The following is a 144,179-nucleotide window of genomic DNA, read 5'->3' as shown; positions in this document are numbered from 1 at the left end:
TAAAGGAATATTACACTTTTATTGTTTCACTTTAAGCATTATTAAAATCACTGCTCCCGAAAAACGGCCGTTTTTAAAACTTTTTTTTGCATTGATCCATGTCCCCTGGGGCAGGACCCAGGTCCCCAAACACTTTTTATGACAATAACTTGCATATAAGTCTTTAAAATTAGTACTTTTGATTATTCATGTTCGTGTCCCATAGACTTTAACGGTGTTCGTGTGTTCGAACTAATTTTTTGTCTGTTCGCAAGTTCTGGTGCGAACCGAACAGGGGGATATTCGGCTCATCCCTACTTGTGATAGCAAAAAAGTTGATTCAAATTACATAAATAGAAACAAAGAAACAGCGTATCTAATTTAAACAAAACATTGTCGTGCAAACACATACGTAGGTCCAGCACGCATATGTTAACAGTAATCACACCACACATCTGAGGTATCGCCACAAATGTCAGACCGAGAGCACTAATAATCCAGCAATAATTCTAGCACCAGACCTCCAGTGTAACGTTAAACTGGCAGCCTGTAAAGAAGCATGGGAATGCTAACGCATTACATGGTAGGTATCTATTTAATCGGAGCAATATCATCTTTTATATTTTAGCCAAAAATTTGGGATTGGATTGGGTTTGATGAATGAAATGCATTAATGTGTATTGCAATAATAATTCTGCCACTGGACCTCTTGTGTAACTTTAAACTGGTAGCCTCTAAAGTTTTACCTATGGATAATTTAAAAACACCATTTTTTTCTCCAGGGCCTTTGATAAAAAAAGATATGGTGTTTGGCAGATCTAAGTAATTTTTATGCAAATGCTAATTTTTGCTTTCTTCCTCTGCCCACACTGGGCTAGATAGGTGATCCTCTGCACTCAATCCCCCCAATATTACTGAGCCCAAGCAATTCAATACCTTTCCCCAACTTCAAATTCAGCAAGTGGTTAAGGTTAGATAGGCTGCCTCAAAAACACATGATAAGGCCCCAGCATTTTCACAGCCATCACAAGCACCTTGGATGGTGGCGCAAGTGGTAGAGCACCGGCCTTGCAAGTGAGAAGTCACTAGTTCAAATCCCTGGACTGGTGTGTGCTAAGAATGTGGGAGAATGTAATTTGGATTCCCTGTAGTGCGGGCTCAAAAATATGATCAAGGGAGTTGGCTGGTACATGTGGTGATCAAAGGAGATCCCGTGGGAGGAAAGTATCCACAGTATCCCTTAAGGGGTGGAGTGGGTTGTTGTGCCCAAGAGGCACTGGGTGTGTATAGCTGGAGGAAATGGAATTAGTGAAGGAGGGCTTGTGAGGGGGGTTGAATAGGAAACACAGTTCAGCAAGCATGGAGGGATTGGTGCAGGCAAGGTTGGGGTGCCCCATAGAAAAAGGGAGGAGGTTGGCTTGTGAAGCATAGTAGCATGGAGCTGCTGAACAGGGGGAAAAATAAAAAGGGGTTTTGGTGAAAAGCAGTACTACTAAATATTAAGCCTCCTAAACCCCTACTCACCAGACCCCTTTTCTGAACCCTGTTTTGGTGTTCCCCTATACACCTCTTCCCCCTACCCATGGTCCAACACCGACCTCCTCTGCCTCCTCTCCTTTTGACCCATGCACGGTCATTGGCACCGCCCCAGGTTTGGCCCCATAGACCTCGGTATGGCGGCGTCTAAGTTCCTGCCCCTTCGTTGGTCAAGTCCGGATATAAACGTGCTGCCAGATGGTCTAGGGAAAATTTAGAAGACTAGTAGGTCCCATGAGATGAAAAGGGACATATCCCTACTCCCCCCAAACCCCTTTTTGGTGTTGCTGTACCCACCCAGGCTTCACCCCCCCCTTTCTAAACCCCTTATCTGTGTTCCCCCAACTACCTCCTCTTCTCCCCCTACTCTTGCTGAACCCTATTTCAGTGTTCCCCCTCCACCCACCGTACTGCTCTTCTCCCCAAACCCTTTCTTGGTGTTTTCCTACCCACCCAGGGCCGTCTTTAAGGCAGGGCAAAAGGGGCAGCTGCCCTTGGCCATGTCATTGTTGTGGGGCCCAAAGCAGCTGCCTCATACTTGTCAACTCTCCCAGTTTAAATTCCCTCGTCCCTTGAGGTTTTAGTCTCATGGTGTGTCCTAATATCTCAGTGTGAAGTTCTGTTATTAATGCTGCCCAGCTCTGTCTTGTTGTTGTGTACAGATGACTCACCTGCAGACCCTGTGTTTACATGTAAATACCAGCATTGATATGTAAATAGCAGCGGCATTCATATGTAAATAGTGGCAGACTGGCAGCATTCTATGTAAACAGAGGTGGTATTCATATGTATATCATGCCCCCCTGAGGTCATATCCACCATCACCTATATACTGAATGCTACCTACTGGGGAGATAAAAGGGGCATGCTTGAAAGTCCTGCCTACAACTGTGGTCATTAAGCCTACCATCAGCCTGTTCTGCAAAGGTAAGCAAATTAGTGGGGGGAGGGTAGTATGTGATGTGCAGAGGTAGGCAGAGAAGTAATTACAGTTTGGGTTGCACGGGTGAACAAGGTCCAGTCCATAGTGTGCAGCCAGCAAGGAGATGATGTGTTGTAACCTCTAGCAACCAATCAGTAAGCAGTAATTATGTGCTGTAACCAATCAGTGAGCAGTATTGATGTACAGTAATCTCTAGCAACCAATTATCAAGCAGAAATCATGTGCTGTAACCTCTAGCAACTGATCAGTGAGCCGAAATGTGTGCTGTAACCTCTAGCAACCAGTCAGTGAGCGGTAATGATACACTGTAACCTCTGGCAACCAATCGCAATCACTGTCTGATCTGATTCAGTAAACTCATTTTGAGTCTAGCTGCTATTTATTGTATGTCTCAGAGCAGGTGGAGAGCAAAACTGCATGGGGGGGCCCCAAGAAAATTTTTGCCCAGGGTCCAATCAATATTAAAAACAGCCCTGCTTCCACCACAGCCCTCACTCCCGCCCCCCCCTTCCAAAGCAAACACATCACATTTTGTGTACTCTCTGCTACCTGATGTTAGATGGCATTTACAAGAATGCTTCCATGGCCACAGCTGCTACAAGTCCTCAAATGCCCACCCTCAAGATGCAGCCGCTGGATGCCTGGTGGGCCCGATTTGGCCCGTGGACCTTGTGTTTGCCACCTGTGCTCTAGAGAGACCTGAAAATGTCTGTCCACAGATGGTCCCCATCCAACTTGACTGAGTTTGAGAGGATTTCCAAAGAAGAAAGGCAGAAAATCCCGCAGTCAAGGTGTGCAAAGCCTGTTGCCTCATACCAAAAAAGACTCGAGGCTGTAATTGCTTCCACAGGTGTTTCAACAAAGTACTGAGTAAAGGGTCTGAATATTTAAAGCGACTGTAAAGGTAAGCATTAAAAAAAAAACAGGTCTATACTTACCTACTTACCTGCTCTGCTCAATGAAATTGCACAGAGTGGCCAGGAACTTCCTCTTCTCGGGTCCCCCACTGGCGCTCCTGCCCCCCCCCCCCCCCCGTCCAGTGCCCCAATGGAAAGCTGCTTCCTATGGGGGCACTCGTGCGTGCTTGCTCCCGAGCCCTGCTGCGCCCATTGACACAGACAGCGGAACTCGGCCCCACCCCCTGCTCCCTTGTCACTGGATCTGATTGACAGCACTGGGAGCCAATGGCTCCCGGTCCCCCAGCAAAGCCAGCGAGAACGGGAAGTGAGAGGCAAGAAGAGACATGCACAGCGCTCAGGTAAGTAAAAGAAGGGGGGTGAGGTGGGATGCTGATGCCTAAACATTTTTTAGGTAAACAATGTTTAGACTTTAGAACCACTTTACGTGCATGTGTTGCAGTTTTTTTTTTTCTTTGTATTAAATTCACAGACATTTCTGAAATTGTGTTTACTCTTTGTTGTTATGGGGTACTGAGTGTAGATTAATGAGAAAAAAAATGAATTTAAAGTGGTAATAAACTAATTTTTACTAAATAAGACTTACCTGTAGGTACAGTGAATATCTCCTAAAATGTGGTGTTTCCGGTGCATGCACTCTGAAGGTTCGGCATAGCGTGCCAGATCTTCAGAGCTTTGTGCCGGAGCCGGTGTGACATCATTGCGGTTCCAGACACTCACACAGCCGGAGCTTGCGAACCCGGAAAGAAGACCGGGGGAAGATGGAAGTCCTGTCAGTGGTGTCCGTGTGCCGCTTGAGAGCTTCATTCTAAGGTAAGAATTTCATAATGAGCTAGTCTGCGATGCAAACTAGCGCGTTATGCCTTTGCCTTGCAGGGGATTTTTTTCTCCCACTTGGTGCAGTTTACTACCGCTTTAAACAACTGTAGTATCAGGATGCAGGCCTATCAGTATCAGACTGTAGAAAGAGGTCTCTCCGCCATTGAGACCTGCAAACAAGGATTGGTGAGAAAAGGTCGTCAAACCCATTTTACACAAATCACAGAAACATACAAATATTGCTATTTTAAATGTCCTAGGACATCCAATAGGGGATTCTTCCTACTCTCTCCTTCCTTTGAAGCTTGTTTCAATCTATCTTCACCTAACAGTGTTTCTTTTCCAAAATATCACCTTACAAACACCTCTAGAAGGATTGACGGACCTAACCAAGATTCACCATCTGTGCATTATCATAGAAGGGCCCCAACTAAGCTAGCAAAAACTAATAGAAAATGACATTTGGGGACAATCTCCTCTTGTCTTAATTATTAGCACTTGTCTCACTATTTATTATATAATATATCAAAGCCTTGCATGCAGCTTTGCTTTAGCAGGGCCATCCCTGAGTCTCAGAGGTAACTTCGCTCCCCTAAGTTATACCATTCTTGTAGGACTCTGTTTGGACTCTGGTGGTCCTGTTACAATTCAATAAGGATGAGCTCAGGTGTGTTCGCAACTCCACGTGCCCGCGCCAGTGTTGCCAACCTATCAGATTGAAATTTACTGACACAACACCCAAAATTTACTGGCACAGCCACGTTTTTACTGGCATCTTCAAAAGTTACAAAATTACAGTTTTAAGTGCAAATTTGTGTATTTAGGCTACAAACAAATACAATATGCAATTAGCAATATGATTTAAGGTAGATAATAAGGCAAAAAAAAAACATATTTCTTATTTTATTTTCAATATAGTATCTAATTAGCTCAGGGACAGGAGGGCAAGAAATTAGAATGGGTGGGCACACAAACATGAAATTGACTCTCACAGCAACACTGACAGCAGTGTGCAGCAGCACATATGATAATGACATCTCACTGACACAACACCTCCCCTCTGGAGTCACAGTGACAGTCTCTCTCCAAGCCAAGTGGTTCCTCCAGTCTAAACGGCACTGACGGTCCCAGTCCCAGCCTGCTTTACTCCCATACCACAGACCCGCACACAAGGCTCTGGCCGCTCTGCTTGGCTCCATTGCACCATGACATTACATGACATGCTCAGGCACCGCCTCTGCCAGAGCCACCCGATCACACTGTAGCAGGCAATCAGATGGTCTTAGCCGGCTCCGGACCAAGCCGAGAGTCACAGCCATATTTTTTACTGGCAACCTTTTACTTTTACTGACAGGAGAACATTGCCTGTTTTTTACTGGCTTTACTGGTAATGTCTCACTGCCTGTGATTAGCGATGCGTAGTGTCACTTTCCTGGCGGGCGCGGGCACGTGGAGTTGCGAACACGACTGAGCTCATCCTTACAAGTCAAGTTATAAATGTGGTTGGAATCAGATCCCAGTCAGATCTTGGATGTGTTTTTGTACTATGATCAGTCTTCCAGTGCCAGGTGTGAAGTTTATCAAAGCTGTTGCAGTAATATTTGCAAACCACACCCATATGGCCACACCCACTTTCACTAGCCACACCCACGCTGCACATTCTACTCTTATAAGAGATTGTATCTCACTGGTAAGTATAAAAGTGGGTCTGTACGCATGGTTGATTAGTTGTAGTGCCGGTTTATGTATGCCATCATGCTAAAGGGCCCTAAGGGGCGGGGCAAGACCAGGCCTTGCTGTCTAGGGGGCGGAACTCCAAGTTAGCTGACCAGCGTTCTACTAGCGCTCCGACCGATTTAACGCACATGCGCACTCCGGGATCAGTCAGCTGGGTAGGCGTTCCCGGATCAATACATCACGCGGTTACCGGGTCAGCTGACAGGTCACGCGGTTCTCGTGGCATCAGGCGGAGCCTGCCCCCGTGTCACGTGACGGCGGCGGGTGGAGCTGCTCGGTTGATGCGGAGGGATCGGTCCGTGGTGTGAACATGGTGAGTGTACGGGTACATGTGGAGGAGGAGGGTGGGACGGAAAGGCATGGCGGCGGCGGTGGTGGCTGGAGAGGCGTGTATATGAGGCGGGAGGCGTCAGGGCCTAGCAGTGCGGGACACCCGGCTGGACCTGTCATTACTTCACTCACATCTGTCTGACAACTCCACACCAACTTCTATAAGGAGCTCTGTACGGTGCAGGGATAGGCCTGCTCCTGCGGCCTGTCAGGGAGAGGGCGGGCTGTGCAGGCTCTGGAAGTTCCTCAGTGCCAATGTATGGAGACTGCTATGAGCCAGGCTTCTAGTAGGGGACACAACCACCTCCCTGACACTTGCTGAGGATCCAACTTTGTTATTGGGGTTCATAGGCAGACAGCAGGCTCTTTATTGGTAAACAAAGTCCTCTTTAAGATGGGAAAACCAACCTCTTGCTGACCATGTAATGTATAGGTTTGGTGGCAGCTTGGGGGGGGGGGGGGGGGTGCCAATCTGTGACCGATGGTACCGAGCCGTCACAGGCAGTGTCCGGGCTCCCAATTATGTCACGTTGACAGCCAATCGCAGGGATCCTATGATCAGGAAGTCTCTCCCTCCTCCTGGCATTAGGATTCATCTAACCCGTATGTAAACCTTTACAGTACATTTCTCTTATTGGCTCTCTTCTCTGTGTTTTTAAATTGTGAATACTCCCCTGTCTGGTCCCTCGCCGGCATCATCTACTGACTACCAGTCTTCGGGCCTCTTCATTGGCTGGTGGGGAATGACATCACTCCTGCACATGCGCAGGAGCTAGTCACCCCAGGACTGTAAGCTGAGCTGCCCAATGCGCAGGCGCTGGTCATCCCGGCACTTTGAGCTGAGGTGCCCATGCGCACAAGCTCGCCCCAACAGGTTTTGCTCCAGCCCATAGCTTAGTCATGGGGATCACTCTGGCACTAAAAGAAGAGGATGAGGGCTGCTCTGTGCAAAACCATTGCACAGAGCAAGTAAGCATAACATGTTTTGTTTTTATTTTTTCATTCCAACTTTTAGAACCACTTTAATGCGGCCGCCGCATCTAAGGGCCAGTAAGCTGCAATACTTTCGAGGCACTTTGGGTAAGGCAAACGGGCAGTGAAGCCTTCTGGCTTCACAGCTGGTTTCCTGCTGTGCTGCACTTTCTGAGTGGTCCCGCAATCTTCTGGGACCTGTGTGTGTCCCAGTGGGCTGCGGGGGTGAGGAGGAGGAAGGGCTGGACATTGTCGTAGATCTCCATGGCAGTCTGAGCAGGAATTGGGAGTCAAAACCAGGTACTTGTTACCCGGTGGAGCTCCACTTTAAGGATCCAATCACACCAGAACATGGTATGGGAAAGACCCGTTTTCTGCACCACACGGGAACGAGCTGCTCTTGTTAGATACACACAATAATTGCACCCCAAAGACATCTAATGAATGCAGCACGTTTGTGGCCACCAAATTTCATAGTATCGCAGAATCATACAGTTTGATGTGGTGCTATTTTTAAGTTGCACTTGCTGTACTTTTCAGCATTCTTGTGTATTTGGCAGTCCATTGAAAAAATGCTCAAAAAACATGTAGGCCACTCTGGTGTGAGCCAGTCCAAAGGTCCACAAGGGAGAAGATGATCACACGGCCAAAATAAGCATCCTTATCTTTGTGTAACGATCTTTGTGTAACGATTTGATATGCCTAATGGCATATTTAGGGCTCATTTTTACAGGTATCAGAGGGTATAATATGGGACTGCTTTAACTGTACTGTGCCATCGATCAATTACCCCCCGCTCGTTTGCTGCACCCACATTGAACTATACGGACGTTTTGTGGGCACACTTATTACAACCGCTGTGTAAACTGTTGGCACTATATAAATCCTGTATTAATTATTTATTATTATTATAATAATAATTAACCAGTGATCCTTGCTTCAGTCCATAGTCATCCATGGAGACTTCACTGCTCCCGCACAGTTTGCACTCACACTGAGGCAAACTGTTTGACTCCAAGTGAACCATGCCAAGGACGCCCTCCTACAAGGGGTTCCGGGTGTGGTTTGGAGCACTCACTACACAGACCTGCCCAAGGGGGGTGAGTGGCACCTAGGACTAGTTAAAATTGCTAGTGTGAGTGCACCCTAAAATGCCACATATAGCTTCTAGTTTTGTACACATCTAAACACAGCAGTATAGGAAGCAATGGAGCCATGCATGTCTGCAGTGTGTAATCACATAGAAATGTGTGGAAACAAATGTAAAGTCAGTAGATTTGTTCATATCTAAACGCAAGTATTTTAGGCACATATTTTATGCAGGGTCTTCTGCTAGCTTTGCCAGCAAGAACCTGCATTCCAGGCAGAATATGTGCATATAGCAGTGTGAATGAAGCCTTCCTGTCTGGGATATACTTCTACTGATGGTTGGATTTACTGAAAAAACATAAACCTTCCACAATATTGCAATAAGAAGTACATATGATGAGGGAGAATAGAAGCACAGATTGTGATGTAAATGGCAGATCAGGACTTTTACTGCCTACAAACACACAGAATGCAGTTGGCAGCTCCTGAGATAACACAAATGTGTATTCTGGTGTTCTAGCAGCCAGCAGTACCCTATTGCATCAAGCTGCACGCAACTTCCTGTGCCCTTATGTGCTCCTACAGTTCTCATTTTCCATCTCGGCTTTTATCTAACTTGTATAAATAAAATTTGCATGTATTTGTAAAAGAGGCATGTTACAAGTTTTATGAATAGATCACAACAGCTAGCTGGCAGGTCTCTGATGATGAAAGCTAGCTGAACCCTAATGCCTGTCAATTAGGACAACACCCATGTATTATAACAAAGTTTACTTGTGCAGTTTTCACATCTGACCTTCAGGCAGTGAATGGAAATTTATAAAGCGGTACTAAAGGCTAAACATTTTCTTTTTACCTTCATGTATTCATGGCATGACTGTAAAATACCCCAGTACATTCACCCCCAAAATCCCACAACAGCCTGCTGTCCATTCTCCAAACTTCCTGCTTATTTTTATTGTATGTGTGTGGTGGGGAGGTGTTATTTTTGTGGGTTTGTTTGTTTGTTTTGTTACGCAATATATAAATTAGGGATGAGCCTGATGTTTGCCAAACAGCAAACATTATGCAGTGTTTGCAGCAAATTCGAAGTGTTTGAGGACCTGGGTCCTGCCCCAGGGGACATGTTTCAATGCAAAAAAAAGTTTTAAAAAAACGGCTGTTTGGCTGTTTTTTTTTTTTTTTTTTTTTGGGAGAGATGGTTTTAACCACTTAAGGACAGAGCCTCTTTCTGAGATTTGTTTATTTTTGCTAGAAAATTACTTAGAAACCCCAAACATTATACTTCCCTTTTTTTTTTTTATCACCCTAGAAAATAAAATGGCGGTCGTTGCAATACTTTCTGTCACACCGTATTTGCGCAGCGGTCTTACTTTGGAAAAAATACAGTTTTTTGAATTAAATAAGACAACAGTAAACGTAGCCCAATTTTTTTTGTTATATTGTGAAAGATAATGTTACGCCAAGTAAATTGATACCCAACATGTCACGCTTCAAAATTGCGCCTTCTCGTGGAATGGCGACAAACTTTTACCCTTAAAAATCTCCATAGGCGACGTTTAAAAAATTCTACAGGTTGCATGTTTTAAGTTACAGAGGAGGTCCAGGGCTAGAATTATTGCTCTCACTCAACCAATCGCGGCGATACCTCACATGCATGGTTTGAACACCATTTTCATATGCGGGCACTACTCACGTATGCATTCGCTTCTGCGCGCAAGCTCGTCGGGACGGGGCGCGTTTGAAACTTTTTTTTTTTTTTTTTTTCCTTTATTTTACCTTTTTCATTTTTACAGTGGTTTTCTTTTTTTTTTTTTTTTTTTTTTTAAATGTCAATTTAATTTCTATTACAAGGAATGTAAACATCCCTTGTAATAAAAAAAAAAAAAAAAAAAAAAAAAAAAGCATGACAGAACCTCTTAAATATGAGATCTGGGGTCAAAAAGACCTCAGATCTCATATTTAGACTAAAGTGCAATAAAAAAAAAAATTGTAATATAAAAGAGCTGTGGGCAGAAGTGACTGTTTGACTTCGCTTCCACCCAGCAATTGTATGGAGATGGGTGGGGGCCATCTTCCCCTCACTCATCTCCATACCCAGCTACTGACAGGACGCGATCGCCTCCACCGCTGCTGGCGGCTCCAGTAAGTGGCGGAGGGCATTGGATCGCAGTGGGAGGGGGGGCCCCTCTCCCGCCACCGATAAAAGTGAACTCGCTGTGAATCCGCCACAGAGACCACTTTTATCTTGTAGCGGACCGCCCGCTGAAGACGGGGATACCGGGGTTATGGCAGCTAGCTGCTGCCATAACGATTTCCTCCTCCAAACAGCCACAGTATAACGACGGCGGACGGTCCGTAAGTGGTTAATAATGCTTAAAGTGAAACAATAAAAAATGAAATATTCCTTTTAAATATTGTGCCGGGGGGGGGGGGGGGGGGGGGTTCTAAAGTATGCCTGTAAAGTGGCTCATTTTTCCCATGTTTATAACAATACCACAGCAAAATGACATTTCTAAAGCGGAAAAAAGTCATTGAAAATTGCGGCTGTAATGAATTATCGGGTCTCGGCAATATAGATAAAATTTAATTGGAGAAAAACGACATGGGTCGTGTGTGTGTGTGTCGTCGTCCCCCCCCCCCCGTCCATTACCAGGCCCTTTGGGTCTGGTATGGATATTTAAGGGAAACCCTGAACCAAAAAAATTAAAAATTGCATGGGAGTCCCCCCCCAAAATCCATACCAGGCCCTTCAGGTCTCGTATGGATATTAAGGGGAACCCTGCGCCAAAAAAAAAAAAAAAGACTTAGGGGACCCCCCCACATCCATACCAAACCTGATTTTTTTTATTTTTTTTTTTTAAGGGGAACCCTGTGCCAAAATTTAAAAAAGAAATGGCGTAGGGGTTTGCCCCAAAATATATACCAGACCCTTATCCGCGCACGCTACCTAGCAGGCCACAGGAAAGGAAGGGGGGGGGGGATGAGAGAGTGCGCCCCCCCTCCTGAACCGTACCAGGCCACATGCCCTTAACGGGGAGGGTGCTTTGGATGGGGACGAGGGCCTCATCCCCACAACCCTTGCCCAGTGGTTGTGGGGGTCTGCCGGCGGGGGGCTTATTGGAATCTGGAAGCCCCCTTTAACAAGGGGACCCCCAGATCCCGCCCCCCGCCTGTGAATTGGTAACGGGTACATTGTACCCCTACCATTTCACAAAAAAAAGTGTCAAAAATAGTAAAAGAGACAAGTCCTTTATTAAAAGATAAACAAAATAAATAAATGTCCCATGATGTAAATCCATCTCACGCCGCCGAACTGAAAAAAGAAAAAAAAAAGCCACAATAGCTCCGCCTACATGGGAGGCTCCCGCCGAGTGATTTTTCTTCTCAATGACAGCTGCTATATAGCTGAGGGTGGGGCCACCCGGTGACGTAAACAGGTGACCCCCCCCCAACATCGGAGGTAGGGGGGGTCGCCCATTTACGTCACCGGGTGGCCCCGTGCAATTGTCTTTTAAAGCGACGCAGTGCAGTATCGCAAGAAATGGCCTGGTCATTAAGTGGGTAAAACCTTCCGGGGCTGAAGTGGTTAAACCTTTACGACTATTGTGCATTCTGTTTAAAATCATATCCATGAAAAAAAGTGTCTACTATGGTGCACAGGAGAATTTTAAGTACTTCCCTTGTGGAGGCTAATTATAAGGTATTGTCACAATGGTACCTTGTACCCACAAGGTTGGCAAAAATGTATCTGGATGCATCCCCTCTCTGTTTCAGGGGTTGCGGTCAGGAAGGAAGCATGCTCCACATTTGGTGGACATGCCCAAAAGTACCGTCAATCGGTACTGGACAAGAATATTCAACCTGGTATATTCAGTGACCGGATTGAATATTCCTTAAAACATTAGGTCAGAAAATAGTGCCATCTTATCAAGTGAGTTACCTAAACATCTTAAGACTCTCGCCTTCTTTATCTTTCTGGCAACTAAGATTACTATAGTGAGAGCATGGAAAACTCCTTTAATAAATCTAGCAATAGTGAAAAACAAAATCTCCTGGATCATGATCAATGAAAAATTTGCTAGTATCCTTTGTGACCAACATCGCTTTGAAAAGGTCTGGAACCCCTGGATCAGATACCTTTAGTCCCCGTGGGGGGGGGGGGGGGGGGGGTGCGCAGTGGTCTGGAGCGTGGGGATCGGTGGTAAATCTTTTTTTCATCCTTCTCTTCCATTACATTTCTACTATGAGTTACAATTTTGACCTCTCCCCCACCCCCCTTTTCCCTGTATGTCTAAGCGCTTTAAAGGTTGCTTTAACCCTGGCCCATGTTTACAGTGGGGCAAAAAAGTATTTAGTCAGCCACCAATTGTGCAAGTTCTCCCACTTAAAAAGATGAGAGAGGCCTGCAATTGTCATCATAGGTATACCTCAACTATGAGAGACAAAATGTGGAAACAAATCCAGACAATCGCATTGTCTGATTTTTTTGAAAGAATTTATTTGCAAATTATGGTGGAAAATAAGTATTTGGTCACCTACAAACAAGCAAGATTTCTGGCTCTCACAGACCTGTATCTTCTTTAAGAGGCTCCTCTGTCCTCCACTCATTACCTGTATTAATGACACCTGTTTGAACTTGTTACCAGTATAAAAGACACCTGTCCACAACCTCAAACAGTCACCAAACTCCACTATGGTGAAGACCAAAGAGCTGTCGAAGGACACCAGAAACAAAATTGTAGACCTGCACCAGGCTGGGAAGACTGAATGTGCAATAGGCAAGCAGCTCGGTGTGAAGAAATCAACTGTGGGAGCAATAATTAGAAAATGGAAGACATACAAGATCACTGATAATCTCCCTCGATCTGGGGCTCCACGCAAGATCTCGCCCCGTGGGGTCAAAATGATCACAAGAACGGTGAGCAAAAATCCCAGAACCACACGGGGGACCTAGTGAATGACCTGCAGAGAGCTGGGTCCAACGTAACAAAGGCTGCCATCAGTAACACCCTACACCTCCAGGGACTCAGATCCTGCAGTGCCAGACGTGTCCCCCTGCTTAAGCCAGTACATGTCCGCCCCTGTCTGAGGTTTGCTAGAGAACATTTGGATGATCCAGAAGAAGATTGGGAGAATGTCATATGGTTAGATGAAACCAAAGTAGAACTATTTTTTAGAAACACAACTCGTCATGTTTGGAGGAGAGAGAATGCTGAGTTGCAACTAAAGAATACCATACCTACTGTGAAGCATGGGGTTGGCAACATCATGCTTTGGGGCTGTTTCTCTGCAAAGGGAACAGGACGACTGATCCGTGTACATGAAAGAATGAATGGGGTCATGTATCATGAGATTTTGAGTGCAAACCTCCTCCCATCAGCAAGGGCATTGAAGTTGAAACGTGGTTGGGTCTTTCAGCATGACAATGATCCAAAACACACCACCCGGGCAATGAAGGAGTGACTTCTTAAGAAGCATTTCAAGGTCCTGGAGTGGCCTAGCCAGTCTCCAGATCTTAACCCCATAGAAAACCTTTGGAGGGAGTTGAAAGTCCATGTTGCCCAGGGACAGCCCCAAAACTCACTGCTCTAGAGGAGATCTGCATGGAGGAATGGGCCAACATACCAGCAACAGTGTGTGACAACCTTGTGAAGACTTACAGAAAACGTTTGACCTCTGTTATTGCCAACAAAGGATATATAACAAAGTATTGAGATTAACTTTTGATATTGATAAAATACTTATTTTCCACCATAATTTGCAAATAAATTCTTTTCAAATCAGACAATGTGATTGTCTGGATTTGTTTCCACATTTTGTCTCTCATAGTTGAGGTATACCTATGATGACAATTACAGGCCTCTTTCATCTTTTTAAGTGGGAGAACTTGCACAATTGGTGGCTGACTAAATACTTTTGCCCCACTGTATGTTGATACTTAACCTTCCTAGCCTATATTATCTTGACTGTTGCACTCAGTGCATTTTATATGTCTTTATCTAGGCCCCTTGGGCACAGATGGCTGTTGGCAGTAGTTGGGGTATAGCTTTATCGCAACAAGAATGTGTTTATTTCGATCGTTTTTGCTGTAACACCATGGTTTAATATATACTTGTACTATTTTGTACCTCATTGTCTGCCTAAAACTTTTTTCAATAAAAATTATTGGAAGGGGGGGGGGGGGGGTTCAGCTTTTAGTACTACTTTAATATAAAAGATGTGTATATATCTCCCTTCCACCCTTCATATAGCTCATTGTCTGTCTGACTCCTAGTTAAAATGCCCATATATCCCACTTCTGGGTGTATTTATTAAAAAAAATATATAGTGCCTTGAAAAAATATTCACACCCCTCAAACTTTTCCACATTTTGTCATGTTACAACCAAAAACGGAGATGTACTTTATTGGGATTTTATGTGATAGACCAACCCAAAGTGACACATAATTGTGAAGTGGAAGGAAAATGATAAATGGTTTTCAAAATGTTTTACAAATATGTGAAAAGTGTGGTGTCCATTTGTATTCAGCCCCCCCAAGTCAGTACTTTGTAGAACCACCTTTTGCTGCAATTACAGCTGCAAGTCTTTTTGGGGATGTTTCTATCAGCTTTGCACATCTAGAGTAGGGCTGCAACTAACAATTATTTTTGCAATTGATTAGTTGGCCAATTATTGTTAGTTTAAAAAAAAAAAAAAAAAAAAAAAAAAAGCGCCATTTTAAGAACGTTCGTTTGATTTTTGAATCGTTAGTGGGGTCAAATCTACGTTCGTTTTCAACCACAGTGACAGGAACATTTAGAAATAATAGAATACTTCTTGTTCAAAGGAATATTCAGACAGTGTAGGTGGTTTTCGCTCAGAAATTACATTCCTTTTAAAACGGAATGCTAAAAGCAAGTGAAAATTTCAAACATTTTTTCATTCAGCGAATGTACAAAGATTTTTCATATGAATATTCTCATCTGAAAATGGATCCATGTGGCCAGCATAAGGCTCGGTACACAACTATGCAGTTTGCTTTTGATCTGTTTCTACACTGCTTTTTGCTGTGCGTTAAGTACAGTATAGAGTGCCCCATTAGCAAGGTAAAGAAAGCGTCTGCCTTTAGAACCACTCACTTCCTGCCAACGACTACATGTCCCATGAGGCATTGCTCCACACACATTCACAAGTTCAGGCACTTACTGATGTGCATGGATGATGTACTGAGCTGTATGTGTGCTGCACTGTATCTCCTGATATGTAAACAAATAATGCATTCTGTATGCAGGCCAACTAATCGACTGGCTTAATTATTCGATTACTATTTTCATAATCGGTTAGTTGTTTCAGCCCTAATCTAGAGAGTGACATTTTTGCCCATTCTTCTTTGCAAAATAGTTCAAGCTCTGTCAGATTGGATGGAGAGCATCTGTGAACAGCAATTTTCAAGTCTTGCCACAGATTCTCAATTGGACTTTGGGCCATTCTAACACGTATGCTTTGATCTAAACCATTCCATTGTAGCTCTGACTGTATGTTTAGGGTCGTTGTCCTGCCGGAAGGTGAACCTCCGCCCCAGTCTCAAGTCTTTTGCAGACTCTAACAGGTTTTCTTCTAAGATTGCCCTGTATTTGGCTCCATCCATCTTCCCATCAACTCTGACCAGCTTCCCTGTCCCTGCTGAAGAAAAGCATTCCCACAAAATGATGCTGCTACCACCATGTTTCACAGTGGGGATGGTGTGTTCAGGGTGATGTGCAGTGTTAGTATTCCACCACACATAGCGTTTGCTAATAGGCCAAAGAGTTAAATTTTGGTCTCGTCTGACCAGAGCACCTTCTACATGTTTGCTGTGTCCCCCACATGGCTTCTCACAAACTGCAAACGGGACTTCTTATGGCTTTCTTTCAACAATGGCTTTCTTCTTACCACTCTTACGTAAAGGCCAGATTTGTGGAGTGCACTTGAGCTGTGGATCTCTGCAGCTCCTCCAGTTACCATGGGTCTATTGGCTGCTTATCTGATTAATGCTCCCCTTGCCCGGCCTGCCAGTTTAGGTGGACAGCCATATCTTTGTATTTTTGCAGTTGAGCCATACTCTTTCCATTTTCGGATGATGGATTGACCAGTGCTCTGTGAGATGTTCAAAGCTAGGGATATTATATCTCTCTGTACTATAAAGGGTTAATTTTAGGTGTTTGTGTGTGGTTTTTTTTTTTTTTTTTTTTTTTTTTAATCTGCCTAACAACTAGTTGGCCATAAAAAGTACAAAATGCAAATCGCCGCAAAATCGCGTATGAAAAAACCCAAAATGCACAGCAAAAAGCACTACAGAAATGAATCAAAAGCAAACTGCATAGGTGTGAACCGAGCCTTATGCTCACCATGCATGTATTGATTTTCAGACGAGAATATTCATACGAAAAATCTTTGTACATTCGCTGAATGAAAGAATGTTTGAAAATATCACTTGCTTTTAACATTCAGTTTTAAAATGAAGGTAATTTGAACGAAAACCACATACACTGTCTGAAAACTTCTTGGTCAAAGGAATTTTAAATTATGATCCTTCAAATTTTCCCATCACTGTGGTTGAAAATGAATGTCGATTTGACCCCGCTAACGATTAGAAAATCGCACAAGCGTTCTTAAAATGAATTTTTTTTTTTTTTTGGGATAACATTGTTTTGGCCAACATAAGTGACAGCCACCTGCCTATGACCTGGGAGTCTGTCATACATAATCTACTAGTTCTGTCCAAAAATCGGCAAAATTTTTATTTTTTATTTTCTTTAAAGCAGAGTTCCGCTTGCAAAAAAAAAAAAGAAATTTAAAAATCAGCAGCTACAAATACTGCAGCTGTTGACGTTTAAAATAAAGACACTTACCTGTCTAGGTCGCTTGGGATGTCCTCGCCCGAAGTGGACCTGTCCCTCGGCTCCGGGTGGAGGCGCCGGCATCTTAAGTAAGGGAATCAGGAAATGAAGCCTTGCAGCTTCACAGCCTGTTTCCCTACTGCGCATGCGCAAGTCGCGCTGTGCTTTCTGACTGGTCTCTGCTGTCTCCTGGGACCTGTGTGTCTCTCAGAAGACAACGGGGGGGGGGGACCGACATGTTGTAGATCGCCACGGATACTGTGTTGGATGCCTGTATTGGACAGGTGTCTGCTCCCACCTAAAAGGTGCCAAATGTGACAATGTAGAGAGGGGGGGGACCGGATAAGCGGAAGTTCCATTTCTGGGTGGAACTCCACTTTTAAATAAAAAAAAAAAAAAAAAAAAAAATGTGATCTCTATGTCTGGTATTTACCGGATTCAACCTCTTAATAGTATATGCAGTATATCTCTTCTGTCTGTTATTCTCAGAGTGGATTAGAGATTTTGCTCCCTAACCATATAGCTGGTTATTTATATTTACCACTACATATGGATATTCAAGAATAAATTTGCTTTTTTTTTTTTTTTTTTTTTTTTTTTTTTTTTTTTTTTTTTCATAACTAAATTTTATACACCACACTTTTTTTTTTTTCACACTTTTTTTTAAAGGTTATTATCCAATTAATCGCAACAATCGGCCATCTAATCGATTATGAAAATAATCATTAGTTGCAGCCCTAATATTTTTTATAATTGTATGATACGATTCCCTTTAAATGAAATTGCAAATAAAAAAAGATACAGGCAGGTGTGTGTGAATTAAACTGTTTACAACTTAGATTATCTGCTGCTGCCACTGCTGATCTAAAACAAGTGAATGATTAATTCAATAATTTGTTCCTCCATTGTAAGAAGGGTCTGGTTCACCAATGTAAACACTACTACACTGTTTACATTTGTGATTGGTCATCAGTGATTACATGCTGTCTACTTGGAGGGGAATTTACAACGGCTGGAGCAGCTGTGTATGGCTGCCAGTCGGCTTTCATTTTTACAGGCTAAGTTCATAAAAGTACATAAAATAACAAATGCACATCTTTTTGCAATTTAAAAAAAATGTGCATTTATTATTTTTTAAAACCGGAGCCTGGAAAACGGTGTTAAGCTCCTGCAAACACTGGCGACAGTTATGTTACCCGTACCTGTGTATGGGCTGTCATTGCGGAGCTTTAGGCAGTGTGAATAAACTATGGGTATGTTGATTGGCGTGCCCGCAGTTCATTCAATCCAGCACATCTGCTGCAGTGGATGATTGTACTTGTAGTTTATTCAATCGCAGCCGCTTCATTCATTCACAATTTCCTGTGTGATCGGAGCCCCACATGATGCACTGCTTTAAAAAATTGACAGTGGGTGTGGCGAGAGGAATCCTTGCTCAATGTCACAGGAAGGGAGATTAGAGGAGGGGGAGGTGCAGGAGCTGTAATATGTTCCACTCTAAAAAGGGGTGGAACTTGTTCCATAGGTTGCTGGATTGAGATTGGGCTCAGGTAAGTGTTTAGCGGGGGCTGGGAGGGGGAGCTGCTTGTATTGTATGCATTAAGGTAAGAAAAACTTCTGCCTTTAGAACCACTTTAATGCATTCCCATTTCCAGAATAAATTACTATTCTGGCTAATGGAATCCATTAACACTTAAATGCTTGATGTGCCTAAATGCGTGTACTATACGTGGGTTTTTTTATTTTTTTAAAAAGCATCTTTTCTCCTGCCATCCATAGAGGCATTCAGAGGGGCTGAACAGACACCCTCATGTACGCATGAGGCCTGATATGGGGATAATGAATGTATGTGTACCATTTGCCAGTGTGTAAACAATGTTCTAGTAACCAGCACATGAAGGAAAAGTATAGGACACCATTGCTGATCTGTTCTGACATTGGCAACTTCTTGTCTCTTTGGCTAGAATATATTTGGTTACCGACTTAGGACAAATATTTTATAAATCAGAACTCCTGATCTGTATACATGTTCTAGGTCAATGATTAAAATGTAGAAGCTAGTGAATCTACCAGGTGACCACCGTGCTTTCCTTTAAAAAGGAAAATATGAACAAAACACAATAATAACTAGACTTTGACTAGCAACCTCTTGCTTCCTTAACAAACAAAAATGAGGTTTAATATGACACATTCAGTTAAAATTAAAACATATTTACCTTTTATTAACAATACATTAATAAAGAAACATGAGCTAAAAAAATCTTGGCCAAGAAACAACATCCTTCTGGTACCAGTAGTTGCCTATGCATATCAAACAAACATGTAAATAATTGATGTTGGAAAGGCTGATCAAAAGTCCATACATAGGCAGAATAAATCCATATTAGTGGACATATATTGGTACAGTAGGTGGAGCTTCTACAACTCAATAGGCATATGTCCATTGTGGATTAACAGCACACAGGACACACATTACATTTATATATGGGTTATGGCCTGTGGGCTTTGAGCCCAGCTCTCAGACCCAGTTACCTATAGCCGCCTATGAGACTTTTCATATTGATGTACTTTTTGGAGCTTGGTTACCAATATCTATGGAATATGGCCTGATGACTTTCCACACATATGGCATGGTGGATAAGAAATTGTATGGGGCTGAGTCTATGGGTTAATTTACTAAAAGCAAATAGACTGTGCACTCTGAAAGTGTGTGTGTGTATATGTGTATATGTGTGTGTGTATGTGTGTGTGTGTGTGTATATATATATATATATATATATATATATATACACACACATATACACATATACACACACACACTTTCAGAGTGCACAGTCTATTTGCTTTTAGTAAATTAACCCATAGACTCAGCCCCATACAATTTCTTATCCACCATGCCATATTCCATAGATATTGGTAACCAGGCTCCAAAAAGTACATTATTATGAAAAGTTTCATATGGGGGTGCAAGTAACTGGGTCTGAGAGATGGGCTCAAAGCCCACAGTCCATAACCTATATATAAATGTGCTGTTAATCCACAATGGACATATGCCCATTGGGTTCTAGAAGCTCCACCTACTGTGTGAATATATGCCAGGTCCACAAATGTCAAGCAATATATAGGGTGAATGATGAGCCAAATGCCAAACACTCAGACACAGTGTAGGTGTGCAAAGGTAGTACTATATCAAGTAAGATGCTGTGGAGCCTCCACTCACTATTCCGGTATGGACACTGGTGTAAATGCAGTACATAGGTGGAAGCAATGGGCAAGGTTGATCCAATATAAAGCACAGTAATCACAGCACCAAATAGGAATAATATTAGATCCCAGTATAGGAGACCACGTGGTGAACAGAAGCCTTGCTAATCCATTCATACACGAAAGATCAAAATCTACTGATCAGTCTAGATTTGTAGCGAGAAAAAAACAGCAAGGTGGTCCAGGGACAGCGCCAGACCTGTTTCGGGTGAGCTTTTATTAGGGTTAAACTTTTGTTCCAAAGGGGGAAAAAAAAAGTAGATGCCATCCTAGGTGTTTACTTCTGAGAGAAAGATTCACCCTCCTTATTTGTCCTGCTGACTACTTATAGTTAAACAGAATATGAGGGAAAAAAAATGATTTGCCATTTGAACTGAAATAGAGGAGATTAGAGGAGATCCAAAGTGGGCACTTGTTTTGGTGTCTTACCTGAAAAACTGACATGCGGACCAGATCAGAAAGCCCATCTGAAAGAGGCCTAATAAGGAATTTTTATAATTTTGAGAGATTAGCTCTTACATCCCTTAGTGGGAAGTGAGGAATTACGTGACGGAATTACATCCTAAAAAAATGTAGATTTTCAATCTTCAGAAAAAAAACATCTGAGCAGGTGAATATTTATCAATGCAATTCGCCATCTCCAGATAAGACAAAGGTAATCTCTTCCCCCCCCGAAAATGACCTCTCTAGGATTTATTTACCATTATTTTGTGTAAACTGGCCTTTGCTAGTATCATGCAGAATAAGAATAGATGGGCAGAGCATGCTGAGTGTGTAAATGATAGTACCGTCCAGCTGACCACTTTACGACAGGTTGCAAGAACCACGATTTACCTCTGACTGTAATGACTTGCATTTTTTTTTTCCTCTGCGCGCTTGAACAACTCTTTTCCAGATGAGTCCTCTTTAATGTTCACTATTTATTGTTTTGTTCTACAGAGCTTTCTAAGTGGCTTTTTTGGTCCGATTTGTGAGATTGAAGTTGTACTGAATGATGCAGAAACCCGGAAGCTGTCTGAGATTAAAACGGAAGAAGGAAAACTAGAAAAGCACTATTTGTTCTACGATGGTGAATCTGTAGCAGGAAAGGTATGGTTTATGGTGTTTTATTTTTTGTATTTTGCATTTAATTCTACACTTTTTATGTAGTTTCCGTGTAATGTAAGCTTATAGTGCTGCTGTGCAGTGCGTGGATTTTTTTTTTTTTTGCAAAGCATGCAGTTAACCATAATGCATTGCACTTGTGGCAGTAAGTTCCTGTTTTCTCTGCTGATTTGTCATGGACCATAAATGTATGCTCATCAGTATTTGCTTATCTGTCTAGGTCAATATTGTCTTCAGGCAGCCTGGTAAAAGACTAGAACATCAAGGAATTCGTATTGAATTTGTCGGCCAAATTGGTAACGATTCTCTACTTTTTTATGATTCTGAATGTTGAACCTTTTTATTTATGTATATGGCAAATGTCTGAAACAATTTAGGCTGCTCATCGATGAGATACATTTTTTTTTTTTTTTTTTTTTTTTTTTTTATTATCAGGTCTCCAAAGAAATTCAAATATCCATTCCCTGCAATAGAAGAAAACTTATCTCTCTGGCTGACCATGTCTCCTACCTTTCCTTTGATTTTAGAGGCAGCCTCAGCCAGTCTCAGCAGTCTTAGACCCCTTTCACACTGTGGTGCTTTTCAGGCATTTTTGCACTAAAAATAGCACCTGAAAAGCAACTCTCAAGCCACCCCAGTGTGAAAGCCCGAGTGCTTTCACACTGGGGCTGTGCGCTTGCAAGACAGGGAAAAAAAATCCTGCAGGCAGCATCTTTGGTGTGGAAGCGGTGTTTACACCGCTACTTAACCGCCCCTGTCATTGAAATCAATGGGCAGCGCTGCCAAGTCCTGTAGTGACTTTGGGGTTGATGGAAGAAGCTTGGTGCGCAGTTGAGAACACAGGTTTCCAACACTCCTAAAAGAATGTTAGAGACTGACAAAGGGTGCAACGCTAAAACAGAAGGAAGGTAGGAGACATGGGGGGGGTTAATCACGAAAGGCAAATTCACTTTGCACTACAAGTGCAAACTACAGGTGCAAAGTGCACTTGGAAGTGCAGTCGCTGTAAATCTAAAGGGGTAGATCTGAAATGAGGGGAAGCTCTGCTGATTTTATCATCCAATCATGTGCAAGCTAAAATGCTGTTTTTTTATTTTCCTTGTATGTCCCCCTCGGATCTACAGCGACTGCACTTCCAAGTGCAATTTCCAGTGCACTTTGCACTTGTAGTTTGCACTTGTAGTGCAAAGTGGATTTGCCTTTAGTAAATAACCCCCATGGTCTGCCAGAGTTGTGAGTGCTAACTCTTCTACTGCAGAGAGCTGAATTTTTGCTAACGTATAGCTTCTAATCCTTGTGCGTTTTGAGTATGATACGGGCATACATTGTCTAAAATATTGTAATTAGGTATTTGGTGTTTTGTTTAAATTATTTTGTAATGAAGTGTATACAGTATGCATATAAAGCCAAAACTTCATTATTTTTTTTTCTTTTAGCTTAGTATAGATTTGGTGGGATATAAAGCCTGCCAGGTGTTTTGTTTTTTTTCTCTACTTGTCCTAATGACCATTGACTTGTAATTAGAACAAGAATAGAGGGTAAATCTTCCAATGGGGGCATTTGTGCCAGTGACAAATGTCTGAAGCTTTTCCTCACTTCTGTTGCATGTAGGGGACAGAAAGCGAAAAGTAATCTTAATGGGGCACTGAAAAAAATTCTTATGGGTATTTACCTCTCTACTCTTTTACAAACAAGTTTTGGCTAAACATGGCTTAGTGGGAATGTCTTACCCACTGCAGCAGCTGTTCTTGGATTACAGTGTTTCTATAGGCTGCATTTACTTTAGTGATAAAGGCAGACCCTACTATATACAGACACAGATCACAATACAGTAGATCTGTGTGCTACAGAATTTGGGTCACCTGCAGTATGACCATCGTTGTGTTCAGCTGTAGGTTGTGGCAGTAATATATTTGGCTGAAAGGAGTGCTGCTGCAGACCCAGAGGTAAGTAACCAGATGGTGTGTGTGCTTTATCATGCCTACCTCCACCCAGTATTAAAGTGGAACTATAGGCAAAATTGAAAATGACATATATGATGTCTGTCAATAGCATTAATGATATTACCTGTTGATCCTTCCCGTTAGTCTGTAACTTTCTTTCTCGAACATCACGGGACACAGAGCCACAGTAATTACTGATGGGTTATATAGGTATCACTGGTGATTGGACACTGGCACACCCTATCAGGAAGTTCAACCCCCTATATAATCCCTCCCCCTTGCAGGGATACCTCAGTTTTTACGCCAGTGTCTTAGGTGATGGACGTGTGAAGATGTCCTGTGCTGAGCTCCAAAGGGAATATCCTAAGATCCTATACTGGGGCAAGCCAGGCGAACCGGATCCATTCAAAGTGTCTTTTCATGGCCGAATTGAATGGTACCCGGGCCTCGTGTCCGAAGAAACGAGGTTTTACCCGTAATGCTTCTCTTTTTAGAGAGCTGGACCCCGCAGATCAGAAAATGGCTTTAAACTTCCTAATTTCTGGCGAGGTGCTTTACGGTCCCAGAACTGTTGGATCCCCCTATTCGTAGGGGGCCCCAGTCTCTGACGGTTTTTTCAAACGGAGCCCACCGTGAGAGGTGAAGATTGGGTCTGTGTAAACAGCACCCTGCAGCTGGATAAGGTAAGAGGAGATTCCACAGAATTTTTGAGTTCTAGTGGCTTTTCTCCTTTAAGGTAAATGCATGCTATGCCTATTGTGACCACCGGGGGCTGCCAAGAGCACAAACCTGCACATGCTGACTGTCTGTCTCAGGTGTTGTAATCGCTGATTATGTCCCAGCGTCTCAAGCAGGCTGCAAACAGGTAAGGTGGAAGGGGGGATTTCTCATGTTTGAATGTTCCCCCCCAGGCTAGAGAGGGGCCACAGGGGTCTAGAAAGTGGTTATACCACCCGGGCTCTGCGGCCTAATGGCCACCATCTCTGAAGATAGCCGTTCAGGCAGATCTTGTTACCAGCCTCCCCCCCCCATCCCCAGCCTTTCTCCAGAAGCATGACAGGAGAGTCGGCAGTGTGGGAAGCGCTCGTTTTTTTCAAAACTCAGGGGGGGGGGGGGGGGTTGTAGAGGAGGGGGCGGGACGTCAGCACAGAGTGCTTAGACTCCCACTCAGGCCAGCAGCAGGCTATTAAAGGCACTCTGTACAGGTGCACTCAGCCTTCTGAGAGACACAGAGCTGACGGTCGCATGTAAGGTGGGACACAGGCATTCTCCTAGGCAGCATTTACTGAAGTAACACCAGACTGAGCATTGGGTAGCAAGGCTTTTAGCCAGACTACATCGCTCAGCGGGCAGTGTTCATTTGTATACCTCACACCTTGTTGCTTTGCACTATGGGTAGAAGAGGTTCAAGCACCCCAGGAACCAGAGACACTAGGGGATCTCGTTCAGGTTCTGAGGGCCCCCTGTCGGCAGCATCCTCCCCCCCCTAAAGATGGGCCAGGGACGGCTAGCCGGGGAGAGCCATCGGGGTCAGGGGCTACACCTGCCTCTGGCACTTCAGCCCCTGTATATATTACACAAGAGGTTTTTTCCTCAACCATTAATGGTCTAGAGGAAAGATTAATGGCCGTGATTACGTCTTCACTCAGTGGAAGAAAACGCACTAGGCTTTCCTCTGTTCCCCAAGACCCTCAGACAGAGGAGCTCTGGGATAAAGGAGATGAATCCCTTTCAGAGGATCGGGATGGGACGGATGATTCCTCTTCGGGGGAATCAGGTGGAGAGGGACCCTCTGCGACTTCCCAAGAGGAGAAAGTCTTAGTGCAGATCCTCACTGGATTGGTCCGCTCCACATTTAAGTTGCCCATACCTGAAACTGCTAAAGAATCCTCTTCTGCTTTGGGGTCACTGAAACCTTTCCAAGCAGCACATGCTTTTCCTGTTCATACTTTACTTGAAAAGCTCATTTATTCTGAGTGGGATCACCCAGACAAAGTTTTTTTTCCGCCGAGAAAGTTTTCAACACTTTATCCGATGGAAGAAAAGTTTATTAAAATGTGGGGAATACCGGCTATTGATGCCGCCATTTCCTCCGTAAATAATAGCCTGACTTGTCCTGTAGACAATGCTCAGATACTCAGGGATCCTGTAGATAAAAGGATGGAATCCCTATTGAAGGATGTTTTCTCCTTCGCAGGATCAGTGGCCCAACCTGCAGTAGCAGCGATTGGAGTCTGTCAATACTTAAGAGACCATGTTAAGCAGGTCATCAAAGTATTACCTGAACAGCAGGCCCAGGGGTTTGCTAACCTTCCAGCGGCCTTATGCTTTGTGGTTGACGCCATTAGAGATTCTATCGTGCAAACCTCCCGTCTTTCACTGGGGTTGGTGCATATACGTAGAATCCTATGGTTGAAAAATTGGTCAGCCGAAGCACCATGTAAGAAGCTACTGGCTGGGTTTCCATTTCGTGGTGCAAGGTTGTTTGGAGAGGACTTGGATAACTATATCAAGAGAATCTCTTGTGGGAAAAGCACTCTTACCTGTCAAGAAGAAGAGTAAGCGTCCCTCTTTCAAACGGACTCTTTCCCCAGCGCCGGGGGCTTCAGCCTCCAGGCAGTCTCGACGGCCGCCTCCATCGGGGTCCAGAGACAAGAGTCAACCCCAGGGACAAAATAAGTCCTGGGGAAAGAAGCCTACTAGGCAAAACACTAAGACCTCTGCATGAGGGGGCGCCCCCGCTCACTCGAGTGGGGGGAAGACTGCGACAGTTCTCAGAGCTCTGGCACGAGGACTTCCAGGACAGATGGGTAATCTCCACGGTAACCTTAGGGTACAAGCTGGAGTTTCAGGAATTCCCTTCTCCTCGGTTCCTCAGATCAAATGTTCCCAGAGACCCAGAGAAGAAGCAGTCGCTCCTTCTAGCGTTAGAGCGACTTTTTTCGCAGGAGGTCATTATGATAGTTCCCGCAAAGGACCAGGGATTGGGCTTCTATTCCAACCTTTTTACGGTCCAAAAGCCAAATGGGGATGTCAGGCCCATTTTGGACTTAAGGGATCTGAACCGATTCCTAAGGATTCAATCCTTCCGCATGGAATCAATTCGAACAGTAGTTCCCACCCTGCAGGGAGGAGAATTTCTGGCATCAATAGACATCGGAGATGCATATCTGCATGTGCCCATTTTTCCTGCTCATCAGAAGTTTCTGCGCTTCGAGGTAGGAGGGCGCCATTTCCAGTTTGTGGCTCTGCCTTTCGGGATAGCCACTGCACCTCGAGTGTTCACAAAGATCTTGGCTCCTCCTCTGGCCAGATTAAGGGCTCAGGGTATAGCTGTCATAGCATACCTAGACGACCTGCTCTTGATAGACCGGTCGGTAGCCTCTTTGAATGGAAACTTGAGGACCACGGTCAGGTATCTAGAACACCTGGGTTGGATCCTCAACTTAGAAAAGTCTTTCCTAAAACCAGTAAGAAGACTGGAGTATTTAGGTCTGATTATAGATACAAGCCAGGAGAAAATATTTCTACCCCAGGCAAAGATCACTGCTTTGAGAGAGCTGATTCTGACAGTAAGGACCAAGAAGGGTCCCTCAGGCCGCCTTTGTATGAGGCTACTAGGGAAGATGGTGTCTTCATTCGAAGCAGTTCCCTATGCTCAGTTTTACTCAAGAATGCTGCAACACAGTATTCTGTCGACCTGGAACAAGAAGGTTCAGGCATTAGACTTTCCGATGCACCTGTCGCATGTGGTGCGTCAGAGCCTCAATTGGTGGCTCATACCCGAAAACCTGCAGAAGGGGAAATCCTTTCTACCGGTTACCTGGACGGTGGTAACAACAGATGCCAGTCTGTCAGGTTGGGGAGCAGTTCTGGAACAGGCTGCGGTCCAAGGGGTATGGTCCAAGACAGAGAGGACCTTACCCATCAACATTCTGGAGATCCGGGTGATACATCTAGCTCTAAAGGCCTGGACTATCAGGCTACAGGGTTGTCCGGTCAGGATCCAGTCCGACAATGCCACAGCAGTGGCTTATGTCAATCATCAGGGAGGCACCCGGAGCCGAGCTGCTCAAAAAGAGGTGAACCAGATCTTAGTCTGGGCAGAGATGCATGTGCCATGCATATCGGCAGTTTTCATCCCGGGAATAGAGAATTGGCAGGCGGACTATCTAAGTCGCCAGCAGTTACTTCCAGGGGAATGGTCTCTGCATCCCGACGTCTTTTGGGCCATATGCCAAAGATGGGGGGTTCCAGATGTAGATCTCTTTGCATCCCGATTCAACAAAAAGATAGACAGATTTGTGGCAAGGACAAAAGATCCTCTTGCATGCGGGATGGATGCGTTGGTGATTCCGTGGCATCGGTTCTCACTGATTTACGCATTCCCGCCTATTCTGCTACTACCACGACTCCTTCGCAGGATCAGGCAGGAAAGGAAGTCGGTACTTCTGGTGGCCCCCGCTTGGCCCAGAAGGACTTGGTATGCAGAAATAGTAAGGATGATGGTAGGTTCCCCGTGAACACTACCGGAACGCCCAGACCTGTTATCTCAAGGTCCAGTGTTCCATCCTGCCTTACAAACGCTAAATTTGACGGTTTGGCTATTGAGACCCATGTTCTGAAGAGTCGTGGGCTCTCAGGTCCTGTCATATGTACCTTGATTAATGCAAGGAAGCCAGCTTCCATGATGATTTATCATAGAGTCTGGAAGGCTTATATAACCTGGTGTGAATCCAGAGGTTGGCATCCCAGGAAATATGTCATAGGTAGAATCCTTGATTTTCTACAGATGGGATTAGAGATGAAGCTGGCCTTGAGTACCATCAAGGGCCAGGTCTCTGCTTTATCAGTATTATTTCAGCGGCCACTTGCTTCGCATTCTTTGGTCCGAAACTTTATGCAGGGGGTGATGCGTCTTAATCCTCCGGTTAAAGCGCCCCTAAACCCCTGGGACTTGAATTTGGTCCTGGCTGTGTTACAGAAACGGCCTTTTGAACCAATAAGTCAGATTCCTTTGGTCTTGTTGACAAGGAAATTAATTTTTCTGGTGGCCATCTCTTCTGCTAGAAGAGTATCAGAATTAGCAGCTCTTTCCTGTAAGGAGCCTTATTTGATTATACACAAGGATAGAGTGGTACTACGCCCTCATCCTAGTTTTTTACCGAAGGTGGTTTCTGATTTTCATTTAAACCAAGACATTGTTCTACCTTCCTTTTTTCCAGATCCCTGTTCCCCGGAAGAGAGATCTCTACATTCAGTAAGAGCAGTTAAGGCCTATCTAGGGGCAACTGCTCAGATCCGCAAGAGGGATGTTTTGTTTGTGCTGCCAGAGGGTCCCAATAGAGGACAGGCAGCGTCAAAAGCTACCATTTCTAAATGGATTCGACAGTTGTTCATTCAAGCTTACGGTTTGAAACAGAAGATTCCTCCGTTTCAGATCAGGGCACATTCCACAAGGGCTATTGGTGCTTCTTGGGCAGTGCATCACCAGGCCTCTATGGCTCAAATCTGCAAGGCCGCAACCTGGTCTTCAGTTCATACATTCACCAGATTCTATCAGGTGGATGTGAGAAGGCATGAGGATATCGCCTTTGGGCGTAGTGTGCTGCAGGCAGCGGTACAGGGTCCTCAGGTCTGATTGCACCCTACTTGGTCGTGGTTCCCCCCTCAGGTAGCATTGCTCTGGGACAGTGGTTCTCAACTCCAGTCCTCAGGACCCACCAACAGGCCAGGTTTGCAAGATAGCTGAAATACATCACAGGTGATATCACTTGCTGCTCAGTGATTGCAGGATTCTAGTCTGCAACTCCCCAAGGTAATACTTAAAATCTGGCCTGTTGGTGGGTCCCGAGGACTGGAGTTGAGAACCACTGCTCTGGGACATCCCATCAGTAATTACTGTGGCTCTGTGTCCCGTGATGTTCGAGAAAGAAAATAGGATTTTTTAAAACAGCTTACCTGTAAAATGCTTTTCTTTCGAAGGACATCACGGGACACAGAGGTCCCGCCCCTCTTCTAATACACTATATTGCTTGGCTACAAAACTGAGGTATCCCTGCAAGGGGGATGGATTATATAGGGGGTTGAACTTCCTGATAGGGTGTGCCAGTGTCCAATCACCATTGATACCTATATAACCCATCAGTAATTACTGTGGCTCTGTGTCCCGTGATGTCCTTCGAAAGAAAAGGATTTTACAGGTAAGCTGTTTTAAAAAATCCTATTTTTTCAAATTCCTATACCACACCAAGCTGTCCGGGTAAAAATGGTAGAGGGATATTAAACACCATTTAACACACTGACGAGTGCTTACAGTGGTCAGCTTTCATTCATCTAATTAAAACCTTTATCCCAAAAGGTAAAAACAAACTTTCTGTAACTGTTCAAAAAGCCTAATGTCAGTTAATGCTATGCTTTCTACATGTTGACTGTATTGCTTTTGAAGGGTGGCTAGGTTACTTTTCCATAGGTACAGTGGAGGCCTTAGTATAGCCACCCTAAGCCATTTTATGTTCACTCTTTACAGATGCACTGGACTGACATTCCTTTTTAACCCCTTAATGCTAGCACTTGGCTCCACCGTTAACTGTGCTGGGAGCGCGCAGGGTGTGCGCTCTCAGCACAGCTGTTTTTGCAACGTTGCACGCAAATATGCGGTTGCTCAGTGCCAAGTCCCACCCACTGAGAGGCCGCATATTTGCATGCTGTCGGCACCAAGAGGTTAATGACACCCCCACGCATCTTGGGAACTATAGGCAAATCGCATAGTGCAAAACCACCATGCAATTTTCCTGCAGCCGCGTTTCTAAAAAGGTGCAAGCACCTCAACCCCCGCTCCTTTTTTATTTTTTACTAATTTTATATTTTTGGTTGCGGGAAACGCAGGAACAGCAGCCCACTCAAATGAATAGGCTGCCGTGCCCACACAAAAATCTGCACAAGTGTGAACCTAACACAGGAAATGTGCTACTGGGTGGATCACCAGATGAAAAAACCCTAAAAAAGAAAACAAATGCAGCTTTTGGGTTATAATACACCTTTTTAAATTTTTATTGTTCTGTGCTTTTAACTTCTAAAATCATGTTTTGCATAAAACGTAGAAAGTCTTACACAACTTTATACAGTTTTACAAATGTGTTTTTTTTTTTGTTTTTTTTTGTTTTTTTTGTTTTTTATTCTAGAACTTTTTAATGATAAAAGTAATACACACGAGTTTGTCAACCTTGTCAAAGAATTGGCTTTACCTGGGGAACTGACACAAAGCAGAAGTTATGACTTCGAATTCATGCAAGTTGAGAAGCCTTATGAATCCTACATAGGTTCAAATGTTCGGTTGAGGTATGCGTCCTTATAAATATTTATGTTCTTATTGGTTTCTTTTCACACACTTTAATGTTTGTTCTTGCTTGGCACTCTTTTTTTTTTTTTTTTTGTTTTGCAGGTACTTTCTTAAAGTCACAATAGTGAGGCGCCTTTCAGACTTGGTGAAAGAGTATGATCTGATTGTTCACCAACTCGCTACATACCCAGATGTCAATAACTCCATCAAAATGGAAGTTGGAATTGAAGACTGTTTGCACATAGAATTTGAATACAATAAATCTAAGTAAGTATCCTGGCTACTGGGGCTAAAGCCTAGTACACACCATTCATTATCATTTTTTTTTTTGGTCAACCCAGTGGGTTGAACTAAAAAAAACTAGCAGCTCTGGTCGAAGCCACTGTACTAACAATCTGATGTTAGTACAGCAATCTCCCCCTCTGAGCTATTGTGTTCTGACAGGGAAACGCCCTCCCTCCAAAAGGACACTCGGGTCAGCTGGTCGTGAGCCTGCCGGCTGCTGGTTTTCCAGCATGCTCGTCCAACAGAAACTGGCCCGGCTGCCATACACAGGGGCCGAATGTCGACCGTTTTTATTGAACCAGCCAATGGCGGATGGTTTTCGACCCCTGTGTACTAGGCTTAAGGACAGGTATATACTCAAAGGGAGTGTTCACATGTTCCCACTACATACCAAAGGATCCCTACAGGTTGTTGTGTGAAAATGCTGATTCTAAGGACAAAACTCCATTTAGCACCTCCTGTACAGCTACCCTAAAGCCCCATACACCCTATCAGATTTTCTGCTGATTTTTTTTTTTTTTTTTTCCTTCAGATCTACCAAAACCATATAATATGAGGTCAAACCTTAGGAGTTTCAATTTGTATGCAATCAGGCAGGCCCTTGCACTACATGGTTTTTGTAAATCTGAAGACAAAAATCAGCAGAAAAATCTGATAGTGTGTATGGGGCTTTAGTCCAGCCTGGGGCTAGACCTTCCAGCATGAATTTTATTGTTCCTCTGGTCGTTCTCTGCTGTGGCTGTTGCCATTTTAATCAACAGCAACTGTGTCCTATCCTACATAGATTACATGTAAAAACTGTAACGTTAGGGTAAGAAATCTGCACTGCAAATGTGTAACCTCTTTTTAAATATACTGGCCTTGTGTAGGTGCATATAAGGTGTGCGTGCGTATGTGTGGAGTTTAGATAAAATCTACCTGCTTTAGGGAAAGGATGCTATTTTTTGTAACCCTGCACTACCCCCAAAAAAATGCATACTTCTAATAATAAACAGTAAAATCTATTGGAGAGCTTTAATCATCATCCATGTGAATTCAGTCAGTGGCTTCCACAGCGTGATCTTTTGTGTTAGCTTTTCTCTGGATGGTTTCCCGGGACATTTGTTATAGGAATGCTATTGTGAAAATTATCGGTTGATGTTGGTATAACTGAGGATATTTATTTATTGGTGTTTTCCATCTTTTTCCCAGATACCACTTAAAAGATGTTATTGTGGGAAAGATCTACTTCCTACTGGTCAGAATAAAAATCCAACATATGGAATTACAGTTAATAAAAAAGGAAATTACTGGAATAGGTAAAGGGCTTGTTTGTGTGTGGTGTGGTTTTTGTCCTTTTTCATTAAGGTTTACAGAGCAGCAGATATTATTTAATTGGATTTTAATGGTGCCAAGAGAAAAATAGAACAGTTGATAATATAAAACTTCATAGTTTATTTGTACATGATTAAAATCAAACCAATAAAATCTAATGCATGGGATGTTTATGGTCAATTGTGTGTTTTACATAAACAGTGATGACGTGGCATCTGTTCCCGACATGTTTCGCTGATTGGGGCTTCTTCAGGGAATTTAAAAACCACTACTGATATGAAGGCTAAATCAAAAGACAAAATATTCAATCTTTGATATAATGAATTATACAATACAGATCATTGCATTCGTTCCCAGATGACTAATTTGTTTTTATTATTCACTCTGTCCAGCCATTCCATGCTTACCCAATTGGCCGCCTATGGTCACCAACCAAGCCGTGTGCACAGTTTAGGGAAGAGGGTGCCATATGGCCACAGAAGACATACAAAGACCAAGTTCAGATAGACAAATATCCATAAAGTGAATATTGATATCTGATGGATATAGAAATGAAATACCAGCCATGCAGGCTAAAATAGCCTGGTTACATACTTGCACAATGTGTAGGTTGTAAGGAGATTAATTGAGCGCATGGTTTTATAACCAAAGCCAATGCCCAGTGTAGGCCAACAAAGGAGGTGAACAATCATATTGCGTGGTGCCATATGTCAGGTAACTTCAAGCATCCACAGCTAATAGCTCAGCATTGATATTTATAAAGAGAACAAAATTGCTTTGTAATTAGATATTACCGTATTTATCGGCATATGACGCGCACCCCAAGTTTAGGAGGGAATTTTAAGAAAAAAAGTTTAAGGAAAAAAACTTACATTTAAATGCCCATCAATGCAGCCTTGCCAGTGTCCATTTGCAGCCTTGCCAGTGTCCATTTGCAGCCTTGTCTTGTCAGTGTCACTGCAGTTTGAAAATGGCGCCGTCGAAATACACAGAGCCGGTTCTCGGCTCCTCTCGTAGTTCCGCCCAGTCCCACCCTATGATGGACATAACACAGGTCCAATGGCGGGACTGGGCGTGACTGTGAGCGGAGCCCATGTACATACATAGTCGAGTATACTCGGCTAGCTCCGCTCAGTCACGCCCAGTGTTATGTCCATCATAGGGCGGGACTGGGCGTGACTGTGAGCTGATTTAGCCTAGCTGAGTACACTCGGCTGTGTATGTATATTGGAGGCCGGCGCTCGCTCCGCTCACAATTAGCGGGGGGGATCGCCGTAAAACACGCACCCACGTTTTTCCCCTGATTTTAAGGGGAAAAAAGTGCATGTTATACGCCGATAAATACGGTATTTATTCTAAAGTCTTTTGGGCACAATTGCTAATTTTGTTACTGTTTAGTCCAGCAATGTTGTATAAGTCCTATTAGCTACACTGTACGCACACTGCATGTCAAAATGAACAAGAGTAAAGCTATCTGGCAAGGATTTCTTCAGCTATTCCATCAAGTAACATTGAAACATCACATTATAACAATTTAGTATTATAATAATTAACCCAACCAGACAACTGTGCACATTACCTGGAAACATGCTGTTACAATGTATAGGTCGCCCTTGTGGCTCCAGCAGAATGGCTGGGGGAGATGCTTGCTTTGTGTCTCCCACTCGGCCGGTGTCTGACACGTATGTGCTGATGCGCATGCGCCGAGGTCCAGATCCTGGAACTGACTACATCATCCAGGAGGCCTTGCGGGTCCCCAGTTGGAATGGCGGTGACAAGCAGGAGGCGTGCTTCCACCAATGGGAGGACGTCTATGCCAGCAATGGGTTCACCCTGAACGGCTCATTAAAGCTTACCTTGCACTAGAAACAAATTTATTTAATTTAGGTTCACATCTGTGCATTTTAAGTGTGTTTGTTTTACGTGCTTTTAGACGTGTTACGATTGAACTTTTATATAGCAGAATTTTTTAATGCACGCCCGTTAAATGCACATGTGCGAACAGGGCCTTGGTGAGGGCCAATGCTAATACATTGTACTATACTGAAAAAAAATGGGATGATTGGGTTAGTAGGATAATAATATACATACCTTTTTCCCAGCTTCTGTATTGCAGGGGGTGATTTTGCCATCCTTCTGCCACGATCCTTTGGAGTAGCCCAAATCTCGATGATGCAGCACAGTGCAGAATCATCTTTTAGCACTATTTGGGCTACTCCGCATTTCCTGGTATCTCTCCAGGAGGATGGCAAGATCACCCTTGCCTAGGTGCTGCTGTGGAAGGGTAAGGTGTATCTGAAAGCAAAAATAAGATATAAAATGGCTAGATGTAAGCCCACATTCTTGAAGCAGTGATCACTTAATTCAGTGGCTCCTTCAGGCAAGGTTAGACAAATTGAAGTGGAGTAGGGACATTTTTAAGTGAAGGTGAAAACTAGTGTTTTCTTGCCCTGACAGCAATAGGAAGGACCCAGCCTAGTTAAGAGCCAGCTGTAATTGTTTTGCTGCATTGGCTACCCATTTCCAGGAATGTACAGCTCTACGTGCAAAGTGTGTTTTAGCCAAGTGTAAAGGAAATATTTGCATCCGTTTTTGTGTATATATCGTTAAAGTAATCCTGGGATTCTCAGGTCTTCTAAAAACCTAAAAAGCGTAGTGGCTGCTCTTTTACACAAATTCATTAAGACAGGAAGATGGCATTTGGCAAACATAGCTAAATAAATTCTCTGACTAGTTGTCTGCTGTCAGTGGTACAGGAATCCACACCTGTATCAGAAAACTCTCTCAATTTTCAAAAATGGGTTTTTAATGACCTATGTAGTAGAGCTGCATGATTAATCGCGGAGAGTCGTTATCGCGAATCTCCTCCCGCTATGATCGCAACTTCAGATTTGAACGACCATTAAGCAAATTGTCCGCTTAAAACAGCGCGCCGCGCAGCGATGTATGGTGTCCTCGGGATGCTGGCATCACTATTGTGGCCGTGGCGTGAGGTTGCCTGTTTCGGAGCAGAGGGGAAGCCATCGGAGCCAGCGTGAAACGTCAGTAAGTATGTTTCTTCTTGGGGACAGTGAACCACCACAAGCGTGACTGCAGCAGTGAGTGGCACTGGCAAAATGTGAGCTGCTATTCTCTCTCTCTCTCTCTCTCTCTCTCTGTCGCTCTCTCTCTCGCTATTCTCTCTCTCTCTCTCGCTATTCTCTCTCTCTCTCTCGCTATTCTCTCTCTCTCTCTCGCTATTCTCTCTCTCTCTCTCGCTATTCTCTCTCTCTCTCTCTCGCTATTCTCTCTCTCTCTCTCTCGCTATTCTCTCTCTCTCTCTCGCTATTCTCTCTCTCTCTCGCTATTCTCTCTCTCTCTCTCTCTCGCTATTCTCTCTCTATTCTCTCTCTCTCTCTCTCGCTATTCTCTCTCTCTCGCTATCTCTCTCTCTCTCTCTCTCTCTCTCTCTCTCTCTCTCTCTCTCTCTCTCTCTCTCTCTCTCTCTCTCTCTCTCTCTCTCTCTCTCTCTCTCTCTCTCTCTCTCTCTCTCTCTCTCTCTCTCTCTCTCTCTCTCTCTCTCTCTCTCTCTCTCTCTCAAAAATTACGTCGCGAGAATCGGGATCTTTTTATTCTAAGCAAAAAAATTGTGATAGGTAGGGGCTGCTGTAGTAGTCAGTGTGGACCCAACCACTATTGTGAATGAGCTCTAATTTGACAGGTGACAGATTCCTCTTCCATTAGAACCTGCTTTTTATCCTAATATAATTTACAGCAGCTGTCACAGAGGAATTGAAACTACAGTATAAAGAGCTGGTCTTTATCAAGTTGTCTCATGCAGAAACCCCTGCAGTAAAAAATATTGTGGTTGATTTGTTTTATGAGAATTCTATTAGGGCCCCTGCCAATGGGTGTTTGGTTATATCAGATTTGTTTTGCATCCCGCAAAAGCTATGCAAAACTTTGAAGCAGCTGAAATGCAGGTCAAAGGAGATTGTTCTAAATTATAATAAGCTTTTTCAAACTGAAGCCAACACAAGCCCAAAGCCTATTCAGTACTGTGGAACATGAATAATAGTAATTTATTTTTCAGGTCCTAGTACTACAACTGAAACAGAAACTGTTGCAAAATATGAAATTATGGACGGGGCACCTGTAAAAGGTAATATTTTTTGAATTAGTTATTACTTGTGAATAAACTTTTTTAATTTATGTAGTTTTTAAAGGGCTACTGTTTCCTAACATTAACCAAAGATCTTTAGTTGTGTAGAAGTATGTAAAAAAAAAAAAAAAAAAATGCTGTGTGCCTAACTGAGCTTTGTCAGACAGTCATGTGCAAAAGGTCTAACAGTGCTTATAAACACCATTCATGCTAGAGCGATACAAAGTAGCATTGTTGCCTTTTTGAATTTTACAGCTTTCATCTGCAGATCAAAGGGATAAGCATCGGTCTGCATATGTTGTTAGTTAAAGCAACCTGATAGACAAAAAAAATGGAGAGGGGGGGGGAATGAACCCCCTTAGTTAACCCTTAGTATACCCTGTTCAGGCCTAATTATTTTTTCACCCTTCTCCCCCTTTATTTTTGCCCCTAAACAAAAAAAAAAAAAAAAAAAAAAAGGAAAAGCCCTTTCCTTTACAGGGTAGATAGAATAGGGGTGGGATTAAATTGAATTATAGTTAGTGTTTTGACAGAACATCCGCTTTGAGTAATGGCAAAGTTAATACTGTATGAAAAGGCCCATAGTAGAAATTTTAAAATTGTTCTGGTCCATAGGGGTATACAGGTGCGAGAGCCAAAATGTCATATATTGAACTCCTTTAATGGCAGATGCAACCATAGAACTGCAGTATTTAGGCAGTTTGTCCCAGATTAAAACGTCTATCTTTTAAAAGAGAAGTATGGGAATAAGTTTGTTTGTTTTTTTTTTTTTTTTTTTTTTGTTTTTTTTTTTTTATTTATTTTAATCATACTTACCTAGCTAGAAGCAGCATCGGACCAATGCTGCATCCTGCTAACCCCCACCAGCTCTAAGACTGAGAACGAAGTGATCAAACATCGGTGATCGCTCTGTTCTCACAGCTCTGAGCAGAGAGCTGGTGATGCTCTGCCTGCCGCGCTCACTGGAGCACTGAGCTGTGGAGGGGGCAAGAGCGGGCGGCTCAGACTCTCAGTGGCTTGCTGAGAGGTTGAGCCGGGTGCCGGTCTAGGCATGTGGGCAGATCCTGACCGTATGGTCTTTGTGTGTGTTCCCCCGCAAGCCAGGACTGGTTCTGTGACATCAGCTGATAACTGGTCATAGGACTGCAGAATGAACTGCACTCCTGTGATCCACAGGAGAAGTACAGCCAAATGAGCTTTCTCTGTACTTCTGCTTTTAGGGTAGAATTTTTCAGCCAAAAGGTTTCTTACTAATATCAGGTAAATTTAGTTATTTTACAAAGTTTATATGGGCCCATAAATGACCTAGACTCTGTAGACGTCTTTTGACGTTACCCAAATATTATGGCGGCGTGGCTGTTCCAGATGCATTTAATATCAAGCTGCCCACCTTGGCAGAGTGATTGATTGGTGCAGACATGGAGATAATAAACTTTGGACGGCCATCGAGCAACTGTTCAGCCCTATTCCATTGAATAGGGCGCTGTGGTGCCTTGCAGTCTTACCGGCATCTCTTGGGACGCACCCTACTATAGGCCCCACACTTGGGGTGGGTTCAAAGGCTTGCTGGACCTTCAAAATCTCTTCAATACAATTGCCACTGTTCCCCATTGTGGGGAACCCTGACTTTCCCCCAGGCACAGAGCCCAGTCTGTCGTAATCTTGAGAGCAGATGTTTTCAGGCCTCTCATTTTTTTGATATCTGATACTTTGTCCATAGTTTCTATGTTAATGCAGTCGGGTGGTCGATACAGATTACATTTTTGGCAGGTGCTACAAATAAGTCATTACTTTCGATCCCTGGTAACACCAGCGAACTTTAGACGCCAGCGAACAACGTTTGAATCTTACTGCGAGGACAAAGATCCTCTCCCTCGTAATCTCTTTAAGATGTACGCTTTGCTAATAATACCTCAGGATGATTTTTTGATGCCAGATCTTAACAAATGGGATCTTAATAGAATCTTTACAACTGCCCAGCGTCAGAACATCATCCATCTTTCCCTAAAATCATCTATTTGTACGCGTATTCAGAAATCTCATTATAAATTAACGTGTTGGCACCGTACTCCGTCGGTTCTTCATAGGTTCTATCCAGAGGCCTCAGAGCGTTGCTGGCGATGCCGAAAGGGACAGGGAACCATATTCCATATCTTCTGGCTATGCTCGAAGATTAAACGGTATTGGTCAGAAGATTTCTCAAAAATTTCACTTCTTCCTGCTCACAAATTCTGACTGGGACATATAGGAAATCAATACTCTTGTCACTTGGTTAATGCCGCTAAAGCCTGTATTACTATGTGCTGGAGGGACCCTGATCCTCCCTCCATTGCTATGTGGCTTAACAAAGTGAGGAGTATCTATGTCATGGAAGATCTAGTGTTTACGGCTCAGGACAGAAGGGAACAATATACCAAAACATGGTCCTATTGGAATGTTTGTAAATTCAGACGAAGGAAAGTCACTCCTGGAGAGCTGTTCTGGGGATTGAGGTCCTCCTGCTCTTGTTCCTCCTTTTTTTTTTTTTTTTTTTTTTTTTTTTTTGTTTATCTTCTTTTAAAAGAAAAGGAAAGAGCTGAAGTGTTCGTCCAACCAAACTCCGATATAATATTTTTCGTGGAATCTTTAGTTATAAAGATGAGAAAATAATGCGGGTATTAGTGAGGTCAGAATTATTTTTGTGAACTGCACTATAATGTGTTTTGAAATGTCATTGTATTATGGGAGATAATGTATCTATTTTGTGGAATATTGTTTTGATGAATGCACATTTCTTTTGTATAAATAAACAATTTAAAAAGTAAAAAAAAAAAAGGTAGTTATTGCTGTGCCGATCGGGGAGGATCAAACCTAACTATTGTCCTGATGACAGAATGTGATGGGAAATCCAAAATTGTACATTTATTACTGGAACAGAAGTAGAGAGGATATCTTCCAATGGGGACGTCTGTGCTAGTGATAATTTTCAAAAGTGGCCTTTACCTTCACTTTGGGGAGATGTAAATAAAGGGAAATTGTTAAAATCCTATATTTACTGGACAGTAGTGAAATATATCCAGTGGGAGATGGCCATAAAACCTTCCACTTTGGCCTTAATGGCTGAATTTCCGTCTAAACATTTTAAGCCATTTGTATGTGTGCCCAAATATGTTAAGAGAAGTATGGGATTGGGATATACCGTATTTATCGGCGTATAACACGCACCTCAATTTAGGAGGGAACTTGAAGGGAAAAAAAACTTACATTTAAATGCCCATCATTGCAGCCTTCTCAGTAAAGCCTTGCCCCAGTGCAGCCTTGTCAGTGCAGCCTTGTCAGTGCAGCCTTGTCAGTGCAGCCTTGTCAGTGCAGCCTTGTCAGTGCAGCCTTGTCAGTGCAGCCTTGTCAGTGCAGCCTTGTCAGTGCAGCCTTGTCAGTGCAGCCTTGTCAGTGCAGCCTTGTCAGTGCAGCCTTGCCCCAGTCCAGCCTTGTCAGTGCAGCCTTGCCCCAGTCCAGCCTTGTCAGTGCAGCCTTGCCCCAGTCCAGCCTTGTCAGTGCAGCCTTGCCCCAGTCCAGCCTTGTCAGTGCAGCCTTACTGAAGCCTCTGAACTTCAAAATCGCCGACCGCGATTTGAAAATGGCTCCGCCGGCGCCGAAATACACAGAGCCGGTCCTCGGCTCTTCTCGGCGGCTCTCGTTCACTTTCGGCTCCACTCGGACGGTGAGCGGAGCTATCCGAAACTAGCCGAGTATACTCGGCTAGGTTCGGGCGGCGCCATTTTCAAATCGCGGTCAGCGATTTTTTTTCATTCTGACAGGTCAGGATCGCAGGGGATCGGCGTATAACACGCACCCGCGATTTTCCCCTGATTTTAAGGGGAAAAAAGTGCGTGTTATACGCCGATAAATACGGTAGATATAAATATTTTACAAGTGAGTACACCCCTCCCCATTTTTGTAAATGTTTTGTTATATCTTTTCATATGAAAATACTTTGCTACAATGTAAAGTATTAAGTGTACACCTTGTATAACGCTGTAAATTTGCTCTTCCCTCAACACACAGCTTTACATTGTAGCAAAGGGTCATTTCTTCAGTGTTGTCACATGAAAAGATATAATAAAATCAAACACCGCTGATAGCTGAGTTCTCCCTTCTGCTCTGAGCAGAGAATAGTGACTGTCTGTCACCAGCGCTTTGCTCTGCTCCTCCAGTGCTCACTGGAGTGCTGGGCTGTGGAGGGGGCAGGAGGGGCTGGTTCAGTCTCCCAGCAGCTCGCTGATGGGCTGAGCCAGCTATCAGTCCAGGCATCCTGGGTGAATCCTGATCGTAAAGTTGGGATCAATCCAGAGCCTAGACCAGGTGAGCGGGCTGAAAACGGGTCACAGGAGTGCAGAACGAACTGCATTCCTGTCATTTTTTTAAAGCTTCAGCAGATTTGATAGATGGCAGGATCATCTAATTATTGGCCTCTTTTTAATGGAGATCATTTTATCTTTAACATTTTATAGCCTGCAGCATTGTAAGAGGCACGCCTTTTGGATTTCTCTTTAATTCTAATTGTGTTTTATAATATTGTTTAGGAGAATCTATTCCTATCAGGCTGTTTCTGGCTGGTTATGACCCCACACCCACAATGAGGGATGTGAACAAGAAGTTTTCTGTGCGCTATTTCTTGAACTTGGTCCTTGTCGATGAGGAGGACAGAAGATATTTCAAACAACAGGTAAAGTTTTTGGTGTTCAATGATGACTTTCACTGCTGAGGGAGCTGGCATGTTCCCTCTGTTTCTTCCGGGTATATGGCTCCGGCGCTGTGCGCGGCCAGAGCCGTGATGACGTCACTCCTGTGCGTGGGAGTCTTCCTGTCCGGCAGCATCTGCTGGACCTTCAGAGCACATGCGCCGCTGACTTCAGCAGCTGCATGCAAGGTGAATGTCTCGGTTTAGGAGCTATTCATTTTACCTACAGGTAATGTGCAAGCAGGGGGTATACAACTGCTTTTAAGAGTGCTTTTGCCTTTTAGAATTTTAAAATGGGAGTTTATTGTCGCCATATGTTCAGAGTACTTTTTTTGTTTTGATTTAGAAAACCTTAACTATTTTATATGGCAAAATTGGATATTTTTAATATGGATAGAAGAAAAATCCCACATGCATAAATGGGATATTTTGTGTTTTGACAGTTCAGTTACTAAAATTAAGACCCATCTCCAGGGTTAGGAAAAATGATCACTTGCAGTGGGGCTACTTCCGCACTGCAAAGATTATATGTTTGTTTAGTTCTAGGGGTTAAAAAAAAAGCAGTTTTACTCATCTGGCAGCAATGTGCTCTACTCCCATATGCCCTGCCAGTGGACTGTTCCTTGGCATTGTCCTGTCCAGTGCAAGGCTGTTGGATCTGCATTGGACCTGACGTCAGAGGACCTGAAACCGCTAAAAGTATAATGGAGGAGAGGCTGTGGGAGACTGGTCTTGCAGCCAAGAGGGAAGCCTGTGAGATTAGCAGATCGAGTAAGTAAACAAGCATTTGACACTTGCAGGACCACTGCAAGGGAGTGTTTTTCTTTCCCTTGAGTTCAGCTTTAAGCTATTTTTGGAATGGGACCCATTCACACTATTGTATTGTGGTAATGCTCACCCATGCATGATGCATGTATTGGTGTGATTAAATGCCATTAATTTTAAATGACATCTCGATGCATCTTGCCAATGGGTGTGCACTAACTTATGGTGCAGTATGCTAGTCAAAATGCAACATGTACTTATTTGTGGTTAGCGTGTAAGGCTGTCCATTCAAATGAATGGGCTTCTTTACAGAACAAACATCGTACACAAGTCAGACAAAAGCAGACAAAGCGTCAGACTTTTGTCCGAAGGGCGTGTACCTGGATTTTGTCTTGCATACTAACAGCACACAATTGTTGGCCAACAAACAAAGTAGTGATGTACTACGTGGAATTTCAGCTCCTGAGCGGCACCCTTTGGGCACCTTCTGCTAATGTCGTGTTTGAGCATTGATTTCGAGCATGAGTGTTTGTACTTTGGACTTTTGTGTGACGGACTTGTGTACACACGATACGAAAATTTACTAGCCTGCTATCCAACATTTTGTTGGCCGAAAGTTGGACAACAGTTGTCTGAAGGAGCGTACGAACGTTCGGATTTTAGGCAAACAGTCTGTCATCGCACAACTCCCTGCCGAAAATCCAATTGTCTGTACGAGGCTTTATATGTGTCAAAACTCAAGTCTGCTAACATCCGAACAACAGTAAAGTGCAATCAGACCCCTACTACAAGGGCACAGAATTTGTGTAATTACACTGATGATTCCCATCACCCCCTGCCAGTCTTTTAGTGAGTATAAAACGAGTTGGGAGAATAGGGGCAACTGCAGCATATGTGTAACTGCACCACTTCTAAGGTTTTAATCTTTTATACAGTATCTAATGCAATAAATCTTTTGCTGTTCTCATTTAAATAGGAGATCATTTTGTGGAGGAAAGCACCTGAAAAGATCAGGAAAAGAACAAATTTCCACCAACGCTATGATCCCAATGATCCGCAAGCATCAGCTGACCAGCCAGAGATTTAGGAGTTTGTATAGCCCACAAGAGATGAAGGACAGAACCAGATAGAACAAGGCCAAATCTCCCACTGTTTACCTTCATCTGACACTGCTGTTCATTATACTACACTAAACATTCTGCGGGTCTGTATGTAATTCCACTTGTACATATATAAATACCAAGTGCTTTTGCCGAAACACTGGACCTTTCTCAAACTAGCATTTTATATAACTTTTAATTTTGGGATTCTGCATTGAACATGCATCAAGCTAAAACAGGCGTCTCACTTTATTTTCATGCATGTTAGGCTGATGTAAATGAAAACGAGAGCCTTAATATTGTGTCTCTTATCCACTTGCATCATTCGTTTTGCTGGAATTCTATCTTTATTTTGTTTTGAACAGACAGGTTTTGCATCACTGTGAATCATCCCAAAATTCCTAAGATTCACTTTGGAAATGAAGGCTTTATTAAACATTTTGAAGACATCACACTGTGTGTTCATTTTATTTAAAGCTTGTCACATGTGCCACATTTTTTTTTTTTTACTTTTTTTTTTTTTTTCATTGTTGATAGTGATGAAAATCCATATAAAATACATTTTTGTGTCTTAAGACAGTATTTCTGATTACTGTATGTATACCAGCCTCTGGGTTTAGAGTTGTCACATTTTAAAGGTGAATCTAATATTATCCAATCCAGCACTATCCATATGTAGCATGTACCTCCCGGATGCTTGCAGGTCATGACCTTCCCCTGAAAAGGCCAGAGTTCTATGGCTTCACTTTTCGTCCATTACCATGATGGACAGCCTCACTATAGAGTAATAAGAATAAGAGGGGCTAGACTTGCAACCCATTAACCAAGAAAATCATTTCATTTTGGGTTACCCAAGTACTGGTAGTTCTTCCTGACTGAGAGCTGACTTGCAGGCATGTAGAATTGCCCAGTATGTGGATTTGATAGCACAGGATTAGTTCTTTGATCCATGCCTGAGCATTGGACATACCGGAGGAGAAGCATATATCTTAGCTGAGCCTGGTCCATAAAGTAACTGAATGCCAACAGCCTTTTTACCCCAAGGAAGTGCTGTCTGTGAATATTGGACCCATCTACGCAGTGTACTCAAGAGTGCTTAAATAGTGGAAGTACCTATGATGTAGTTGTTGCTGTCTGCTTTCTCTACACTTTTGTAATGACCGTGATGTGTGTTTATACCCTTTTGCTCAAGAAGCAACTCCATGGTGAAGTATTGCTTTTTAAAGAGCTAACTAACCTAAAGTCTAGGATTGAATATGAAAAGAATTTCAGGAGATATTTACACAATTTAGGCCACTGAATTATATTTAAAAATACTGCTTGTATACTACCTGATAAATGTGTGGGGTGTTGCATCTGGAAGATTCACCTACAGTGAATGTTTGGTGATTGTGCTCCTTTATAAATGAGTGAGTTTTGTGCTTTCACTGCTTATTCATTATTACAAGATGCACTGCATTGTACTGTGTCATATCCAGATACACTGGTTCGGTCCTGCGGTGTCAGACGCCTTTTTTGTTTTTAAAGGAATATTAGTTTTGCCAACTGAAGCCAACCTGAAATGAACTACTGTTTAGTCTATTACCCACATTGGAAATATCTGGAACCTCCCAGCACTTACAATTTGTTTAACTTGTTTTAGCAATTGACTTTCCTTGTCAACCTGCTTGCATTGATAGCAGAAAATTGTAGAAAAAGTGTGCGATTTTGTGAATGGAAGATGAATATGTGCATATTGTTGGATACTGAAAAATATTGGAGCCAGTAGGTAGTGTTGCCTATTGAAACCAGTCTTTTCTCTTTCTTTTTTCTTTTCTTTTCTTTTCCCTTATTAAACATAGCACCTCCTTTGTTTTACTTAGAAACCAGGTTTTATACTTCAGATTTCTGCACGATTTTTTTTTTTTTTTTTTTTTTTTTTTTTTTTTTTTGAGCCCAGTGAGATTTGAAAATTGGCCACATGGATGAAATAAGGATCCTTATCCTTGTGCTAAAGCTTTGTAAATTTTGAGCTAATTATCCATTGTTGTATCCACATGTAACCTTGCTGAAACTACTTGACTGTGGTGGCACTGTGGTTTTGCCAGCAAGCAGGATTTTGCTAAACGCAGCAGACCTGCAACGGGTCAGTGTAAAGAGTTCCATAGGATTATATGGTCACACGTTTTTCTTCTGAAATAATGTATGGGACCATGGAGTGAGAATTGCTATTCCTTCAGACACAATGCCCAATGTGTTTTTAAATGTATCATCCGATTCTGACCTCATGTACTGTTTAAAGGAAAATCATTGTCCAATAATAATAATAAACAATCATACATATCACCTATATTCTTTGGAAACAATAAATCTGATTGTGTGTTTTTTTTTTTTTTTTTTTTTTTTTAACCCAGCATATTGTCAAATATCCTCGACTGTTTGTTTTGGGGGTTTTTTTTCTGTTCAAAATATTTTTCTTATTCATAGTATATATAAATTGCTTTACAATATTGTAAAAGTATTTTATATTTCCATGTTTTTGAGGCAAAATACTCCTTAAATAAAATCTTATAAACCCAATGCTGTGTTTTCAGTGTATTTTTGTTTTTACAGCTGCAAATTCTGGTAAAGAATTCAGCGCTTAATGGCCATATAGTTCCCTAAAGATCCAGTACCAAGGAAAATGGTGACCCAAAACTCCCGCTTTGAGGTTCCACACACAATTTTTATTTTTTATTTGCCAGCAAGCTTTGTTGTGTCACCTCATAATTGAATGCTAAGCCACGTGTGTGTCACTGCATTGTATTCTTTAACCACTTCAGCCCTGCAATTTGGCACTGCACTTCTGTAACTGGTAATTGTGCGGTCATGCAATGCTGTACACAAACAAAACTTGCTCCCTTATTTTGCCACAAATAGTGCTTTCTTTTGGTGGGTGGTATTTGATCACCTCTGGGATTTTTATTTTTTGCGATATAAACGAAAAAAGTAAAAAAAAATTGAAAGAAAAAAATATTTTCAAAAAAAAAAATCCAATAAACTCCAATTTTAGTCATACACTTAAGCCAAAATATATTCAGCCACATGTCTTGGGTAAAAAAAAAAACAAAACTGTATATCGGTTTGCGCAAAAGTTATAGCGTCTATAAACTATGGTAAATTTTCTGGAATTTAGGCAGATTTTAGTTTGGCTGCCTATCTCATTTCTTGAGGTGTTAAAATTACCCCTTTTTGGAAACTAGACACCCCAAGGAATTTGCTGAGAGGCCTGTTGAGCCCATTGAATATTTTTTATCTTTTTGTCACAAGTGTTTGAAAAATGATAAAAAAAAACCAATTTCACCCCAAAATACATTCTGCTGCTTCTCCTGTGTATGGAGATACCACATGTGAGACTTTTTGGGAGCCTAGCTGCATACAGGACCCCGAAAACTACCACTTTCAGGATTTCTAAGGGCGTACATTTTTTATTTCGCTCCTCACTACCTATCATAGTTTCGGAAGCCATGAAATGCCAAGATGGCACAAACCCCCCCCCTTAAAATGGCCCCTTTTCGGAAAGTAGACACCCAAAGTTATTTGCTGAGCCATGTTGAGGATTTTGCAGATCTCGCTTTTTGTCACAAAGTTTTAAAAATTGGAGGAAAAAAGTCTTCTTTCTTTTTCCCCCCAAAAAATAAAAGCTGCCCCTATGCTTCAGCATATAGGTTTTTTTTTCCAATTTTTTTTTTTTTTTTTTAACTGTGGTGGTGATATCACCTCCTACAGTGCTGGAGTCAGATTTACGTATCGTGAGAGCAAACCCTGTTGCTGTCAAAATAAATCTGTCCTGCAGCTGAATGGCGTACCTGCAAAGAAAACAAAGGTTAACAATAAATCAGTCACCGTACAGGACATACTAGCAAGGCAAACACAGACAAAACATTACAGTATAGCATAGTATACAGTAAAACAGAGCAGAACAATAAAACAACTATTTTTGGCTATTTTTATTTTTTTACACTTTTATCATAACTTTGACCATTCCAGCTTAGGGTCTCTTAAATGCAATGTCCATCTAACATCTTTCGAGACCCTGTGTGAATATGTGCTGTACCCTAGTATAATACTCCACTAGTATTAGTGTGGTAGTGATGGAAACGGTCCCTTATGCAGAGACCAGGTTCGCCAGGACAGGAGGGACAAAAATAGCGGGTGTCACGCATGTATCTGCGCTTGCTACAGACACCGCATCTTTTTTGGTGTTTGCGTTGGGTAGGGGTACCGGGAAAGACATCCGGAAAATGCCTCTCATGCAGCTGGCTCACTGCATCTGGGTTGTGAATTTGGTCGACAGCACCTGCTGGATACAGAAGGACTGCGATGACCTCTTCCTGGAATTTAAGAAAGGATCCAGTTTGCCCAGCCTCTTTGTATAGCACATATGTCAATTGGAAGAAGTATACAGACACTTTTTTTTTTTTTTTTTTTTTTTTTTATACCGGCGCCTGGCCTTACGGGCAACAAAGTACAGCCCCATCATCTGGTTGTTGAAGTCCACTCCTCCCATTTTACGGTTGTAGTCGTGGACACAGAGGGTCTTCTCCAACACCAGTCGCTGTAGGACTGCTGTATTTGGGTATATGGAAGACAGGACGAAAACGTTCCATTTGTCCTTCCATCTCACTGTAAGTAACTCATTGGACCTCAAACAGGCTCTCTCTCCCAGACTAAGTTGGGCATTTACAAGCCATTGGGGGAAGCCCCGAAGATTAGATCAGATGGCACCACATGCGCCAATTCCTTATTTGATAGGTGTCTAAAAAGTGGCATGCTTGAATAAAAATGGTCCACATATAACTGGTACCCCTTTCTGAATAGGGGTAACGCCAAGTGCCAAACAATCTTGCCGCTGCTCCCTATGTAGTCTGGACAGTTGGAGGGCTATCTTTACCCTCGTAAACCAGAAAACTCCATGTATAGCCCTGTCACAGAGCTTATACATCTTGACCCCATATCTGGCACGCTTGCTGGGGAGATACTGTTGGAAAACAAGACGGCCAGAAAATTTAATCGGGGACTCCTCAATGCAGACATCTTGATTAGGGATATACAAGTGGTAAGTGGCAGAATCTGTGGTTTGCCAATCAGGATTTGTAAGTGCATCAGGAAGGGCACTATGGGCTCTATGGCCTGCATTTGAACTCTTGGCTGCAAGGCACTACTTGTGCTAGCCAACGCACCAGCTTGAGCTACAGTTATGGGACTTGCCAGGTCACCAAGTGATACTGCAGTGCTGGTTTGTCTAAGATCAGGATGTACTAGGCTGCTGGTGCTTGCCAGTTCACCAGAAGGTTGAGCGGCACTAGTACTGACACTCTGCTGCATATGAGTATCATGTGGTTGTTGCACCTCCGCAACAGAAGAACGGGGTCATGTATGCCTGATCTTAGCAGGGACCACTACTCTGTCATCAGAGCTATCTGTCAGGGTGCTGCTCTCTACAGGTTCAAATACTGAGCCTGAATCGGACAGTGAGGACTCCCCGCTCTCATCTGTCATGCTCAGTATGCTGTAGGCCTCTTCACTAGTGTACCTTTCATTTGACATTTTGGCCAATAAATTTATAGGTAACTAGTGCGACTCGCAGGTAAAAAAAAATGCACCTGGTTGTCAGAGGATGGTTTGTACCGCTACAAACTAACTGCTAGCACATGCAGGGATCAGGCTTGACTCTGCTAAACGCTACGGTTTTGTATGCTGTGTTTTGGAAGTGACAATGATCTTCTGATACTGCACTTGGGTGGGTTGGGCTGAGGGGCTAAACGCAGGTGCTGATAGGTGTCTGAGCTGATCCTTCTAATCCTGCATTTTTGGGGACGCTAGTATAGATCTGATCAGATCAAAGATATTGATCTGTCCATACATTATTCTAGTAATGGAGGTGTATGCGCGCGTGTAAGTGTGTGTGTGTGTGTTAGCGCTACTGGCAATCAAAGAGTTAAATCTGACACTTTCTGGGATTGACACTAAGACCTAACTAGCGTCACTCGTGACATCAATACAGTGATCAGAAGAAAAAAAAAAATCTCTACATTATACAAATGACACTGTGACAGGGTTAACTGGGGGGTGATCAAGGGGTTAAAACCTTTATTAGGTTTAGGGTACCCCCTCACGCTGATTAGCATCACAAGTGACACCAATACAGTGTTCAGTAAAAAAAAATGAACATTGCTGTTGGTGACACTGACCAGGAGTGAAAGGGTTAACTGGGGGGGGCGATCAGGGGGTGAAATATGTGTACTAGTGTTAGTGTACTCAGGTGCAATGCTTCTCTCAAGACTTTGCGCAGCTGGGCAGCCCTGCTGCAGTATATGCAAATAGAATTCTTGAACTTGCTGTAACCACGTCCATTGAAGGACACAGGAAGTCATTCCTGTTTAGTTGATACTGCCGTCTACAGGAGGATTGGACACTGACAAACAAAAAACAGGATGACCCTTTCCACTACCAACATGCCTCTGCTTCGTAGCAAGCTGTAATTTAAGCATATTTTACTGAGGGGTGGGACCTATGTCCCTCAATGAACTTGAAGAAATGGATACAGTGAGCACAGAATAACCATACAGGTTTTGATGAGAATGGATTAAAAGAATCAAAAAGTCATCAGAATCCATATGTAGCCTTAAGCCTTCATAGAGCAGTGGATCTTCATGTCTTATTCCATCATGTACAGGAGTGGTTCTGAATGTGCATGGCAAAAAGGGTAAGTTCTTGGTTGTAATACTATCTTGTCCATGCGTAAGACCAGAAGGGGTTCCTTGCAAGGTAAGGGTGCCGGTTCATACACTCGCCTCACAGAGGTGATGGCTACAAGAGATGCCACCTTATCGATAAAGGTAGGGAAAGAAAAATCTCTCAAGGATTCATTAAATGTAGGTAAATCCAAAATAAATGTTACAATGGACAAGTGGGAAAGCTCCCTAAATAGGATCTAGGCAAGGATAACGTTCTAGGTAAGAATAGCAAGAAAAACCAGATGGTGCTGAGAACAAAGTTCTACCCCTAATTTATCCACAAGAAAGGGAAGGCACCTTGCATTCATTGTTGGACTTCCTAACCTTCATCTCAAATATGTTAACCTATAGAGGCGGAACTGCTAAGATCATGCTGTACAGATTGCAAGGAGTCATCAGAATATCCACTGCTAGGGATGAGGTTCGAGTTGAACTCATGTTCGACTCGAACATCGGCTGTTCGCAAGTTCGCCGAACAGCGAACAATTTGGGGTGTTCGCGGCAAATTTGAATGAACACCCTTTAAAAGTCTATGGGAGAAATCATAAGTGCTAATTTTAAAGGCTTATATGCATGGTATTGTCATAAAAAGTGTTTGGTGACCTGGGTCTTGCACCAGGGGACATGGATCAATCCAAAAAAAGTTTTAAAAACGGAAGTTTTTTTCAGGAGCATTGATTTTAATAATGCTTAAAGTGAAACAATAAAAGTGTAATATTCCTTTAAATTTCGTAGCCTGGGGTTGTCTATAGTATGCCTGTAAAGGGGCGCATGTTTCCCCGGTTTAGAACAGTCTGACAGCAAAATGACATTTCAAAGGAAAAAAAGTCATTTAAAACTACTCGTGGCTATTAATGCATTGCCGGTCCGACAATACACATAGAAGTTCATTGATAAAAACAGCATGGGAATTCCCCACAGGGGAACCCCGAACCAAAATTTTTTTTTTAAAAATGACGTGGGGGGACCCCCTAAATTCCATAAGGGGAACCCCGCACCAAAATTAAAAAAAAAAAAAACGGCGTGGGGTCCCCCCAAAAATCCATTCCAGACCCTTATGCGTGCACGCAACCTGGCAGGCCGCAGGACGAGAGAGCGACCCCCCCCCCCCTCCTGAACCGTACCAGGCCACATGCCCTCAACATTGGGAGGGTGCTTTGGGGTAGCCCCCCAAAACACCTTGTCCCCATGTTGATGAGGACAAGGGCCTCATCCCCACAACCCTGGCCGGTAGTTGTGGGGGTCTGCGGGTGGGGGGCTTATCGGAATCTGGAAGCCCCCTTTAACAAGGGGACCCCCAGATCCCGGCCCTCCCCCCTGTGTGAAATGGTAAGGGGGTACAAAAATACCCCTACCATTTCACTAAAAAACTGTTAAAAATGTTAAAAATGACAAGAGACAGTTTTTGACTCTTCCTTCATCTTCTTCTTCTTCTTCTTCTGGTTCTTCCTCCGGTGTTCTCGTCCAGCATCTCCTCCGCGGCGTCTTCTTCCCTTCTTCTCCTCGGGCCGCTCCGCATCCATGGCATGGAGGGAGGCTCCCTCTCTTCTCTTCATCTTCTTCTCGTCTTCTTCTCCAGGCCGCTCCGCATCCATGGCATAGAGGGAGGCTCCCGCTGTGTGACGCTTCTCCTCTTCTGACGGTTCTTAAATAACGGGGGCAGGGCCACCCGGTGACCCCGCCCCCGGGACGTCACAGGGAAGTCCCGTCAAGTCACCGTGCGTCAGAGGGGGGAGAGGTCACCGGGTGGCCCCGCCTCCCCCCCGTTATTTAAGAACCGTCAGAAGAGGAGAAGCGTTACACAGCGGGAGCGGCCCGGAGAAGAAGATGAAGAGAAGAGCGGGAGCCTCCCTCCATGCCATGGATGCAGAGCGGCCCGAGGAGAAGAAGGGAAGAAGACGCCGCGGAGGAGATGCTGGATGAGAACACCGGAGGAAGATCCTGATCTAATCCGTCGCCATCCTGCATGAACTACAACCTGGAGAGCCTCCAAATGCTCCCTAACAGTTACCGGACATCATCCTCACCAGCCCCAGCGGAAATTGTGGCCGATTGTGTCTCCATCGGGCCGTGGCTGACATTATACCTCAGAGACCTGCCGCCATCTTGAGGCCTACGGAGCCTCCGTCATCCCCGGGCTGGAGTGCCGCGATCCGCGGGGTGAGAGGCAGCTGAATAGCACACCTAGCTGGAGGTTGTCCCTGGGAGACAGCTGGACTGTGTGGGGGGCCTGAACGGCCACCTGAGAATCCATACAGGCTGATTCCGGGCGCCCGTGGCCTGCTGATCAAATCCATCGCCATCCTGCATGAAATACAACCTGGAGAGCCTCCAAACTCTCCCTAACAATCACCGGACAGCATCCTCACCAGACCCAGCGTAAATTGTGGCCGATTGTGTCTCCATCGGGCCGTGGCCAACATTATACCTCAGAGATCCGCCGCCATCTTGTGGCCTACTGCAACAGACACATCCTCCACACTTAGGTACTGTGCCCCAGCAATACCGTACTGTCTTCCCTGTGCCATCATCTGTGCCCCAGCAATACAGCATTGACTTCTCTTTGCCCCAGCAATACAGCACTGCCATCCCTTTGTCATCATCTGTGCCCCAGCAATACAACACTGCTATACCTGTGCCATCATCTGTGCCCCAGCAATATAGCACTGCCATCCCTGTGCCATCATCTGTGCTGCTGTGGAGCTCTGCACATCCTGACTCAATCTACAGCCATCCTCAGCAGCGAACATTCCGGTGAGACTCCAGATCAGCCCTATAGTTTCCTGGGCACCCCCTGCATCAATCCCAGCCCAAATTGCGTATCCCGGCCGGTGGTGTTGATACACAGCCTGCGGCTGGCTCCACACAGCAGTGACCCGCTGCCATCTTGCGGCCTACGAGGCCACATACATCCTCTGCGCTCGGGTGCCCCGATCCACGGGACGAGCGGCGGCATCGTCATCACCCGCCTGGAGCAGCTTCTCCGGTGAGGGCGGGCTGGGGGTGGGCCATCGGAGGGCCGCCTGAGGATCCCCGGGCCGCGGCCCGCCGCCGTCTAGCGGCCTACAAGGCAGCCTGCATCCTCCACACTCGAGTACCGCTGTCCGGCGGACGGGTGGCGGCCCCATCCTCATCCACCTGGGGCAGCTCCTTCAGAGGGGATAGTCCGGGAGAGCGCCATCGGAGGGCCACCTGAAGATCCTTGAAGGCTGATTCCCTACACCTGCAGCCCATCACCATTTTGGGCCCTATAAAGCCAGAACATCCTCCCAGCCTGGGCACTGTGATCCGGCCATCCTTTCCTCCTCCCCTCCTGCTAGCATCCCTGTGGGGGAAAGATTGAATCATACTGCAGCTGGGGAGTGGATAATCTGTGCAGGGGTGGACGTGCCCCACTGGCGATTTGCCCCCGTCAGCACCTTCAAATCCTCTATCCTACATCGTGGACCCCAATACCTACCCACAGGCCCCTCCTTCATCGCGGGGCGGACCTCGGATGGGTCACCCTAGGACCCGCTACACAAAATCTGGTCCGAAGGCCTCTCGTACCCCCCCACCGGCGACCAAATCCTCTACGAGGCGGCCCGCTGCCACTATGGCGGCGAATTCGCAGGCGGAGCCGGGGGCGGCGGTGGCCCCCACGGGGGCGGAAATCCTGGCGGCCATTACAGCGTGCATGGAAATTCTGACAACCAAAATCGACTTCTTGACCATAGATGTCGGTCTCATCCGTCAGGATATGGACAAATTCCGGTCCCGTATCGCAGAGTTGGAGGACAGAGTCTCCACGGTGGAGGATACAGTCCGGGCAGATTCTAGGGAGGTGAGGGCCCTGCAGCTCCAAGTGAAGGCGCTCGAGGAGCGTGCTATAGACACTGAGAACCGCCTCAGGCGGAATAACATTCGCATACTTGGATTACCTGAGAGAGCTGAGGGTCCCAGACCAGCTGAGTTTACTGAACAACTACTGTCCACTCTGTTCAGCCTGGGTGATATGCCTCCCACCTTCGTGGTGGAAAGAGCCCACAGGGTCCCACCGCTCCCTCCAAGACCAGGGGCCCCTCCTCGCCCCTTCCTGCTGCGGCTATTAAATTACCGCGACCGGGATCGCATTCTGGCAGCAGCGCGCGCCATGCCTGAAATTAAATACGAAAATACCAAACTGCTCTTTTTCCCGGACTTCTCTCAGGAAGTACAGCAACGCCGCAAGTCCTTTACGGATGTGAGACGTCGGCTCCGAGAAAGGGGAATACGTTTTGGTCTATTATATCCCAGCAGGCTGCGTATCACTGATGGTGACAACACGCGTTTCTTCGACACCCCGGAGGCTGCTGCTGCATGGCTAGATACCCGCTGACAACATACTACCATGGATCCATAGTTGATTTTTTTTTTTGTTTTTTTTTTGTTTTTCCACTTCAGAAACCAATAAGCAGAGGGCTAAATCAACTCGATGTTCATTGACTGGTCGCCTTCTCCGGTTTACATCATAGTGGATAATGCGTTACCTCTAATTCCTTTTATATCGTCCCTCTGAATACTTTAATGTACCAATTTAGCAGCAAGTCCTCCCTTGTTCCCAACTCCTAAGCTCAATCTGTATTGGCCCTAAAGCCCAGTGGCTGATGGATCTTTATCATTTTCTGGGTCTGATTAAAGGGGGAAGGGACTCGTATAAGGAAGTAAAAATGTAGAAAAGATAAAGGAAAATCAGGAAAGGATATATAATAAAAGACTTATGGGCTCCCCATGCCCGTTCTTTGCTAAACTGCCCAGAGTTACACAAAAAGTTTACTTATTCCCAAATCAACCCCCCCCCCCCACCCCCCCTCAAAATTTAACCTGCTAACCATCAAGATTATTTATTTAATCAAAATAGGAAAAAACAAAAAAAGAAAAATAGGACACACAATAAAAAAAAAACAAAAAAAAAAAAAAAGAAAATATGCGTACCAAAATCACTTCACTATAGCGCTCCTTGATCTCAAGGATCTCAGTTACCTATATAGTTACCTGAAGCCCCTCTCTTGGACTAATCCTTCGCCTTGCCTACTAGGGACCACCTACTTTCTCTAGCCATGGCTTCCACATGCTTTCAAATTCCTGAAGGTTGCCTCTCTTTATATACTCCACCCTTTCCCTACTCAGAGTATCATTAATAGTAGAGATCCAGTCTTTCACCGAGGGGGGGTCTTTTGATTGCCATCTTAGTGTTATCATCTTCCTAGCCTGAAACAAGGCCCGCGTGATGGCCAGTGTGGTGCTTAGTCTCTCCCCCAGAACTCTTCTATGCCCCAGGATACAGGTTATGGCCTCTTTTACTACTGTACTGCCAAAGATACTTCCCAGGTTTCCGGTCACTTCTTCCCAGTATCTAAATAGCTTGGGACACCTCCACAGCATGTGGATGAGGTCTCCCGACCTCTGACATCTGGGACAGTTGTCATTAGGCCTTCCCCCAAATTTAAAAAGTCTCTTAGGTGTATAGTAGGATCTATTCAACAAAAGTAGATGAGAGAGCCGCTGTGAAGGGGACAACGAAACCTGTACACTCAGTTCCAAGGTTTTCGCCCATTGTTCCTGGGTCATTCCTCCTATATCCTCTTCCCATTTGGCTTTTAGTCCGTGGAGTATCCCCCCGCTATTATCTGGTTTACTTAGTTGATCATAAATTCTTGAGATTAGACCTCTAGTAGGGTTTACCTGCATTATGCACTGAAGTAGAGGCATTTCTTCCCAGCGCGGAGTCTGAGCTTTGAATTGTGCTTTAAGAGCGTGTTCTAGCTGGAGATATAGGAAGAAGGAGCTCTGAGGTAGTTTGAATTCCCCTACTAATTCCGGGAAACTCTTTAGCTTGGTGTCGTTATAAAGCTGGCTTAGCCTTCTGATGCCAAGGTTCACCCATTCCCCAAAAGTACCTATTTTAAGAACTTCCTGTAAATTACGGTTATTCCAAATAGGAGAATAAACTGTTGGATCATCATATCCCATCATTTTCTTGACAGTTTTCCAGAGTTTAATTAGCAGCTTGATAGTTGGATAATTGTCATGGAACATATCCGCCTCTAGAGCTTCAACTAGGGTGTTATGTGGAGTACTTGGCAATAGCAATTTGCCATTGGGGGTGCCACCTTTCGGTATCCCACATCCTAGCAGCTGCTGTAGCTGAGTTGCTAAGAAGTAGCGCTCGGGGTGTGGGAGGGCAAAGCCCCCCTCCCGTGTGGGTAGCTGAAGCACTCGGAGTCGAATCCTGGCTTGCTTCCCCTTCCAAATCAACTCCCTAAAGAGGCTATCAATTCTTTTGAACCACTTCTTGCCTATCCAGACTGGCGAGTTGTGCAGGATGTATAGCAATTGTGGCATCCAAACCATTTTTATTAAGTTACATCTTCCTGCGGCAGACAGGGGCAAGCGCCTCCAGATTCCTATTTTTTGTTTCAGCTTTATTAAAAGAGGGGCGAGGTTTGTACTGATATACCGGGTTGGATCCTTCGTCAGAACTATTCCCAGGTATTTCAAGGCGTCCACCATTACCATCTGGGGTATATCGCATGCTGTTAACTCGCTGATGGGATCTATCGGCATAAACTCGGACTTCTCCCAGTTTATCTCTAAACCAGAGAAGCTGCCGAAATCCTTCACTATCCTCATCGCACTCAATAGTGAATTTCTCGAGTCCCCCAGGAATAACAAAATGTCATCCGCATATAGCGCGATTTTTTCTTCGCCGGATTTTCGCAGAAAACCAGTTATCGCTCTGCTTTCCCTTATGGAGATGGCCAGGGGTTCCATCGCCAACGCGAACAGCAAAGGAGAGAGAGGACACCCCTGCCTAGTCCCCCTTTCCAGCTCAAACCAATCTGAAAATTCGTTGTTGATTTTTAGTCTTGCCTTAGGGCGGGTGTATAACATTCTAATCCACCTTATAAAAGACGTACCAAATCCGAATTTCTCCAACACGCGCCATATATAGCCCCACTCCACGCTATCAAAAGCCTTAGATACATCGAGGGTCATTAACGCTCTCGAGCCTACATTTTCCGATGGTAACTGTAAATTCAAAAACGCTCTTCTAATGTTCAGGCTCGTAGATCTATTGGCTATAAAGCCCGCCTGGTCCTCGTGTATCAATTTATGAATAACTCCGTTCAATCTTACTGCTAGCACCTTGGCAAGAATTTTTACGTCAGTACAAAGTAGAGAGATTGGTCTATAGGCGGTTACATCCAGTGGGTCTTTCCCTTCCTTCTGTAATACAGTAATTGTTGCTTCTAACATTGAAGCAGGCAACTGGCCCCCCTCAAGTGACCCCTCCAAGGTTTTTAGTAGTTCAGGGATCAGCACTTCACCATACTGCTTATATGTCTCGCTTGGAAGGCCATCGGGCCCGGGTGACTTAAGACTTGCCATGCCCGCTACTGCTTGTTGCATTTCTGCTACCGTTATTGGGGAGTCTAATATGGCGCTTTCTTCCTGTGATATCATAGGAATCGTTAGCCCCTCCAAAAAGTCCTCCATCATCGCCTCCTTGCCCTTTTTCTGCAAAGAGTAGAGTTTTTTATAATACCCCCTGAAGGCTTGTACAATTTCTGGGGTGCTTGAGGTTATATCTCCACTCTGTAATCTAATAGCGAGGACCGTGGATGGAGCTGCATTTGATTTTACAAGCATAGCCAATGTTCTTCCTACTCTTTCCCCCTCCACACTAAATTCCTGTCTCTGAAGAAGGCGCCTAATCTCTGCTTTCTGCATGACCACTAATTTATACTTTTGTTGTTTCTCTTGCCAGGTGCTTTCCAGCTCCGGGGTTGGATTTCTGATAAAGTTATTTTCGGCCTTGAGAGCGTCCCTCAGAATCCCCTCTTCCTCACTCCTAGCCTCTTTATTAAATTTAGCCATCTGCTGTATTAGGACCCCTCTAAGAAATGCCTTGAGGGTGTCCCATAGCACAGGGGGAGCCGCCGAGCCCTGATTGAACTCCACGAATTCCCTTAAAGTGGGGAGAATCCCATCCGATTTTTTAATTACTTCGAACCAGTGTGGGCTCACGCTCCAACTCTTCCTAGGCTTAGACTCTCCTACATTTAATGTAGCCACCATAAGGGAATGGTCTGAGATACCTCTTGGCCAGTATGCAATTTTTCCTAGCAGCTGGAGTGCCCTGGGATTTCCCAGGACTAGGTCTATCCTTGAGAGCGTGGAGTGTGACATAGAACAGCAGGTGTATTGCAACGCGCCTGGATTTCGCACCCTCCATAAATCTACTAACCCTACTTCTTCCAGAAATAAACTTAAACGGGTCTTCCCTGATTCCTCTGGGAGTTGTCGTATCGGGAATCTATCCAATTTTCTATCTAGGACCTCATTAAAGTCCCCGACAACTACTATCGGGCATTCCTTTTTATCCAACAGAAATTTATGCAATTTAAACATTATGTCCAAATTAAAGGGGGGAGGGATGTATATGTTTGCCACTACAAACATGACGCCGTAATAGAGCAGAATAAAAAAAATATATCTACCCAAATCGTCTATACTGGTCTGTCTGCAGGAAAATTTTACCCCAGCTTTCACAAAGATACTCACCCCCCTACTAAAAGAGGAGTGAAATGCATGAAATTGATATTGAAATTTTTTCATCTGTAGCTGCTGGCTGGTATCCCTAGTTAAGTGGGTTTCCTGCAGACAGACCAGGTCCACCCCAGAACTCTCCAGCACAGAAAACACTGCCAGCCTTTTAAGAGAAGAACTCAGGCCCCTAATATTCCAGGATCCTATTTTCAAGGGCCCGACTAACATCTAGATTCTAAAGAGCCTGTCTTGTGACAACAAGTATTACCCTATATGTCCCTATTGTTTTTATAAAGTGAAATTTATGCGCCTCTTTACTCAAAAAAAAAAAAAGAAAAGGGAAGGACATAAAGAGAAAGGAAGATTTCTCCCAGCAACTGCTGTATTGATTCCAAATATGTGCATATTGTGAATTCTAAAATACACGCTTAATTTAGTCAAGTCTACCCTGCTTTTTTAAAAATATACTACAAAAAGTGCCTGCATGTGTAACAATAATCTGTAAGTGGAGGCCAAGAGGCCTCCAGTGTGGTTTCTAATGATGTAGGTGTTCGTAACAAGTAATTTTCCAACCCTATTTCCCTTCCCTCCCAAATTCCCTCCCCTTCCCTTCCCACCCCGCCTAATCTCCCCTACCCTCCCACCCCATCCCCCGCCCCCCCCCCCATATCCCTACCCACCTCTCTAGGTGTATCCCCTGGGGATTTACCATGACCGTTACCTCTTACACTAACACCACCCTTTTACACCAATTCTTCCACTCACAACCCCACACCGCCCTTCACCCAAACAGCTGTGTGCACCCATCCCCTCCCGTCCTTCATAACAAAAACCGTTAACGGGTGCCTGAAAGGGGTAAAATCTTTAAGAAGCACCCCCCTCCGGAGCAGAAAAGAATAAGGCGGAACAGAGGAACAAAGACAAGAATACAGCCCCTATACCTCCCAGTGCCCTATCGTATCATCCTATCAGCACCTCGGCCTATTATATCCTCCCCCATTCTCTACGTGGGTAATTTTTTCTCTATTATCTTCCAGCCACTTCTCAACTTCAACAGGGGAGTTAAAAAACAGAGTCTCCCCCAGGGCCACAATCCGCAACCTCGCTGGGTATAGAAGAGCATAGGGCACCTTAAGTTTTTGTAGGTTGCGTTTTACCTGGGTAAACTCTGCTCTACGCCTCTGCAAGTCCGGAGAGAAGTCAGAATAGAATGATATTTTTGCCCCTTTAAAAAAGACCTCCCCTGCTTCCCTAATCTTCCGCAGTAAAGTCACTTTATCCTGGTAATTAAGAAATCTCAGGAGTAGGGGTCTCGGATGACCCCTGTAATGGAAATTTGTAAGTTCTGTATATAATTGTATTGTATTTTGTATGTATCACACACGGCCCTCACTGTGCACACGGCACTAATAATGTTTTCAGTAAATGTTTACATTCTTTTGAGTCCTGATTAGAATAAGCCTGCCTATGTAACGCCCCTTGTTACGATAAACCTACAATTGTAATATTAATGTGATACCTACGTAATCATGTGCATAAAAACCTTCAATTGCGTCATAATAAAGCAGAACAGTAATTTGGAAAGATGCTGAGCGTATCTTTTGTGTCTGTTCCCTACTGCAGTAGTTATTATTAATTTGGAACCACTAATCAATATGAGGATAGGAGTTGCCTATCATCAATTCAACCGAGTCAGCATGGCGAGCTTTGCCTTAGGAGGGGTTTCCAGGTGACCCTGAGTATCCGAAACGAGGAGCTTGAGACGATCCGGGAATTTCTGATAATCAGCCGGCAGAGGTAAGCCTTTTGCTTACATTTGAGTTATCAGACTTCCTTGATCGGTAAGGCATTTTCGGGACAAAGGGTACCTATTTTACTCCCCTTAATCGAACTGTATTGATTGGTGGTTATATGTTATGTTGTCCCTGTCTATTGTCCATTGGAGTGTTATAGATAAGAAAGGGAAGAATAGTACTGTTCACAGGTATATGTAGTAAATCTGCTAGATAAAGTAGTTTAGAGGCAAGAGGGTATAGGCACATGTAGAGAAGAGAGAAGACTGGCCAGTCATTATGGGCATTGAATTAAGTAAGGGAATGAAGGGTAAGAGACCATCAAAAATGCCCAGCGCAAGAGGAGCGCTATATATGAACCAAAGGTGCGGTTCCGCCTATAGTGAGCCCCTAGATTAATGGTTAGAGTGGACAGGGATCCACATTGGGTCACTGGGTTACCAAAGTCCACAGGGACTAAGAATCATGCAGAGTAAACAGCTAGAGAAACAGCTATCTATGTGAGCAGGATGGATCAAGGGTGACATTAACACTAGACAGAAAGGGACATTTTCATGTTAAGTTGTGGGATGAATTTGGAGTCAGGCACTATAACTATTAGAGTCAGAAACAGAGAAATGAGAGTTAAAACTGAATACTTTATATGTTGTCAGAGAGAGAAGATGGGATGAGCACTCTGGCTGCCCATCTGATCATAGAAGCTAGATATAAAAGATATCTGAACAAAAATAAAGAAAGTAGAATTTAGACAGGGAAATATTAATGAGAGTTAAAAGAAAGTGAGAGAATGATATGCATGTGTTGTGCACAAATGGGAAAAATGTAAGCGATTTTAGAGAGATATTGGTGTATGTGTGTGCGAATGCTGGGACCTTTAGTTCTATTGCTTGTGTGTGTCATGTACGCAGATGTGACCCCCTCCTTTGCGCTCTCCTGAAAGAATGTCCCTGAGAGGTCAGTGATAAGCTGGAAGGACATCATGCCAATTCCAGTTTTTTAGACAAAACATTTATAACAAAATGTGCCGGGTTAACGAATCTAATGGTAAACAATGTGATCACAATTATTTTGAATCTGTTTTCCAAACATGGTAAAATGAAGGTTACATTTAACCGTGTATTACACAAATTGAATATCCTTTGATAGTGGAAACACTGCATTAAAAAAAAAAGGGAAATTAAGTAAAATTAAGTAGTAATGAGTATTCATTTCTAATATGAGTTTAACAATTTTGTAATTTTACATTTATACAATAAGCCCTTATTGAGAGAAAAAAAAGATTAAGATGAGGTTGTTATTTTGAATAAAGCTGCCATAATATTTAACAAAGCCAAGATGGATGGAATACATAAGAAGTTCTTCTATAAAAATGAAATTTTAAGGTTTTTGATAATAACTTGATGTGCGGTCCATGATGTAAGAGTAATAATAAATAAAATTTAAATATAACAGACCCATCACATCAAGTCCACACACCCTGTTAGGATAGATGCCGCCTGCAGCCAGTTGTTTTATAGTTTTTGATGCTTTCTGGTCCATCATACAGATTCTTGGTCCTTTTGTTTTTATTTATTTTTATTTTTGAAATCCAAAACAGAATGTGTGGATTGTGAAATGATGTGCCCATTTTTCTTGTAAGTGCAGTGGTATAAGCAGAAGAATAGTTTGGATTTATGGACATCTCTCCATGACCGCAGGGTATTGTTATCATTTATTATAATATTGCCAGGAAGAAGTTGTCTTTTGAAACATGAAACTGGAGTTCTTACACAAACAGTGTGATAGAACACAAGCCATTGTAATATATTTATGCAAGCTGGACCCAGTAATGAAGGGTTCACCCCGATATATCAGAGCTGCAGTTTTTATGCAAAGGTGCTATTAGACAAAGTTAGATATTGTTTTGGTCAAACATTTAATTTTTAATGGTCCGACATTCTGTGCAGCAAATATACAGATAACTAAATGTTTGTCTAATGAAAGGTTTAAAATATGAGTTTGTTTATGTACAAATCTAACAATAAAAAATGCGTACATTTGAATCCAGCCACCTTATTGCCTCTATTGGAGGAGGCTGGAGACAAAGGAAGACATGTGTGTTAAATTGATGTGGGAATCAGCTGCTGTGAGCCCAGTGCAGGACACACTCCCTGAAGACCCAGATATTACATTTTTTGTGGATTTGAGTATGCAGTTTATCACCCAGAAGGATACTCTGTATTCAAAGTCATTGGATCCTTTTTCCCCAGCTCAAGAAGCAGAGCTCCATGTTTTAGCAAAGCCTGTGAGCTATAAAAAGAGTGTATATTTATATAGATAGTCGAGATATAGAGAGCTTTTGGTTCCATTTAAAGGGCCAGAAGTTTGTTTTTACTTCGGCAGGTAAACCAACCAAGCATGCCAAGTTAATTTGATCGGCTGTTTTCAGCCTTCCAGGTTCTTGCTGAGGTAGCCATATTAACTTTCACACATGGAAGCAGACCAGGTGACTAAGGATGCTGCATTTACAGCCCCGGACACTTGATGGGTCTGTGCAACTCACAGATTCCACCCTAGTTCTGGCCCAGTATAGCTGGGATTAATAATTCAACTTTAAGGACCCCAGAACGAGAAGAACAAGTGGTCCACAGGGGGCAACTTCTTATGAAACAGGACTTTGGAAAAGGTGATCATTTATGTCTGCCAGCCACTCTTTTCCCTTCAGCTTGACACATGGACCATGTCATGAGTCACAAGCAGTTATGGCTGCCTTAGTAAATGAGCGTGGGATAGAGCCAGGGTTCACCACAGTTGTTTTTATAACATACCACTTCTTGTTTTACCTGTTACCAAAGGTGTTACTAAAAGCTGAACATCCCTTCCAGAGATTACAAAAAAGATATATCCAGATGCCCAAGTTAGGATCTTACGAGTATGCATTTTGTCTGTATGGACATGTTTTTTGGATGTCCAGTGGCAAATGCTACTGCAAAGGCCACAGTAAAAAGCGTTATCAGAAGTAGTTTGTAAGTACAGAGTGCCAGAAAGTACAGAGAGTAACAGAGGAAATCATTTTTTATAGGAGAGTCCTTAATAGAAGTTTTGAGGTTTTATTTTTACACCCCTTACTGTCTACAATGTAGCGGACAAAGTAGAGTAAGAAACTAGAAAACTTTTGCCTGAATGTTTTCTTATATTTTATGAAGCCCCTAAGGGGGATATTGGACTCTCTCCCTATGGGATTTGGTTTGGGAGTGTGTTACTCACTTGCTTATATTTTGTCTCAGCAGCTGAAGTCCTTCATTCGGATCTCATAGAGAATGTTGCTGATCTTTTAAGGTTTTTGACAAACTCATTTATGTGTTTTCTCCCCAATTCCAGATCCTAAAAGTTTGGAAGGATCTAAAACTAAAGCCAGGTGACTTGTGGATTGTTAAGAGACATTTATATATAAGGAAATGTTTGGAGACTCAATACAGCATCTATTTCATGTATACGTTGTGCAAATCTTGAAGGAAAAGTCGCCTGGATCCACACCAGACACTGCAAAAATGACTGAATTAAAAAAATCTCTGTGTTTGATTTCTTTCCCTCTTGTGATCACAGTCTAGGGTACTTTTTGATTCAATTACTTTAATTGTAAGGGATATCTATATATATTTGAAAAGTAGTTCAGCCATGTTGAAGTCATATTTGTCTTTTGTACGTTTTCCATTTTATGTAGAATTGTCTGTGTTTACATATGCTGATAAGTCAGCATGCTCACAATTAAGCTAGAAGGCCATTCTGGCCACAGGAGTGTACAGCCAGTACTCTGTAAATATGTCTTATCAATCATTTGTTTTTCACAATGAAAAGTCATTTGGTAATGAAAAAGTTGCTCAGCTATTATTTTCTCCACAATGGAGTTTTTTTGCCTCTTTGGCCAGGACTACCTCCACCTAAGCGTGTGGAGGTTCCAGGTTAAAGGTGATAGCAGGTATGGTTAGTGATCAAAATATTGATCAAAAGAGGGGAGACTGTAATGGAAATTTGTAAGTTCTGTATATAATTGTATTGTATTTTGTATGTATCACACACGACCCTCACTGTGCACACGGCACTAATAATGTTTTCAGTAAATGTTTACATTCTTTTGAGTCCTGATTAGAATAAGCCTGCCTATGTAACGCCCCTTGTTACGATAAACCTACAATTGTAATATTAATGTGATACCTACGTAATCATGTGCATAAAAACCTTCAATTGCGTCATAATAAAGCAGAACAGTAATTTGGAAAGATGCTGAGCGTATCTTTTGTGTCTGTTCCCTACTGCAGTAGTTATTATTAATTTGGAACCACTAATCAATATGAGGATAGGAGTTGCCTATCATCAATTCAACCGAGTCACCCCCCTCCTGTGGTGCCCTGAAAGGGATCCTGTGAGCTCTTATAATGGAGAACGAAGCCGAGAACAATTCTTTCCCGATTAGCTCCCCTAACCATTTTTCTAGAAATGCAATTGGATTAGCGCCCTCACTCCTTTCAGGTAGACCTATCAGTCTCACATTATCTCTTCTACTCCTGTTCTCCATCTCATCCATTTTAGAGGCCTGCTTAGATAACTGTTCCTTCAGCCATTTTATTTCTTTAATTATTGGGTGCACATTGTCTTCTAGCCCATTAACTCTTTCTTCCAGGGCGGTTGTGGATCCATAGTTGATTACAACATACTGGGAGCAGCTAACTATCACAATCCCCCTGAACAGGACTACCTCCTGTCCCATGTTGACTCACAGAATTATGCACCATCCATCCCTAGGTCTTTTCTCACTGCTCTAATTCACCATTACCCCAATTGGTTGTTCAACGCCCTTTGTTACATAGACTACCATCCGCTCCTGTCTGCGGAGCTCCAACGGCAACCACCAATTTTGTTTTTCCTATTTTCTCTTTTTTTTTTTTTTTTTTTTGACTGTGCTACTGTCTGGAACCTGCTTCCCCTACCTAAGAGCTTCCACAAGTGTTGGAACACAACACTGAACTGTTGCTAATTAAAGTTTAAGGGTTTACTGTTTTTGAGTTTTGGGTATAGGCCAGATCTGATCACACCCCAAATTTTCTGGGGATGTCATCAGATGAGGGCAGGTTTGACACCTCAGTGTCATCACGGGTATTGTTTATCAGTGTTATATCTATTCATGTTCGTTTGTCTATTTGGTCTTCCATAGGTCATGATTCCACCTGGTACAGGCTCCCTGGGTCCTTGCTGCTCCTGAGCTGTGCACGTGCACCTGCCTCACTCCTCCTTTCTTCCCCCGCCAGACCTCCGCACAATGACAGGACGTGACGCCCCCACCTTCAGTGCGCTGTCCTGGAATGTCCGGGGGCTCAATTCTAAATTTAAGAGAGCGGTACCCTTCAAGTACCTCAAATTGCACTCCCCGCATATAGTGATTTTACAGGAAACGCACCTTATGGGCAGCAAACTACTGGCGCTGAAAAAGCCATGGATCCGGAGAGCCTTCCATGCTTCCTATTCCACATATGCCAGAGGGGTCACAATCCTGATTAGTAAATCCTTCCCATGTGTTATGGAACATGTTCACACTGACCCCCAGGGTAAATATGTACTGATAGTGTTCACTGTCTGGGGTGTCCAGTATATTGTAGTAGGTGTATACATCCCTCCTCCTTTTTCCTCCTCCACCTTATACACCATTCTAGAGAAAATCACTCCATAATGCCCTGCTAGACTGTTATTAATGGGTGATTTCAACGCCATTCTGGCCCCGGACCTGGACAGACCTACCCCCCCCAAACAATTCTCTACTGACTTGCTCTCATGGGCAGAGGCGCTGGGTGTATCTGAGGTGTGGAGATGGAAACATCCCACGACCAGAGCATACTCCTGTTTCTCCAATACACATAAAACTTCCTCCCGCATCGATCTCGCCTTTGCCAACCCGACTATGCTGACAGATGTACTTGATGCCTCATACTTGCCCAGCGGACTCTCAGATCACTGCCCCCTACTCCTTACCGTTTGTTCCCCGTCCTCCCGTTCCTCCTCCCTTTGGCGCCTGGGTACCCATTGGATCTCTCATGCTGACCTGGCAGACACCATTCCACCACGCTTAGTGGAATACTGGGATCTTAATACGGGATCCTCCTCCACAGCGGTGACCTGGGATGCCTTTAAGGCTTTTACCAGAGGGCAATACATTTCTTCTATTGCTGGGATCCGGAGAGAACAAGCGGCTACCACTACTGCCCTACAGACCACTGCGCAATCCCAATCAGACATCTATGCAGCTGACCCCACTGACGCACACTTTGACTCCCTCAATACAGCGAAACGTGAGCTACACCTCCATCTCACCGAAGTTACCAGACTTGACCTTTACCGTAACAAACAACGGTTCTTTGAACAAGGAGACCACAACGGTCGCCTTCTGGCGATGCTGGCACAACATGACAGACCCCTGACGGTGATCTCTAGTGTGGTGTCCCCTTCGGGAGGGTCGGCCTCTTCCCTGCCAGACATACTTGAAGCCTTCCGTCAGTACTACAGCTCTCTCTATACTTCAGTGCTACCATCGGACTTCCAGTCGCACCTCGCACCTTGGCTGGACACCTTGGCACTTGGCTGGTTGTTTGATGGGGAGAGAGAATCCCTAGTGAGGCCGATTACCCCGGAGGAGGTACTGAAAGCTATTAGGTCCTTTCCCGCGGGAAAGTCTCCGGGCCCAGATGGACTACCCATTGAGTTCTACAAAACTCATGGGGACCTATTGGCCCCCAAATTGGCCCAGCTCTATTCCCAAAGTTTGACTGATGGTGCCCTCCCAGCTTCCATGGGCCATGCCCATGTCATTCTCATTCATAAAGTGTCTAAAGACCCCACATCCTGTGCCTCCTACAGACCAATCGCCCTACTTAATACAGACTTCAAGATCCTCACCAAATTACTAACCACAAGACTACAGCCCCTACTACCATCTATCATTGAGACTGACCAGACTGGTTTCATGGCCAATAGAGCGACAGACGTTAACTTGAGGCGTCTGTTCACCAACATACACGCACAACATCTCAATGAAGGATCTAGAGTGGTGGCCTCCCTGGACATTGAGAAGGCCTTTGACACGGTCGAGTGGCCTTTTCTCTGGGAGGTCCTCCGCAGGATGGGGTTCCCCCTGAACTTCATTGAATGGATGAAGGTCCTCTACCGTGACCCCACCTCGGCTATTAAGCTGGGAGGGGGCCTGTCACTGTCCTTCCACCTGTCCAGGGGCACGCGGCAGGGCTGCCCTCTGTCTCCGGCCTTATTTGCCATCGCGATGGAGCCACTTGCCGAGGCCCTTCGCACCTCTCCTCACATTAGGGGACTGCGGGTTGGCTGGCTGGAAGAGAGGGTCGCCCTGTATGCGGATGACCTCCTACTCTTCCTCAATGACACGGGTCCATCACTCGAGGGAGCCCTACAGGTCCTCAACTCCTTCTCCTCTGTCACGGGCCTCAGGGTTAACTGGACAAAATCTCTCCTGTTCCCCGTGGATCCTGCAGCCCGTGACACAGCTACCACGGACATCCCACGGAGGTGGTCTCCAGGCAGGCTTCTGAGTTCTTACCCCTAAACTTGTCCCCGGTGGTTCAGGAGACTCGGCAACGGCTGAAGGCGTGGGAATCGTTGCCTCTTTCACTGTTGGGACGCATTAATTTGTTTAAAATGAAAATACTCCCCAAATTTACATACTTATTTCGCCACTCTCCACAGTGGATTCCTAAATCCTTTTTCATACGACTACATCGCCTCCTCGCCTCTTTCCTATGGGGGTCCCAATCCCCCAGATACAGCTGGTCAACACTGATACGTCCGACCTCCCAAGGTGGCTTGGCGTGTCCAGATCTATACAAGTACTATCTGGCCGCCCAGCTAGTAACAGCTGCTTGGTGGCTCAATCCGGACACCTCCAACCCAGCTACCCAGGTCGAGATGGCAGTGCTGGGATCCCTAGAGGTGCACAAATGTTTGCTTTTTCAAGGCCCTCGAGCCCCTTATCCACTGACACCCTCCATGCGCACCACACTGCGTGCATGGGGGGCAGGTCTCAAATTAGAAAAATACCCTCAACAGGCAATCTCACCCAATGCTCCCCTTTGGATAAACCCAACCCTGGAGCACATCTATAAACTACCTGAGCCTCATGCCTGGACCAAATTTAACATTAAATCGGTGGCACAGATTATCTCCAATCAATCCCTAGTCCCGCTCTCCAAACTAAACTCCGATTTTAATATACCACAGTCCTATTTTTTCCGATTCCTTCAACTCTCCCATGCCTTTAGTCACCAATTCTCCAACTCCCCTCCTCAACTAGTCCAATCTTCACTGGAGGACCTTCTTAGATCAGATTGTGCGAAAAAACCCACTTCTCAATTATATTCACACCTGACTGTCACCTCCCTCCCGTCTATGGAAAAGCTAAGATCTAAATGGTCCCATGACATCCCCAATTTTGACAACGATGACTGGGATGACATATGGGATTTCCCATTTAGCTCCCTGGTCTCTCTGAGAGATCGCCTGATCCAATTCAAGATAGTCCATCGGGCATATTTTACCCCTCACAGACTACACAAAATGAACCCCTACTCCCCTCCCGGATGTTGGAGATGTGGTGGGACTCCTGGGGACTTCACCCACATCTTCTGGACCTGTCCGGCAATTGTCGGATACTGGAGGGAGATATTGGACTTTATCACACAAATCACCTCTGTGCCACTACAACCATCAATGTCAATCTGCATACTAGGCCTGGTAGAACAACTAATTCCTACGGTGGCGGGACGCACACTGGTGGGATTGCTCCTGTTCTATGCCCGTAAAGCTATAGCCCTTAGTTGGCGCAAACCAACCCCCCCTCCTCTCTCCCTGTGGAAACAATTAATTAACAATAGCTTACCTCTGTATAAAGACACATATGACAACAGGGGCTGCCCCAACAAATATAGCAAAGTCTGGTCTAAGTGGCTGGCAGATCCCTCCACTGCTTCAGAGGCCTCTCAGTAGACCCCAATCACAAAGTAGCTCCCAAGCGGGTGCCAGGTGTACACAATAATGTACAATATGCTATTTTACCATGTACAACTGCACATAGCACCACCTCATGACCCAGTAAACTGTACCGCTATGACTGATTTCATAATATATTTTTCATGAATAAGGTGACAGCGTGATTCCTGCAAGGATCACATAGACATCATATTAGACCAATGTATGTTTAACTGTTTGTTCTCTTTATCTGTTTTTGTTTCTCTTTTTAAAAACCAATAAAAAGATTTTGGAGAGAACACCGGAGGAAGAACCAGAAGAAGAAGAAGATGAAGATAGAAAAAAGAAGAAGCATTTAAATAAAGGAATTGTCAAAAACTGTCTCTTGTCATTTTAAACATTTTTGACAGTTTTTTAGTGAAATGGTTTCACATGGGGGGGGGGGGGCCGGGATCTGGGGGTCCCCTTGTTAAAGGGGGCTTCCAGATTCTGATAAGCCCCCCGCCCGCAGACCCCCACAACCACCGGCCAGGGTTGTGGGGATGAGGCCCTTGTCCTCATCAACATGGGGACAAGGTGTTTTGGGGGGCTACCCCAAAGCACCCTCCCAATGTTGAGGGCATGTGGTCTGGTACGGTTCAGGAGGGGGGGGCGCTCTCTCGTCCCCCCCTCTTTTAGTGCGGCCTGCCAGGTTGCGTGCTCGGATAAGGGTCTGGTATGGATTTTTGGGGGGACCCCACACCGTCTTTTTTTTTTTTTAATTTTGGTTCGGGGTTCCCCTGTGGGGAATTCCCATGCCGTTTTTATCAATGAACTTCTATGTGTATTGTCGGACCGGCAATCCATTACTAGCCGCGAGTAGTTTTAAATGACTTTTTTTCCTTTGAAATGTCATTTTGCTGTCAGACTGTTCTAAACACAGGAAACATGCGCCCCTTTACAGGCATATTATAGACACCCCCCAGGTACGAAATTTAAAGGGATATTACACTTTTATTGTTTCACTTTAAGCATTATTAAAATCACTGCTCCTGAAAAAACAGACGTTTTTAAAACTTTTTTTTGCATTGATCCATGTCCCCTGGGGCAGGACCCAGGTCCCCAAAAACTTTTTATGACAATAACTTGCATATAAGCCTTTAAAATTAGTAATTTTGATTATTCATGTTCGTGTCCCATAGACTTTAACGGTGTTCGCGTGTTTGAACGAACTTTTTTCCTGTTCGCATGTTCTGGTGCAAACCAAACAGGGGGGTGTTCGGCTCATCCATATCCACTGCTACTGCTAGAGTGCACCTGCAGAAGAACTTCTTTATCATGTAGATGAGTCAGGACATTAGGGGGTTCACATTCTGCGTTTATCCTGGGCTGCCTTACAGTTTTTTGTTTTGTTTGCCAGTTCCCAATCCTCCTGTGGATGGAAGTATAACCCAAAGGTGAATGGTTTCCTGTGTCTCTGTAAATGTATACATACCTTTTTTCCAGAGGTGTAAAAAGAAGTAATCTGTATGGCCACACTCCAATGAAAATGTCTTTATTAATGACAGTCTATACAGCAAAGGAATAAAACAGATCTCTAACGCGTTTCACACTGTAACTACTGGTGCTTACTCATAGCTAAATCTCTCTCATAAGGAGCTTACAATCTAAGGTCCCTAACTCACAGTCATACATAGTAGGGCCACTTTAGGCAGGATCCAATTAACCTACCAGCATGTCTTTTGGAGTGTGGGAGGAAACCCACACAGGCACAGGGAGAACATGCAAACTCCAGGCAGGTGCTGTCATGGTTGGGATTCAAACCAGCGAACCTTTTTACTGCGAAATGAAAGTGCTAACCTCTACACCACTGTGCCATCCAGTACAGCTCTGACACCCTCCATGACGTGGATGACATCCATTGGTAATGCATCAAGGCTTGATGTGTTCTTCTTTCTGGTGAGTGAGAACCCCTAAGGGGAGTGTGACGCACGGCTTAAGGATTCTGGTGTGAGGTGAATATCTTCAATACCACATTAGGATCACCATCTGTCCTTCCCTTTTTTTCTTGTGTTATTTATAATATGAAAGCTGGTCATAATAAGTAATGAAGGAAGCGCTGCTTTAGTAATCAGGAGTACCTATTGAAGCACCTGTGGACATTTTACTATATTGCAAGGATAATTCAGTTGGTCGAAGGCTGGTCGGTAAGTTGAGCTGGGAATTTTCTTTGCTAATGTTTGACTAACACGGAAGAGGTTGATAGAAAAGCACTGTTCTTATCTGCATACTTGTTCCAGGTCAGTAATGTAGATCAGAGGTATCCAAGCTATGGCCTGTAGGTCAGGTCTAACTGCAGGTGACCAGAGATCCATGTACCCCCCCAGCATTTACAGGGGGACAGAGCTTTCTCATGCCACTACTACAGCTGCTCTGCAAGTGTGTAAGGTAAGGTCGGACTCTGCTGTAGGGGCATTCTTGCCTATATTCCCATTGCACACGTTCCTGGAAACAATGCTCATCAGTAGTGGGTGCTTCGTCACATGCCTGACAAAGGGGTCCTGTGTGGCTTTGAAATGTTGCACTTATCCCCGTGATGTTTCTGCAATAAAAGCTTTTGAACAATATCTGATGATCCTTGGTGTGTAAATCAGTTTACTGCATCAGATCACACACCAACTGCAATTGGTTGCCAGAGGTTACAGTCTATCATTACTGCTCACTAACTGGTTTCTAGAGGTTACAACACATAATTTCTGCTTGCTAATTGATTTCTAGAGATTACAGAACATCATTACTGCTCACTGATTGGTTGCGAGAGGTTACAGCACATCATTACCACTCACTGACTGGTTGCTAAAGATTACTGCACATCATTACCACTCACTGAGCAGTGGAGCAAGCCCAAAGAATTGAGCAAGTAAAGTGGCACATTACTACACATACTACAGGAGATGGTCAGAGAGTGCAGACATACTACAGGAGATGGTCAGAGAGTGCAGACATAGTACAGGAGATGGTCAGAGAGTGCCTATATTACTGCAGGGGACGTTCCGAAATTGCGGACATACTGCGGGGGACGGTCAGAAACTGCGAACATACTGCGGGGGATGGTCAGAGACTGTAGACATACTATAGGAGACGGTCAGAGAGTGCTTACATACTGCAGGGGACGGTCAGAGACTGCGTATATTCTGCGGGGGATGGTCAGAGACTGCGGACATACTGCAGGGGACGGTCAGAGAGTGCAGACATACTGCAGGGGACAGTCAGAGAGTGCAGACATACTGCGGGGGGATGGTCAGAGACCTTTCAACAATGCACAGCTTTACATTTTACAGCGTAACAGCTCAGGGTTTAGGATAGCAGTCAAGCAGTCTATGGGGGAAGAACATGCCTGGCCAGATGGGCTCACCATGCCCTTTCAGAGGTCTGGGGACAGGGCTTCCACACAGCTCTGCGCTCCTACTACAGCTGCTCCCTCCTGAGCATACAGGCTGCATGGAGCGAGATCAGAGCATCAGTGGAGCTTCTGGCCCTGCCCCCAACCTCTGTATTCCCCAACAGGGAGGGAGTGGGCCCGGGAGCTCCATTAAAACTCTGATTCAGCTCCATGCAGCCTGTATGCTCAGGAAGGAGCGGCTGTGGTAAGAGCGGAGAGCTGTGTGGGAGCCCCGTCCCCGGACCTCTCAAAGTGCATGGTGAGCCCAGCTGGTCAGGTATGTCGTCTGCTCCTACTACAGCCACTTCCTCCCAAGCAAAGAGGCTGCATGGGGCAGGGTCAGAGCGTCAGTGGAGCTACCAGCCCCACCCTCTCTCTGCTGGCTGGGGAATACAGCACTGCTTCCCATGTCCCTGGTATGCTCTGCGGTGCCATCATCGAGGCCCCAATTTGCAGGCAGCACGGGCTCAAGGGGTAGCTGCTTTGTGCCCCAAAACAAAGAGTTGGGCCCGGGGCAGCTGCCCCGTTTGCCCATGTTAAAGACGACCCTACCCAGCATCCTCCTTGTCAAATGATGGCATCATTGGTTGTTAGGATGCTGGTAGCTAGAAAGTGTAGTGGTGCATAATGATTACCTGTTGCTTTGTATAACTAAAAAACAGGCTTGATCCATGAGCTGGCTTGTATACATTTTTTGGCAATTTTTTGGTATTTTGCCAAGGCACCCCTGAAGAATCCTGAAGGCATCTTGGTTGAAAAAAGGCTGATGTAGACTGTTGTCGACCATTGAAGCCAATGGAACAGCCTACAGCTGCTGTTTTCAGCAAAATGAAAAGGCAAACACTGTACACACTTTTCTCCCAGTCCCTGTTGTACTTACCTCTGTGGGTGGTGCTCCCACAGACGGTGCAGTGTCCAGGGATTTAACTCTTTCTGCAGCGATTCTGATTGTTTGGCGCTGACACAGAGCATCGCTCTGATCTATCCCAGAAGCACTGCAGAATGAAAGGGGAAAAGAGCAGAGATTTCAAATCCCCAGACAGCTGCATGGTCACTGACAGCTCATCACTAGGGTTGCCACCTGGACAGTTAAGGTTTTGAATCATGTGTCCAAGTTTCAGACCACCTGAAACCCAAACACATTATTCAGACCAGACTTTGGCTTCCCAGCAGGGTTGCTGGCTGCAGTTGTCTAAGCCGAGAGTGACTGTTACACTCTCTTTCACACTGCACAAAGCCAGCACTAACAGTCCCCCCCCCCCCTACACACATACACACACACATTTACAGACAGGAGAGGACAGAGGGCTCAATCTGCTCCTCTTCCTCTCGCCCCTACCCCTCTGTCTGCCCACACTGCAATTCCCGGTGCTGTGCCTCAGAAAAGGAAAGTGGGGGTGGGAAATTTGAAGCCCAGCAGCCACAGATATATCTGGATGAGAGATGCCAAGGGGTGAACGAGCTCACCATCCATCCCTGTCTGTGACTGAAGTCTCCTCTCCCCCCCTTCTCTCTCCTGCCTCTGAGTGAGTACAGTCAGAGTACACATAGTAAAAAAGGATCCTTAGAGCACCCCTTACATCAAAGTTCCCCTTTACACCAGAGGCCACAGTGTTCCCCTCTTACATCAGAGTCCTCTCGTATCATCAGAGTTCTCAGTGTTCCCCTTTAAATCAGGGTTCCCAGAGCATCCCTTATGTCAGGGTCCCCGGAGTTCTCCCTTACATCAGAGTCTGCAGAGTCCCACCTTACAGTGTAAGGGAAATTTGCGAGTTCAGATGTAAAAGGGTAACTGTGGATTCAGGTGTAAAAGGGGAACTTTGTGGACTCTGATGTAAGGGAGAGCTCCGGGGACCCTGACATAAGGTATACTCTGAGAATCCTGATTTAAGGGGGAACACTGAGAACTCTGATGGTATGAGAGGACTCTGATGTAAGGGGAGACACTGTGGCCTCTGGTGTAAAGGGGAACTTTGATGTAAGGGGAGCTCTGAGGATCCTGATTTACCTTAGTGTACTCACTCAGAGGCAGAGAGAAAAGGGGGGGGGGGGGGTAAGGTGGCAAGAGAAGTGTAAAGGGGGGACTCTTGTGATTAACTTCATACGATTAGAAAAGTTATTTAATCGCAAAATATATATATATATATATATATATATATATAGTTTATACTATAAAAAAATTGATGTGCTATGCTAAAGTGTTTGGGTTTGACTTGAAGAAAAGGTGGCAACCCTACTGATCACCCACAGAGGTAAGTATTGCGGAGGCCGTGCGGGTGAATGCTAATTCACTTTTTTATTGTTCTGAAATGGTGAACTTACATTTAAAGGTTATTATAACAATGAATGGAAGAAGCTTGCACAATACTGTATATGGAGATAGGCTATCAGGGATCGTTTCTGGAATCCTTTTGTTTTCTAATCAAACACATTGTGATGTTATGTGGACTGAATAAAAGTATGTTAATGAACCAATAAAAAATATATGTTTATGGACATGTTAATATGTGACGTATAGAAATCCCAATGTTAATGCACCTGCGGACCATGATCACCTATCACAGCTCATGATATCTTTATGTATTCTGAACTCATTGACCTGTCAATGTCATTCAGGCATACCTTTGGTCGCCTAAATGTGGGGCCTCTCAGAGGGGCCTTCTGCTAGTGACGCCATCAACAAGCGACTGTGTCTGTCATGCTGCTTCTGCTGCGGATGTGCGGACAGTGATGGCAGGGAGTGTGTTCGGTGCTGAGCAGTTCGTATGAGCCCCGTTGTTGTGTGTCCCCCGCAGTGTGCTCCGTCATGTTCATGCAGAGACTGCCCTTCCTGGCCCGGAGCTGCCTGAAACCGGCGACCCGGAGCCCTCACCTGCGGGAGGTGGTGTGCAGCTCGGTGGCCGGGTGTTCGAGGATCTGGTCAGCCAGCAGGACTGTATCTGATGGCAACGGCAAACCTCTGGACACGTCTCTGTTCATCCCTGTGAATATCCGACCGACAGACGTTCCAGAATCAGACATTGGGGCAGAGCTCACCCAGCCATTAAATAAATGTAAGGGGAGCAATGGATCACTCAGACATTGGGGGGAGCTGGGGGCCCCTCACTGTCCTGTATTCTGCTGAGATCAGGGACATTGGGGTGATGAGGATTGCTGAGGGACCCTCATTGTCCTGTATTCTGCTAAGATCAGAACCAATGGGTGCTTCAGACACTGGGGATGTGGGGAGTGTTGAGGGGACTTGACTATGCTAGTCTGCAAAATCAGGAGCAATGGGTATCCCAGACCTGGGTGATGGGAAGAGCTGAGGGGCCCCCATTCGCCTATATTCTGCCAGGATCAGGAATGTTGGGTATCCCAGACTCAGGCATTGGGGTGATGAGAAGTGCTGAGACCCTCACTGTCCTGTATTCTGCAGAGAGCATAACCAATCGGTGCCTCAGTCACTGGGGATGTGGGGAGTGCTGAGGGGCCTTGACTGTGCTAGTCTGCTAAAATCAGGAATAGACTCAAACTGTGGGGTGATGAGAGTTCTAAGGGCTCCTGTACACAGTCCTGTATTCTGCTGAGTTCAGGAACAATGAGTATATCAGACATTGGGGTGATGGAGAATGCTGAGGATTCCTAGTTGTTCTTCATTCTGCTGAGATCAGGAGCAATCATTATCCTGGTATATTTAAACTTTTGACTAAAAATCGCACAATCCTATGCATTTAAAACAGAAGTAAAGCCAAAAGTTTTTTGCCCATGCTTACATTCCGGGTCACGGGAGTGCACTTGCCTTTGCTCTTCTGTGACCCAGAGACAGCTTATAGCAGGCTCTGCAAGGATCCACGACCATATTATCTGGATCCACCCAGCTGCCCCCACCCCTCCCCCATCTTGGCACATCAGTGAGCGCTGGCGGAGAGAAGTGGAGAGTGGTGACTGACGGTCACTGCTCTCTGCTCTGTGAAAACTGAGAACTGTGTGATCAGTGGTCATGCAATCGCTCAATTCTTGGACATAACGTCGACGGGGGACAGCTGCAGCATGGAGAGAAATATGTATGTTTTTTATTATTTAGCCCAAACTTCTCATCTGTCATGCATTGGGTTTCTGCTGATCAATCCGGACAAAATTGAAAAAAAGAATTATGTGCTCAATCAGCCATTGTCCTCTGATGTTATTTGAGGACCTCGCAGGCCAGATCTGTACTTTCCTTCTAAATCCCTTATACTGCAGAATGAGGAGGCCTGTAATGACTCAATGAAGGGGCACCAGGAATGCTTTGCTTCCAGACCTATTGCTACATGTATGCATGGCTTGGCAAATACTGGTTATAGATCCCCCACATGCCTGGGGCTTCTTGTCTGTATGCTTGAAATTTTATTTTTCTTCATATACACAATTTACACAGCACTGTTCTTAGCTCAATGTCTCAATGCACAAACTTTCTTGCTCTGTGCAGTTCTGTGTTCATGTAAAGTGGTAAGTTGTGCTGATGATGCTTTGGGGAAAAATTAAAAATGAAAAGGAACTTAAGGCGGCTTTATTGTCTGCCCCTTCTCTTTGCTTTAGACTGCTAAATGGAGCAGAGAATTACATGGAGCGTGTTTTCCTTGGTACGTTGCAGCTAAAAGGTACCTGTAGGTGAATGCCACTTTAGTTCCCCTTGATGCCTCAAAACATATCTCTTCAGGGAAGACCATACTGCCACTACCTAAAAGCAAAACTTTTACTTTCTCTTTTAGCTTATCCTTCACAGGTATTACCTTCTGTATCACTTGTCCCTCCCTTTTTAAATAGTAAGCTATCACAAGCAGGGTCCCCCTAATCCTCCTGTGTTGAATTGTATTGTAACTGCACTAATGCCGTATAAATCCTGTATATAATAATTTTTGAGCATGTAATTTAGTTGATCATCTGCTCCACATCCTTTCCCTGCTTACTCACCCATCGCTTATCATAGGTGAGCTCACTGGCCAATAGTAAGACAATGGGTGGTGCTGGTCAAAAAGTAGCATACCAGGGCGCTCACAAATTGGGGGAGCTTGCCATGCTAAGAAAGGAAACTAAAGTGGTATGTAGACATCCTAGAGGTGCCTACTGTTCCTTGAAAGCGCCATTTTACCAAGGCAAAAATCCCACCTCTGGTTCCTCTTAAAGTATTACTATAGGCAAAGCTTTTTCTTTAGTTTTGGATAGAATGGAGACAGATTAGAACCCCTGTCAGTTTTTAATGCTGTCTGGGCCCCCATTAGAATCACCCTCTCTGTTTGTCCTGTTTACCATTATCATTGAAAGTGAAAATAAAAGAAAATCCCGCATTTTAGGTTGTCCCCAAAAAGCAATAGAGGGGAAATCCTAAAATGGGGAAACTAGTTATAATTATAGCATTCCATTAAAGCCCCATCTCAGGAGCCTCGGGACTATCTCTCCTCATTAGCTGAGACAACAGCAGTAGCCGTTGGCTCATACTACTGTCAATCACAGCCAATAAGGAGAGAGCAGGGGTGGAGCCGAGGTAAGCTCCATGTGTGAATAGACTTATGAAGCAGTGATTCAGGAGCTAGCCTGCTCGGGTGCCCCTATAGCAAGATGCTTGCTTATGGGGGCAGGATCACAGTCGCGGCACCTGAGTAGAGGAGGATTGGGCTGCTCTGTGCAAAACCATTGCACAGAGCAAGTACGTATAACTTGTTTTAAAAAAAAAAAACAAAACACACAAACCTTTAATATCACTTCCTGTTTGGTTATGGTACAGGAAGTGAAGGTGAATCTCCCCCCAAAAAATAAACCAACGGGTTATAACACTCCCTTACTTTATCCTAAATGGAAAAATCTTTTGCCTATAGTTCTACTTTAATACTCTGTTTTTTTTAACTTTCTGTGTCCTTTGTATGTAATGTCATTGGTGTATGTGTGTTTAATTGTGCTGTACACCGTTGCCTGTTGTATGGGTATGAGTCAAGAGATCTTATTTATGACAACTAATCTGGAGATGCTCCTATAGTAACTCTAGTGTTCTCCATTAATATACATGATTATTTGCATTTTTTTTTCAACGTGTTTTTATATGGACAGTTTGAAAGCATTACATAACTATTTTCCAAGTATAATTGTTAAACATCTTGTTCTGATGCTTTATTTGCTATATTGTGAGCCCAAAACCATTTGGGACTTCATTACGGAGTAAAATCCAAAACCACACCTTGTTGGAGGCAATATGGGGGCATTATGGAATATGCAGGCATTATGGATACTTCACTAATAACACTACATTTGATCTTCTTTTGCTCTAGCTGAAGTTCTGAAGTTTTTAAACAAATTTTACAGAAGAAAAGAAATACAAAAGCTGGGAGCAGAAAATGGGCTTGATGGTAAGAACTGATGACAGAGTTTCTTTGCAGGTATGTTGTGTCTGTAGTAAAGCCAGGATGTTACAGGGGGTGAGATGCTTTGAAACCCAAAAATATATATCATGCGGCGCTGCCAAAGCAAAAAAGAAAATGTGAAAAAAGGTGTGCTACAATATACCTCTTTGCACAAAAAAACAGTAAGCAAATAGAGAATCTATGCAGGCAAGCTCTAAACACTAAAACAAGTGTTAATTAGCATCATCAAATCTAATACACATAAGCCATGTCTGTCTTAGAAGAAAGCAAACTGCAATTTAATTATGGAATTAGAAATAAGCAATGACTTTCTGAATGATCAATATCGTACTTGTATGATTTTCTGAGTATTTTATGGACTTAAAATAATTAGGAATGGTTTGTCTGTCCCTTTTGAATATTGAGGCCTAAAGCTAACTTTGAGCACAAAAACTTTGTTTCAACATTTTTATTAAAGTTTTAAAGCGAACACAGCTAATTAACTTCATATATAATGTGAAAAAACAGGCTCTTAGTAGTGTTTGTATGATAAAATAAACAGTCATATACAGTATAGTCATTAGCATCTGAGGGAATTCCAAGGGTAATCATTTACATATATCCAACTCAGAATTATATTATTGTTATTTCCATGATGCTTTATGTTTGAGCTTCCTAACAAAGCTAAAACAAGTAGAAGCAGATGTATGAAATGGACTTGAAGGGAGAGTGGTAACTGCATGCAATGTGCATGGTGGAAGAACATAATTGATGTAAGGAAGGAGTAGAGTGTAAGTATAGCGTATAAGTAGAAGAGGACGGAGTTGGTACAAGCATAGACGGCACCATTGCTCGCATACAAGAATGTGCAGGGAGCAAAAGCGCTGAGTCATTAGGGAGGTTAGGAGTCGGGCCCACAGGGAGACGCCATACACATCAACATCGGATACTTAAGACTAGCATTTTCTGGTTAATATAATGCTATATAAGGTTACTAGACTACCCATAATATTGACCACCCTATTTTTGGCTTTCAGGAGAGGCATATGAGGTATCTCTTCCAACTCTCTGCCAGTGTTAATTTTGCTTTAACCACTTGCCTACAGGGCACTTTCACCCCCTTCCTGCCCAGGCCAATTTTCAGCTTTCAGTACTGATACAATTTGAATGACAATCATCACACAGTCATGCAACACCCCAAACAAAATTTTTATCAGCTTTCTTTTGGTGTTTAACCACTTCAATACAGGGCACTCCCCCCCCCCCCCCCCCCCCCCCTTCTTGCTCAAGCCAATTTTCAGCTTTCAGCGCTTTCGCTGTTTAAATGACAATTGCACGGTCATGCTACGCTGTACCCAAACAAAATTTTTATAATTTTCTTCGCACAAATAGAGCTTTCTTTTGGTGGTATTTAATCACTTCTACAGTTTTTATTTTTTGCTAAACAAATAAAAAAAGACAGAAAATTTTGAAAAAAAAAATATTTTTTTTCTTTGTTTTCGGTTATAAAATTTTGTAAATAAGTACGTTTTCTCCTTCACTGATGGGCACTGATGAGGCTGCACTGCCGGGCACTGATATGCGACGATGGGCACTGATAGGGCGACACACATGGGTGGCACAGATGGGCACTCATGGGTGGCACTGATAGGTGGCAGTGATGGACACTGACATTATGTGTGGGCACACATTGCCACCAGGGGTGCCATACCTGGTGGTTATCAGTGGTGGCCATCCCTGGTGGTCCTGGGTGGGCATCCGGGGGGGGGCTGCTCTGATAAATCAGCACAGACCCCCTCGTCGGAGGAGCAGCCGATCGGTATCACAGACCCGTACCAATGTGTGCCTCAGGGGGCATGCGGGAAGCGCGATCCCGAGAATGGCATTGATGTCCTTCCGGCAATGTGAGCCCACGCTATAGCCATCTTTTGGTTATAGTGCGGGCGTGAGGTGGTTTAGCAAAATCTGATGGTCAAGCCCTTTTTATGTCTTGGCCAATAATCATATATACGATGTAGGAGAGCCTGCCAGAGGTTCTCAGGTATATCCTTGTGAAATAATGTTATAAGGAAACAAAATACCTTGGTCCTATAGGCAGCAGCAAGTGAGCATGTCTGTCAAATGTGCAGCATGTCCCCTACAGTGGCACAACCCCAAAAATGCTTAAAATACAAGTGCAGGATTTTGGTGGGAGAATTGTGAGGGAACCGTATACCATCACATCATCACTTTGTAGGCTTCTTGTGCATTAGTAGCATGAAGGGAACAGGAGGCCACATTATGCCAGACAGAGAGACAATTGCTCCTCCGACTTAGACTTCTTAAAAGTGGTTATAAACCCTTACATGTACTCATTGAAGGGAGTAGCCCCAGGTGATGCACGGAGCTATAACAAATCCTCCTACAAAAGTTGAACCTGTTTATCTACAGCTGTTCAAAGTACAGACTTTTATATAGCTTTCAGAAAGCGGGGAGCGGAATTTTACACTCTGCAGAGCTCAGTGAGGACAGCTGAGAGTGGATTTTAAGGGAAGGGACACACCCCCTTTAACACACACAGGAACAGAGCCGAGACTGTCAATCACAGGCTGTATGCTGGAGCTCTCTCCTGTCACCTTTTTACCTCTTGGTATTGGGAAAACTTGTCAGAAGTGACTCATGCTGATAGCAGAGGAATGAGGCAGCAGAGAGAAATTACACTTGGTGCTCTGGATTGAGACAAGTACGCACTGTAGAGGGGTATGCTTTGTTCATATTTCATATCAGAAGTTTACAAACACTTCAAGGTCAAGACTGACAAAACAAGTTTATTCAGCTGTGAATATGTGTGATCAGTTTGGGCCCCCCTGGGATATATAGACAGGCCTAATCTAAACAGGCTATAGGCTTTGTTTCGTGCCCCTATATTTAAAAAGGGCAGTGTTGTATTTTTCTATACTGACTTCATTTTGTTGCTGGGCTTTCTTATGCTCTTGAACAGAGGACCGGGAAATTACAGTGGATTGTTTCATGAAGTGGTACACCAAGTAATGAGAAGGAAGCACAAAAACTTTCATTTAACCACTTCCCCCAGGTTGATGTCATATAGCGTCGGGGATTCCCTGCAATGTAAAAGTCATCATAGCGGCCGTTTAAAGCACCTCCATCCCCTCTGGCTCGCACACAGAAGCGAACGCAAACCTAGGTCACGTCCGCATATGTTAACGGTGTTTACGCGTCAGGTATCGCCATGAATGTTAGAGTGAGGATACAAATTCTAGTACAAGACCTCCTCTGTAACGGTAACCTGTAAAAAATTTTTTAAAGCGTAGCCTAAGGAGATTTTTAAGTACCGAAGTTTGGCGTCGTTCCACGAGTGTGCGCAATTTTAAAGCGTGACATGTTGGCTATCTATTTACTTGGCGTAACATCATTTTTCACATTATACATAAAATTGGTGTAAATATTGTGGGTTTTTTTTGGTTTTTTTTTTTGTTTTTTTTAATTCATGAAAGTGTTTTTTTCCCAAAAAAATTACGTTTGAAAAATTGCTGAGCAAATACCATGTGACATAAAAAATTGCAATGACTGCCATTTTATTCCCTAGGGTCTCTGCTAAAAAATATACATATAATGTTTGGGGGTTCTGAGTAATTTTCCAGAAAAAAAAAAAAATTTTTTACATGTAGGAGAGAAATGCCAGAATTGGCTTGGGTGGCAAGTGGTTAAATATATCCATAAAGGTTATAAATCCACTTTGTGTTCACCAAATGCCTTTGCAAACCCAGAAATGTCCTTGTAAAATAATCATTCCGATGATAGACATAGCCTGTATAGAGAGTAGAGCTGTAGGTGGGACCTGCATGTTCACCCATTACAGGCTGCCAGTGGGGCTGATACAGGACCAGTCACCCTGCACTAGAAAAGAAAGCAGCGGTGACTGCTCTTTATTGCAGGATGCCCCTTCAGGAGGCAACATACATGAGCTGTTTTATGCCAGATTACAGCACAGATTTTGGAAGAAATACAAAGGACACTATATTTGATTAGTTATACAAATGCTTCTTCTGTTTGGACAATATTTTTTTAGCCCAAAGTCCAGCTATAATTTGGGGTTGATGAAACAGACTGTTAACTAGAAGAAAAAGCTGTAGTAGCCTTTAATACCCTGTTGCAGTGACGGATTGAAATTTGTTTTAAAGGGGTTGTAAAGGAAGAAGGTTTTTTAACTTAATGCATTCAGATAAAAATCCTTCTGTGTGCAGCCCCCCCCCTCAGCCCCTCTAACACTTACCTGAGGTCCCCCTCTGTCCACGAGTGTCTCAGCCATCCGAGATTCTCCCTCCTGATTGGCTGAGACAGAGCAGTGGTGTCATTGGCTGTCGCTGTTTTCAAAGTCAGCTAGCCAATCAGGGGAGAGAGGGGGCCAGGTTGGGGCTCTGTGTCAGAATCGACACAGGGATCTGTGACTTGGCTTGGGTGCCCCCATAGAAAGCTGCTTGCTGTGGGAGTACTGAACAGGAGGGAGGGGCCAGGAGCACAAAAGAGGGACCCGAAAAGAGGAAGATCTGGGCTGCTCTGCAAATCCACTGCAACAGAGCAGGCAAGTATAACATGTTTGTTATTTTTATGGGGGAAAAAAAAGAGACTTTACAATCACTTTAAAGCGGGGGGTCCACCTATCTATCGTTTTTTTTTTTTTTTTTTTTGGAGTTCATTCACAAACTTTTCTTCTGATGATTATCTACTCACATGTTCTGTGTAATAAGTCCGCCTGTGTCCGATTTCGTTGTAAAGAATAACTTATAAAATTCCCTGAAGGCGGTTTCCATCTTCATTGTGGGCATTTGAAGCCCACAAGCATGTATTTCCTGGATGCGGTGAATGCTGTGCTCCCAGCATTCACCGAGATGTTGTGATGACGCTGTTGCACAATGCATGCTGGGAAGCCTGAGACTAGCTCCCAGGGGACTGTGGGAGGTCTGGGAGAGGCTAGAAACACGCCTACTCCCATGGGAGGAAAACCAGGAAGTGCTAAGAAGATTAGAAAAAAAAAGGTAATTACAGCGATTTAAATTTTTTTACACAGCATGTCAGCATCTAGGCAAGGAAGAGAATGCATAGAGATAATGTTCAAAATTTGGGTTGAACCCCGCTTTAAGTTTTTTTATGACCAAGTCTCATTTTGCATTGGGGATATATAGGATAAGCATATCTGTACACACAGGGAAGATCATGTTTGGTTTATTTACTGTTAATTGGTGGCTCTGATAGTAAACGTTGATCTCTAAGTATTATGTTGTCCTGTGTTTACAGCCCGCCTGTTTCATCAAGCGTTTATAGGCTTCCGAAGATTTATTATGGAAAATGACCCTTTGCATGTGGATCTGCATATCGTTCTAAATGACATTTGTTGTGGAGTTGGTATGTACTGATATTCTTTTTTTTTTTTTTTTTTTATTTATTAATAAATATGTATTGATTTATACAAAGCCTTGTTTTCTTTTAGTTTTTTTGGTAAAATGTACTAGCATAACTTAATTTGCATCAACAAATAAATGCCGCTCCTGAAACTGAAACTTGTATAGACTGCCAAATCCAATTACATTTACTTTCTCTAGCGGATATTTTTTATTTATTTTGTTTAAAGGAAATTTTAAGTATGAAGTATTTTACTTTTTAGTATAAAAAGTCATACAGCTGTAGGTAACTAAAAAAAAAAAAAAACAGGTTAACATTGTACGTTTTCTTATGGTAGGGGTTTCTGCTGCTAAACAATTTGCTACTTTGCAAGGAGATGTGTAATCAAAAATGTTTTTAAAATTCAATAATATAGCATATTTTGTAGGGGTCGACTGATTATCAGTGCGGCCGATTTATTAATTTTTTTTTTTCTTTTTTTTGAAGTATCGGTCACAAACATACTGATGTTACCGATATTGCTTCAAGGAGTTGTACCTGCAGCTTCATGCATCACCCCGATACAGCTTTCTTGTAAAAACAACTGCGCCGGGTCCCCCGTCTCATCAGGAGGCCTGAGATACTGGCCGGCACATGCGCCGGCTGACCGAAGACTTGTTTGGATCTAGTAACCCGGAAGCGATATCATGACATCACTTCCGGATTAAAAATCTAAAAAAAGCAGCTCTTGAAGTTTTGAATACTTTCAAGTGCAGAGGAGGGGTTTGGGGTCTTATAGACCCCAGATCCCTCCATAAAGAGTACCGGTCACTGCCAATTACTGTCACAAGGTTTACACTTCTTGTGACAACAATAACCGTGTTTAAAAAAAAAAAAAAACATTTAAAGGATGTTGTAAAAAAAAAAAAGTTTAAATCTACAGAATATCGGCTGATATGGACTATTGGCCTGAAAGGCAGCCGAAAAATCTGTATCGGCCCTGAAAAAACTATTGGTCAACCACCCCCCCTTAATGTTTTGCAGTATAGGTTATGGACATCAATATGTTCAATAGGTCTAAAACACTCTCATATTGTACTGTTCTTGTCCTTACCAATAAATCTAAACTGAAAACATGGTATTGGTTCATTATTCACTATCACATCACTTCTCTTTAGTATTAACAGTATGTCATATAGTGTACATACAGCGGGTGAAATAAATATTGAACACGTCACCATTTTCCTAGGTAAATCTATTTCTAAAGGTGCTATTGACATGTAATTTTCACCACATGTCGGTAACAACCTATGCATGCCATACATATAAATAAACCAAAACAAATCAGTTCAGAACTGAAGTTGTGTAATGAAATGGAATGACACAGGAAAAAGTATTGAACACATGAAGAATGGGAGGTGCAAAAATTCATGAAAAGCCAAGACACCAACTGAAATCTATCAGTAATTTGAAGGCAATCCTGTTCCTTGTCAGTGCAAATTTAATATCAGCTGGTTCAGTCTCAACATCTCATGATGGGTAAAAGCAAAGAGCTCTCAAGACCTTTGCACTCTTATTGTTGCAATACATACTGATGGCATTGGTTACGGAAGGATTTCTGAACTTCTGAATGTTCCAGTGAGCACTGTTGGGGCCATAATCTGGAAGTGGAAAGAACATAATTTCATCATAAACCGGCCACGACCAGGTGCTCCTCGCAAGATTTCTGACAGAGGATTGAAAAGAATTATCAGAAGAGTTGTCCAAGAGCCAAGGACCACTTGTGGAGAGCTTCAGAAAGACCTGGAATCAGCAGGTACAATTGTTTCAAAGAAAACCAATAAGTAATGCACTCAACCGCCATGGACTGTATGCACGCTCACCATGCAAGACTCCATTGCTGAAGAAAAAGCGTTTTGAAGCTCATTTAAAGTTTGTTGCACAACATTTGGACAAGCTTGTAAAATATTGGGAGAATATAGTCTGGTCAGATGAGACCAAAATTTAACTCTTTGCCATAATACACACCATGTTTGGAGGTCAAATGGCACTGCCCATCATCCCAAAAACTTCCCTATACCTACAGTGAAGTTTGGAGGTGGGAACATCATGGTGTGTGTTTTTCAGCATACGGTACTGGCAAACTTCATGTCATTTAAAGAGTAACTCCACTTTTGTTGAGAAAAAAACCTTCCCTTCTGGGTAATCTACATACATTGCAAGGATTATAACAACCTTTGTTGCAGATTCCTACCTTTTTGTTATTCTGAAGTAATCCCTGTATGTTCCTCTGAGCCTCTGTGCTGAGTGGGTTTAATGGGAGTGGTTTCATAATTAACTATCAGCTGTGCACCTGAAGGGCTCTAATGAGCAAATCTGCTGGGCCTGCATCTCTTTAGACGTGTTACTACTGGGAGTGTCTCACCAAAAATGACATTTTTGTTGCAGGGGTTGCCTGAAATCTGACTTGTATCTTTTGGCTCACCAATTTTCCCAGAAGTCTGCCTATCACACAAGCAGGAAATGATGTTTCTGGGGAGTGGTAGGTACACACTCTGTGTACAGAACGACTCCAGGTAGCTATATTGCAATGCATTCTCAGAAAATTATAGTGGCTGCAATTGAAAAGGAATGGTAATTTTTAATAACATTCTATTACAATATGACTTGTGTCACAATTGTATACGTTATATTATTTTTCTTTATTTGCTATTTTTATCTCCACGAAAGTGGAGTTACCCTTTAAGGAAGGATGAATGGAAAATGATATTCTTGATCAAAATTCAGCAGGACAATGATCCCAAACACAAAGCCAAGGGGACTCGATTGATTTCAAAGAAAGCGAAAATAAAGCTGTTAGAATGGCTGGCTCAGCCAGTCTCCTCACTTGAATCCAAGAGAAAATCTTTGGAAAGAACTAAAGATCAGAGTTCATAGAAGAGAGGCCCCCGGAACCTTCAAGATTTGATGACTCTGTGGAAGAATGGGCCAAATCACACCTGAGCATGTGACTAGTTTCTCTATTCAGGAGGCTTGTCATTACCCAACAAAGGATTTTGTACGAAGCTTTAAATACATTTCAGTTAGCGTGTTCAATACTCTTTCCCTGTGTCATTCCATTTTATTACACATAACTTCATTTCTGAACCTATTTGTTTTGGTTTCTTGTTTTGTATGTATGGATTGCATGTGGTGTTACTGACGTGGTGAAAATTTAATGTCAATAGCACCCTTAGAAATATATTTACCTAGAAAAATGGTGACGTGTTCAATACTTATTTTACCTGCTGTATAAACATCCTTTCAGATTCATTTTGCAACCTGTAGTTGCAGGTAAAGAAAATGTGCAGCTACTATTATTATTAATAATAATAATAATAATAATAATAATAATGATAATAATATTGTTCTGGAAAGCATTATACTGATAAATAAAATGCCGCGCTATATTAAGATTACCAATGTGAAAAGACGCATATAAAATGCATGAATATCTTAGTGCAAACCGTGCATAATATTAAATATAATATATAAAATGTCCATTGTGCTGGCAAATTAAAACAGATGAAAAGTGCCACACTATATTGAAGTAATCGATGTGATATGACACGTATAAATAAAGCGCATGAATGATTTAGTGCAAAAGGTGCATAATATTAAATAATGAAATAAAAAATGTCCATTGTGATGGTGCTCCAAAGTTGACAAGGTGACAACAAACTTGTGCTTCCTCCCTGTGTGAATCTGCTCACCTCAGGGCATTTGACCGCACACCTAAGTTTGCTCAAAAAACGCCTGTGAATCACCCCTGGGTTCTATGTGAATGAAGCTCTTTGGGATCCTGAGATGTCCAGCAGTAAGTTCCAGTAAGTCTAAATGGTGTTTTATCATTTTAAAAACATATGTTTTATTTATAAAACATCAATCTTGGTACTCGCATCTCCCAGGTGCTGAAGCGCTCCACTCTAGCAGATAAAAGAAAAAATCGATGAGATAACCTGTCTGTTCGCAACCTGCTGCCTACTGCACCGTCCTGTCCCCTCAATGTGTCATATCACATTGATTACATCAATATAGTGCGGCATTTTTCATCTGTTATTGTTTTAATTTGCCAGCACAGTGGACATTTCAAATATTATATGTTTATTATGTTTAATATCATGCACGGTTTGCGCTAAGATATTCATGCATTTTTATATTTTTTTTCACATTGGTAATCTTAATATAGCACAGCATTTTATATTGTTTTTATATATTTATGCACTTATGAGATTGTGATCAGTGCCAGCAGCTGTATCAATTAAGAATGTTATAAGTCATTAGTTTGGTTTGCTCGCAAGCTCATTCAGTTTATAAGCATTATACTGCTAATCACTGGTGCCAGGCAGGAGTCCTGCAGACTGTCAGTTTAAGTTGTCTGCTTGTAAATTGTACGGCCAGGCAGTTTCACTATTAGGTAGAATCGATAAACTACCACAGCGCCATGGTAGTTCATTGAAAACTAAAGCCGACAGCCGTAAAGGACGCCAGTACTTGTAGTTCGTTCATTCACAGAACTCTTTGTGGGAAGAGCCCTGCAAGGCCGAACTCTTTGGAAAAAGTAATAGCTGGTATGGGGAACTTCTCCCTGTACTGCTGTCACACAGGCAGCGGATCCCCAGCGGATCCCTGAGCGGCTGCAGGAGCGGGGACATGTAACATGTTCATGAAGGTGAACTTATCCTTTCAGTCAGAGAAATATTCTATGTCGGAAACTAAACTGCTGGTGTATTAAAATCTTTGGTTAAGAATTAGCTTTTTTATTTTTTATGTAGGTCATGTTGATGATCTTTTCCCTTTCTTCATGAGACATGCCAAACAGATCTTCCCCATGCTGGACTGTATGGATGATCTACGAAAAATAAGTGACTTGAGATTGCCCCCAAATTGGTAAGGATACTTGCTTGGAGACAGACATGTAAAAACCATTTTATAGTTGCTAAAATACAAATTAAATGACTACTAGCATGTAACTGAGGCTTTAGCCCCAAAAACACGATTTTCCTTGCTGCTGTTAACATTTTTGTTTTTACCACCTGTAGGTATCCTGACGCAAGAGCCATTCAGCGGAAGATCATTTTCCATTCTGGTCCCACAAACAGTGGGAAAACCTACCATGCCATCCAAAGATACCTTGGTGCCAAGTCTGGAATATACTGTGGCCCTCTAAAGCTGCTTGCACATGAGATCTACAAGAAAAGCAATGATGCTGTAAGACTATTGCATATTCCAGTCAAATTGTTGTAATCACCTCTGTAATTCAAAAAGATATATTTCCTGATCTGGTAAAGTTGCAATTGTCTGTGTGTTGGATGTACAAGACAGAACATATCTTGTTTGTTAAATTTGCTCTAATGGGGAAAAATTAGTTTTTGATTTTTAGAATCAATGGAATACACTTGGATTGATGTTCTGCGATGTTGTCTTTTACTCCTAGCCATTTATATTGTGTGCATCAACTGAGTCTGTTAAAAAACCAAATAAATAGCTAGTATCAAATATGAATTTACAGTGTAATGAGTTAACTTCCTTGTACGCCAAGCTTAAAAGTGGCGCTATGCTTGCACATACGCACAAAATATATCTATCTCGCCATTGGCTCCTGCTGTGGATCTGCTTTATGAAGAGGGACAGGGCAGCGAGAGCTGCTGCTTTTGTGCAAATCACTGGATCACGATGGGGCTCAGGTAAGTAATAAGGAGGGGGGGGGGGTTTATTACCTTCATACATAGAATGCATAATGGTAAAAAAACTTCAGCCTTTAGAACCACTTTATTTTCATAGATGTTTCTTTAGAGGAGACATCAAGGGGGTTTTGACAAGTGCATGAGGGCTAATGATATTTGACTGAATTCTTTGTACAGCACTAAAGGATTATGATTATACGTACCTACTTTTTTTTTTTTTTTTTCCTACCCAGGGGGTTTCTTGTGACTTAATCACAGGAGAAGAGCTGATACATGTAGATCCAGAGGGAAGGCCAGGCAGCCATGCGTCATGTACAATAGAGATGTGCAGTGTGAATACACCTTGTAAGTAATCAGCGAGTGGCCAAAGTAAAATTTGCAATCAGTACAGTTAATTCTACCATAATTTGTAGCAGTTGGGAGACTATCAAGCAGGTTGTGTGATATCTGGAAATCTAGCCAGCCAATAATGCATGGTAAGAAAAATGAGACCAAACTCCTTTTATGACTGGGGATTTTCTGGTCTGAAGGTTTGAACTATGTTACACAGGCACACGTGTACACATTCATGTTTCTGCATGCCTCTGTGTGTACTCTTGGATGTACACATTTGTGTTTTTGTGTGAGCTAAGCGCCTGAACAGTCAGACGTATTGTTCTCTCACCCCCCAAAGGAGAGAAAAGTGAGTTTGAGCTGTTGGTGGGGCCAACGCCAAACTGGTACATCGCATTAAGATCTGCTAGTAAGCAGGGTATGGGAAACTTGTTAGCTCAGTAGACTTCACTGAATCACAATATATATTATACTATAGCATTTAATATTATTATATTGTGTACTATATAGATCTTAATGGCTGCTTTGGTCTTCGCTCATAATGGTGATATTTATTTCTAGCATTTACTTTGTTTTTTGTTTTATGCATTCTTCTTTAAAGAATATTATTTTATTTTTATTTTTTTTACAATTTTAGATGAGGTGGCTGTAATAGATGAAATTCAGATGATAAGGGATCCTGGCAGAGGCTGGGCCTGGACTAGAGCACTCCTAGGTAAAGCTGGAGATTTTATTTTTAGTTTATGTAGAGAATCTAAGTCTGTTTCTCAACTGTCACTGAAAATAGTCATGGCTATCTGTCTTTTTGTATGTGCTAGGACTTTGTGCACAGGAAATTCATATCTGTGGAGAGGCTGCTGCTATAAAACTAGTGACTGAACTAATGTACACTACTGGGGAAGAGGTGGAGGTAATGATGTTCTGATTGTCCTATATGCAGGAAAATTGCATAATGTGGTTCTGTTTAACATTCTTTCATTTCATAAGAATGACTTGATTTACTTCTCTGAAATAAACTTTAGAATCAAAGACTAACTCCACCTTTTAGACCATGTTACATGTTAACTAAACTTTTAAAAGGTTCAGCGCTACTCACAAAGTGAAAATTTAATATTATTAGTGGAAACCAAAACCACCTATATAAACCTTTAAACATAAAATGAACAGTGAGTCCATCAAAAAAGTCCTCCAATCACTGTGCCCTTATAGTGACATTTTCTCCTACCATTTGAGTGTTCCACCACATGTGAGAAAAGTGCTCACTCACCAACTAAAAATTACCACTAAAGGCCTCAATGATTCTTAATGATGCTCAATTGGAATTCTTTTGGATCATTCTTCAGGACAAAGATGGTATAAATCGAGAGCACTCAGACATTCCAGCTAGAAAACTCTCTCAACCAATGTATTAATTCACACGCCCAAAGAAGATAAAATACTTTATTCAATATGGGGAATAAAATAAGTGATTGCATTTACATTTAAAAGGTGTTTAGGTGATTTGAATAAAAATACTACACCGCATTACTACACTTTAAGGGGCAGCTGCACCATTGTTTCTTAGTCACATATACATCTTTATCACAGTTATTCATGTTACACCCATATTTAGGGTGTAACATGGTGCCAAACCGAATCCCCACCCCGGCAGCATGCGGAGGTACTTTTCCCAGTCCATCGGCACCTGCCCTGCTCTCTCTCACTGAAAGTCTGTACCTCCGTATGGACAAGGAGCTGGAGAAAAAAGTGGCAAAAGCCTCTGCATCTCCTCTTTTCCGTGTGCCCCCATACCAAGCAGCTTATTTTTTTTCTAAAAAATAAAAAAAAAAATTCAGTTTTTTAGTTTTTCCTTAAATATCTTGCATTAAAATTATGCGCAATCATACTGTAAATTGAACTGTACTTAACATGCCAGTTCAAATTATTTTAATTGCAGAGCTGCTCCAGATATCTTGCTTTTCCTGTAGAGACATGTATTCTGGAGGTTTTGTATTCGCATTGCTTCAGCACAGATAGAGATTGCTTACAGTATTTTGGGCATGCAAGGCTTCATATACTGTACATACAAAGTCTTTCTGCAGTTAGGGTTTGTAAAGTGATGGCATCAACATGTATGAACAGCATACCAGATGTTCTCCTAAAGGTACCGCACTTCATTGATCTGCAAAAAGCTTGTGCATTTTGTGTTCAGCCCACCTGATGTGCACATTATTCTGGTTCAGTGACTCAAGAAGTTAAAAGCACAGAGAAGCATGAAAGGTCTTGATACTGGTCACGTGAGGTAAGACCGATGTCTTTCCTTGTGTGGTGTCACATAACACAATCCAATTCAGTGACTAGCTAAGCTTTAGGCACAGTTTGGCATAACAGGTCTTGAAACTGGCCACATAGGTTACAGCTGGAATGTACAATTAATCGATCTGTTGTACAGATATCTTGCCATGCGTGGTGTGACATAAATCGCAGTCCGGTTGCAATTATTGGTTATATTTTCTAAAGCAACAGTGCATGTGATCTATTGTGACCGCACAGTGACACCTCATTCTTTGTGATAGTAGGAATAAAGAATCTGTCTTTTTGCTGTAATTGTATAATCCATTTGAGATCTATCTATCTCTATCTCTAATGCAAACGTGTGTTTTTTCCCCTTTCGTCTTTCAGGACAGCCACCATGAGAGATAGTCTCCTCCTCTTCCTCTTAGGAAACACTGCGCCAGCCCATAAATTCTCACTTCCCCCTGCCAGACCTCAGTATTAGTGTTTCCTCCGGTGGGGAGACACTGTGCAAGGAACCAGGCTTTTCAGTCAGGGGACTGTGGCTGTTATTTGTTTTTTTGAGCCTGTAAATGGGAGCAGGGGCTTCGTATGGGCATGGGGGGGACTTACCCCTCGATTCGGTGGCCACCACTTCCTAGCTGAGCGCAGCTTCAGGCTGTGGGGGTTCCCTATCGCGGTCACAGGGCTGCAGCAGGCTGGCGTCCGCCCTTCCTGTATACTTTACAGGCCGCTCTCTTTTTGGAACTAGGCGGGCCGGACGACAGGCGACGTCATTTCCGGCGGAAGGGCGGGGGCTTGCCTTTGACCCGCGGCTTCCGGTTCCGGGTCGCAGGGCTGATAGGGAAGCCAGGCACAGGCTGGAGACGAGTCTGGGACGCGCACAGGCAGCGTTGGACTCGGTAGTAGCAACCACCTGCAAGTCATGTCGGAAGCGGATGCTCAACCAACGGACACTACCTCCAGCCTTCCTAAGGTAAGAGTGCCTTGGGGAAAAGTACTCTTTACCTAGGATTGTCCCTCCATGTATGGTTCCTGTCATGGGGGGGCAGATACCCTGGGTGGTCAGGGGAGGGAGGCTCAGATCCCCATAGATGAAGGAGGGTCTAGTGCACTCCCAGGGTTGTATCCTTGTTTTTTTAAAAAAAAAAAAAAAAAAAAAGTGACAAAAATGTTTGTTTTTCCTTTCTTGTATTTCAGAAAGCTACAGAAAAATCTAAGTCTACCCATAGCTCTAAGAGGAGGTGTGCCTCTTGCAGGGACACATTAGGGGAGGCATGGACAAAGGTCTTGTGTAGGGAGTGCATAGACTCCCTTGTTAAGGAGAGGGACTCTGAACAGGAGTCAGGACTTGCAGCCTCAGTTAAAGAGCTCTCGTCCACCTTTTCTTCATTTAAAGCCTTATTTGAAAGGTTTCAACCTCCCATTAGTCCAGCTCCCCAGGATACAACCCCGCCTCAGGCGCAGGTCTCTGCTCCTGCCCAACCTGCAACTTCAGTTAGGGCAGAGGAAGCTCCAGGGCCTTCCGGAGTGGAACTAAGACAGCCAGATAGTTCCTCCTCCGATTCCCAGGATGGTTCAGAGGGGGAGGACCAGGACGGGGAGTCCAGGAGATCCTCCAGATATAAATTATCCCTAGAGGAGGTAGAGGACCTCTTAGGGGCTATTTATACAACCCTCGGTATTCAGGAGGACAGGAAACCCCTGACCCTTCATGACCAGATGTACAGAGGCTTGGGGGAACAAAAGAGAAAGGTTTTTCCAGTTCATGAAGTACTGGTTGAAACTATCAAAAAGGAGTGGCAGGATCCCGAAAGGAAATCCTTTTTTTCTAGATCCTTAAAGAGGAGATTTCCGTTTTCGGATGATCCTACATCTATCTGGAATAAAAATCCCAAGTTAGATGCTGCTTTCTCCCAGGTTTCCAGACACACTGACCTGGCTTTTGAGGACATGGGGGCCCTGGTGGATGTCATGGATAAGAGAATAGACTCTCTCCTTAAAAAGACGTGGGATTCAACAATTGGTAACTTGAAACCTGAGTTGGCTGTCACAGTAGTGGCTCGCAATCTGGAGCACTGGCTCTCTAAGATTCAAGAGCATATTGAGGCTGGAACGGCAAAAGAAACCATTCTGTCTTCCTTCCCTACGATTCTGCGGGGTATCGCCTACATAGCTGATGCCTCGGCAGAGTCAGTACGTATGACGGCCAGATCAGCGGCTCTGGCCAATTCGGCCAGGAGAGCCCTCTGGCTAAAAACCTGGCCGGGTGATAGCGCCTCTAAAGTCAAATTGTGCGGCATACCGTTAACGGGAGACCTTCTCTTCGGCCCAGGCTTAGAGACTGTCTTGGACCGCACAGCAGACAGGAAGAAATCCTTCCCGGTTAAGCGGAAAACCCCTGCACCTACAAAGAAGGGGTTTCGTCCGCAAAAGCGTAAAGAGACTCCAAAGCCGGAAGGGCAAAGGAAGTTCTGGGGTCAGAAAGGCAAGGGCAGAGGAGGGGCGATTTTTCGCCCTCCTGAACAGCCCCGTAAAAGTCAATGACTCCCCAACCATGGTGGGGGGAAGATTGGGGGCCTTCCTCCCACAGTGGGAGGCAATATCCCCCAATCGCTTTATCCTAGGGATTATAAGAAGGGGGTACCATATCGATTTCACGAATCTTCCTCCTCGGAGATTTTTGGTCACGCACCTACCCAGGTGTACGGCAAAAGCCGAGGCTCTGTTGGAAGCATTAAGAGATCTGGTAGATCAGAATGTGGTTCTAAAAGTTCCAAAAGCCGAGGAGGGAGAGGGGTTTTATTCACACATCTTTGTAGTGAAGAAACCCACAGGGAAATTCAGACTGATTCTGAATCTAAAGCCCCTGAACAAGTCAGTGACATACAGGAGATTCCGTATGGAAACAATTTTCACGGTGAGAACACTGTTGCCCCGCAACTGCTTTATGGTATCCCTGGACCTAAAGGACGCGTATCTACACGTTCCCATAGCAGAAGCCTCACAGAGGTTTCTCAGGCTAGCGGTAGATCTAGGTGGAACATCGGTACATCTACAGTTTCAGGCGCTGCCTTTCGGGCTATCCTCCTCGCCCCGCATCTTCACCAAGGTCTTGGCGGAGGTGATGGCCTTTCTTCGGCTCCAGGGAATATCAGTGATAGCATACCTGGACGACCTGCTCCTGTTTGCAGCGTGTCCACTGCAGTTAGTCAGGGATCTAGAGCTTACAAGAAGAGTTCTTACAGGTCTAGGGTGGCTAATGAACTTGGAGAAATCCAGTTTGATTCCCTCCCAGCGCATTACCTACTTGGGCTACCAGTTGGACTCAACACTTCTGAGGGTGTTTCTTCCAAAAGAAAAAATACTAAAGCTGGACAGGGCAGTGGCTGGTCTCCAGTGCAGCAGTCGGGTCTCTATAAGAGTTCTGATGTCGGCCCTGGGTCTTTTGACCGCGACCCTCCCAGCAGTGCAATGGGCAGGTCTGCACTTTCGTCCCTTACAGTCCTTTGTCCTAAGGGTGTGGGATCACAGCCAGAGAAGTCTGGATGCCTTGGTTCAGGTCCCATCCCAAGTAAAGAGATCCCTCTGGTGGTGGAGGAGGGTCTCAAACTTGTCGCAGGGCCGTCTGTGGTTCATCCCAGTCTCTCAGGTGGTAACCACAGACGCAAGCGGCAGAGGTTGGGGGGCGCACCTGGGTTCCCTTGTAGCACAGGACACCTGGGAGGGAAACGAACTCAGAAGGTCGTCCAATTGGAAGGAGCTGAAGGCAATCGGGCTAGCACTCAGGTTCTTCAAAAAGGAGCTACAGGGCCACCATGTACAGGTGCAGTCGGACAACTCGTCCGCCGTAGCTTATGTGAACAAGCAGGGAGGCACAAAGAGCGGAGTACTGCTGGCATTGGCATCAGACATTCTGAGCTGGGCCGAGACTCACACTCTCTCACTCTCAGCAGTCTACCTGAGAGGAGAAAAGAATGTGATAGCAGACTTTCTCAGCCGAACCAGGCTGAGAGAGGGCGACTGGATCCTCAACCAGGAGGTTTTCAATCTCATCTCAGAGAAGTGGGGTCCTCCAGAGGTAGATCTGTTCGCGTCAAGAAACAGCGCGAAAACCCCTTGTTTTTTCTCCCTAAACAGAGGGGAGGGAGCACGAGGGGTCGACGCATTGATCCAGGACTGGCATTTCAGAATCTGCTATGCCTTCCCGCCCCCAGCGTTATTACCAGCAGTTCTCAGGAAGTTTCAGATGGAAAACACGTCCCTGATTCTGGTAGCACCACATTGGCCAAAGAGGGCTTGGTTCTCAGTACTCAAGCAGCTAGCGGTCGAACCTCCCTTATTCCTGCCACCTCGAGAGGATCTCCTCTCACAGGGCCCAGTCCTCTGTCCACAGGTTCACCAATGGCAGTTAGCGGCCTGGCTACTGAGGAGGGTATGCTGAGAGCCAGGGGTTTTTCTGAGAAATTAATCTCCACCCTCCTCAATAGCAGGAAGAAGGAAACGCGCCAGATATATAAAAAAATCTGGGTACGTTTCAATAAATGGTGTGCAGAAGGCTCCCTTGCGGTACATAGTCCCACAGCTGTGTTGGAATTCCTTCAGTGTGGGGCAGACAAGGGTTTATCCATAAGTGCCCTTAAAGGTCAGGTGTCAGCACTTAGTACTTATTTAGAGAAACATCTGGCCACCAACCCCTGGGTGGTCAGATTCTTTAAGGCTCTGTCTAGACAAAGACCGGTTCAAGGTCCTCCCTTTCCCAAGTGGGACCTATCGTTAGTTTTGCAGGGCCTGACGGGAATCCCCTTTGAACCTTTAGAGGAATGTCTACTAAAGGATCTTACGTTAAAAACAGTTTTTTTGGTAGCAGTGACAACTGCCAGGAGAGTCAGCGAGATTGAGGCCTTATCTGTTAGACCTCCTTTTTGCGTTATTTTTCCAGATCGGATCATCTTTAAGACCGATCCAGCATTTTTACCTAAGGTTGCTTCTGGTTTCCACAGAAGTCAGGAGGTAGTTTTACCCTCATTTTGTCCCAACCCCTCGGGGGAAAGGGAATTAAAATTTCATTCTTTGGATGTAAGGAGATGTATCCTTAGATACCTAGAGCTGACCAAGATGTTTAGAAAGTCAGACTCTTTATTTGTTTTGTTTTCTGGGGCCAGAAAAGGATGCAAAGCGTCTCGACGCACTATTGCCAGATGGCTCAGAGTAGCCATTGGCCAGGCCTATACATTGGCAGGGAAAGAAATCCCAATGGGTATAAGAGCACACTCTACTAGAGCTATGGCAGCTTCGCAGGCAGAAAGGGCTGGAGCAACGCCAGAGCAAATATGCAGGGCTGCAACATGGTCCAGCTACTCCACTTTTGTAAAGCACTACAGAGTGGACCTGGTGTCGGCTAGTGAGCAAGCCTTTGGGCGAAAGGTATTGCAAGCGGTAGTCCCACCCTAAACTGGTAAGTGCTCGTTTATCCTCTCATGGTGGCTGTCCTGAAAGACGAAAGGGGAAAATTAGAGTTACGTACCGGTAACGTCTTTTCCAGTAGTCTTTCAGGACAGCCCTAGTTACCCACCCGAAATTTTTGGGGGGGTCTTACAAAAGACCAGAACGCAGCATGATAATGATATGGAATAGTATGTTATTAATGTGTTCTTGTGTCTCCCCAGCTGACCGGAGGTAATCTCGGAATATACTGAGGTCTGGCAGGGGGAAGTGAGAATTTATGGGCTGGCGCAGTGTTTCCTAAGAGGAAGAGGAGGAGACTATCTCTCATGGTGGCTGTCCTGAAAGACTACTGGAAAAGACGTTACCGGTACGTAACTCTAATTTTTTTTTTTTAATATTTATTTATTTATTTGTTCATTTATAAATGTAGTTTTATTTTGCATATTAAAAGCGTGGTTGATATAGAAGTGTCTTTATCTTAGGTGCGTAATTATGATAGACTGACCCCGATTAAGATTCTGGATCATTCTCTTGGATCCTTGGATAACCTCCGGCCTGGAGACTGTATAGTCTGCTTTAATAAAAATGACATCTACTCTGTAAGCCGCCAGATTGAGGCTCGGGGATTAGAATGTGCTGTGATATATGGAAGTTTACCCCCAGGTGAATATCATTTTTTTGTGTTGTCTTCTTGTAGACTGCAACAAGTTTAAAATCATACTGGACTTCTGTGATCTCTCACATAACATCTTGCAAAGTAGGATATGACTACAAGCTTTATAGGCTTTGTTTTGCACAGTGCTGTGCATCTAATGTGATGACTGAAGCGCAAATCAGATGTGACCTCAACAGCGAGCTGCTGCTTATTCAGTATGCATTCACAGTGCTGACCAAGCTATATTTTTCCAACTGCAGTGGTAGAAAATAAGATCAGGACATGGTAAAGTTTCTGTCAAGGGTGTCTGAATTACAAAACTGGCTGAACAGAATACATTTTTAGCAGATGAGTGTTCACACATATATCAGCTGTGTATTTAGTGGTTTGCCTACATTTTCTTTCAATGTAAGCTCTAAGGAGCAGGACCCTCTGATTCCTACTGTATTAAAGTGTATTGTATTTGTACTGTCTACCCTCAAGTTGTAAAGCGCTACGTAAACTGTTGGTGCTATATAAATCCTGTATAATAATAATAATTACTAAATACAACACCACAATGTTACACCATCAGAAAATGCAAGAACAGGCACAAAATGGAAAATTGCCATCAATAACCTTAAAAAAAAAAAAAAAAAGTTATTTCGTGCGTGTCCTGCTTCTGTATGTTGGGAGAGTCCTCTAATCGTTCCTGCCCTTCCTTTGTAGAGAGATCCCTGCCCACCAATGACTAGGTTTAGTCTAGGCTTAACTCTCCAAAAAGCTGTATTTCTAGGGAACAACCTGATATCTCTTATCTATTAAGATGCCATATTGATTTGTATTCTTCACTGCATTGTTATCGGTAGGTCCCCTTATTATTGAAGGACTGGGTGTCACCTGCATGTTTCTTTAAAATAGAAAATTTACACTTCATTACAAAAAATTGTTATTTGGAAAACATCTATACTCCTTTTATAGAGGTTATATCTGTATACACTTAGGCCTCATTCACAGCAATGCATCTCTTTCGCGTGACAGCAGAGGGCAGCTCATTTACTTGAATGGGCTGCCCTATGTGCAACAAACGTGCCAAAGAAATTCACACACCTCTTTCAGGCCGTGAGCCTCGTGACAAAACCCACATATGCTAACTACGTTTGGGGTGTACTAAGCATGAATGGCACCGCAAGTGTGATGCGTGTTTGTAGTTAGTTTTTTTTTTTTTTGTTTTTTTTTTTGAGTGTTTTTGAACTGTGCAGGTGTGAATGGGGCCTTGCATGTAATGCATTTGGTATCTAAAAAAAATAAAAAATAAATAAACAAGCAATCCCCTGGTAGTCTTATGCTCTCCCCACTCTGCCCCTGACCAGTCTGGGCATTCTGGACCCTTCTGGAACATTATCAAATAGATATGTGCACTGACAAAAAATTTGTTTGTTTTCATTTCATTCTTTCTTTTGCTTTTTCCGAGAATTCGGAAATCCGTAAATTCAAATTTTCAAGATTTCGAATTTCCGAATTCTGAATTTTGGAAATTTGGAAAGTCAAAAATTCGAAAATCTGAAAAAAAGAAAGAAAATCAGCAAAATTCAAAATAACTATTAAATTATAGGTATTGGAATTTCCTTTCAAATTTGGCTGTTTGTGAACGTAACGAATACAAATTTATCTGAAGTTACAAATTATCCGAAATAACGAATGCCGCATCTAAACAAATGGAATGGAACAAATTAATAATAATAAAGTTGTATTATTATTGTTCATTATTATTAGATCGTTTATGTTCCATTCGTTTAGATACGGCATTCGTTATTTCAGATAATTCGTAGCTTTGGATAAATTCGTACTCATTGTGTTCACTAACAGCCAAATTTGAAAGGAAATTCCAATACCTATAATTTAATAGTTGTTCAGATTTTTAGGGTTTTTGGATTTTCATTCTTTTCGAATTTTCAAAAATTTAGAATTTCCGAATTCCTGGAAATTAAAAAAATCGGAAATTTCTGATTTAACGAATTTGTCAAAAATGTGTTAAAAATTGAATTTGGAATTTCGGAATTAATGAATTTTGTCAAAATTCGCTAAAAAATGAATTTGAAACTAAAAGAATTGCACGTGTCTATTATCGAACCCGCAGGTTTCTTCTTCTCCCATCTAGTCCTGCTCTTCCTTCCTTTTTCTCCTTCTCCCACCTTTTTCCATCTTTTCGCCGGAGTTTTGTAACAGATCTCTCTCAGGACTTTGCATCTGTCAGGAGCTGTACATATAATATCAGGTTTTATTCAGTCTGCTTTACATTGTAAATTAAATACACATATTAAGTGTGTGTTTTTATTTTTTTAATTTATTTTTTAAGGGACAAAACTTGCGCAAGCAAATAAATTCAATGACCCAAATGACTCCTGTAAAATTTTGGTTGCCACTGATGCCATTGGAATGGGGCTGAATTTGTGAGTATAAGTTCATACTGCTCCATACTGTGTTCATAAACCTGCTTGCATAGGTCGTTCCTCATTAGAAAAATGATTTGGCATATCTGGGAACAGTTTATTTCTGGACAGACTTTTAGATGAAATGCATTTTACCATGTGTTGTGAGGGATGTCTTCTTGTACACCTTTGGTCAGAATTGTAACATAAACTTCTATGTCGAGGGTATAACCTCCTCCACCAGTGTCAAATATTTGGGCCTCTGAAGATTTTAGCTTCAGCTATTTATTTAAACAGTACAGGTTAAAGTGTTACTAAACCTAGGACCCTGCATTCACTATACAGCATGTGGTCTCCCACAGAACATGGAAATTATTTTAGTAAATATAAACTGCTAAATACTTTTTCTCATCAGCAGTATATAGCAGTCCTGTGACTTCTATTAGTGTCCGGTCGAGCACTGGTTGAAGCTTGTATGAGGAGTTTTCATTCTTCCCTGATTATCCCATGAGACTGCAGGACCCCTGATCCTGTCTGGACCGTGCTAATTGGCCCTGTGCTGATTACATGCACCCTCCCAAGAAAAAAAAAAAAAAAACTCTCTAGCAATACACACCAAACTGAGCATGTGCAGAATGCCCCCAAGGCTCTCTACTATCAGGAGATGGATTGGGCACTGTGTCAGAAGGGAAGAATCAGAGAAGACAGGATCAAACGGCCTTTTTACACAATGCAGCGGATTAACCCCTTAGGTTCCACAGTAAGTATAATGCGCATGCTTTGCTACATATACAGACTGATTTTACTGTTGTGGGTTTAGTAACACTTTACTGATGGTGTAAAAAAATGAATGGTATATCCAACTATAATACAAGATGTTATTCTTGGGCCTGAAACATGGGACAGATGTGTAGAACCTTACTGGAGGTCAGAAAAATATTATTTTTTTATAACAGCTTACCTGTAAAATCCTTTTCTTTCGATGGACATCACGGGACACAGAGCCACAGTAATAACTGATGGGTTTATGTAGGTACCACTAGGTATTGGACACTGGTCACACCCTAATCAGGAAGTTCAACCCCCTATATAATCCCTCCCCTTACAGGGATACCTCCGTTTTGTAGCAAAGTAATATAAGTGTATTAGAAGAGGGGTGGGACCTCTGTGTCCCGTGATGTCCATCGAAAGAAAAGGATTTTACAGGTAAGCTGTTATAAAAAATCCTATTTTCTTTCTCAGGCATCACAGGAAAACAGAGCCACAGTAATAACTGATGGGATGTCCCAAAGCAATGCCAACTGGGGGGGGGGGGGGGGGGGGAATCACAACCAAGTAGGGTACATTCAGACCTGAGGACCTTGTACCGCTGTCTGCAGCACACTACGCCCAAAGGTGATATCCTCATGCCTTTTCACATCCACCTGATAAAATCTGGTGAATGTATGGACTGAAGACCAGGTTACGGCCTTGCAGATCTGAGCCATAGAGGCCTGGTGATGTACTGCCCAAGAAGCACTAATAGCCCTTGTAGAATGTGCTTTGATCTGAAACGGAGGAATCTTCCGTCTCAGACCGTAAGCCTGAATAATCAATTGTCTAATCCATTTAGAAATGGTAGCTTTTGACGCTGCCTGTCCTCTACTAGGACCCTCTGGCAGCATGAGCAAAACGTCCGTTTTGCGAATTTGAGCAGTTGCTTCCAGATAGGCCTTGACTGCTCTTACTACATCCAAAGAATGTAGCACTCTTTCTTCCGGAGAACAGGGATCTGGAAAAAAGGAAGGCAGAACAATGTCTTGGTTTAGATGAAAATCTGAAACCACCTTCGGTAAAAAACTAGGATGAGGGCGCAGTACCTCTCTATCCTTGTGTGCAATCAAATAAGGCTCTTTACAGGAAAGAGCTGCTAATTCTGATACTCTTCTAGCAGAAGAGATGGCTACCAGAAAAATTAGTTTCCTTGTCAGCAAGATCAAAGGAATCTGACGTATTGGTTTAAAAGGCTGTTTCTGTAACACCGACAGAACCAAGTTCAAGTCCCAGGGATTTAGGGGCGCCTTAACCGGAGGATTAAGACGCATCACCCCCTGCATAAAGTTTCGGACCAAAGAATGCAAAGCAAGTGGCCGTTGAAATAATATTGATAAGGCCGAGACCTGGCCCTTGATGGTACTCAAGGCCAGCTTCATTTCTAATCCCAATTGTAGAAAATCAAGAATGCTACCAATCACATATTTTCTGGGATGCCAACCCCTGGATTCACACCAGGATATATAAGCTTCCCAGACTCTATGATCATTCTGGAAGCTGGCTTCCTTGCATTGATCAAGGTAGATATCACAGGACCTGAAAGCCCACGACTCTTCAGAACGTGGGTCTCAATAGCCAAACTGTCAAATTTAGCATTTGTAAGGCAGGATGGAACACTGGACCTTGAGATAACAGGTCTGGGCGTACCGGTAGGGTCCACGGGGAACCTACCGTCATCCTTACTATTTCTGCATACCAAGTCCTTCTGGGCCAAGTGGGGGCCACCAGAAGTACCGACTTCCTTTCCTGCCTGATCCTGCGAAGGAGTCGTGGCAGTAGCAGAATAGGCAGGAATGCATAAATCAGTGAGAACCGATGCCACGGAATCACCAACGCATCCGTCCTGCATGCAAGAGGATCCCTTGTCCTTGCTACAAATCTGTCTATCTTTTTGTTGAATCAGGAAGCAAAGAGATCTACATCTGGAACCCCCCCTCTTTGGCATATGGCCAAAAAAACGTCGGGATGCAGAGACCATTGCTCTGGGAGTAACTGCTGGCGACTTAGATAGTCCGCCTGCCAGTTCTCTATCCCTGAAATGAAAACTGCCGATATGCATGGCACATGCATCTCTGCCCAGACTAAGATCTGGTTCACCTCTTTTTGAGCAGCCCAGCTCCAGGTGCCTCCCTGATGATTGACATAAGCCACTGCTGTGGCATTGTCGGACTGAATTCTGACCGGGCAACCCTGTAGCCTGACAGTCCAGGCTTTTAGGACTAGATATAGCGCCCGGATCTCCAGAATGTTGATGGGTAAGGTCCTCTCGGTCTTGGACCATAGCCCCTGGATCGCAGACTGTTCCAGAACTGCTCCCCAACCTGACAGACTGGCATCTGTTGTTACCACCGTCCAGGTAACCGGTAGAAAGGATTTCCCCTTCTGCAGGTTTTCGGTTATTAGCCACCAATTGAGGCTCTGACGCACCGCATGAGACAGGTGCATCGGAAAGTCTAATGCCTGAACCCTCTTGTTCCAGGTCGACAGAATACTGTGTTGCAGCAGTCTCGAATGAAACTGAGCATAGGGAACTGCTTCGAATGAAGACACCATCTTTCCTAGCAGCCTCATACAAAGACGGACAGAAGGACCCTTCTTGGTCCTGACTGCCAGAATCAGTTCCCTTAAAGCAGTAATCTTTGCCTGAGGCAGAAATACTTTCTCCTGGCTTGAATCTATGATCAGACCCAAATACTCCAGTCTTCTTACTGGCTTTAGGAAAGACTTTTCTAGGTTGAGGATCCAACCTAGGTGTTCCAGATACTTGACCGTGGTCCTCAAGCTCCCGTTCAAGGAGGCTACCGACTGGTCTATCAAGAGCAGGTCGTCTAGGTATGCTAAGACAGTTATACCTTGAGCCCTTAATCTGGCCAGAGGAGGAGCCAAGATCTTTGTGAACACTCGAGGTGCAGTGGCTATCCCGAAGGGCAGAGCCACAAACTGAAAATGGCGCCCTCCTATCTCGAATCATAGAAACTTCTGATGAGCAGGAAAAATGGGCACATGTAGATATGCATCTCTGATGTCTATCGATGCCAAAAATTCTCCTCCCTGCAGGATGGAGACTACTGTCCGAACTGATTCCATGCGGAAGGACTGAATCCTTAGGAATCGATTCAGATCTCTTAAATCCAGAATGGGTCTGACATGCCCATTTGGTTTTTGGACCGTAAAAAGGTTGGAATAGAAGCCCAATCCCTGATCCTTTGTGGGAACCACCATAATGACCTCTTGCGACAAAAGTCGCTCTAACGCTAGAAGGAGCGACTGCTTCTTCTCTGGGTCTCTGGGAACACCTGATCTGAGGAAACGAGGAGAGGGAAATTCTTGGAACTCCAGCTTGTACCCTAAGGTTACCGTGGAGATTACCCATCTGTCCTGGAAGTCCTCCTGCCAGAGTCTTGAACTGCATCAGTCTTCCCCCCACTCGAGCGAGTGGGGGAGTGGGGGCGCCCCTTCAGGAAGAGGCCTTAGTGTTCTGTCTAGAAGACTTCTTCCCCCAGGACTTCTTTTGTCCCTGGGGTTGACTCTTGTTTCTTGCCCCAGACGGAGGAGGCCGTCGTGACTGCCTTGAGACTGATGCCGCTGGGGAAAGAGTCCGCTTGAAAGAGGGACACTTACTCTTCTTCTTAACAGGTTAAGTGCTTTTCCCACAAGAGATTCTCTTGATATAGTTATCCAAGTCTTCTCCAAACAACCTTGCACCACGAAAAGGAAACCCAGCCAAGAGCTTCTTACATGGTGCTTCGGCTGACCAATTTTTCAACCATAAGATCCTACGCATATGCACCAACCCAAGTGAAAGATGAGAGGTTTGCATGATAGAATCTCTGATGGCATCAACAACATAACATAAGGCCGCTGGAAGGTTAGCCAACCCCTGGGCCTGCTGTTCAGGTAGAACCTTGATGACCTGCTTAACATGGTCTCTTAAGTATTGACAGACTCCAATCACTGCTGCTGCAGGTTGAGCCACTGATCCTGCTAGGGAAAAAACATCCTTCAATAAGGATTCCATCTTTTTATCCACAGGATCCCTGAGCATCTGAGCGTTGTCTACAGGACAAGTCAGACTACTATTTATAGAGGAAATGGCCGCATCAATGGCCGGCATTCCCCACATCTTAATAAATTTTTCTTCCATAGGATAAAGTGTTGAAAACTTTTTCGGCGGAAGAAAACGCTTATCTGGGTGATCCCACTCAGAATAAAGCAGCTTTTCAAGCAAATTATGAAGCATGTGCTGTTTGAGAAGGCTTCAGTGACCCCAAAGAAGAAGAGGGTGTCTTAACTGATTCAGATATGGGCAACTTAAATGTGGAGCGGACCAATCCAGTAAGGATCTGTACTAAGACTTTCTCCTCTTGGGAAGCCGAAGAGGGTCTCTCTCCACCTGATTCCTCCGAAGAGGAATCATCCGTCCCATCCTGATCCTCTGAAGGGGATTCTTCTCCTTTATCCCAGAGCTCCTCTGCCTGAGGGTCTTGGGGAGCAGAGGAAGGCCTAGTGCGTTTTCTTCCACTGAGTGAAGATGTAATCACGGCCATTAATCTTTCCTCTAAACCAGTAATGGTTGAGGAAAAAACCTTGTGTGTAATGTATACAGGGGCTGAAGTGCCAGAAGCGGTTATAGCCCCTGACCCCAACGGTTCTCCCTGGCTAGCCATCCCTGGCCCCTCGGGGGGGAGGATGTTGCAGACAGGGGGTCCTCAGAACCTGACCGAGATCCCCTAGTGTCTCTGGTTCTGGGGGTATTTGAACCTCTTCTACCCATAGTGCAAAGCAACAAGGTGGAGGTATCAAAAAATGAACGCTGACTGCTGAGCGATGTAGTCTGGCTAGAAGCCTTGCTACCGAATGCCCAGTCTGGTGTTACTTTAGTAAATGCAGCCTAGGAGAATACCTGTGTCCCACCTACATGCGACTGTCAGCTCTGTGTCCCTCCAAAGGCTCAGAGCACCTATAAAGTGTGCTTTAAATAGCCCTGTTTCAGGCAATGTGGACGTCTGAGCACGCTGACGCCCCGCCCCCCCCCCCCCTACCGCCCCCTTCGTTTTCGAAAAACGAGCGCTTCCCGCGCTAGCCGCTTCCGGAACAAGCATGTAGGAAGCTGGGGATGGAGGAGGAAGGAGAGAGGATGGCAGAGATGGAGCCTGCATGATGCAATGGCAGCCTGGCGGCGGTGACAGTGCAGTGTAAACCGCCTTACAGCCTTCCCACGGCCTCCCCCTAGCCTGGGGGGAATATCCCAGAGGAGAAACACCCCCCTCCCCCCCATCCCATCCTACCTGGAGCCGGTCGGAGAAGCTCTGTGCAGCGTCAAACGCTGGGACAGAATCAGCATGAAAAAGGTATGTGCTCTTGGCAGCCCCCGGTGGTCACAATAGGCATAGCATGCATTTACCTTAAAGGAGAAAACCTACTAGAATTAAAATTCTGTGGAATTTCCTCTTACCTTATCCAGCCGCAGGATTCTGTATATACAGACCCAATCTTCACCTCCGTTTGAAAAAACCTTCAGAGACTGGGGCCCCTACGGATAGGGGGATCCAGAGTTCTGGCCCTGTAAATCACCCAGCCAGAAATAAGGTGTTGACCCTTTTCTGATATGCGAGGTCCAGCTCTCTAAAAAGAGAAGTATTACATGTAAAACCTTGTTTCTTCGGACACGAGGCCCGGGTACCATCCAATTCGGCCATGAAAAGACACTTTGAATGGATCCGGTACGCCTGGCTTGCCCCAGTATAGGATATCAGGATATTCCCTTTGGAGCTTCAGCACTGGACATCTTTACACGTCCAACACCTAAGACACTGGTGTAAAAACTGAGGTATCCCTGGAAGGGGAGGGATTATATAGGGGGTCGAACTTCCTGATTAGGGTGTGACCAGTGTCCAATACCTAGTGGTTACCTACATAAACCCATCAGTTATTACTGTGGCTCTGTGTCCCGTGATGTCCGAGAAAGAAATGTTGTGCATACAGAGGTATTGTTGATAGCTGGGCTTAGTCACAGTTCAAACCATGTATGGGTAGTCTGACTGTACCTGAGTTTATAGATCGATCAACTTGAGTACAACCAGCCTGCTGGAATTTACACACGGTTATCGCTAGCAATATTCACTGTCTTCTCCTGACAGGGACGACTTCAACCCTGAACACAATCTGCTGTAAATTCCACACTGTTGTCTTTTGTTAATCGAACAGTGAGGCTGCTGGGGGGGGAGCACTCTGTGCATGCATTAGGACTTGAACAAGGAAGTACTTCCTCCAGTGATGCTAAGGGGCGGGTTCCAACTGTATAGTGTCCTAGCAACAGGACTGGGCACAGATGGGGACAGGACAGGGCACAGATAGCTATGGGAGTCTTTCAGCCAGGCTTCTGGGGAGGGGAGCACAAATGACTTGCATGTATTGTGTTTACATTATTCAACATTTTTAAGAGCTGCTCTGCAGTATTAAGTAATTTAGGCAACTTTTGAGTACATAGTATGTCCTGATCAAACTAAGAGGTGTACAGTGGTGATACTGTAAATATTAATAAATGAGAGCAGTCAAGAGTGCGTCTCCAATTTATTGATTTGCTTTTGTTTGTTTTCCCATAATTACTTTTTTAGGAGTATTAAAAGGATCATATTCAATTCCTTGGTTAAACCAACAATGAACGAGAAAGGAGGAAAAGAGATGGACACCATCTCCACTTCCCAGGCCCTGCAGATAGGAGGCCGAGCTGGCAGGTTTAGCTCTATGTATAAGGATGGAGAAATCACCACCATGCTCCAGAGTGACCTAACACTCCTAAAGGAAATCCTAAGCAAGCCAGTTTCTGATATCCAGGTAAGCCATTTTATATTGTAAGAATTCTAGTGGTTTTGTCAAAGTGTTAATAAATACAGCAGCTTCATTAATCTGAAGTAGCTGCAGCGATTGGGGGGGGGGGGGGTTTACAGACACTTCTGGTTTCTACAGCAGTCGGGAGTGCATGTAAATACGAAAAGCCAACTGTTGGACTCCCAGTTGTGCGGTATACCCTCCCCCACCCCCTCTCTTGTTCCCAAGCACCGGTGTCCCACCTGCAGGCCTTAGACTCGCATAGTGGGTGTCGCCCATCAGCAGAATGAACACAGAAGTGGAGTGCATTATGAGGAAGAAGCTAATGGAGCACAATCTGCTTCAGTGAAAGGAAGGTGAGACATCAGTGTTCCACAGACAAGGGTGGAGGACGTGAGGCTCTGGAGGTCTGGACAGAGGGTGGGAGCTGCAAGATGGTTATTGGTTGCTAGGACTGCCCAGCATGCTAGCAACCAATCTTCTGCTTGTTAACTCGGGCAGCCTCTGCCCTCTGTCCAGAGCTGTCCTGCCGCCCACTGTCGGCTCTGAGAATGACACTGGCGACGGTGATGGCTGTGGGCAGAACAGCTCCTAAGTGGTGGGAATGCGATGGCCCAGATAAGACAGTGGGCTCCATTCACAGAACCAGATTGGATGCAGTATTTAGGTCTGATCCCGCCCCCTTGTGAAAACGTTGGTCAGGGGCATGCTGAGTCAATCGCGTCACAAGGGGGTAGTGTCACCCGACGACGTCACCGGGTGGCCCCATCCCTTAGTTATCCTGTTGCTGACCAGCTGCCGTCGTTATACGGCGGCAGGTTGGTACGACTGCGCAAAGTGACGTAGATGTACGTTAGCCGCTTTAAGAGCTGTTGGAGGCGTGTGCGCTGCCGGCCACGATGTCCGCCGGCCACCCGCAATCGCTCCACAGAGAGCCAGAACGGGGATCTGTCAATGTACAGACAGATCCCCGTTCTGACAGGGGAGGAGAGAGAGATCTGCTGTTCCTAGTGATCAGGAACAGCGATCTCTCTCCTCCAGTCAGTCCCATCCCCCCACAGTTAGAAACACCTCCCAGGGAACACAGTTAACCCCTTGATTGCCCCAAGTGTTAACCCCTTCCCTGCCAGTGACATTTACACAATAATCAGTGTATTTTTATAGCACTGATCGCTGTGTAAATGTCAGTGGTCCCAAAAAAGTGTCAGAAGTGTCTGATCTGTCCACCGCAATGTTGCAGTCCTGCTAAAAATCGCCGATCAGCGTCATTACTAGCTAAAAAAAAAAAATGATAATAAAAATGCCATAAATGTATCCCCTATTTTGTAGACAGTGTAACTTTTGTGCAAACCAATCAATATACGCTTATTGCGATATTTTTTGGAAAAAAAAAAAAAATGTAGAATACATATTGGCCTAAACTGATGAATTTTTTAAAAATTTTTTTGATATTTATTATAGCAAAAAGTAAAACCGCCAAAAGAAAGCTCTATTAGTGGGGTAAAAAGGACATACACTTTGTTTGTGTACAACGTTGTATGACCGCGCAATTGTTAAAGCGATACAGTGCCGTATCGCAAAAAAATGGCCTGGTCAGGAAGTGGGTAAATCCTTCCGGGGCTGAAGTGGTTATTTAACCATTTCAGCCCCGGAAGGTTTTACCCCCTTAATGACTAGAGCCCATTTTACAATGGTAATTGCACGGTCATGCAATGCTGTACACAAAGGGGTTGATTTACTAAAGGTAAATCTACTCTACACTACAAGTGCATGTGGAAGTGCAGTCCCTGTAGATCTGAGGGGAAGATCTGAAATGAGGGGAAGCTCTGCTGATTTTATCATCCAATCATGTGCAAGCTAAAATGCTGTTTTATTTTCCTTGCATGTCCCCCTCGGATCTACAGCGACTGCACTTGTAGTGCGAAGTAGATTTGCCTGTAGTAAATAACCCCCAAGCGTCCTTCTTTTCCCACAAATATAATTTTCTTTTGGTGGTATTTGATCACCTCCTGGGATTTTTACTTTTTGCAATATAAACGAAAAAAGACCGGCAATTTAAAAAAAAAAAAAAATTTTTTTTGCTATAATAAATATCCAAAAAAAAAAAAATAATTTTTTATCATTATTTATTAAAAAAAATACAATAAACAAAATTTTAGTCATACATTTAGGCCTCAAGTACACTGCTGCTGGTAAACGGACGTTTAGGAGCAGTTGGGCGTTTTTTTTCAGCTGCTCCTGAACTCTCCTCATTTTATCAGTATCATGTACACAGGGTCATTTAAAGTCGTTTCTAGGCAGTTGCGTTTAGAAGCTTTTTTTGGAACGCAAAAAACTGCATTCAGGAGGAATGTTCAGAGGCATTTGAAACGCCAAATGCCTGTAACAGCTTGTAAACACTGTAACTCGTGTTTACCCGCGTTTCGTTTACAGGCGTTTTTCATTTTTCGCAATTTGAGAAGCGTTTTTATTTAAACGCGGCATGTAAGCTGACGTTTTAAACGACGGTTACTATCTGTCAAGTTAGTCCTGTGAAGCCTTAGGCCAAAAATGTCTTGGGTAAAAAAAAATTAAATAAGCGTATATTTATTGGTTTGCGCAAAAGTTATAGCGTCTACAAACTATGGTACATTTACTGGAATTTACGCAGCTTTTAGTTTGGCTGCCTATCTCATTTCTTGAGGTGCTAAAATGGCAGGGCAGTACAAAACCCCCCAAATTTACCCCTTTTTTGGAAAGTAGACACCCCATAGAATTTGCTGAGAGGACTGTTGAGCTCATTGAATATTATACTTTTTTTGTCACAAGTGATTGAAAAATGGGGGGGGGGGGGTTGTACTATCATGACATTTCATGGCCTTTAAAACTGTGATAGGTAGGAGTAAAATCAACAATTTACACCCTTAGAAATCCTGAAGGCGGTGCTTGGTTTTCAGGGTCCTGTACGCAGCTAGAAAAAAAGTCTCACACATGTGATATCCCCGTACTCAGGAGAAGCAGTAGAATGTATTTTGGGGTGTCATTTCACATATGACATCTGTGAGCAATATATCCTTTAGTGCAGTGATCATCAACCCTGTCCTCAGGGCCCCACTAACAGGCCAGGTTTTAAGTATTACCTTGGGGAGATGCAGACTAGAATACTGCAATCACTGAGCAGCAAATGATATCACCTGTGATGTATTTCAGTTTTCTTGCAAACCTGGTCTGTTAGTGGGCCCTGAGGGACGGGGTTGATGACCACTGATTTAGTGGACAACTTTTTTTTTTTTTTTTGGTCATTTTCCCAAAACTTGTGGCAAAATATAAAATAATCCATGGACCCAACATGCCTATCGGCAAAAAGCTTGGGGTGTCTACTTTCCAAAATGGGGTAATTTGGGTGGGTTTTGAACTGTCCTGGCATTTTATGCACAACATTTAGAAGCTTATGCCACTCATCACCCACTCCTCTAACCACTGGAACCACCAAGCTCTTTCTGACACTTTGTTTTACATGAAAAAAATATATTTCTTTGCTAGAAAATTTACTTTGAACCCCCAAACATTTATATATATATATATTTTTTTTTTTTTTGGAGGAGGAGGCCCTACAGCAGGGGTAGGCAACCCCCGGCACTGGTGCCGCAAGTGGCACGCAAAGCCTTTTGCCAGCACTCGACTCCCTCCCCATCAGCAGAGCAGCGCAGGGAAGACACTAATGCATTACAATTTTTAGAGTTCCCCATGTCGCACCTGCACAAAGGGGGAGGCTCTGTGCCCCCACACATTGTAAAAGATGGGAAACATTGTTTGGTTCTCTAACTTTGCTGTAGCTGTGATCATCAGATTTTGTGATTTGGAAGAGATTGGGTGCAGTTCTGCTGGGGGGGTCCCTGTTTCCAGGAGGACTGTAATTGGCCATTGCTGAGACCAATCGCAGTCCTGCTAGCCCCGCCCACCATCTGGAGGAAGATGACTCGCTTGATTGCCACTACCAATCTCAGAAAGAAGGGATTTCACTGATTGAGAAAACCACAATCAGGTGACAGTTTGTGAAATTACTGTTGAGCTTCTGGGAACTTTGTTGAAATTATTCCTGAACCTTTGTGTTATTACTGAACCCCCTGCACTCTGTGTCCCTTTAAGCCACAGCCAGTATTCAGTGCAATGAAAATCACACCCACCTTTTGCTGCGGCGCAGGGCGCCGCACTTTTTCTCAGCTGCGGGGGCCCAACTTATGATCCTGCACACAGGCCCACTGCTTTCAGAAAATACCCCTGACCTGAGCCCATCGTTGTGCATCCATTCCAGATGTTTGTATGTGACATATCATACAAGCACATGGGCTGGATGCGAGAGTTGTATCAGCAGAATGAGTGTGCCAGGACAGGTAGATGTGTCTCATCTCTGCTTCCTTTCACCACTTTGCATATCATAGATGAGAAGAGGGTACAGCAGTGGCGTAGATGAGCAGGAGGGTACAGCGGTGGGGAAAATGAGCAGGAGGGTTCAGCAGTGGGGCAGATGTGCAGGGAGGTACAGTGGTGGAAGAGATGAGAAAGGGGTTCAGCAGTGGGACAGAAGAGCAGGGGGAGGTTATAGTGTTGGGGCAGACGAGCAAGGGGGGTACAGTGGTGAAACAGATTTACAGGGGGGGCAGTGATCTGAGTTGTGAAGGTGCAGGAATTGGGCAGATCTGAGGTGTGAGAGTGCAGAATGTTAATTTCTCACTACTAAAGTAGTTTACAGCATTTACTTTATAAAAAGTCCTTTTCTTGATTGAGAGTGTGAAGTTGCCTTTTTTTGTTATAAAATCGGCACGTTCAATTTCTTTGAAAACATTATTCGGCACACTGTGCTAAAAAGGTTGCCTACTCCTACCCTACAGATGAAAATGGCGGGTGCTGCAATTATTTTTTCACATAGTATTTGCACAGCGATTTTTTTCAAACGCATTTTTTTGGGGGGGAAAAAAACACTTTTTTGAATTTTAATGCAAAAAAACACTATATTGCCCAAATGTTTGGTAAAAGCAGCGGCGACAAACTGCATACATTTTTTAAAAGCCTTTACAGGTTACTTTTCTTACACTTTAGATTTACAGAGGAGGTCTACTGCTAGAATTACTGCCCTCAATCAGACCACTGTGATACCTCGCATGCATGGTGCAATTGCTGTTTACATATAACGCAAGACCGATGCTTGCCCTCGTCTTTGCAAGTGAGCACGGGGGGGATGGGTGCTTTTAAATTTATTTTATTTTTTTTGTTTATTTTATTTACACATTGTCCCTTTTCATATTTATAATTTTTTCCTTTACCATTTTTATTATCACAGGGAATGTAAATTTTCCCTATGAGAACAATAGGTAGTGACAGGCACTCTTCCCTTTTTTTTTTTTTTTTTAATTTGGGGTCCATTAGACTCTAAATCTCTCCTCTGCCCTTAAAGCATCTGACCACACCAAGATCGGTGTGATAATATGGTTTTCCAATTACCCAATGGTGCTGTTTATATCCGGCGAAACAGAAGTCATGAAATGCTCGTGGCTTCCGGTTTCTTAGGCCTTAGAGATAATTGGAGCCGTTCTGGTCACCAATCAGCTCTATGGTCAGCTGGCGGAACCACCGGCTGCATTCTCGGGTTTCCCGGTGGAACAGGAGAGCTAGAGAAAACCATGGAAGATGGCGGGAGGGGGTATTCTCTCCCACTGCTTGTAAAAGCAGTCTAGCGGCTAATTGGATGCTAGGCTTGCTTTTGCATGAAAGCCGACCGCCGGCTGAAAAAAAATGTCAAGATGATACCTAAACCTGCAGGCATCATTCCAGTATAACCACTCAAATTCCAGCAACATACCAGTACATCACTGATCATTGTTGGGCATATATTGTAATGTTCTTTTTTTTTTTTTTTTTTTTTTTCCATGCAGCCTGTGGGTTAAATGAAAAGAGAGAACCTAACAGATTTCTATATTCACAACGATTGATCGGTGGTATGCCCACCATGAGAATACCGCCCTGCATTTACCCACTTCCAATGATGGGCATATTTGCCCTGTTATTTTTTTTTTTTTTTTTTTTTTCGTTCAGCCCATAGCATCGATCGATGTGCATGAAGAAATCTCTACCAAGGAAAGTAAATAAAAATATATGCCGAAGCATATAGGCATTATGCCCCCCATGTCCGCCCCTACCCCTATGCTTCGGCATATATGCTCTTTTTTAACTGTGGTGGTGAAATCGCCTCCTACAGCTCTGGAGTCACGGATTTCCGTATTGAGAGCAAACCCTGTTGCTGCCAAAATAATGAAATCTGTGCTGCAGCTGAATGGCCTACCTGCAAAGAAAACAAATGTTAACAATAAAACACAGTTACAGTACTGTAAAACAGTAGGACATACCTGCAAGGCAAACACAATAAAACAGTATAGCATAGAATACAGTAAAACAGAGCAGAACAATAGAGAGAGAACAACAATAAAACAACAACTATTTTTGGCTTTTTTTTTTTATTATTATTCTATAATTTTTTCTTTGTGTTTTTACACTTTTATTATAACTTTGAATGTTCCAGCTTAGGGTCTCTCACAATGCAATGGCCATCTAACATCTTTCGAGATCCTGTGTGAAAGTGTACCCTAGTCCAATACTCCACTAGTGAGTAGTAGCGATGGAAATAGCCCCAGATGCAGAGACCAGGTTCGCCAGGACAGGAGGGACAAAAATAGTGGGTGTTCATCTGTATCCGCGCTTGCTACAGATACGGCATCTTTTTTGGGGTGCTCGTTGGGTAAGGGTACCAGGAAAGGCATCCAAAAAATGCCTCTCATGCAGCCGGCTCACTGCACACTGCATCTGGGTTGTGAATTTGGGCCACAGCACCTGCTAGGTACAGAAGCTGCAATGACCTATTCCTGGAATTTTAGGAAGGATCCAGTTCGTCCAGACGCTTTGTATAGCACATAAGCGTTGAACAGAGCCAATTGGAAGAAGTATACAGACACACTTTTTTTTTTTTTTTTTTTTTTTTTACCAGCGTCTGGCCTTATGGGCAACTAAGTACAGCCCCACTATCTGGTCGTTGAAGTCCACCCCTCCCATTTTACGGTTGTAGTCGTGGACACAGAGGGGCTTCGTAACACAAGTCGCCGTAGGAATTTGGACTGGAGTATCTGGGTGAATGGAAGACAGAACAAAAACGTTGCGTTTGTCCTTCCACCTCACTGCAAGTAATTCATTGGACCTCAAGCAGGCTCTCTCCCCCTGACTAAGTTGAGCATTTACAAGCTGTTGGGGGAAGCCCCAACGATTAGATCGCACGGTGCCACATGCGCCATCTCCTGATTGATAGAGGTGTCTAAAAAGTGGCACGCTTAAATAAAAATTGTCCACGTTTAAATGGTACCCCTTTCCGAATGAGGGTGACACCAAGTCCCAAACAATCTTGCAGCTGCTCCCTATGTAGTCTGGGCAGTTGGGGGGCTCCAAGGTGCTATCTTTTTCCCTCGTAAACCAGAAAACTCCATGTATAGCCTGTTGCCCTGTCGCAGAGCTTATACATCTTGACCTCCTATCTGGCACGCTTGCTGTGGAGATACTGTTTGAAAACAAGATGGACAGAAAATTTAATCAGGGACTCATCAATGCAGACATCCTTGATCAAGGATAAACAAGGTTGAAAATTTTTCAATGAAGTGGCTTACGAGGGAGCTGATCATGTTTAGGGTCACCACGAGTCCATTGTTATTGAAATGCATGAACCGCAATATCTGCTTGTACCTAGCCTTGGCCATGGCAGCAGAGAACACAAGCATATGGTGAATTGGATCAGTGGACCAATATGACTGCAACTCACGCTTTTTTTTTTTTTTTTAGTAATGCCCATGTTGAGGGATAGGCCCAGAAAGGTCCTAAATTCTGGAACCGTTTATAGGTTTCCAGCCAAATTGTCTGGCAAGGGGGAAGTTTGGGTTTTGGGCGATAAATTGACCAGCCTATAAATTGCTTTGGTCCACAATAGATTCTTATAGATCCTCCATAAAAAACAGCTAAAAAAATTCAAGGGGCGTTACATTTGCTGTTTTCACCTGAATTCCGGGTTGGTCAGTGAATGGCAGCCCACAGATTCTGCAGCGCCTGTACTTCCCCCAATCAGGATTTGCAAGCGTATCAGGAAGGGCTCTTTGGGCCTGTGTTTGAACTCTTGGTGGCTGTGGGGCACTACTTGTGCTAGCCACCGCACCAGCTTGAACTGTGCACTTATGGGACTCACCGCGTCACGAAGTGATACTGCAGTGCTGGTTTGTCTATGACCAGGGTGTACTAGGCCGATGGCGCTTGCCAGTTCACCAGAAGGTTTAGTGGCACTAGTGCTGACACTGCTGCATACACGTATCATGCGGTTGTTGCACCTCTGCAACAGAAGAACGGGGTGGGGTATGCCTGACCTTTAGCAGGGACCACTACTCCATCGTCGGAGCCATCTGTCGGCTTGCCGCTCACTACAGGTTCAAATACTGAGCCTGAATGACAGTGAGGACTCCCCGCTCTCTTCTGTCATGCTCAGCATCCTGTAGGCCTCTTCACTAGTGTACCTTTTCGTTTAACATTTTGGCCAATAAATTTATAGGTAACTAGTGCGACTCACAGGTTAAAAAAAAAGCACCTGGTTGTCAGAGGACTGTTTGTACCGCTACAAAAAAATAAACTGCTAGTGCTAGCAAGGATCAGGCCTGACTCTGCTAAATGCTGCGGTTTTGTGTGATGTGTCCTGGAAGTGACAGTGGAATGAAAGTCCAAAGAAAGAAAGCTGACGTGTTTCGAGGGGTATCCCCTCTTCAGGAGAAGAGGGGTTACTCCTCGAAATGTGTCAGTTTTTTTGGACTTTCATTCCACCCAAGTGTACTGGCCAGCAAATCTTGTTGGATGATGCAAATGATGGACTTTTTACTATCTGCCTGATTTTAACACTCGTTTGTATGTATGTTCTACTTTTAATACATTTCAGTGTTGCAAAGGTAATGCGCAAGGTTGGTGCACCCTCTGTCCTTGTTTTCTTATAATTTCCTTTTGGGTTCTCCCTGACCCGTTGAGAGTGGCAGCACAGCGATGCGGTGGCGTGATTGGTGAAGATCCACTTTTCCTATTCACCCTACGGCTTTCTTTTGAGCGCAGAAGCATTTGTTTCTCTTTGTACTGCCCTCCATAAAGAGTACCTGTCACGTCCCTAGTGCTGCCACAAGCCTGTTTACGTTCCTTGTGACAGCAATAAAAGTGATTAAAAAAAAAAATAATAAAATTGAAAGCTACAGTGTAAAAAATAAAAATACAAAAAAAAAACTAATAACCACCTCGCACCCAAGGTACGTCATATGACGTTCTGTAGTTTCAGTGGGGATATCTGAATGATGCCTGCAGCTACAGGCATCATTCAGATATTGTTCTCTTCAGCTGGAGATTCCCTACACCTTAAGAACAATCATTGCGGCAGTTCAGCCCCTTGACCGTTCTTGCAGGCGGCGGGAGGGGACGTCCTCCCCCTTGTCCTCTGGTGCTTCTCCAAGCTTTCCCGTACGATCGGTGACCCGGAGAAGGATCCCCCGGCGCTGGAAGAGAGTCATAGCGAAATCCAAGGGACAGATGGTCCCTGGCAATCTCTGACTATCCGAGCCCAGGGCGCGGCGTTATGATGTCACGTCTGGGCCGGCGGAAGCAAACAATGCCAAGGACTCGGCAGGAAAGCCTGAGATCGTGAATTTTTTTTTTAATCTCAGCCTTTTCTGCCTAGAGTAGAGATGTGGGGTCTTATAGATCTCCAATTCCTATTACAAGGGATATTTACATTCCTTGTAATAGAAATAAAGGTGATCAAAAACATTTTAATAAAATAATAAAAAAATGTAAGTGCTCACACGCAGAAGAGAACGCATACGTATGTTGTGCCTGCATATGTAAACGACGTTCAGATCACACGTGAGGTTTCACCGCGAATGTAAGAGTGAGAGTAATAATTCTAGCCCAAGTCCTCCTCTGTAACTCTTAAGCATAACCTGTAAACATTTTTAAAGCACCACCTATGAAGATTTTTAAGTACCAAAGTTTGGCGCCATTCCATGAACGTGTGTAGTTTTAAAGCATGACATGTTGGGTATCTTTTTACTCAGCCTAACCTCTTTCACATTTATACAAAAAAAAAAATGGGTTAACTGTTTTTTTTTTGTTTTTTTTTTTTTTTTTTTTTTTAATTCATGAAACTTTTTTTTTGTGTGTTTTAAATGCGTTAGAAAAATTGCTGCACAAAGACAGTGTGACATAAAAAGTTGCAACGACCGCCATTTTATTCCCTAGGGTCTCTGCTAAAAAAAAACATGTATAATATTTGGGGGTTCTGAGTAAGTTTTATAGAAAAAATTATGATTTTTACATGTAGGAGCAAAGTGTCAGAATTGGCTTGGGCGTGAAGTGGTTAAAAAAAAAAAATGTAAAGTGCCCCCATCTCCCTGTGCTATTATGCAAAGGGGAAGGTGTGCGTCGGCTACACACGCATGCAAAATGCCGCGTGACAAATAATTGCAACAACCACCATTTTATTCTCTAGTATCTCTGCTAAAAAGAATATATATGTTGTTTGAGGGTTCTAAGTAAGTTTCTAGCAAAAATACAGATTCTTACTTATAAACAACAAATGTCGGAAAAAGGCTGGGTCCTTATATGGTTAACAGAACTCATGTTAAAAATATGCATTATCATTTTTTATCATTCTTTACAACACTTCTTTTACATCCTCCAGGCTGCAGGACTGCATCCCACTGCTGAGCAAATAGAGATGTTTGCGTATCACCTTCCTGATGCCACGCTGTCCAATCTCATAGTAAGTATCTGAAATTGAGATTTTTGAATAACGTCTATGTACATGTAAGAAGGGCAGGGCTTAAATTGTCATACATGGAAAGTGACCGTCACAAAATATTTGTTTGTAAAATTCTTACTGTATATGAATTCTTTGTAGTGGGAGGCTGGCATCTGTATCATGCTTAGCTATTTTTTGCGTTTTATGAACAGAATAGCATTTACAGTCTCCCTTTTGCTTCTCCTTTTCTTGTAGGACATCTTTGTAAGTTTGTCTCAGGTTGATGGACGTTATTTTGTGTGCAATATTGAGGACTTCAAATTTGTAGCTGACATGATCCAACACATACCATTAAACTTAAGGGCACGATATGTGTTTTGCACTGCTCCAATAAATCGCAATCTGCCCTTTGTGTGCACTTCGCTGCTAAAGGTGAGTAACTTCCATATACAATGGCACGTGTTCTTTGCTGTTCATATCTTTCTCTCTTTCGTTCGCCCACTTTTAAAGTTGGTGCATTATTTTGGTAATCTGCAGAAATTGAGGTTTCTGAGTTGCCAGTAACAACCAGGTTGTCATTTTGTAATTTGCGCTAGTACAAGACCATATGCAGCCACCTTTAGGTATTTGGACACTTGCAAGCACAACTTTAGACAGCCCATAAAACCCCTCACACTCCCAGCAATCCTCAGTGTTGTTTTTTTTGCTGCCGTCCTTAGATGAAGGATGACTTCTGTCCACTGTAAGCTGGTTTCTGGCTGGCTTTTTGCTTCCATATTCTACCTGGAGAGATCTTTCACCCATCCTGCATAGCCCTAGGCCACTGTTGCCTTCTGCATCGCTTCTCTGCCTTTTGGCTAAGATCAAGTGTAGTATCTGTTCTTATCAGTTTCCAGAGGAGGCGCTGTGTCGCTCTCATAGGGGAGGGCCAGCAAATCCAATGGTGCGATAGTGCCTGGAAGGGCGGTTATCAGCAGGGACTATGCCGAGTTGCCCGATAGATACTGGGGACCGGAATATCTACCGGAATGTGAAATTGGAGGGAGTGATGGGAGCGACGGTGGAGCCTTAGGGGCAAGGACTCACCAAGCTCCCTGAACTTCATGCCTTTTCTGTCTGCGGTGGGGACTGCTGTGGTCTGAGCTGGGGGCCAGGGTTGGTCTTGAAAGCCTATGGTGTATGTGCCCCTGGAGTGGCAGTCCAGGGTTGCCAAATAATCACTGTGAGTGGCAGTCACTTTGATTTGAGGCACCACGGTCACTGCACCATAGAACATGCTTTTTTAGCACCTGCCTCTTGGGCCGGGCCTTTTGGCTGGGACCAGAGGAATTTCCTGGCCGGAGGGCCTGGTCATTGTTATACACAATGGCCACCTTTTTCACTCTCTTCTTCACTATCCCTTACCCACTTTCTTTTATTTATTTTGATTGAAACCTATGTTTGTCACGTTTTGTCTTTGTACACGTTTGTCTCAATGTGTGACGAGTAAGGATGCGGGTCCTCGGGCTAGCCCTGAAAGTCTTGAGAAGAGGTGGACATGGCCTTTTGGGTTAGTTCGCCCTCTCTCATGGGGTCTCCCTTCAGGGGAGCCCCACCTAGTAATTGGGTGGGTTCTGTTTCAGCCAGGCCCTCCAGAGAACGGGGTCTGTCTGGTTTCGGCCATATAGACCATTGTAAAGTACCTTTGTCCCTGTCTGGAGCTTAACGCCCCGGGGGATCAGGGAATTGGCACGTCTGTGTACCCGTTGCACTTTTTTGTGACCACTCTTTATGTGTGTGCACATTTTTTTGGCACCGGGTGAAGTTTTTTGGGTGTGTTATGCACGCCATCGGCTTTCAAAGAAAAAATTGGTGCCCTTTGGCAGTAGCCTTAAGAACCAGCCTGGGATCCCACCGCATGAAAGGTGCAGTGCATGACTCTGCATTTGGCACACACCCTTGCTACAGCAGTTAGCCACAGGGTGCTATGCAGGTCCAGGGCCATGGAGCCTTATCGCTGAAGATCCCTTTTATGTTGGAAGAGGGTATACCTTTTTGAAGATGATCAAGCAGGGGACTAATAATCTCCCCTTGGGATGATACATCTAGAGCCATGGAGTGATACATGTGGGGTGTTCAGCCCCTTCTTTCACTTGGGGGTCCCTTCCCACCAAGGGATCTAGTGGGGGATGTCAGGCACTAGTTAAATGGGACTAGGGGCAGACCAGCACATAATGATAGAGTGATTCAAGTATTCTGCTACATCTTTTCTTTTTATCTCGAATTAAGCCCCCTGTTGCTTTTGGTGGGTGCTACTGCCTGCCAATTGCAACCCATTCAAGTAAATGGGGCCACTCTGCAAGTGCTCCACAACTGCATGCTTCTGCAGGATTAAAGCAGGTGGTGAGAGAGCAATACAACGCTGCCTGCTTTAACCCCCTGTTTGCTGTACTGCACAAGGTTGCAGGACACTTAAAGAGTGGCCTTATTCACTTGAATGGGTCATGCTTGGCAGATGCGTAAAACCATTGCTGCGCCTGAGAATTTGTATACTCCTGGCCACTGCAGCTAAAGTGGGTGACCTGAAGATCTCTTCTTTCCTGCTGCTGGCACCACGCTGGAGACTGATAGCTGGGATAAGAGGTAGAGTGCAGTTGGTGGTATTCTGCGTGGGACAGGAGCAAGCACTGCATAGGAGACATCAGCTTATGCGGCTCTTGCTCCCTACTACAGCTCTAACTTTACAAGTAGTCCCTCTGCATTGCACTTTTTGTTTGATGCTCTGGGATGGTGGCCCAGACCACGATCTAGCAGTCACCTGGCCGTGATCTACTGGTTGCTGACCCACGCTCTACTCTGATGGAATTTGCTGGCAGGAAAGGGCGTAAATGCACTCTTATTTTCTGTCAGAAAATCGTAAACTATTGTGATTTTGGTGGACTTTGTACACACTTGTTAGAAGTTGGAACCACCTCCACCTTCTGGTCCTAAGGTCACTAGCATGGGTTTTCTTAAAAACAATCCAATAAGCCTACTAATGTATTTCTGGTCCACCTGCGAGTACACAATATTCTGTACAAGGACTAGCTGCAGGCAGACAAAGTGTATGTCCCTCCATCCTTGCAGTACTTTTAACGGCTTGGCTGATTCTCTGCACCAAACTTTGTCTGGCCCATATGTCAGTCCAGATATGCAGGTTTTTATGGCTATTTTGATGGTCTTGGGAAGCGGTGTACTCTGCCCAGGCCATCTGCCAATGTACAGCAGGCAATGCAGACACCTCAGAGCTGTAGATGGATTCTCAGCTCCCAGAAGCCTGCCTTGGATCTGACCTATCACTTGCAGTGCCAAAAGGCCTAGTATATAAAACAGCCCAAGCTTGGGTATTTCTTCCTCAGGAACAGTATGCACCCTTCAGTCGCATGTTAAGTCTCTTATCTCAAATTCCTTATCAGTCCAGTTTTCTATGAAAGTTTCTGGGCTTGATGGTTGCCCTCTTTGGGGCAGTGAGGTTTACCCAGTTTCACTCCAGGCCCCAGCAGCTCAGTGTTCTAACTGTGAGAATCAAACTACCCCAGTCTCTGGAACATCCCATTCTGCAGTCGGGAAAGTAATTTCTCTTGTTAATCTGGGCAGTTCTCACAACGAATTCCAGCCTGTCAGACTGGGGAGGAATCCTTGGATCCGAGAGTGCTCAGGGGACTTCTCAGAAATCAGGAATCCAGACTTTCCCATTAACATTCTGGAGTGAATGGCCATTTGCCTATCTCTACTGCAGGGGACAGATTGACTTCAGAGACGACTGACAAGATTTCAGTAGGACAAAACCACAACTGTGGCTTACATCAATCAGAGCAGTACCAAAAGTTGTGTAGCTGAAAGAAGAGGAGAACTTGATTCTCACTGGGGCTGAAAGACACACATTCTGATTTTGTGTGTACTCTACCTTTTGTCATGGATGGGGAATGTTGGTCATGGATCTTCTGGCATCCCTCCTTAACAAGGCAGACAGATTCATAGCCATGACCAGAGACCCCTCGTGCCTTTTGCAGTGGACACACTGGTGGCCCTGTGGGATCAATTTTGGCTGTTCTATGCTTTCCGTTCAGTAAGTATTCTTCCTAGGTTGCTTCACAGGGTCGAGAAAGAGAGCATTTTGGTGATCCTGGTGTAGAACTGCACAATTAATCGTCAAGAATCGTTATCGTGATTAATCGTCAAGAATCATTATCGTGATCTTGACTAAAGTGTTTCACAATTCTTTCTATGCAAAGAATTCTCTCTGCTCTTCTGAAGCCACAGCCCTCAAAAGAAAGGAAGAGAAAAACCAGTCAGTCTGCCAAGAAACAAAACATTCTTTATCAGTTGAACTTGAGTATAAACATTGTAACAATTTGTCAATAGAATAGACTTCCTGTGTAAGTGAAAAAAGTTTAACCACTTAAACACTAAACCTTTGTCTGACATTTGTTGGTTTCAAGTTAAAATCATTTTTTTTTTTTTTTGCTAGAAAATTACTTAGAACCCCTAAACATATATATTTTTTTAGTAGACACCCTAGAGAATAAAATGGTGGTTGTTGCAATATTTTATGTCACACTGTATTTGCACAGAGGTCTTTCAAATGCAATTTCTTTTGGAAAAAATTTACTTTAATGAATTTAAAAAAAAAAATTTAACCAGTAAAGTTAGCCCATTTTTTTTTTTTTTTGTATACTGTGAAAGATTTTACGTCGCGAGTATCGTGATCTTTTTATTCTAAGCAAGAAAATTGTGATTCTCATTTTGGCCAGAATCGTGCAGCTCTATCCTGGTGTAACTGAATGGTCTAGAAGACCATTGTACTTTTATATCATCCGGCTTCTTGGAGACTGTGACAGACTCACCTGGGACAGAGGCTTTTGAAGGGGACTGCAGGCTAGCCTCTTCTGACTATGGGCCCTGGCTTTTAAGAGAGCACTGCTCTTTGGGAGGTGTGTGCCTGGGGGGGACCATTGGAGTAATGTTACTTTGTGTGTTTAGGGGAGACATGGACTTGAATCCAGACACTGGGAATCTAACTCCTAAGTGTCTTTCACCCATTGTTATTTGTGCTAAATAAGTCACCTATTGTTTCTATCTGTCTAATCATCTCTTGCAGAGGTGATTGATAGTCCACTCTACCTTGTTATCCAACCATTATGGGATGTAGGTTTATGATGATGTGTAATGTACTATATATCCGGGGTGGGGGGCTTGGTGCCGAATAGTCTTAGTGGGCACTGAGTCACTCAGGTGGCTAGTTTAACTTAAAGTGGATGTAAACCCTCTCCTATACCCAGTGAAGTGAATGCCCTCAGATGATGCACAGAGATTAAACAAATCTCCCTACATAAGTTTTACATGTATATCTGCTGTCTTCCGCTTTCTACATTCTTTAGAAAGTCCACATGGTGTTAGAAATGTTTCTTACTGTTTCAGCAGTGCTGTGGAGTCTGGGCATACACTGTGTGAGAGCTGATTGGAGGAAAGGCACACACCCCCACCCCACAGAGGCAGAGGAAAGAAGGAAGTTGCAGTATGAATAGACAAAAGCTCTCTGCTTATATATCTGTAAGTTCCCTCCCTGCAACAAATTTCCAGCTGCTTTTATCTCCTGTGTCAGAACTTGTCAGAAGTTATCATGCTGATAACAGAGGAACGAAGCAGCAGAAAGACATGGGAGCTTTGGAAAGAGATAAGTATACACTACAGATATCTATGACCAATTTAGATTTCATGAATGGGGTTTACAACCACTTTAATGTTTATAGTATATGTTGGCTGTTTGGCTATGTTAATTATTTTCCAGTTTTACAGTTTGTATTGTTAGGGTAATAAGATCAGGAGGGGAATATCTTCCTGTGAAGTATAAAGTATGTGTCTGAGTTGCAATAAACAGTTATTCCTTTGGAGTTTACCTCGCATCCTCTCTGTGTACGATGATTGGGGTAAAAAGGGCTGGTATTAGCTCACGGTCTGCTCGGAACGGTTTGGAGGGCAGGAAGCACTCTTTGGCGAAAGGAAGCACCTAATCGGGTTGCCAAGCGGTTCCCTCAGAGACTCTCCATGGATTCTTCCCCAACTGTCCTGACATGTTATAAGGGCCAGTGAACTTTTTAGAAATCTGTCATCGCACATGGGAGGGCTTACTTCACATTGTGTGAGGAAGGCAAATTATTTCCTGGAGAGTACTCTGTTGAATGTATCCTGTCTTTTCTCCAGTCTGGATCAGCGCTAGGCCTTGAGTACCCTCATGGGTCAAATCTCAGTCCTAGGTATTTTCTTTCAGAGACCTTCACTCTCTGACCAAAGCTATTGTACAGTGGATAGCCCTATTTGTCCCCCAATGTCTCCGTGGGATCTTATTCTGGCTTTATTGGTTCTCCAGAGGCCCCTTTTGAGCCCAGTGATGACATTCCCTACTTTCAATGTGCGGTGTGTTTTTTTTTTTTTTAATTGTGTCATGTTGGTGAGAGTCTTTCCCTGTGTTCCATAGGAACAAGGTTGTTTTTAGACCTCTGCTCACTTTGCCCTGCTTCTAATTATTCCAAAACCTTTTCCCTCCATTGTTTGGCTGTGGAAAGTGTAGTGCAGGTTTACCTCTCAGCCACTGTTTCTATCTGTTGCTCGGATATTCTCTTTGTCTTGCCAGAGGGTTCTCGCTTGGGCTGCTTGTGTCTTGTTCCACCATTGCTAGGTCAATTAAGCAGGTTATCTCTAATATTTATGCCTTGAAAAGCATGGTTGTTCTTTTTCATAGTAACATGACTAAGTCTTTCGGTGCCTCATGGGTTTTTTGGCATCAGACATCTGTTTATCAGATTTGCAAGGCTAGCTGGTCTTCTGTTAACACATTTGTTAGGTTTTACCAAGTTGACATTCAGTCTTCTGTGGACACCAGTTTGGGAACAAGGTGCTCGCCAAGTTGGGTGCAGATTCCTATGTTTATTACTTTATGGGCCTAATGGCAATGTTTGCTGTGTTGGGTACCCCACAGTAGTATTGCTTGGGAATGTCCCAGTGCCTAATGCTGGTGGAGCTTGTGTCCTATACTCTATGATTAGGAAAGGATATTTTTTTTTTTTTTTTAAACTTTCTTGTAAAAAATTTCTTGGAAATACACTACAGGTCTCGGGCAACCCTACCCTCTGCCTGGTGTTTTCCTCTAATTGCTTGCCACAAAACCAGGGCTGCCGAGAGTTGGAGGGGTTATATGGGCTTTTCAAAGTTATGTTTGTAGGTCACCTGAAAGTGGCTGCATATTACCCTGTGTGTAGGAATATTGGTGTGTATCTTGTACTGTACTTCAAGAAAAGTATGTTACAGGTAAGTCAAAAATCCTTTATTTTTTATTTTTTCTCTTCTTGTCTAGTTTGCGCGACAGTTCAGCAGGAATGAGCCTCTAACTTTCCAGTGGATCTGTAAGCATGTACACTGGCCTGTTTCCTCTCCCAAAAGCATTAAAGACTTAATGCATCTGGAATCTGTTCATGATATCTTGGATCTCTATTTGTGGTTAAGGTGAGTCCAGTTGCAGTTAGCTAATCAGAGCAAGAAGAAATCTGGTAGTGCCTTATGTAAAATAAATAAATAAAAATGAAAAAATCATCCTGCATTCTGCTGCAGGATGTTAGTTGTAACTAATTTCTTTTTATTGACATGAGTCCTCCAGGTGCCTTTTTGGCAAAAAAAAATTTACAAAGATTTATAAAAAATGTATTTTGCATTGTCATTATGGAGTATTTGTAAAATTGTAAGGAAAATAATCAATTTAATCCATTTTGGAATAAGGCTGAGCCTGCAACATAACAAAATATGGAAAAAGTGAAGCTCTGTGAATACTTTCCGGATGCACTGTATATTGCTTGGTCTGTAGGAAAGCTATAGAGTCCACAAACTATAGTGAGTGTAGTGTGTGTGTGTGTGTGTGTGTATATATATGTATATATGTGTGTGTGTATATGTGTATGTATATATTTTTATATTAGTATCTATGTGTGAAACTCGATCATACCTGATGTACTGACGGCCTATCATTTCTTGAGGCCCAAAATGCCAGAACAGTACAAATGACCCATTTTTGGATAGTAGAACAGACCAAGGTATTTAGTAACAGCCATGGTGAGTTTTTTTAAAGTGGTAGTTTTTTGTAACAATTTAAAAAAAAAATTATAAAACCGAAACACCAGGTTTTTTTCACAATTTAAAAAAAAAAAAATTACTGTCACCAGTGCAGTACAGCATTATCATATAACTGGTGTGGCGATGATCAGGGACACTGACTGTATGAAAAAAAAAAAATTATACTTTATTTATCACATCTTTTTTTTCTTTTTTTTTTTTTTTTTACATACAGTGTCCAGAGCAATACAGCAGTGATCATGATTTTTTTTTTTTTTTTTTTAATTTTATTCTACACACTATGATCTGCTTATAACAGTGAATTTATTTCACTTATAAGCAGCCATTTTTTTTTTTCTGAATGAAATTCATTAATTTAGTGTTTACTATTGTGACTAGCTGTGATTGGCCACAGCTAATTACATGGTACAGATGGGCTTTGATTGGCCCTGTCTGTACCTTGTGATCACTGACCAATTGTCGATATCAACACTGTAGTACACAATGAATGACATGAAACCAAGCCATTCATTGTGTACAAATGTCATGTGATTGGTCACAGCGATCACATGGTGCCAGCAGCAGGCCGGTGAGCACGGCCGATCCTGGGAGGTGGTTATAGACACGTGCACACAGGGTAATAGGTCTCCCACCCAGCTGTCATTTTACACTGAATAAAATTCAGTGTAATATGGCAATTTGTTGGTTTGGAGAATACCCCCAGGAGTGCCATTTTCTGCTTCTCAGATTAGTGATTTTCTGAGAAGTCTACTAAAAGATGCAAGTAAAATTTTAAGCAACCCCTACAGTAGGAATTTTATTTTTGGTTATGTAAGGCTTGCCATCTAAGTTGCCCGTTCACACCAAAAAAAAAATCCTCTAGATCTCTGGATGCGTTGCTACGGGTTTTTTTTTTTTTTTTTTTTTATGCATTCCAGTGTATTTTTGATGTATTTCCGGATGCATTCCAGATGCTTTTTCTTGCTTTTGCCCTGTGTTTTTTTTTTTTGTTTCCTTTTTTACATTGGACTGGGGTCTGGTGCGTTTTTATGCATTTTCATGCTTTTTAACATGTTCCAGTACAGTTCTGTACAGGAAAAAAGCAGAATGTTGTATTTTTTATTTCCTGGAACTCAAAAGCATTGTAATGCACTGCACTGGTGTGAATTACGCCATTGGAACCCATATAACCTACTTTCCGATGCCTTTTTGATGCAGAAAAAAAAAGCACTGCACTGCATGTGGTGTGGACGGGCCCTAAAGGTATGCAGTGCAACGGACCTCCATTAGAAAACTGAAAGTGCATCAGGTGATTATAATGAAGGTTTACCTTCCCATTCAGGAATCAGTCTTGAAAGGACTTGGTGAAGTAAACAGTATTTTCTTCAGAACAGAAAAAAGGTAGGAATTTGCAACAAAATTTGTTTAAGGGCCAGATCACGCCAGGAATCGCACAGGAATGCGCTGCACATTGCATGTACATGTACTTCAGCTCGGGCAAAGGCATTACACTCAGGTGTGAACAGGCATAATTGAAAACCATGGGATTTTGGATGTTGAGCATTTGTAGCTTCAAGCGTGAATGGGGCCTTTTATTTTTGACGCCATCATTTAATAATTTCTTCTTCTTTTTTTTTTTTTTTTTCTACCCAGTTACCGTTTTATGGATATGTTTCCACATGCTGGGCTTGTAAGGTCCATACAAAAAGAGCTAGATGCAATTATTCAGAATGGTGTTTATAACATTACTAAACTCATCAGAGCATCAGAAGCTGCATCTAGTCTTCATGTGATGGAGGGCACTGTTCTACCTCGTGAGGCACCTACAGATGAGAACTCAAGAACTGTACAGAAGGGGAACAGGGGAAGTAGGCGGACTCCAATAAATTCAGAAGTACAAAGTGGGTCCCTCACCTCCAAGTTAGTTAAGGACGGACTCCTTACACCAAGCATGCTAAAGCAGCTTCAACAAGAATGGTTGAATCGCCAGAATGACCATGGAAGCCACACTAGAGGGACATACTATGATATGGACAATTTTAAGAAGACAAGAAAGAAGAAATAGTGCCATTTAAACAATTTTTATTTTTTTATTGTACAAAATAAAAAGATTGTATATCAAAGTTGTTCAGGTTTTTTTATTATGACATCATTTTCAAGTGATCTCCTGTTTAAATGATAAGTTTTAGTTTTTGTTATAGGGAGCCAGGAAAGCATTGCGCCAGTGATCAGTAGATAGTGGGTGCGATGCAGGGCTCTTGCAGACTGTGTGTGTAAGCTGTCTGCCCATACATCGTATGGACAGGCACTTGCACACGAACAGGAGGCCTTAATGAACTACCTGCTAAATAGCACCATGGTAGTTCATTTAGAGTGATAGGTGTCCCGTGAGCCGCACGTAAACTCAAAGCCTGCTGTGTGATAGTGAATGGCAGTCTCACACTGGACCCCCATCAAGCCATGCATCCAACGCGTTTCATTTCGCCCACCGGAACTTACTCATGGGGATAGGGTCTCCAGGTGGAAGGGGCGATTAAATGCATCATCGGCCACCACTCTGTGAAAAAAGGAATATTAAGTGTGTGAAGGGCTGGTCATAGAGGTTGTGTGTTTAAGGAAGTGCATACACAGAACAACCATAGAAAATCTGGTTGTAAGGAGGTTTTAAATGGCCAGCCTCTTGCAAAGTGTAAGCAAAGAAACAAGTGTGCAGGAGTCTAATAAGGCCAAAATGCAAATATTCTATGTGCTCGGTGCGTGGGCTGGCAGGGGTCCAGGCTGAGACTGCGATTCACTTTCACATAGCAGACTTTGACTTGATGTGCGGCTCCCAGGACACCTATCACGCTCTATCATTGCCTGGTGCTTAGACGAGCTCCCTTCCCGGCCAGCACTCACAGCAGTGGGCACAGGACTTCATTCCCATACAGCCTGAGCGTCTCACACATATCTTGCTTTGTCAAGGTAGTTCATTGAGAACTACAAGCTGACAGCCGCAAAGGCACCTTGTAGCTTTCCATTCACAGAACTCTGTGAATGAATGATGCGGCCGGGCGGGCTCGGCTTGTGAGCAGGGGGATGCAAAGGCCAGTGGATTTGTAACATGTTACACCCAGAATATGGGTGTAACATGTTACAAAAGGTGAACTTATCCTTTTAACTATGACTTGGTTCTAAATATATTTGTTTATAGAATTGTTTCTCAAAATTTTTGGTTATCAACTATTAAAGGGAGGAGGAGGGGGAGGTCTGAAAATGCACCCCAGTGCCATGCCAATGCAGAGTCTATCACTGACCTCCCCAAGGCCATAGAACAGGCTGGGCTACTGGTTGTTGTCACCATCCCTGACTCCGATTCAGAGTCCCTATAATTTATCTCTGAAGAGACATTCCTTTGTGCCTGGAAGTTTCCTGCTGTCATCTACAAATTACAAGGGGTTATTATGGATCTAATTTATGCAATGCGTACTACCCTACATTTGGAGGATCAGCCTGCTTTCTCTAGCACTTTTAGAGCTGCAAAGACATCCACTACACTTGCTGTCTGTGGTATTTCTCCATGTAGAGTGGAAGCAGCAGGTTCCCCCTTTCTGACACAGGGCTTGACCTTATCCAGTTTCAAATTTGGGCCTAATTTTTTTTTTTTCTGAGCCTTTTGGAGGTTGGTCCTGTGTTGCCCACCCTCACTTTGACTGCTTTTGGATGTCCTGACTATATGGGAATTACTATGTTCCTCAATGGACAAAGAAAAAGGGATTTCTGTTACTAAAGTAAAAAACCTTTACTAGCAGTTTATTCAGGAACACCATTCCCATCCCTCTGTATTTCTGTTCATGCTCTTGGTATTGTGGGCTACGAACTGGAGTATGCTGGTTAGAGGAAGGATTACTGTATACTAGAGTTGGTTTACAGTTTTTCTGTTTTGCTAGTGTCCAGTCTTTCTGTAGGCATCTGTATCTGAATTCCTGTGTCTCTAAGTAAGTGGACTTCAAGAAAACGATTTTCCAGCAAGTAAAAAAACTTTTTTTTTTTTTTTCTTTTTTCTTTTTTTGTTTCACAACACAATGTTCACATATTTATAGGTAATATACATTATTGAACTGCATGTAGAAAGTGCTTGTAGTTCACAGATTTAATACAAGGATATTTCATGGCTAAACACTAGATTTTCTGTATATTCTTATGGCATTGTGTCTGTTTACTCATTGCCTTGTACTTTGTCCTCTAAGCTAGACTTAGGCTTTTGATTAGGTCATTAGACCTTTGTGTTGATGCTCAATAGATCTTACGTGAGCACAAAGGCTAGTCTGCCTTAGTCTTGTATTCCAGGATAAGCGTGTTCTGTATTCCACAATAGCTGTTCTACACTTCATAGGAATGTCATACTTGTGCAGTGAGGCTGATTGCCTAAAGTATTTAACCACTTCAATACAGGGCACTTATACACCTTCCTGCCCAGACCAATTTTCAGCTTTCAGCGCTGTCGCATTTTGAATGACAATTGCGCGGTCATGCTACACTGTACCCAAACTAAATTTTTATCATTTTGTTCCCACAAATAGAGCTTTCTTTTGGTGGTATTTGATCATCTCTGGGGTTTTTATTTTCTGCTAAAAAAAACAAACATTTTGAAAAACTTTTTTTTTTTTTTTTTTTTTTGAAAACTTTGTAAATAAGTAAGTTTTCTGCTTCACTGATGAGGTGGCACTAATATGTGGCACTGAAAGGTGGCACAGATGGGCACTGAAAGGCGGCACTGATGTACACTAATGGATGGTACTGATGGGCAGCACTGATTGGCATCCCTGGTGGCCATGGGTGGCATACCTGGTGGCGACTAGTGGAGGGCATCCCTGGGGGTCCATTGTGGGCATCCTCGGGGGGGCTTCGCTGATAATCAGAACAGACCCCCCCCCCCCGTCAGAGGAGCAGCCGATCAGCTCTCCTCTACTCGCGTATGACAGACGCGAGTGAGAAAAAGCCGATCAACAGCTCTTCCTGTTTACATTGTGATCAGCCGTGATTGGACACAGCTGATCACGTGGTAGAGTCTCCGTCAGACTTTTTACTTAGATCGGAGTTGCGGTTTGTCAGACTGACACACCGAAACTCCGATCGCCGCAATGCGTGCCCCCGGGGTAGTGCAGTGGCTTGATATCCTGGCGACGTCATATGATGTCCGGTCAGGATATCGCAACCATTTTGCCGACGTCATATTGCTATATGGCGGGTGGCAAGTGATTAATGTTCACACAAAATAATCTTGTGTTCAAAATTACTTCTTTATTTGTCCAGTTGTGTGAAAATGAAATCCCTGTTTACCTATTTTCCTGCGTGTAAATGAATAATTGAAGTGAATATTCACACAATTTTTGTGAACATTCCTAAAGTGGTTGTAAAGGCAGAAGGTTTTTTATCTTAATGCATTCTATGCATTAAAGTGGTTGCTAAGCCACGTTCACATCTTCATACCATCTCCTCTGTGTTCTAATCCTGTGTGCCCCTGTGTGAGTGATATATATAAAAAAAAAAAAAAAAAAAAAAAAAGCCTGCTATACCTAATTTCACAGCTCTTCTCAGCGATCACATGATCGGCTGGCTTTATTCTCCCCCCCATCTGATAGATGCCGCGGGCAGGGCAGAGATTTCCCTGCTGACATCACTCGGGAGAGTAGAGAGCCAGCCGATCGTGTGATTGCTGAGAAGAGCTGTGAAATGAGGTACAGTGGAACCTCGGATTGCAAATAACGCGGTTTACGAGCTTTTCGCAATACGAGCAATTTATTTTTTTAAATCCTGACTGTCTTTGCGAGCATTGTCTCGCAAGCTAAGCAGAATTCAAGCCGCTGGGGTGTGCAGTACTGCATTTGGCCAGAGGTTCGGGGGTGCCGGTGATGCTTGGAGACGCTCGTAAAAACTCCGTTCTCAAGTGTCTCTGAGCTTTTCCGGCGCCCTCGCATCTCTGGCCACATGCGGTACTGCACAGACAAGCAGTGGCTGAGGAATAGGAATGAGCTTCGCGTTCGAGTCGAACCCATGTTCGACTCGAACATCGGCTGTTCGATCGTTCGTCGAATTGCGAACGATATGGGCCGTTCGCGCCAAATTCGTGTGGCGCGTCACGGCCCATAATTCACTGCGGCATCGCAGTGCATTGCTGGCTGATGATTGGCCAAGCATGCACTATGACCCGCATGCTTGGCCAATCACAGCGCCGCCTGAACAGAGAGCCGTAATTGGCCAAAGCCAAGGAGGCTTTGGCCAATTATGGCTCAGGGGATTTAGTAAACGCCCCACACTATATAAGGCCGCCTGCACGGCGGCCCTGTGTAGTGTGTGTTCCAGCGTTCATTGAGAGAGAGAGACAGACAGTGACATTTGATTTGAGTTAGATAGATTAGGCAGAACAGTCAGTTAGTTAGCTGCACTTACAGTGTATTGTGTGTGTGTATATATATATATATATATATATATATATATATATATATATATATATATATATGCATATGCATCCCAGGTGTTGCATATATATATATATATATATATATATATATATATATATATATATACACTGTATTCAGTTTAGCTAGATCCGTTCTTGTTATCCTCCTACTGACAGGCAGGCTTGTCTTGTTACAGTATTTACAGCTACCTGAAGAAAATTACTGGTGTTCCTTTGATCCTATTAGTACCACAGTCAGGCAGCTAGACTATTTACAGTTAGTGCAGTGCGTCCTGCTCACAGTGTTCAGCTAGATCCGTTCCTGTTATCTTCTTACTGACAGGCAGGCTTGTCTTGTTACAGTATATGCAGCTACCTGAAGAAAATTACTGGTGTTCTTTTGATCCTATTAGTACCACAGTCAGGCAGCTAGACTATTTACAGTTAGTGCAGTGCGTCCTGCTCAGTGTTCAGCTAAACCTACAAGTTAGTGTGGTGCGTCCACCTCAGTGTTCAGCTAGATCCATTCCTGTTATCTTCTTACTGACAGGCAGGCTTGTCTTGTTACAGTATATACAGCTACCTGAAGAAAATTACTGGTGTTCTTTTGATCCTATTAGTACCACAGTCGGGCAGCTAGACTATTTACAGTTAGTGCAGTGCATCCTGCTCACAGTGTTCAGCTAAACCTACAAGTTAGTGTGGTGCGTCCACCTCACAGTGTTCAGCTAAACCTACAAGTTAGTGCAGTGCGTCCTGCTCACAGTGTTCAGCTAGATCCGTTCCTGTTATCTTCCTACTGACAGGCAGGCTTGTCTTGTTACAGTATATACAGCTACCTGAAGAAAATTACTGGTGTTCTTTTGATCCTATTAGTACCACAGTCAGGCAGCTAGACTATTTACAGTTAGTTGAGTGCGTCCTGCTCACAGTGTTCAGCTAAACCTACAAAAGTTAGTGGGGTGCGTCCTGCTCAGTGTTCAGCTAAACCTTCAAGTTAGTGCGGTGCGTCCTGCTCACAGTGTTCAGCTAGATCCGTTCCTGTTATCTTCTTACTGACAGGCAGGCTTGTCTTGTTACAGTATATACAGCTACCTGAAGAAAATTACTGGTGTTCTTTTGATCCTATTAGTACCACAGTCGGGCAGCTAGACTATTTACAGTTAGTGCAGTGCATCCTGCTCACAGTGTTCAGCTAAACCTACAAGTTAGTAGGGTGCGTCCTGCTCACAGTGTTCAGCTAAACCTACAAGTTAGTGTGGTGCGTCCACCTCACAGTGTTCAGCTAAACCTACAAAAGTTAGTGCGGTGCGTCCTGCTCACAGTGTTCAGCTAGATCCGTTCCTGTTATCTTCTTACTGACAGGCAGGCTTGTCTTGTTACAGTATATACAGCTACCTGAAGAAAATTACTGGTGTTCTTTTGATCCTATTAGTACCACAGTCAGGCAGCTAGACTATTTACAGTTAGTGCAGTGCGTCCTGCTCACAGTGTTCAGCTAAATCTACAAAAGTTAGTGGGGTGCGTCCTGCTCAGTGTTCAGCTAAACCTTCAAGTTAGTGAGGTGCGTCCTGCTCACAGTGTTCAGCTAAACCTACAAGTTAGTGTGGTGCGTCCACCTCACAGTGTTCAGCTAAACCTACAAGTTAGTGCAGTGCGTCCTGCTCACAGTGTTCAGCTAGATCCGTTCCTGTTATCTTCTTACTGACAGGCAGGCTTGTCTTGTTACAGTATATACAGCTACCTGAAGAAAATTACTGGTGTTCTTTTGATCCTATTAGTACCACAGTCAGGCAGCTAGACTATTTACAGTTAGTGCAGTGCATCCTGCTCACAGTGTTCAGCTAAACCTACAAGTTAGTGGGGTGCGTCCTGCTCACAGTGTTCAGCTAAACCTACAAGTTAGTGTGGTGCATCCACCTCAGTGTTCAGCTAGATCCGTTCCTGTTATCTTCTTACTGACAGGCAGGCTTGTCTTATTACAGTATATACAGCTACCTGAAGAAAATTACTGGTGTTCTTTTGATCCTATTAGTACCACAGTCAGGCAGCTAGACTATTTACAGTTAGTGCAGTGCGTCCTGCTCACAGTGTTCAGCTAAACCTACAAGTTAGTGGGGTGCGTCCTGCTCACAGTCTTCAGCTAAACCTACAAGTTAGTGTGGTGCGTCCACCTCACAGTGTTCAGCTAAACCTACAAGTTAGTGGGGTGCGTCCACCTCACAGTGTTCAGCTAAAGCTACCTGTAGAAGGTTGGTGGTGTTCTCATACTACAGGCAGGCAGTTGATTTTGCTAGCTGCAGTATCAGTATATATATATATATATAATCTCTATCCCAGCTTAGTGCAGCTACAGGCCATTAGTATGTCTGGAAGGCCAAGAAGGAGAGGCAGACAGTCACAAGCCAATAAGAGAGGGCAAGCAGGCTCTGTGTCTAGTGCTGGTCATGGAGACGGTGCATCCTCATCAGCATGTGGCTGTGGGACACGCTTGGGCTTTTTTTCGGCAGCTGGCCATGTTGAGCCACAACATGCGGAAGACTTGGTCGAGTGGATGACCAAGCCGTCCTCATCCTCCTCATCCTCTCTCACCCATGCCCAGGGTACTTTGTCTGGCAAAGCAGCGGCCTCTTCCCTTGGCTCAATGTCATCAGTGACTCCTTCCCTAGCCCCACCATGTCCTCCTGAGGAGTCCCTCGAACTGTTTGACCACAGTGTTGGGCACATGCTCCAGGAGGATGCCCAGCGTTTGGAAGGCTCTGATGATGATACTGAGCTCGATGAAGGCAGTAACATGAGCGCAGACAGAGGGGGTGCCCAAGAAGGACAGCAATCTGGCAGTCATGCTCCCCCTGCTGCAGCATACTGCCAGGTTTGCTCCAGTGATGAGGAGGGAGGGGATGATGAGGTCACTGACTCAACGTGGGTGCCTGATAGGAGCGAGGAGGAGGCGGCACATCACCAACGAGGCAGGATGCCCTCCAGGGGCCAGCCTAAGGGCAGCACATTAACTGCATCACACCCCAAAGCTCCACATGTGCAGGGCGCTGCAGTCTCTGCGCGTTATTCAAAAAGTTCTTTGGTGTGGGCCTTTTTTGAGACAAGTGCATCAGATCGCACCGCTGCTATTTGCAACATATGTCTCAAGCGTATCTCGCGTGGCCAAAACATCTCCCGCTTGGGTACCACATGCTTGACCAGACATATGTTGACCTGCCATGCAGTTCGTTGGCAAGCGTATCTAAAAGACCCACACCAAAGAACAAAGAGGACCTCTCCTTGCTCCTCATCAGCTGAGATCTCCAACCCCACTATACCTTCAGTCCTCTCTGAGACCTGCACTGAGAGGAATGAAGGTGTAGAATTAGGTGTGTCACAGCCAAGTACTTGTGGGCAATCTGCTTTTGGTACACTGACGTCAGATTGTACCAGGCAAATTTCCCTGCCCCAGCTGCTGCACCGCCGAAAGAAGTTTGCTCCCAGCCATCCACATGCGCAGCGGTTGAATGCTAGCTTGGCAAAATTGCTAGCACTTCAACTGCTGCCTTTTCAGTTGGTAGACTCTGCCCAGTTCCGTGAGTTTGTGGAATGTGCGGTTCCTCAGTGGCAGGTACCTAAACGGCACTTTTTCTCACGGAAGGCGATTCCGGCTCTCTACCGGCATGTGGAAGGCAATGTCCATGCCTCGCTGGATAGGGCGGTCAGCGGTAAGGTGCATATTACCGCTGACTCATGGTCCAGCAGGCATGGACAGGGACGTTACTTAAGTTTCACGGTGCATTGGGTGACTCTGCTGGCAGCTGGGAAGGATGCAGGACAAGGTGCAGTAGTGTTGGAGGTTGTTCCACCACCACGCCTCCAAAATGCTAATGATTGTGACACACCTCTCTCCTCCACCCCCTCCTCTTCTTCTTCCTCCATGGCCTCTTCCTGTGCTTTGTCCTCGGAACCAGCGGTGCTCCGTAGCCATTCAAGGGGCTACGCAAGTACACAGGCCAAAAGATGCCATGCGGTGCTTGAGCTGGTGTGCTTGGGGGACAGGAGCCACACTGGGGCAGAGGTTCTGTCAGCTCTGCAGGGGCAGGTTCAGAGGTGGTTGACGCCACGCCAACTTAAGGCAGGAATGGTGGTTTGCGGCAATGGCACCAACCTCCTCTCTGCCCTCCGACAGGGACAAATGACCCATGTGCCCTGTTTGGCTCACGTCCTTAACTTGGTGGTGCAGCAGTTCTTGGGCAGGTACCCGGGCTTACAGGATGTCCTGAGGCAGGCCAGGAAAGTCTGTGTGCATTTCCGCCGGTCATATAATGCCAGTGCTCGGCTGACGGACCTCCAAAAGGAGTTTAACCTGCCCAAGAACCGCCTAATCTGTGACATGCCCACCAGGTGGAACTCAACGTTGGCCATGCTGCAGCGGCTGCACACGCACCAGAGGGCCATCAATGAGTACCTGTGCGACTATGGCACCAGGACAGGGTCAGGGGAGCTTGGTTTTTTTTCCCCACGCCAGTGGGCCATGATCAGGGATGCATGCACTGTCCTGTCACCATTTGAGGAGGCCACGAGGATGGTGAGCAGTGACAGTGCATGCATCAGTGACACTGTCCCCCTTGTCCACCTGTTGGAGCACACGCTGCGTGGAATAATGGACAGGGCACTTGAGGCAGAACAGAGGCAGGAAGAGGAGGACTTCCTTAGCTCTCAAGGCCCCCTTTATCCAGACAGTGTTTCTGCATGCCCGCCGATCACACAGGAAGAGGACGAGGAGGAGGAGGAGGAGGAGGAAGATTGTGTCAGTATGGAGGTGGAGCCTGGCACTCAGCATCAGCAGCAGTCTTTAAGGGATCAGTCCCAAGAAACACATGGACTTGTACGTGGCTGGGAGGAGGTGGCTGCGGACCATGTCGTCCTTAGTGACCCAGAGGACTCCGGACCGAATGCCTCAGCAAACCTACGCTACATGGCCTCCCTGATCCTGCAAAGCCTGCGTAAGGATCCTCGTATTCATGGTATCAAGGAGAAGGACCAATACTGGCTGGCAACCCTCCTTGATCCATGTTACAAGGGTAAGGTTGCGGACCTTATCTTGCCATCGCAGAGGGAGCAGAGGATGAAACATCTTCGGGAGGCCTTGTAGAAAGGTCTGTGCAACGCGTTCCCAGAGACTGGGAGGTTACAAACTCCTGTTTCTGGACAACGTGTTGCTGAGGCTTCGGTCAGTCAAAGAAGGAGCGGTGGAGAAGGTGGCCGTCTGAACGATGCGTTCAGACAATTTTTTGGTCCGCAGCCTCAAGGTATGATCGGTTCCAGCAACCATCGCCAGCGTCTGTTTTACATGGTGCAGGAATACCTAGGGGCAAGATCAGACTTGGACACCTTTCCCACCGAAAATCCTCTGGATTACTGGGTCTTGAGGATGGATCACTGGCCAGAGCTTGCACAGTATGCAATTGAGCTACTGGCCTGTCCTGCATCCAGCGTTCTTTCGGAACGCACATTCAGTGCTGCTGGAGGCTTTGTAATCGATTACAGGGTGCGTCTGTCCACCGACTCGGTCGATCGACTGACCTTCATAAAAATGAATCAGTCTTGGATCACCACCAGCTACCAAGCACCTGATGCTGATGTAACCGAATAATTTTTTTTTAAATCTCAGATCCCTTCAAAGACTGTCTATGCTGATGCTGAGTGACTATCCCTGAGTAATTATCCTCTTCCTCCTCAATCATCACGCTGATAGCTTGAAAGAACATTTTTGGCTCTGGGCGCCACCACCAATGCCTAAGGCACAATTTTTCAGCCCCTGTTTAACAGGGGCGTGTGATTACAATTTTTGATGCAATACTTTGCAGCAGGGCTCGTTCCTGCGTTCCAACTAGAGTGTCTGTGAGGGGTTGCAGTGTTGTGGCACCAGCACCAGTGCCTAAGGCCCAATTTTTCTGCCCCTGTTTAACAGGGGCGTGTAATTACAATTTTTGATGCAATACTTTGCAGCAGGGCTCGTTCCTGCATTCCAACTAGAGTGTCTGTGAGGGGTTGCAGTGTTGTAGCACCAGTGCCTAAGGCCCAATTTTTCTGCCCCTGTTTAACAGGGGCGTGTAATTACAATTTTTGATGCAATACTTTGCAGCAGGGCTCGTTCCTGCGTTCCAACTAGAGTGTCTGTGAGGGGTTGCAGTGTTGTAGCACCAGTGCCTAAGGCCCAATTTTTCTGCCCCTGTTTAACAGGGGCGTGTAATTACAATTTTTGATGCAATACTTTGCAGCAGGGCTCGTTCCTGCGTTCCAACTAGAGTGTCTGTCTGTGAGGGGTTGCAGTGTTGTAGCACCAGTGCCTAAGGCCCAATTTTTCTGCCCCTGTTTAACAGGGGCGTGTAATTACAATTTTTGATGCAATACTTTGCAGCAGGGCTCGTTCCTGCGTTCCAACTAGAGTGTCTGTGAGGGGTTGCAGTGTTGTAGCACCAGTGCCTAAGGCCCAATTTTTCTGCCCCTGTTCAACAGGGGCATGTAATTACAATTCTTGATCTAATATTTCACAGCAGGGCCCATTTCTGCACCCACCAAGAGCGAGTGAGGACTTACAGTGTTGTGGCACCAGCACCACCACCACCACCCCCAAAGGCCCAGTTTTTCTGCCCCTGTTCAACAGGGGCATGTAATTACAATTCTTGATCTAATATTTCACAGCAGGGCCCTGTGAGGGCTTACGTTGTTGTGGCCACAACAACACCTAAGGGCCAAATTTATGCTGAGTATATAGGGCAGGCCCCTACTTTCAAACTTCTAACTTACAAACGACTCCTACTTGCAAACGGAAGGAGACAACAGAAAGTGAGATGAAATCTACCCCTAGGAAGGGAAATTCTCTCCTGTAAGAGTTAATATGGGAAAAACATTTCTCCTTTCCACTGATGCTTTCCAATGCTTGTTCCACAAAAAAAACCAAATTTTCAAAAAACATTTGTCATTGGAACAAAAAGTGAGGTGAAATCTTCTAAAGAGGAGGAAAGACAGCAAAACAAATGTCACAGGGGTGATAACCCTTCCCTATGTTTTCCAAAAAGCTTAAAAAAGATTTTTTGGCTGAAGCTAAACACGTTAAAAATGTACCCGTTCAAAATGACAAACAGATTCTACTTAACAACAAACCTACAGTCCCTGTCTTGTTTGCACCACCTGTATACTGCTGTTCGGAGTATATAGAGCCTTGTGGCCCCACACCTTTCCTTATTTTAATTTGGGTGCGGGGTTCCCCTTAATATCCATACAAGACCCAAAGGGCCTGGTAATGGACTGGGGGGGTACCCATGCCGTTTGTCTCACTTATTTTCATCCATATTGCCAGGACCCAACATTACATTAAACCCGCAAGCAGTTTTAAATGAGATTTTTTCCTTTAAAAATGACATTTGGTGCAGGGACTGTTCTAAACACGGGAAACACGCGCCACTTTACAGGCATACTATAGACACCCCCCAGGTACGATATTTAAAGGAATATTTCACTTTTTTTTTTTTTACTTTAACCATCATTAAAATCACTGCTCCCGAAAAAACGTCCGTTTTTAAAAGTTTTTTTGCATTGATACATATCCCCTGGGGTAGGACCCGGGTCCCCAAATCCTTTTTAGGACAATATCATGCAAATTAGCCTTTAAAATGAGCACTTTTGATTTCGAACGTTCGAGTCCCATAGACGTCAATGGGGTTCTAACGTTCGTGCGAATTTTCGGTCCGTTCGCAGGTTCTGGTGCGAACCGAACCGGGGGGTGTTCGGCTCATCCCTAATCCTGATCATCTGGATACGTGACTCCATCATCCACAGACTGCTGTCTCCTCTGTGCTCTCTCCCCCTCCCCTCTCTGGTTATAAAAAAAACAAGGAGTGGGGTGCCTCTGAATAAATAGTAAACACTTTAATTTTCTAAAAGCAGTATCTACTCACATGAGAGATAGCGATGTTGCACATGGATGAACTGGATACTGTCCAAAAACGGGGTCAGGATATCCAGATGATCAGGATACAATAGGATCCGCTTATCTGAGTCAGCATACAGGGGGAGAGTATAGCCAGGCAGGATCAGCCAGGTATTACAGGTGTTACAGGGGGGCCAAATGACACAGCACAAGCACTGTGCTGTATAAAATGCTTTAAAGGAACAGGATCTTTTTTTTTTTTTTTTTTGTGGAGATTAAACGCTTTCAGATAAAAAAACCTTCTGTGTGCAGCGGCCCCCCTAATACCTACCTGAGGTCCATCTAGATCCAAAGATATTGCATTAAATGAGTCTGCTGTCTGGGACTTCCCTCCTCATTGGCTAAGACAGCAGCGCGGCGCAGTTGGCTCCCGCTGCTATCAATCAAATTCAGTGAGCCAATAAGGAGAGATGGGGCGGGGCCGGGCTGCGGCTCCGTTTCTGAATGGACACAGGGAGCTACGGCTCAGCTCGGGTGCCCCTATAGCAAGCTGCTTGACCCAAGAAGAGGAGGATCTGGGCTGCTCTGTGCAAAACCATTACACAGAACAGGTAAGTATGACATCTTTGTTCTTAACCACTAGAGGACCAGCCGCCGCAGTTACACCGTGGCAGTTTGGCTCCCCTGGGCAAATCGCTGTAGATGCACGTCGGCAGCTTTAAGACCACCAAGGGGCGTGTGCTCCACGACTACAGAGCCGTTGCGTGTGACCGGTGGCTGCAATGTCCGCCGGGCACCCGCGATCGCTCCTGAGAGAGACGGAACGGAGATCTGTCAATGTAAACAGACAGGAGAGAGGAGACAGATCTGTTGTTCATACGAAGTATTAACAGCGATCGGTCGTCTCCTCTAGGAAGTCCCATCCCCCCCCCCCAGTTAGAATCACTCCCTAGGACACATATTTAACCCCTTGATCGCCCCCTAATGTTAACCCATTTCCTGCCAATGACATTTGTCCCAAAAAAGGGTCAAAATTGTCCAATCTGTCCACCGCAATGCCGCAGTCCCGCTAAAAATTGCAGATCACCACCATTATTAGTACAAAAAAAAAAATTAATAATAAAAATGCCATAAATATATCCCCTATTTTGTAGATGTTATAACATTTGCGCCAACCAATCAATATTATTACGGTTATTGCGTTTTTATTTTTACCAAAAATATGTAGAAAAATACATAATGGCCTAAACTGAGAAAGAAAAAGTTTTTTTTTTTTTTTTGTTTTTTAATTTTTTTTGGGGGGGGGGGTATTTATTATAGTAAAAAATATTGCTTTTTTTTCAAAATTTTTTTTTTGTTTGTTTATAGCGCAAAAAATAAAAACTGCAGAGGTGATCAAATACCACCAAAAGAAAGCTCTATTTGTGAAAATGTCAATTTTGTTTGGGTACAGGAGCGCACAACCGTGTAATTGTCAGTTAAAGTGATGCAGTGCCTTATCACAAAAAATGGCCTGGTCATTAAGGGGCAAATCCTTCCGCGCTTAAGTGGTTAATGAAGAAAAACAAGATTTTAGTGTCACTTTAAATTCTTTTGTAACTCCGTTTCAGTCTGTAAAGCAAGCAGGATATAATGTAATCAGAATTCAATTCCACTTGTCAAAGTCTCACGTACAATTTATATTTCAACAGCTATCTGTATGAACAGTATCCTCATAACAAGTCCTTGAAAGGCTAATGACTTTATCATATCGAGTTCACTAATAACAAGCCTTTAATAGCTGGTAATGATGTCGTCTTAACTGACTTCTCTAAAAGTGCCTGAACTGAACAATACTACAAAAATATCCCAGGTCCATATAGTTTGGTGCAGATCACAGACACAGAGCCTGCTTCAACAAGTACCTGTTTTTAATGAT

General features: G+C 43.9%; 2 protein-coding genes and 1 pseudogene across 3 annotated transcripts; all 3 read left to right on the top strand.

Moving 5' to 3' along the window:
- Positions 1 to 6,044: 6,044 nt before the first annotated feature.
- VPS26A (VPS26 retromer complex component A) lies at positions 6,045 to 43,611 on the top strand. The gene is given in 10 exon segments (XM_073596470.1): positions 6,045 to 6,162; positions 6,165 to 6,244; positions 21,388 to 21,537; positions 21,773 to 21,848; positions 30,680 to 30,836; positions 30,940 to 31,104; positions 32,314 to 32,420; positions 36,509 to 36,577; positions 41,140 to 41,282; positions 43,039 to 43,611. Coding segments are annotated over 10 exon segments (1,161 nt in total). The 5' UTR covers positions 6,045 to 6,059; the 3' UTR covers positions 43,150 to 43,611.
- Positions 43,612 to 75,378: 31,767 nt separating this feature from the next.
- SUPV3L1 (Suv3 like RNA helicase) lies at positions 75,379 to 130,024 on the top strand. 2 transcript variants are annotated; one of them, XM_073596468.1, is made up of 15 exons: positions 75,379 to 75,776; positions 79,008 to 79,085; positions 84,375 to 84,482; positions 89,273 to 89,387; positions 89,540 to 89,708; positions 90,418 to 90,529; positions 91,155 to 91,232; positions 91,336 to 91,427; positions 98,722 to 98,902; positions 101,233 to 101,326; positions 108,736 to 108,955; positions 119,721 to 119,801; positions 120,036 to 120,212; positions 127,153 to 127,301; positions 129,555 to 130,024. In XM_073596468.1, the coding sequence occupies exons 1-15, from the start codon at positions 75,530 to 75,532 to the stop codon at positions 129,964 to 129,966; spliced, it is 2,313 nt and encodes a 770-aa protein (XP_073452569.1). In that variant the 5' UTR covers positions 75,379 to 75,529; the 3' UTR covers positions 129,967 to 130,024. The 2 variants fall into 2 exon arrangements, with proteins under 2 accessions (XP_073452569.1, XP_073452570.1); XM_073596469.1 differs by lacking the exon at positions 75,379 to 75,776 and having other exon boundaries at positions 79,008 to 79,115.
- Positions 120,618 to 120,722, top strand: LOC141106928 (U2 spliceosomal RNA; annotated as a pseudogene).
- Positions 130,025 to 144,179: the final 14,155 nt, after the last annotated feature.

Source organism: Aquarana catesbeiana, linkage group LG08, assembly GCF_042186555.1.
Source record: "Aquarana catesbeiana isolate 2022-GZ linkage group LG08, ASM4218655v1, whole genome shotgun sequence".
Taxonomy (NCBI): domain Eukaryota; kingdom Metazoa; phylum Chordata; class Amphibia; order Anura; family Ranidae; genus Aquarana; species Aquarana catesbeiana.
This window is presented reverse-complemented; position numbering and strand designations above follow the sequence as displayed.

Coding starts and splice junctions, on each gene's coding strand:
- SUPV3L1 (XM_073596468.1), top strand. CDS start 75,530: ATGTTCATGCAGAGACTGCCCTTCCTGGCCCGGAGCTGCCTGAAACCG. Junction 84,483..89,272: donor TGACATTTGTTGTGGAGTTG/GTATGTACTGAT, acceptor TTTTTTATGTAG/GTCATGTTGATGATCTTTTC. Junction 98,903..101,232: donor ATATGGAAGTTTACCCCCAG/GTGAATATCATT, acceptor TTATTTTTTAAG/GGACAAAACTTGCGCAAGCA.